At 42.3% G+C, this 144,179-nt stretch overlaps 1 long non-coding RNA gene across 3 annotated transcripts; it reads left to right on the top strand.

Annotated features, from left to right (window-relative positions):
• Positions 1-37,643: 37,643 nt before the first annotated feature.
• LOC146405370 (uncharacterized) lies at positions 37,644-142,669 on the top strand. 3 transcript variants are annotated; one of them, XR_014837273.1, is made up of 4 exons: positions 37,644-37,809; positions 42,750-42,842; positions 56,183-56,240; positions 107,449-107,847. It is a non-coding gene; the product is annotated as an uncharacterized LOC146405370 (long non-coding RNA). The 3 variants fall into 3 exon arrangements; XR_014837272.1 differs by having other exon boundaries at positions 107,446-107,847; XR_014837274.1 differs by lacking the exons at positions 37,644-37,809; positions 107,449-107,847 and adding an exon at positions 140,847-142,669.
• Positions 142,670-144,179: the final 1,510 nt, after the last annotated feature.

Here is a 144,179-nt window from a genome sequence, read left to right as displayed (position 1 = left end):
AAGTCAAACTATTTTGAAGTAAAAAATATAAGGCACTGAGTAGAAACTAGTTTTAGAGCCTCCAACATTAGAATAAAGGCAGCATTGGTAGTCTGGCGTGTGGTAGACCTGGATTTAAAACTTGTGCACAAATGATGCATACAATGGCTTAACACTTTCTAGGCATGACTTTGCATGTTATCAGAGGCCTTCAAAGCCATTATGCCCAGGGCTGAGTATACCCAAAGGTTTTGAAGCTAAAGAATTTATATATCTTCAAATACTGCTTTTTTAGGCCACTTCCACCAATATTCAAAGAGCTAGTTCTAGAACATGGCAGCTTGAGGTCTGGATCTTATATTGAGATGTGGGTCCAAGAGAGTGATAGCCTGAAATAGAATGATAACACTTTTTTTAAAGGATTTTTCTTTTTTCATTAGAGTTGGTTTACAGTAACACTACTTGGTGGCTGCTGTGTGCGAGGTGTCCTGCATGAGGTGCTCTGAAGGTGGTTTTTCTCTCAGTTCTTTTACCACAACATCTAGAAGTGGTTACTCTTATTATCCTCGTTTCACAGATGAGGAAACAGAGGCTTAAAGAGGCTAAATAACCTGCTTAAGGTTAAACATGTAGCAAATATTACAGCTAGTAAATGATTCAGTTGGTTTCAAAATCCATGCTAATTATTATACCATTAACCTACCCTTAGAATTGCTACTATTTCCCATTTAAAACCTTCTGAGTGTTTCACAACCTGCAGGATAGAAACCAGATACCTTAGCCTGACACCCAAGGTCTTTTATGATTTATGGATCAGAGAAATGGCAGTGATATTCTTGAAGGCCATGTCTAAAGCAGTGACCATCAACTCCTATCACTGCAGTTATTTTGAAGCACACACTCACCCATAATACATGCATATTTATTCACAACTTATTTACAGGTTTTCTTATCAATAAATGTATTAAATAGCATTAAACTTACTTGCTTGCTTGCTTTTCAGGGCTGCACCCTTGGCATATGGAAGCTCCCAGGCTAGGGGTCGAATTGGAGCTACACCTGCCGGCCTACAACCACAGCTCACAGTAATGCTGGATCCCACTGAGAGGCCACAGATCAAACCTGCATTCTCATGGATATTAGTTGGGTTCATTTCCACTGTGCCACAATGGGAACTCCAACTTTATTTCTAATTTAAAAGAACTTCTTCCTTTTTTTTTTTTTTTTTTTGTCTTTTTAGGGCCGCACCCGCAGCATATGTAGGTGCCCAGGCTAGGGATTGAATTGGAGCTGTTCAATGCCAGATCCTAGCTGTGTCTGCGACCTACACCATATCTCACAGCAACGCCGGATCCTTAACCCACTGAGCTTGAGAGGCCAGGGATTGATCCTGCGTCCTCATGGATACTAATCAGATTCGTTTCTGCTGAGCCACGAATGGAACTCCTAAAAGAACTTGTAAATAATGCCTAACATTGGCATCCTTTACCCTACCAGAAGTTCTTGTTTTTCCAGGCTTTGCACATTCTGTGAACATTTTGGAAACCATTAGCCTAAGGTGAGGCCAGCTGGGTGTGGCTCTCTGCCCTGAGACAGAGATTCTCCCTCGTCAGTGTTAGAAGAGCTCAGGCCCTGAGAGGCGATGAGGCTGGCACATTTGTGCTGAACCATCCTTCCCTGGGATGGGGAGGGGGTGAGTAACATAATGATCTACCACTTGGTAAGCCTGGAAACAAAACTAAGGGACATATAGGGACTGAATAATGCTTGTGCCCAATGGACCAGGGTGTGGAAAATCCATTGGCCATGGACCATTGACTGTGCTTGGATGGCAAACACTAGGGCTGCCATAACAAAGTACCACACACACTGGGTGGCTTGGATAACAGAAATGTATTCTCTCAAAGTTCTAGAGGCTAGACTTGATTGGTAGAGTTGGTTCCTTCTGAGGGTGTGAGAAAGAATTCTGTTCCATGCGTCTTTGATGTTCCTTGACTTGTAGATGCATCACCTTCATCTTCATGTGCTTGCCTTCATCTTCACATAGGGTCCTTTTGATGAGGATGCCAGTCATGTAGGTTTTTTTTTTTTTTTTTTTTTTTTTTTTTTGCTTTTTAGGGATGCACCACGGCGTATGGAGGTTCCCAGGGTAGGTGTTGATTCGGAGCAGCAGCTGCTGGCCTACACCACAGCCACAGCAACACCAGATCCTTAACGCACTGAACAAGGATCAAACCTTCGTCCTCATGGATGTAGTCAGATCTGTTAACCACTGAGCTACAACAGGAATTCTGCCAGTCATGTTGGACTAGGGGGGTCCACTCTACTCCAGCCTAACCTCATCTTAACTAATTACATCTGCAATGACCCTATTTCCAAATAAAGCTGTGTTCTGCGGTCTTGAGGGTTAGGATTTCAACATATCTTTTTGTCGATCAGGGGACACAGTTCACCCTCTGGTTTCTGCTAAAGTTGGCTTTGGTGAGTCTCCCTTTTCTGAGCTCATCTGTGGCTGAGCATTCCCCAGCTGAGCAATGATTACTTGCTTTAAATCAGGATTTTTGAAGCTTTGGTGCTATTGACATCTTGGACCAGATAATTCTTTGTTGTTGGGTTGCTGTCCTGAGCCTTGTGCTACATGCTATTAGCACTCTATCCACTTGAGCTGTGACAGTGAAAATGTCTTCTGGGATTGCCAGATGTCTGGGGGACAAATTAATTTTCTTAGAGCACCATTGCTATAGGGAGGGAGATACACTGAAACGAGCTCCAGTGAGCCTTGGGGTCAGGGAATCATTCTGCCCCTGGAGACTCTGCATCTCTCTACTCTCTTGCACCGTATGTCTATTTCAGTTTCACTACCTGAAGGTGACCTCACATCCCTGGCTCCGTATTCTCAGGGCAAGGTATGGCCCTCCCAGGAGGTCCTCGGCCTCAGGCACCCCGTGGCCCATAAATGCCTAACTTCTCACAGTGGTCTGATCTCCCCTTACATCTGGACAGACTGTGACCAACCTGAGGGCAGAAGTGGCACCCAATGTACTACTCTGTCACCGCTCACCCAGCATGGCACCTGGCGCCACAGTACTTTTCACCAAATTCAGGCCTTCCCAGCAACATTGATCTCCTGATTGCTTCCTTCTGTTTTTTACCAGTGTATCTTTAAAAAAAAAAAAAAAAAAAAAAAGCTTGATTGAGATATAATTCACACACTGCAACTCACCCATTTCATGTATGTAATTCAGTGGGTTTTAGTATATTCCCAGAGCTGCGCAATCATTGCTACAATTAATTTTCAAACATTTTTTATCATCCCACAAAGGAAACTCCTTACTGATTCTCACTCTCCATTTCATCCAACAATCTCTAACTTTAGCAATCACTCTTCTACCTTCTGTCTTTATGGATTTGCCTCTTCTGTTCATTTAATATAAATGGGGTAATACAATATGTGTGATCAAATTCCATCCATGTTGTGGCATATATCAGCACTTCATTTCTTTCCTTTTTTTTGTTTGGCTGCACCCACAGCATGCGGAAGTTTGTGGGCCAGGGAGTGAACCTCCACCACAACAGCGACCTGAGGCGCCACAGTGACAATGCCGGATCTTTAACTGGTTGCACCGAAAGAAAACTCCTTCACTTTCTTGATGGTGTCCTTTGAAGCACAAAAGTTGTTGTTGTTGTTTTTCAGGGCCACACCTGTGGCATACGGAAATTCCTAGGCTAAGAGTCAAATCAGAGCTACCACTGCTGGCCATAGACACAGCAACACAAGATCCAAGCCACATCTGCGACCTACACCACAGCTCACAACAACGCCAGATCCTTAACCCACTGAGTGATGGAATGGATTGAACCCACAACCTCATGGATCCTAGTTGGGTTTGTTACTGTTGAGCCACAATGGGAACTCCCACAAAAGTTTTAATTTTTATTTATTTATTTATTTATTTTTTGTCTTTTGTCTTTTGTTGTTGTTGTTGTTGTTGCTATTTCTTGGGCCGCCCCTGCGGCATATGGAGGTTCCCAGGCTAGGGGTCAAATCAGAGCTGTAGCCACTGGCCTACGCCAGAGCCACAGCAACGCCAGATCCGAGCCGCGTCTGCAACCTACACCACAGCTCACGGCAACGCCGGACCGTTAACCCACTGAGCAAGGGCAGGGACCGAACCCGCAACCTCATGGTTCCTAGTCGGATTCGTTAACCACTGCGCCACGACGGGAACTCCAAAAGTTTTATTTTTGATGAAATCCAGTTGATTGCTTTTTTTCTTTTGTATCTGGTGTGACCTGTGTATCTTGAACATACTACAGTAGCTGTTACCAGACAGTATTTGAAATCTTATTGCCTTGACTCTGCCCTGGTCTCTGAGCTCCCTGGCAAGGGGCAGGGGGAATGGGGAACAATCATGCTTTAGTAAATGTGTATCCTTAATAGTTCCAAGGGGTTGTTCTCATTTCAGCAAAGTGGTTAAGGACATGGGCTGTCCAATCAGGTGCCTGGGTTAGAATCCTTGCTCTGCCACTATCTCTGTAACATTGAGCAAATTACAGAGACTCACCAGGCTTCAGGGATTTCAACCATAAAGTGGGGAAAATAATAACCAATCAGCATTATCCTCAGGATTAACTGGGTAATGTGTGTAAAGTGGTTGGTGCAAGGCCTTGAACTTAATAAACATGTTAGCTGGGCCATTATTGTCAGTATCTGGTGGAGAGTAGACATCTATTAAATGCTTGCTGAATCAATGGCTGAGTCATTTAGGGGAGCAGCTTAGTCTCTGTGTAGAGTCACAAACCTGCTGTCCAGAGGGCAAACGGAAACTTCTACTCCCTTGCAGAGGGTTGTCCAAATCGGTCTGTACCTATCAGGGTGGGGTCCCATTTGGCACAAACTCCATATAAGTCTTTCCTTGACCTGGGCATTTCTCCCACCTTGAAATGTCTGTTTACATAGCTCACCCTTTGAGCATCCTGGGGCAGTCTTCTTCTTCTGCCCTTGTTTCACTGTCCCCTAAAAAATACAAATAAAGTAGGAGTTCTTATCATGGCTCAGCGGTTAACAAACCAATTAGTATCCATGAGGATGTGGGTTCAATCCCTGGCCTTGCTCAGTGGGTTAAGGATCCGGCGTTGCTGTGAGCTGTGGTGTAGGTTGCAGACACAGCTCAGATGTGGCACTGCTGTGGCTGTGGTGTAGGCCAGCACCTGTAGATCGGAATCAGCACCTAGCCTGGGAACCTCTATATGCCGCGGGTGTGGCCTTGAAAAGACAAAAGTGAAAAGCAAACAAACAAAGGAGATAATTGTTCCTGGAGGAAATACTGCTGGGCTTTGATTCCTAAGCTGGCATTACAGAGATGTCAGCATTTCTTACAAAGTCTCCAACCACGCACTTTGCACTAGTTCTCTATCCCCTGGGTCATTATTTTGTGACAATTGTTAAGAAATATTCTTTCTTTTTTACGGTCAGAAACTTCTTATCCCAAGTGTGTTTCTCTCCTTGGTTTTGGTGGGATTGAGGCTGAGGTCACTGCACACTGGGCTTAAGTCAGTTTTTAATTAATTGCTGCTACTGAGTGGAGGCAGATTCCAATTTGTGGGGATGCTACCCATGGGAAAGGGCAAAGCATTTGAAATCCAATATGAGTTAAAGGATCATCACAACAAAGAGTACATACAGATAATCTCAATTGTTTTATCAGAAAGTGTAGATTGAGATTACTTTACATTTAGTTCTTATTCTTTAGGAAATTGAAAAGTTATTATGCATTGCTCCCAAAATGAGAAAAATAGGATGGCTGCTTTTTTTTTTTTTTTTGGAGATGTGCTTATTGGGTTCATCACAAGCCTGATATTTTCATTGAAGCAGGTCCCTTAAGACTTGTACTGGGAAATGGGTTCAGCTTTACTCTAATTCATGGCTGATATGTGCTAAATTAAGGTATATTCTTAGGTTGGTCTTACCTGAATTGTGTGTGTGCTTTATGTAAAGTACAGACATATATGAACAGTATATAAATATACAGTATATGAGTAGTATTTAAGCTTCATTGGGGATATTAGAGAAAAAATGTCCAAAAGGCTACTTAGGGTCAGTAATGAAAAAGGTTGAGAAACACTCTGAAGACTCTAAGATAAAGGGAATTTTTAATAAATTACAAATATACTTTCTATGTAATAATCTTTCTGTCCATGCTTATTAATAGATGGTTTCCATGTAACAGAAATATTAGTAAAACAAAATGAATGTTGAAGACTCCTTTGCCTACAGATGTTAAACATTTCAAGAAGTCTCATACAGGCTGTATTTGGAGTACTTTATTTATTTGGAATTCTGTGAGGTTTTTTTGTTGTTAATTTTTTTTATAATGATTTTTAGAAATCTGTGTTTTTTAAATTAAAACAGAAATTCCCCAAATGGTTTTATTGGCATTGGTTACCATCCTTGAACCTGAAGGGACAGCCTTTACACATCTGTGATCAATTAGCTTTTGATTATTGGCTAATTATATGCATTTAAAATATATCCAGAGACAGCTATTATGGTCAAATGCAATCATTAAATTAATGCTATAAAGAACCAAAAAAATTAAGGCTATAGATGGAATACTTTTTAATCTTTTATCAGTCCTGGGCCAGGAATATTTAGTGTTCTATTTTAATGCACAGTTTACAAAGAGCTTTCAAATAAACTCCATTTGCTAATTGTATGGCTCAGTTGACCCTCATGAGTCCTGTAAAGTAACGATGATTATTATTTTACCATTTTCATTTTAGAGATAAGGAAGCTGAGGCTCAGTAAGCTTAAATGATTTGTTCTAGAGACTTAGCTGCAAAGAGTGTGTTATTAGTCAGCTCAGATTGTGATAACAACATATCAGAGACCAGGTGGTAAAGGGGAGGAAAAATTCTCTATCCTACAGCCCTCTTAGTTTCTATGCCTGGGGACTGCTTGAATTGGGCTAACAAAAGACAAATTAACAAGAGAAAAGCAGACGTTTATTAGCACGGGTGTCTCACATTTACATATGGGAGTGCTCAGAGATCCAAAGGGTTGGTGGGAATTTAGGCTTATCCATAAAAAAGAATGAAATAATGCCATTTGCAGCTATATGGGTGGACTTAGAGATTGTCATACTAAGGGAAGTAAGTCAGAAAGAAAGAGACAAATACCATATAATATCACTTCTATGTGGAATCTAAAACATGACACAAATGAACTTATCTTTGAAGCAGAAACACACAGAAATAGAGAACAGATTTGTGGTTGCCAAGGGACAGAGGGTGGGGGAGGGATGGACTGGGAGTTTGGGATTAGCAGATGCAAACTTATTATATATAGAATGGGTAAACAACAAGGTCCTACTGTATAGCACAGGGAACTATATTTGATACTGTATTATAAACTATAGTGGAAAAGAATATGAAAAATTCTACGTAAATGTATATAAAACTGAGTCACTGCTGTACAGCAGAAAGTAACAACATTGTAAATCCACTGTATTTCAATTTAAAAACTCTAAAAAAGAACCTAGGCTTATATACTATTTTGGCAAAGGTAAAATACATTTTTAGAGAGATGACAAGACAAAGGAGAAGAATCTTGAGTCTCTAGGAGCAACAAATTGTAGGAAGGCAGAGGTATGGGAAGCTAATGGTAGATAAAGGCTAGTTAGTGAAGTTTGCTGTAGAGATGCCCCGGGTGCCATCTCCAGGCAGATAAGGGCTTCGAGTTATCCTCAGTGATTAACTTTTGTCCTTCCTGATAGAATAGGGAGGAAATTTATGTTTTATTTTTAGGTAAATAGGGGAAGCACAGAGATGTTTTTTTGGTATCTGCTTATCTCAATGGCCTTCAATTCAAGATAGTCCTTATGCCAAAGTAGTATATGATGGGGCGGCATAGTCTACCCCTCTATCCTGGCTTAAACCACAGAATTTATTTTCTCACGGTTCCGGAGGCTAGAAGTCCAAGAGCAAGGTGCCTTCAGGGTTGACGTCTCACGAGACCTCTCTTCCTGGCTTGCAGACAGCCACCTTTTGGAGCCCTCACATGGCCTTTAGGCACCCACGAAGGAGAGGTTTTTTCCTCTTCTTATAAAGTCATCAGTCTTATCAGATTAGGGCCCCAAGGTTGTGACTTCATTTAACCTTAGTTACCCCCCACGGGTCCTATCTCCAATTAGAGTCACGCTGGGGATTGGGGCTTTAACATAAGAATTTTGAGGGGAGGGAGAAACACAGTTCAGTCCATAGCAGAGTGGCAATGGCATTTGAATTCCTCGCCTGACTCCCATGGCTGTTCTTTGTCCCATCACATGACCTCTCCGTGTGCTGGCATCCATCCTCTGAGCCAGGTTGGGACCTCTTGGCAACAAGCCTACAGCAGGGAGGCAGCTGTCTGCTTCTGCAGCGGCTGCTAGAGTTGGGAGGAAGGTACACATCATCTGTATCTAAGAGAAAGGATGGGGGGAAAGGCAAGGTTTCCTTTGCCATCACCACTGCCTTAATTCAGGTGCTTATTATCTTTTGCCTGGACTATTAGAAGACTCCCCTCCTACTTTCTCTGCCTCTAGACTTGTCTCACTCTGTTCCATTCCCCAGAGAACAGAGTTCTTTTTCTAAAATGTGAGTCTAATCACCTCTTTGCTGTGTTTAAAATTACTCACTGTTTCCTAACACCTAGGTAAAGTCTAATTCCTTAGTTTTGCATTTAAGAACCATCGTAACCTTGGCCAGGACCTCATCTCTGACATTAGGTTTCCTGTCTTTCTTTGTACTAAACACTCCAGGTACACAAAACTCTTTTTTCTCTCCAATACACTGTTGGAGAAAATATTTAGTCTTTTTTTTTTTTTTTTTTTTTTAGACTTTTTAGGGTCGCACCCATGACATATGGAGGTTCCCAGCCTAGGGGGTGGAATCAGAGCTGTAGCCGCTGGTCTAGGTCACAGCCGCATCTGGGACCTTCGCCACAGCTCATGGCAATGCTGGATTCTCAACCCACTGAGTGAGGCCAGGAATCAAACCCAAGTCCTCTTGGGTACTAGTCGGGTTCATTAACCACTGAGCCACGACGGGAACTTCCCCTCTTCTATTCGGAATAATGACTCCTGTGCCTTATATGGCAGCCCAACTCCATTTAGCTTTTAGAACTCAGGGAGGTCTCTAAGGCTCATAGCAAGTCAGTCCTCCAAGCTTTCCTATAGCAAGCAAAGGACCCTGAAAGGTCCAGGTTTGACTTGAAGGTCAGACACTAAATCTTGGGAACATCCCTTTGGTCAGAGGCTAGACTTGGCTCTTAACTTACCACTTGTAGCCACTTGTCTCTTGAACTAACTGGTTGGTCAATTGTTACAGATTTTCCCCACTGACCAACTGTTTAACTCAGTGGTCGCTTGCTCCCTTCCCAACATGAGATACATTCAACCTTCCACAGATGCCTTTTCTGTCTGGCCCAAATTCCATTTTTCATTCTTTCTCCTTCCTTCTTCTCCTGGAGCCAAACCACCTTCAGTGATGACCCATAGAGACAGAAAACTCGGTGTGACATTACAATTCTGCTGTCTTATGATAGAAGGGAGGGATTGCAGTCTGTAACAGAGTTGTCTTTAGTCAAACACACAGACCATTCCTAAAGATTATTAAGATGGTTCTTTATTTTAGGATCAAGAGATCCATGTCAGCCTGTACAAAATCCACAGTGTGGATTCAAAGGTTCATATATGGCTTTTCCATCCTGTCTAACTTGCCCCAACCAGCTTTTGTTGGCATTATGCCTGAGTACAAGACTCCCAGAGTGTTCCATATGCTCATCCCCGTGGTAACTGAGTAATGCTACTGAATTATCTTTTTTGAACTCTTTTCTATAATCTCCTCTACATTTTATATCCTGATTTTATTCCAATTACTATCACAGCACAAGTCTTTCATGTTTTTTTTACATGATCTTCACAACTGTTATAACTTAATACTTCCTCAAGTGAATATAAATACTTTTCAAATTATTCTCCTTTTACTTACCGATTATATGATGTTATTTCTCATTCATGTATAACACGTCAATGAATATCTTCACAAAAATAGATTTAAAAAAAATTCTTTGGACTTAATTCCTGATGGTTCATTTTTAGTGATGGAATGACTGGGTCACAGGAAATGAATATCACTATGATTCCCTCTAGCTCTTGTTACTTTGCTTCCTATACACAGCACCAACTGTGTGCAGGTGCCAGTTTGAGAACAAGATCATCCACATTGAGGGTTGTGGCTTTCCTTTTGTTTTTATTAATTAAATAAATATAAAATTCTGTTTTCACTTCCATTCCAATATCTATATATGTCATGGCCAAAGCACAACTTCTTATTATGGAATGGTCAACACAGATTTTTAAGCACCACTGATTGAACTCAGACTTTTTTCAAGCATCACAACTTAAACTGCCATTTCCAATTTTTTTAAATTTTAATTTAAAATTTATTTTCAGAGCCTCACTTGCAGCATATGGAAGTTCCCAGGCTAGGGATCAGATCAGAGCTATAGCCGCCAGCCTATACCATAGCCACAACGCTGCCAGATCCGAGCTGCGTCTGTGACCTATGCCACAGCTCATGGCAATGCAGGATCCTTAACCCACTGAGGGAGGCTAGGGATCGAATCCACATCTTCATGGATACTAGTTAGGCTCGTTTCCGCTGAGCTACAATGGGAACTCCCTCCAATTTCTTTTAAATCCTGTTCCTCTCAGTGTTGGTTCAAGACCTCTTTCACTGCTGGAAGTGTGACATCCTGCATCTGGTCCATGGGCTCTTCCCAGTCTCCTCTTCCTCCTGTCCCTGTCTACACTGGTGTCTACGCAGGTGGCATCTCTTTAGGTTGTGAATCAGCTCTGCCTTGGGAATCATGTCTCACTGAATTTCTTTCCCTAGAAACATGTTTTGACTCTTTATTCCAAATGCTCAGGATTACGGTTCTATTCCAACAATGCTGTCAGAGCTCAAAATAGCTTGGAAAATTTTCTTTGGAAATTGTTTTCAAAAGCTATAGTCATGTCCGTTTGAATCTCCTTAGTGGTGGCAAAACTCAGTTTTAGAAGATAGATTTTTTTTTTTTTTTTGGAAGGAAAACTAGCATCTTTTACATACTTTTCCTATCAGACAGGATCCTGCCAGAAGGCAGAAACCATGCCATTATTTCAGTGGAGGGAATTTAATATAAAGAGAACTGCTTCCCAGAAGAGAACGAAAGAGGCGAAAAGGGAAAACTGAGGGTATCATGAAGGTAGTAGCTGCAGGAGGCAGCTGCTTCCCCTAAGGATGAGGAAACAAAGGGGAGATGCTGGGATTATTAAATCTTAGCATTTTGCAGAAGGACCCTGTTGAGCTGGGACTCAGCTCTCTAGAGAGAGTGTCCTCCAATCAAACTGGTGCTCTGAGCTTGGAGCCCTAAGAAGAGGCTCCTTGGAGTTGGGATTCTGACTCCCGAGGAGGAGGTGCTGGTGGCTGGTGCCATCCTTCTGAGTAGGCACAATGAAGTTGGTTGTCAGAGTGTGGAAGGGCAGCAAACTGGAACAAGCTGCGCTGCTGCACCCAGCAGCTACTGCAGGTGAAGAGTATTGCTGGGGCAACACTGATAGCAATGGGAAGTAAACAAAGGGGAAAGTCTCCGTTCCCTCCTCCAACCCTCAAGCTCCCTATGGCATCCCTGGTAGACAGAGCCTAACGAGGAGCCAGCTGGCAAAGGAAAAATGTCACTTGCAGAGACTCAGCCCCAGTATCAGAAAGCAGAGTGAGGAAGAGGGGAAAGCTGGAACCGAGGAACAATGGCTTAATAACCAGCAACCCCACCATGTACCAGACTCTTGGTAAGTGTTTTCAAATATGAACTCTTCATTTCTCATGCCACCCCTGTGACTGAGGAATTCTTGCCCTGTTTCATGAATGAGAAAATGAAGGCCCAGGGAGAACACATGACATTTGTAGCCCTGGAATCAGAACCCACATCTCCTCACTTCGTCTTCACTGCTTCTTCCATTACCTCTGCCGAAGTGAGGCTTCCTTCCAGATGATGAAGGGAAAGAGTTTTCTTATTTCTGAGGGGGACTGTCACGAGGGGAGGTAAGAAAGAAGAAAGAAAAGAGCCAGAGAGTTGGCATGAGGCTCTGCCATATATAGTATGACTCTTGCCTGTAACCTGCTGTCCAAACCTTTAGAAAATTCTACCCAACTCATGAAACATCTGGAGTAAGTGGATTTCTTGTGGAAATTGTTAAAAGGTCTGAACTTTGCAGCGGGAGAGACTTGGAGAGGAATGAGAGCATCTGTGGACGCAGCACAGGAGTCAGAGAGGGTTAAACTCTTTGACGGCAGAAATCTTGGGAAGTTTTATGACTGGTCTAGGCTGTGTAATTGATCTATATCGTAAGACTTGGGAGATTCTGACTTTTAAATTATACCCATTTTACAGGCGAGAATTTGAGGTTGAGAAAGAGGTTAGGTAACGTGACCAAGATCACATGGCTGTTAAGTTGTAAAACTTGGATTTGAACTCAGGCACATATACATCATTTCCAAAATGAAATGCGCTGAAGCCACAGTAGTACCATTGCCTATCATTTATTCAGCATTGATTGCATACCTGGAAATATGCTAACTGCCTACTTTGTCTAATCCTCACAATTTCATGAGGTAGGTACTGGTATTCCTATTTTACAGATGAAAAACTGAGACTGATACAAGATAAAAAATATGCCATATTCACAGCCAGCAGGTAAATAGAGCTGGAATTCCCACCTAAGTCCATTGGACTCCCAAATATTGTGCTTCCACCCCATGCTCCTTAAACTCCAATGTGCTTGAGAATCACCCGGGGATCCTGTTAAGAGCAAGTTCCTATTCAGTAGACCTGGGATGAGGCCTGAGATGCTGCCTTTCCAGTACACTCCCCAATGATGCTGATGCTATTGGTCCATGAACCTCACTTTGAGCAGCAAGGCTCCTATGATGACATTATACTTCTTTCCTAACCCTGCCAAGCCCACCTCATCCTCATCATCTCCAAGCTGGCTTACCACTGAGACCCCAAGAGGGCTCTTTGTCAAACTCTGCTGTGATTCAACACTTGGAGCTCGTCCTTTTTTCTCTTTCCTTCCTCTGAAAATATTAAGTAACCAAACAAATCCATCACCTGGCAGGTCATTAAGGAAAACACGATTTTGCCCCCATGTGACTCCGTTCAATTAATGAAGCTGTCATTAAAGCCCATGATGTCAAGAAAATTAGTTTCAGGTGTTGGATTGTTTTGGTTCTAGACTCATTCCTATATTTTTAATGAGGAATATTTGAAAGATCACCACTCACATTCTGCATCAGGGGCTTGTAGTTCAGGATGCCTAAGTAGTCTGACAGATTGAGGGTCAGCGGGATGTTTACAGGAAACAATTAATAGCAGCCATCGTTGTCCCTTTCTATTACCACGAGGCTGCCCATTGAGCATGCTTCCAGAGCCATAGCATTTCTCGGGAGAAAGAGAAGCAAATGTAGCTTATGAAAAGCAGTGACAATTTCATAAAGGGACCCAAAATGTGCTAACTAGGGATCTTGCACTGGTATTGTCTGCCCAGACAAAGGAAAGCTTAAGGAAGATTAATTTTTCCCTCTCTAACATAGAACATTTACTTTGTAAACTCTGGTTAAAAGAAACATTTTGGAGTTCCCATCATGGCTCAGTGGTTAACGAATCCAACTAGGAACCATGAGGTTGGCCTTGCTCAGTGGGTTAATGATCTGGCGTTGCCGTGAGCTGTGGAGCAGGTTGCAGACGCGGCTCAGATCCCAAGTTGCTGTGGCTGTGGTGTAGGCTGGCGGCTACAGCTCCAATTAGACCCCTAGCCTGGGAACCTCCATATGCGGCGGGAGCGGCCCAAGAAATGACACACACACACACACACAAAAAGAAGCAGAAAAAATTTAAAAAAAAAAAGAAACATTTTATTCCAAGTGCATCAGTATTTTCAAATAATAGCTGACATGTTTTTCCCCTGCCGTCCCACCCCCTTTTATTTCCAAACTTATCTCAAACTAAACCACAGCATTCCAACTTTCAGCTGTGAGTTGTTGCAGCAGAAAAGCAGAGAGGATCAAAAGTCTTTTTTTTTTGTTTTTTTGTTTTTTTTTTTTTGACTCAGGAGCCTTAGAGCTGTGGTGTTGGGACATCAGCAATAAGTTTGGGAAAATACAGAGTAAGCTTGCTTTCCCTTCACGTAGGGGAGCTAGAAGTGTTAGGGGTCGGAGCACTGAGGAAGCAATTCAGAAAGGAGACAAAGTTCATTGCAGGCAAGGGCGTCTGAGAGGGGCCTCTTTTTGCATCCTGATCCAGGGGTTTGACACCTAGGACAGGAGAGGTAGAAGCAGAGATAATGGTCCTGCTTGGCTTCAGTGTGTTTCCTCCTATAAGAAATTCTGGGAAATTCTTATATGTTTTTTCACTGATCACTCTATTCACCACATTTTGTGTGTCAGTAGTTCGGTCTTTTTTTTTTTTTTTTTTTTTTTTGTATTTTTAAATTAAAGTACAGTTGATTTACAATGCTTTGCAAATTCCTGCTGTACAGCAAAGTGACTCAGTCATTCATATATACGCATTCCTTTTCTTATATTATCTTCCATCATGGTCCATCCCAAGAGACTGGATATAGTTCCCTGTTGGTCATTTTTATTTTTGGACAACATGCTATCATATGAATATGCTGTAATTTGTTTATTCATGCACTTGTTGATGGACATTTGGGCTGTTTCCAGGTCCTGCTATTATGAATATAAAGCTCATATAAATATTCATGTACAACTCTTTTTTAAATAAACTTTTAAATTTTAGAATAGTTTAAGATGTATAGAAAAACCATGCAGGTCATACAAAGAGTTTCTATATATTATGCAACCAGTTTCTCTTATTATTAACATCTTGTAATAATATCCTGCATTTGTCACAATTAATGAGCCAATATCGACACATTATTGTCAACTAAAGCCCAGCCTATATTCGGACTTCCTTCATTTTGGCCTAGTGTCCTTTTACTGTTTTTTTTTTTTTTTATAACTTTGGCAGATTTAAGGAGTGCTAGTGAGATGTTTTTTGGAATGTACCTCAGTTGGGATGTGTCTGATGTTTTTCTTATGATTAATTACACTAGGGTTATGGGTTTTGGAGAAGAATATCACAGAGGTAAAGTGCAATTTTCATCATCTCATATCAAATGTACATACTACCAACCTGTAGCTTTTGAACTTACAATAATTTCTTCCATATATTTTATTAATACTATAGAATATTTTACTATTTTATTAATATTTCTATAATATTTTATTAATAAGATTACAATTTTATTAATATTGATTCATTTCCAAATGTTGACTCAACTTTGAATTCCTAGGGTAAACTTCGCTTAGTCATACTGTATTATCCTTTTAATGTATTCCTTGGCATAATTTGCTAACATTTAGTTGAGGATTTTGTGTCTATGAGCTATATTGTCATTTTATTTTCTTGCAGTATCTTTGTTGGTTTTGTTATCAGAGCAATACTGTTCTCTCAGGTTGAGAAGTGTTATATTTTCTGGAAGAATTTGTGTAAGATTTGCTATCATATCTTCCTTATTTGATAGGATTCACCAGTGAAGCCTCTGGACTTGGAATTTTTTTTGTTAGAAGGTTTTTAATTATAAATTCTCTTTCCTTAACAGATATATAGCTATTAAGATTTTTGGAGTTCAGTGGTTAATGAATCCAACTAGGAACCAGGAGGTTGGGGGTTCGATCCCTGGCCTTGCTCAGTGGGTTACAGATCCAGTGTTGCTGTGATCTGTGGTGTAGGCCACAAACGTGGCTTAGATCCTGGGTTGTTATGGAATAGGCTGGCAGCTACAGCTCCAATTAGACCCCTAGCCTGGGAACCTCCATATGCCACGGGATCAGCCCTAGAAAAGGCAAAAAGACAAAAAAGAAAGAAAAAAAAAAGATTTTTTTTTCTTTAAATTATAATTGATTTACAATGGCTATTCAGATTTTTAATTTCTTCTTGAGTCAGTTTTAGTATGTGGCGTTTGCAAGGAATTTGTCCATTTTATCTAAGTTCTCACATTTTGTTTTTGTCTTTTTTGTAGGGCTGCACTCATGGCATATGGAAGTTCCCAGGCTAGAGGTTGAATTGGAGCTGTAGCTGCTGGCCAACACCACAGCCACAGCAATGTGGTATCCGAGCCACATCTGTGACCTACACCACAGCTCATAACAACTCCAGATCCCTAACCCACTGAAGGAGGCCAGGGATCAAACCTGCATCCTCATGGATACTAGTTGGGTTCTTAACCCGCTGAGCCATAAGCGGAACTCCTAAGATCTCAAATTTATTGGCATAAATGTGTTCATAATATTTCCTTATTATATTCTGAATGTCTCTAGGGTATCTCCTGATATCCTTAACTTCCATTTTTTATATTGGCAACTTGAATTTTCTTTCTCTTTCCTTTCTTTCTTACCAGAGATTTATCAATTTTAATAATATTTCAAAGAATCAACTTTTGGCTTTTTAATTTCTCCTAATGTTTGTCTGTTTTCTATTTCATCGATTTCTACTTTCATCTTTATTATTTCCTTTTTCTTCCTTTGGTTTTACTTGGTTTTTTTTTTTCCTCTAGGTTCTTAGGTGAAAATTCTAATTATTGATTTAAGCCTCTTTTTCTTTTATACTTTGGTTTTTAAATCTATAAAATTTTACTCTAGACACTGTTTTTGCTGCATCTCACACATTTTAATATGTTGTGTTTTAATTATCATTCATTGGAAACACCTCTCAATTTTTTTAGTGGTTTCATCTGTGACCCATGGATTATTTAGAAGTGTGCTATTTAATTTCCAAATATTTGGGGGGATTTCCTAGATATTTTAGTGTTATTGATTTCCATTCAGTTTTATTTTCTGTTGTGGTTGGAAATCATACTCTATAAAATTCTAATCTTTTGAAATTTTTGCAACTTATTTTTTGGTCTTGCCATGGGCTTCACCATTTCTTTTGCAAAAGAGATAGAATATATATTCCCACCTTAGAATTTCAATTTGATGATGTGACATGCTCTAGCCAATAGATTAAGGTGGAAGCAGCGGCATGCTCGCTTCAAACCTAGGCACAAGAACCCTTGCATGTTTCCAGTTGTTTTCTGGAGGTTTTGTCATCTCTGTGAAAAGGACATGCCAGGGCTTCCGTGCTGGCTCAGGAGGAGGGTGTGAAACATAAGGAGCAGAGCTTATCCTTAACCAGCCGATGTCTAGCCAATCTCCAAATCTATAATTGAAAATAAATAATTGTTGGTTTAAGCCACTGAGGGTTTCGAATGATTTGTTATACAAGAGCTAACTGATAAAGCCACTCTCCATAACAGGTGATTAAATGGATGCTTAAGGCCTAGCCAGGGTCTGTACCCACTCCAGCAGGCTCTCCTGCTCTTCTGGGCTAAAGTACTACCTGGCCTATGTCCTCATCCTCCTGTTACTTTTCTTCCCTTAGAACAGTGACACTGGACATCAATTAGGTTGTCTGCCTGATGAGTATACTCATGGGGTTGTCCTGACTCAATCCCTATGCAAAAAGCTCAGGCTTCCTGGCTGCCACATCTGGCCAGAAAGCGCACATGTGTTGGAGAAGGGGCATAACTGGGGCAGTGGGGCAGAACCTGATGGGTTTTAGTTTTTTTCAAGGATTACCCAGGGCAGTGTTTAGTAGAGTGTGCAGTTAAAAGTCTCTGCTAGTGTGTAGCACCTCTGTATTGGCTCCTATCATTCACCCATGAATTTGGAATCCAATAACTCCAGGATGTCATTCCCTTTCTGTGTTAAAACTTCGTTACCTCCAGTCTGCCCAGGATGAGACTTCTGAGCCTGGATCTGCTTTCCTTTATTCTTCCTATATCTTTCTTGGCATTTCCAGGAAAAAGGGAGGAAGGGGGACAGCAGCACTTTTTAGTTTTATACCTAGTCTGGACCTGAAACTTCCAACTTTTCCCATGTTTATTTTGATGTGTGTGTGTGCGAGTGCAATGTGTAAATGTTTGTGCATCTATGTACACACAAGTGTATGTACACATTATTTCTCTGTCTCTTGGTAGAGATAGTTGTCTACATGCATACACATATATATATGTACATGCATGTATATAAGCACATATATGGCAGATCTATGTATCCACTTATATTTATTCATGTTATATTTATTAGTCTACTAATGTTTTGCTCCTGTGTCAAATCTAGAAGTGGTGGACTGGTTCACTCTTAACTTTGTGGGGTTTGAGAAAAGGAAAAATAAAAGCTTACTTATCATATGACCTGGCATTTAAAAGCTACAGATCAAGCTAATAAATGGATAAACAAAATATGTCCTATCCTCCCACCTTGACAATTATGTTTTCATAATAACCTGAAAGGCCAGGTTTAAATTTAGAACTCTTGTAGCCATCTGATTTCTTCCTGCAAAGAGCCATCCTTGGCTATACTTTGGCCTAGGCATGGACTTTTTTTTTTTTGTCTTTTTAGGGCTGCACCCATGGTATATGGAGATTCCCAGGCTAGGGGTCAAATCGGAGCTACAGCTGCCAGCCTATACCACAGCCACAGCAACATGAGATCCAAGCCGTGCTGTGCCTACACCATAGCTCCTGGCAATGCTGAGTCCTTAACCCATAGAGCGAGGACAGGGGTTGACCTGCATCCTCATGGATGCTAGTCAGATTTGTTTCCGCTGAGCCACGGTGGGAAATCTGGCATGGACATTCTACCTCTAGAGTTTACCCTGGGGAGAATGTTTGGGGGAGGGGCCTGTGCAGACCAGGTAGGCAGTTTCAGGGACATTTGGGCAGGTGCTGGTCCTAGATACCCAGTTTGTGGTCTAGAAGGGGTAGGGACAAGAAGGAAGAGCATAGCCAGCAGAGGAATATGTATTGCTAACAATACACATAATGCTAACAGTGCTTCATTGAACTATAAATCTTCCTTGATCAGGTGCATTATTCTTTCAACATGATAGCTGCAAATATTTTCTTTAGATTTTTTTTAATTTATTTATTTTTTTATTTCTAGGGCTGTACCCACAGCATGTGGGAGGTCCCAGGCTAAGGATGGAATCAGAGCTTTAGCCGCTGACCTATGCCACAGCCACAGCAACGCCAGATCTGAGCCATATCTGTGACCTATACCACATCTCACAGTGACGCCAGAGCCTTTACCTACTGAGCAAGGCCAGGGATTGAACCCGCATCCTCATGGATACTAGTTGGGTTCGTCACCACTGAGCCATAATGGGAACTCCGTATTTAGAATTTTTGTATAGATATTCATAAGCAAGACTGGCTTATTTTCTTTTGGGTGGTATTTAATTTGGTTTTAATATTAAGCTTATGCTAGATTTATGAAATGATTTGGGAAACTTTCCACTAATATATTATGGAACAATTTGAATAATTTATGTGGCCTTATATGTTCCTTGATGGCTAGGATAGTTAGATCTTGGCTGTAAAATAACCAGGGTCTAAATGTTCTTTTTTTTTTTATTTTTAAAGTGGTAGATCTGTGAAAAAATGTTTTATTTTTAAAGTGGTAGATCTGTGAAAAAATGTTGCTTGTGTGTTGTGTGGTTGTTAATGTGTTCAGATAGTCTATTTCTCTTGAATTAATTTTGGTCATTTATACTGTGCTGGAAAATCATCCATTTCATCTAGATTTGAAAATATATTGGCTACATTACATTTTACATGATACATTATAATTATTTTTACTATTTTTCACAACTATGGTTTTATCTTCTTTCTCATTCCTGATATGAGTATTCGCCCTGTATTTCTTTTCTTGGTCAAACTTGATGGGGTTTTGGGTTTATCTACCTTTTTTGGCTGGCAGGTTGGTTGTGATTCACTATTTTTAGCATTTTATCTTTATTAATTCTGTCATATTTCTTTTGTTTTGTCCTAATCTTTTAATTTGAATACTTATCTCATTTACATTCAGATTTTCAAATGCAATACCAAGGAAAGAGCAGGTGCAGGACTGTAAATAGGAAATGAAGCCAAGGGTCAGAAGAAGGACGGGACGTGAGGTGGGGAACAGAGATTGGGAGGCACAGGAAGAGGGACTTGTCGTGTTAGAACAAGTAGTATAGAACGTGTGAGGCTTGGTTGTCAGGGTGACATGTTATAAAACATTGCCATCAGGACACCCTGCCTCCGCAGGATTTGTGATCCAACTCCTGTCTCCAGTTTGGCCATGAGCACATCACGAAGAGCTTGCCAAATACCCAATAGTCATCTAGACCCACACAATGTCTACTACATTTTTGATCCAAGACTTTTAGTTTCATAGCCCAATAAAATAAAAAAAAACAACAGGCACAAACATAGGGCTGCCAATTTTTATTTTGTCAAGTACAGATTTTATTAGTACAGCAATTATACCAGATTTTAACAGACAAAAATAATAAGGTCACACATCACAGATGACCATTTATAAGTGGTACTAAAGTCACCAATCCCAGATGACCATTGATTATCAGCATCCAGACTGAAATGGAGAGGCAGAAGGAGTAAAGACAGAGTAGAAGAAAAAAAAAAAAAAAAAGGAGTTCCTGTCTTGGTGCAGTTGAAACGAATCCAACTAGGAACCATGAGGTTGCAAGTTTGATCCATGGCCTCGCTCAGTGGGTTAAGGGTCTGGCATTGCCATGAGCTGTGGTGTAGGTCGCAGATGCAGCTCGGATCTGGTGTTGCCGTGGCTCTGGCGTAGGCTGGCAGCTATAGCTTTCATTAAACCCTTAGCCTGGGAACCTCCATATGCTGCAGGTACAGACCTGCAAAACAAAACAAAACAAAACAAAACAAAACAAAACAAAAGATGAAACAAAAGTAATAGTTCTAATATTTTGTATTATTGACATGACAGGAGGCAGAGGAGGAAGGAAGGAGAGAGGAAGAGAGAGAGGAGAGAAGGAATGAGAAAGGAGCACTATTTGAAGAGATCGTGGCTGAGAACTTTCAAAACTGAGAGATATAAATCCAGTGTTTTAAGACTGCGTACAAATATTGCACAGGATCAATAAAAAAATTCCAAGAATACTAAGCACATCATAGTAAAGATGCTGGAAATGAAGGGCAAGGAAATAATCTCAAAATCAGTAGTAGAACAAAAATATATTACCTTCAAAGGCACAGCAATTAGACAATGGACTAAGAGCTAATAGATAAGAAAAACCGAACAATTAAAATTTCAAAAGACAAATCAAGAATATGTTTGACAAAGAAAAAAATGATAAAGTGGTAAACTGAACCACTCAATAAGGATAATTATAATAAAAATAAGTGGACTAAACACTCTAAAACATCCCAGATTATTAGATGATTAAAAACAGTCTATGTTTTAGATAAGTTGTACATAAAGCATAAGGATACAGAAAAAAAGGAAGGGATGAAGAAAGTTACATCATACAAATACTTACCAAAAGAAAGTTGATTTGTATTCTGAATATAAGCCCTTTATTCATTACCTGTGTTTTATATAATAGATGTAGATATATCATAACATGGATTATATACACACACACATATATAATCAATAAGAAAAAGACAATCCAATAGAAAAATAAGCAAGAAAGTCAAACAGGCACTTCCAAGAGCATATCCCAAGTGACGAAAAAATACATGAAAAGGTGCACAATCTCTGTAACAATCAAGAAACTGAAAAATGGAGCCACAGCCAGATGCCACTATCACACAATGGCTCAAACGAAAAAGATGGGTAATGTCAAGTTTTACCAAAGATGTGGAACAATGAAATTTTTATACACTCTGTGTGTAAGTTTATAAATTGATATAACCATTTTGGAAAACTGTTTAACATTATCTTTTAAATCCAAAGATATGCATACCTTATGAGCCAGCAATTTCACTCCTAGGAATATCCCTGCATTTGATTCTTAGGGCTGACGCAACAGAGTTCCACATAGGAGGTGACCTAGAACAACAGAAATTTATTCTTTGTTTTTTTTGTTTTTTGTTTTTTTTGGTTTTTGTCTTTTTAGGGCTGTACCCAAGGATTATGGAAGTTCCCAGGCTGAATCAGCACTGCAACTGCTGGCCTACACCACATTTTTTTAGTAATTAAATTTTTTTATTTTGCAAGGAACTCCTATACAAAATTAATTCTTTCACAGTTCTGGAGGCTAGACAGTCTGAAATCAAGATATTAGCAGGGTCATGCTCCCTCTGGAACCTCTAGAATCATTCTTTGCTTTGTCCAGGGTCTGGTGGCCCCAGGCAGTAACTGGCTTATGGTAGCAGGAGTCCAATTTCTGCCTCCACATTCATGTGGCCATCTTCCCTGTGTGTGTGTGTCTATCTGTGTCCAAATTTCCCTTTTCTTAAAATAACACCTATTGTACTGGATCTAGGGCCCAACCTAATCCATTAAGACCTCATTTTAGCTAACTATATCTGCAAAGAACTTATATCCAAATAAGGTCACTTTCACAAGTACCAGGGGTTCATCTTTCAACATACTGAGGGACAAATTCAACCCACAGCAATACAATACCCAATAGAAATACATGTTCATGTGTACCTTGAGACATGTGTAAGAATATGCCTAACAGCATTATTTGTCAGAATCCCAAACTGGAAACATCTCTTAGATTAACCACAAATTATGGGAGTTCTTATCTTGGCTCAGCGGTTAACGAATGAAGAAAAAAAAAAAAAAAAGACAACACCCTGCCAATAAATTATGGCCCTATATCATACAATAAAATACATACTATACAATAATTAAAGTGAATAAACTATATACAATGTGTATCTTAATATTAAATTAAAGAAGTTAGACACAGAGAATGGACACTGTATAAATCCATTCACCAAAAGTTAAAAAAAGATAGGCATAACTACACTTAACCATATGGGGATATATGCATAGAGGGTTAAACTAAAAAGAAATTCAAGAAGGTGATTACCACAAATGTCAGGAATAGTGGTGACCTTTGTTTTTTGTCTTTTTACGGCTGCCCCCATGGCATATGGATGTTCCCAGGCTAGTGGTCAAATTGGAGCTACAGCTGCTGTCCTACCCCACAGCCACAATAACCTGAGATCCAAGCAGTGTCTTCAACCTACACCACAGCTCATGGCAATGCCAGAGGCATAATCCACTGACTGAGGCCAGGAATCCAACCTGTGCCCTCATGGATACTAGTCAGGTTCGTTAACCACTGAGCCACGATGGGAACTCCAGGATAGTGATTACCTTTGGAAGAAGGGAAGGGATTGCAGTTGGGAAGGGGCATGAGGGGGGCTTCTGGGTTTTGGTAGTGTTCTACTCTTTGACCTGAATGCTGGTTACAGAGTGTTGGCTTTGTGATAGATCATTTGCTCATACAGTGGTCCCCCCTCTTGTCTGTGGGGGACATGACTTCACCACGGTTGTCTATCAGTGTGTCCTTTGTCCATTTTCCTCAGTCATTGCATTCTCAGTGGATGCCTAAAAACTGTGGCTAGTACAAAATCTCATATACACTCTTTTTTCTGTAATTATATACTTATAATAAAGTTTAGTTTATCAGTTAGGTACAGTAAGAGTTTGACAGCAATAAGAATAAAATGAAATTATAAGAATGTACTGTAATAAAAGTTATTTGAATGCAGCCTCTCTCCCTCTTTCTCAAAACATCTTATTGTACTGTACCCACCAGTAGTGAGTGATGATGTAAGCTGATAGATGTCTACATGATGAGACAAAGTGAAGGGAATGATGATGGTGATGTAGTGTTAGGTTGCCATTGGCTTTCTGATAATACATTGGAAGGAGGATCAGGGAGTTCCCGTGGTGGGCCAATGGTAATGAACCTGACTAGTATCCATGAGGACTCAGGTTTGATCCCTGGCTTCACTCAGGGGGTTAGGGATCCGGTGTTGCTGCGAGCTGTGGTGTAGGTCCCAGATGTGGCTTGGATCCTGTGTTGCTGGGGCTGTGGCTGTGGCATAGGCCAGTGGCTACAGCTTCGATTCAACCACTAGCCTGGGAGTCTCCATATGCGGCGGGTATGGCCCTTAAAAAAAAACAAACGAGGATCATCATCTGCTTTGGTGATCCTGGAGCCATGGTGATGTCAAAGTCCATCACTGGATGCCAGGAGTCGATAATGTTGATGGTTGGAGATCCCAGGCAGGAAGGAGCAGGACAGCAAGAGATGTCATCATGCAATTTAAAACTTAACAATTGTTTATTTCTGGAATTTTCCATCCAATATTTTCAGACAATTGTTGACTGTGGTTAATTGAAACCATGGAAAGCAAAACTGCAGATAGGGAGAACTACTGTATATTTTTGTTTACATTTCTGTAGGTGTATTTTATTTCTCACGCCTGCATGCACACATATTTAAGAAAAGGGGGGGGTGGAATTACCATTGTGGTACAGCAGAAACAAATTCAACTAGTATCCATGAGGATGTGGGTTCCATCTCTGGCCTTGCTCAGTGGGTCGGGGATCTGGTGTTGCCATGAGCTGTGGTATATGTCGCAGACACAGCTCAGATCCCGTGTTGCCCTGGCTGTGGTGTAGGCCGGCAGCTGAAGCTCTGATTAGACCCCTAGCCTGGGAACCTCCATACGCTGCAGGTGCAGCCCTAAAAAAAAAAAAGGCAAAATAAATAAATAAATAAACAAAAAATAAAAACAGAAAGAAAAGAGTGACTCCGGAAGGTTAGTAGCTTTGAGGCCATCCGGGTTACATTTACAATCAAATGAGCCAGACCAAAGCAAGTTTGTCATCCAATTTCAATAATGTCATTAAGTTTAGTCGAAACAACATGTGGTTCTCAATTCTATTTACCAACCTGGCTGGGTGGGGCCCTGCCTGCAGTGTCTCCTGAATACAGTTTTGAAAATGTTAATTTATTCAGTAATATGTTTTTGCAAACCCACAATGTGCTGGACACGGTGATGTGCCTTTCCTCTGAGTTGTGTTTTTATGGCGTTCAGAGGAAATACAGACAATTTTGGTTTGAATAGCTACTAATCTCAAATTTCTGCACAGGGAGGATCTTTTCCCTCACATCAGTCCCACCTTTGCCCACATTCTAGTTGGAAACATGAAAACTTGCAAAATACATATTAAAAGATGCACACATTCAAAAAACATCGAGGTCCTCTGAGGTCAGGATGAGAAAGGCTGTTGAAAATTTGTGGCTGCCTGAGTTGGATAGTTGATGTGCGTGTTCTCTGGATATTTAAGTTTAGATAAAGATTCTAAATCATATTGCTTGAAAGCTATCCAAAAACCCAAAGCACCAGCCCCGCTGGTCTCTCCTATCCTTATAAATATAGATGTCATCAAATTCCAATAATGAAAGCTATTAACACAGCAAGGAGATGAAAAAGAAACTTCAGACATTTATTGTTTCTTAAACTTTTCTTGTATTATCTTCTGTGCCTGACTTGGCACTCACTGCATATGATGTTGCCATCTTATTTAATTGTATGTTTGGGACTAATGCAACTGCAGCATATGCCAAAAGTAAATTTCCAGGAGTCTGGCTTGCTCCATTTTAAGTAAATCCACATTCAGGTAGTGATGTGCCAAGATGCCTGCCTACTTGTTTTCATAGCCTTTCTCTTATTTGAGAAGCCATGAACTTCAGGAGGCTGGAGACCATGCTTCCTGCCCCTACCTAAGTTTACTCAGTACCTACATGGTGTTAGGTGTGGAGTAAACAGTAGATACTTGTGGATCTGCTGATTGAGAAAAGGAATGAGCACATTCTTGACCAAACACGTTTCCCTAGAATGAGCAATGGTATTCCAAAGCAGTTCCATTTAATTGTATTTAACTGCCCCCACCTCCCCAAAGGCCCAGACTTTTGAGTTTTCTTTCATTCCATCAACTAATTGTCACCCAACACCTATGCAGACCTTAGGGATATATAGCACTTTTGATGATAAAAGCTAGGAAAAAATAAAGTGGTAGGAAGTCTTAAAGGACAGTTTAAAATTGATCAAGGAAGGTCTCATTCGGGTGATGTCAGACTAAAGATCTGAAGGAAGTGAGAGAGTGAGAGGTGAAGTGAGAGGAGGGTAGGTGGTGAGGGCATGTACTGTGGGTCCATCTGACAGGAGAGTCTTTCAGGCAAAGAGCATAAGATATGCAGTAGCCCTGAGGCAGAGACTCCTGGGAGAATTCAAGGAAAAGCAAGGAGCCCAAGGTGGCCAGAGCAAAGAAAAAAGTGAGGTCAGAGAGTAACTGTTTCAGATTGTGTAGGATCTTATAAGCCATGGTTTTCCACTGACAGTGAGATAAGAATCCCTTGCATGATTTTGAGCAAAGGATTGACATGATCTGACTTATTTTTTAACAGGATCACTTTGAAGGCGTTATTGGAAATAGACATAAGGATCAAAAGCAGAAGCAGATGGAACCAGAACTAGCCTATGGGAAATCCTAGTCATCAGACATATTCAATCATAAGCAGGGGGTTCAGTTTTCATAGAGGCCAAGTTGAAACAGTAGTTCTCTCCTTTCGGGAACATATTTGATGGTAAAGGAGGGAAGGTTTTGTGTTTTTTTGGCCACCGCATGGCATATGGAGTTCCTGGGCCAGGACAGGGATCAGATCTGAGCCACAGTTGTGATCTGTGCTGCAGCTGCAGCAATGCTGGATTCTTAACCCACAGGGGTTGAACCTGCATCCCAGAGACACAGATCCTGTTGTGCCACAATGGGAACTCCTGATGATAGAGTAGATGTAACTATAATTACACAATAGATATTTTCTTCTTTTTTGGTGAAAATATGTATTTGGTTAGTGCATGAGTATGCTACTGTAACTGCAGTTTGGAAGGATGTTTTGGAATGTTTAAAGAAAATGAGTGAGAAATTGTAGACTGATGTTTTGAATGACTTTGAAGGCTATTATTTTTCATCTTTAAATGTATTTTTTAGAGATCTGTGAGATTTAAATAAAAATCAATGGAATATGAAGCAAAAACCACAAAGATGAAAAATGAAATCAATAGAAATTATTTTAATACTGAGAAATGAATTGTGACAAATTTTTCAGATTATACTTAAGGCGGTAATTCATTAAGACAAAGAGACAAATTTAGCCCAGTAAATTTGATAAGACAATGAAGAGAAAGTGATGAACTACATCCACTGCTTATTTGGCAAAAATCATTGATGTAAAACTCAAAATATGCCAACACACTAAGATATCAACAAAAACTAGCTTAAGAGTGCTATCAGTTCATAAATATTTATGTTCAATCATGGAACAGAAAAGTTCAAAAGAAACTTGGTAGAAGTTTTCCCAAATTTGAAAACAAATCTAAAAACTTACATGACATTACCATTAAGTTGTGAAATAAAAAAAAATTCTCAAAAATATCAATATTAAAATGCTGTTTTTCACTAACCATGAGGGAGGGATCAAATTGTCTTTCTTATTTTTTGTATAGAAAGTGAAGTGATGATCAAAGAATAGCTACCCCCAAATGGTAGAATAAGGTATTATAAATGTATGTCAGGCAGTTAATTCATCAAAATATTATATTATATTCTGGATATTCTTATGTTGATGTGTCTTGTTTCTTAATATTTGAACCTAGTTGTGATTTTTTTTTTCATTCTTGTTAAACTAATTAAACAAGGGAGGTCATTTGCCTGAGGTGTCTCTAATGAGGTGGTGGCCTCTGTCTCAAATTCAAATCTAAACATTAAATGCCTCAAGTTTACAAAATTGAAATCTAAGAACAACCAATCACAAATAGCCAATGAGGCTTTAAGCTACAGCCAATCAAATAATTTTCCTTTTTTGCCTCAGGGCCCCAAATCTGGATTCACTCTGATCAGCAGGTCCATTTGTGCATGTTATAAGATAGAGAAAAAAATTGAGTGTCCATAAAGATATGGACAGATATTTGAATTTGAAGGTCAGGGTAAGGGTTCAAGTTGGAGAGATAAATCAGTGAGTTGTGGTATATTGTCCATATTTCATTTTTTTCCCATATACCGCCAAGCAATTAACTCAATTCTCCATCGACACTGACCAGATATCCCACAAACTTATCTCTGACAGTCTCTACCTGGAAAGTGTCAGATTCCATAGCTAAAGTCTCAGTCCCAAAAGACTGTGTATTCATATTTCAGTTAGAGGCAGAAGGTGAAGGTAGCCTATTAGAGAAGCCTTGAAGGTTTAGGGGACATTGCTTGTTATGACCATCTTTTCCAGATAGTTGATTGTTTTAGAAGTTGGAGAGTGTTATGAGATAGGGCCAGAACATATAGAACATTTTGAGGATTAGATCTTGGGGATGAGGGGTGAACTAGGCTACCCAGGCTTCTTGCAATGACTGATGAAAATGGAGACAAAGAACATACAAATACATGGTTGGGCTGAAGTTGTGGGGAGAGAAGAGTGGGGATTTTGTCAAGGAAAATTCTGAGTTCTGATGCTTCTCCCAGACTCCTGGAGGTATAGAAGGCCACACTTAAACAGGAGGGAAGGGGGCAGGACACAACCCTTAAAGAACAACGTGGCAGTGTGGATACAACAGAAACTGGTTAGAACCAACTAGGTCCAAGATGGTGGATGATTCAACTTCCAGTGGAACCTTTGCCTTATTATATGCTCATTGTAACACATTAGTTAAATGACACACCCACAGGTGCCATGATAGTTCTGAGGCCAACCCTAAAAGGCCAAAATTTGGCAGTGGCTCAAATCCTGGAAACCCTTCTCCAAAATAGTTGGAATAATCCTCCCACTTGTTAGCCTATGAAATTAACCAGGCCATAAAAACTAACTACTTCATATTTCTGAGCCATTCTCAAACTGGACCATCCACTGTCTATGGAGAGTGTATCTCCCTAAATAAATCTACTTTCCCACTTAGTTCTTGTGGCAGAGCCCCCATGCTTGCCTGCTTACATTCCTCACAAGCCTCCTGTGTTAGTAAATCTACTCGTTGCCTATCGCTTTGCCTCTTGCTGAATCCCTTCTATGCTGAGACATAAAGAATCCGAGCTTCAGTAAATCCTGACACCAGGTGCACGATTTTAATTAAAATACAGTGAGTTCAAGTCCCACTTTGAGTTTTGACTGTGTTTGAGTCCCATCAGGGTTGTTCAGTTTCAGCACACATAAAGTGACAAATTAAAGGATCACTTGTCCTTTGAGCACATGGGGCTCTGTTTTGACCCCAAAGATGGAGGTGTGAAGAATGCAAAAGTGTAGTCTTACAAATGTGAAGGTTTCCAATGTCAGCATAAAGACAAACTGAGCTGCCTCAAAAGTCCTACCAAGGCTTTAAGTCCTACCAAGCCTGGTAGACAGACATTTAAATATTCATTGATTGAATGAGTAACATCCACATTAGAATGACTTCTTGGGGTAATCCCTGCCAGTCTTCTACACAATTAAAGGAATAACTCAGAGTTCCCGTCGTGGCTCAGTCGTTAACAAATCCGACTAGATCCATGAGGGGTTTGATCCCTGGCCTCACTCAATGTGTTAAGGATCTGACATTGCTGTGAGCTGTGGTGTAGGTCGCAGATGTGGCTCGGATCTGGCATTGCTACGGCTCTGGCGTAGGCCGGCGGCTACAGCCCTGATTGGACCCCTGGCCTGGGAACCTCCATATGCTGCAGATGTGACCCTAAAAAGACAAAAAAAAAAAAAAAGAATAACACAAGTCAGAGAAAGACGAACATCATATGAGGTCACTAATATGTGGAATATAATAAAAAACGATGCAAAAGAACGTATGAAATAGGAACAGACTCTAAGATTTCAAAACCAAACTTAATGGTAACCAAAGGGGAAATGTGGGGCCAGGGGGACGGATAAATTAGGAGGTTAGGATTAATATATACACACTTCTACATATAAAATGGGTAGCCAGGACCTATTGTATAGCACAGGGAAATCTATTCCATACTGTATAATAACTGACATGAGAAAAGAATCTGAAAGGGAGTGGATATATGTATATGTAAAACTGATTTACTTCACCATACACCTGAAACTAACACAATTTTGTAAGTCAACTATACTTCAATAAAATTTTTACTAAAAGAATAACAAAACAAAAAGCAGAGTCTGCCCTAAGAGGAAATTCCAGACACAAGTGTAGAAAATTCTTATAAATCCTAAAATTGCAGTTTGCTGAGTTTAATAATTTAAAAATCCAGACTGTGTAGGACATAGGACAAATGATTATAGAAAAGGAAGGAAAGAAGGAAATACAGAGGTATTTTTGATGGTGGTGGGAGATCGTAAAGAAAGGGCATAAGGCATTTTCAACATCAATTTGATGTAGGAGCCAACACCAGGGAAGGGTGTCAAGAATAACATGTATTTCCTTTAAGTCATACCAACCCCAGGGCAAAGGTGGGGTGTAGGCACCTAAGTGCTAAAAATGACAGAAAATCAATTATTTTGCTTTTCTTCATTAGCCACCCTATGGGGTTACCCAGCATGGCCTAGGTCTCTCCTTGTGGTGGCAGCAGGAGCAAGTCCATGAGACGTGGCTGACTGCCCTGGGAGAGCCACTGAGTGTCTCTGGTTTCTGGTTCTAGGCTTGTTCCAGGACATAGGCCTGCATCAACTTCTGGAAGAACTCATAGTCTCTTTCCCAGTTAAAGTATAGACCCCTCCAGGCCACACTCTCAAGGTAACAGATTAAAGGGACATTAAAGCATTTTTAGTCTATTTCTTTCTCTGATGCAGGGGCACTTGAGAAAATGGCATTCTACCTCAAAGTGACATAACATTTACCACCCCAGAGGCAGCCCATTCCATTCTGGTCCTTTTCAATGAGTAGAATGTTCAGGCTCATTGAACTGAAATCCCCATAGCTTTTTAAGCAACATTGCTGCCAAGATTTTATAATTGGTTTAATAAGATCAGTGGCTGCCAGTTACATGGCATAGGATGTTTCTCTGGTAACCAGAATTCAAAGTCTCTCTTATGGAAACAGCTGATTCAACCCTGGTGCATTCTTATTGATGAATTTCCTTTTCTATATGCATTATGTATAAATGTTCTTCATTACATTAATCATTCATTCATTCTTTCTTTCTTACATCCAATCCAACAAGCCTTACATAAATTACAGAATGCTTGCTATGTGTGGGGTACAGGAGTTTTAGTAACACTGTTAAATGAATCAGATAAGGTCCCCCACTCCAGGACTTTATTGGCTAGAGGGAAGTAGAGCCGGGAAAACAGCCTTTAATTCCAAAGCAAGTCATGTGCTGTATTGTGGGAGTTATTAGAGGTCGTTAGAGTTTATAGATGGGCCACATAATCTCATTTGAATTATAATACCAGAAATCAAATCACTGTGTTTTGTTAGGTACCTGCTAGACTTGAATGTAAATTCCACTCATCTTGGATAAATTTAGGTAGATTCCATTTTTTTTTTTAAATCAGTCATTCATTTATAGACCACCCCCAGTGGTGGAGCAAACGGGTAGGGCAAACTCAGGGTTGGGCAGTCATGGAGAGGATCAGTGGCTGGCGGGGTTGGAGGAGTAGGAAGATGGGCCTTGGCCTTGAGTGCATTTTACAGCTATCAAATTCCAGATTCACTGATTTTTTCCTAGTGGACATGGTTAAGCGCCTGGGCTTCTGTTGATAAAATAAACACTACCTATTGTCCATTGGTTATTCAACGAAGGAGCAAAATCAGAAACATTAAGCACACACAAGTATTTTAAAAAATATATTCAAGGATTCATCAATTTCCTTTTTTTTTTTTTTTTTTTTTTTGTGCACAGATCCAATAAGCCTAGGTGAAAATGACAGGAATCAGGGAGAAGACATATTCTTAAGACACTGCGAACATATTTCAAGACAAAAGTGATTACTAAATATATTTCCCAGATGTCAACTCACATAAGTTAAGAGCCTCATTTCACTGATCGCATTCTAAGCCTCAGGTCCTTTTTATAATTTTTATATTTTCTTTAACTTAATGAAATCTGCCCTGATTAAACAAAATCTCTGTAACTATTCTCCAAGTTATGGTTGAGGGAAGAGGAGGGGTCTAATTATAGACATTTTCCATGAAGAATGTGGACTAGGCTTTCATGCCAGCTTCTCAACCCTCTTGGCTGTGATCTCTATCGAGTTCCTGCTCTGCCCCATGGATAGGGGCCAAAAGAGCCCCTGCATCACGGGGTGAGTGTGAGCCAAGCATTCATTCACTCAGCATGTATTGACTGAGCACATAATCTGAGGTTCCCGATCCTCAGGACTGTTCTAGGGGCTTGGGATACATCAATGAAGAAGACATAGAAAGATTCCTGCTTCAGTGGGATGTATATGGCACAGGGGATGATGGTAGACAATAAGCTTAAGTAATAAGTAAATTATTTAGAAGATGATAAGTGCTAGAAAAAAATGAAAATATGACAGGGCAAAAGGAACTTGGGAGGGTAGCATGGGGCCAGGCAGATCCCAATGTTAAATAGGGTGATACAGGTAGACCTTGTTGAGAAGGTGAGATTTAAAATTTTTTTTTTCATTTTTTTCAGTTAAAGTATATATAGTTGATTTACAATGTTGTTCCAATTTCTGCTGTATGGTAAAGTGGCCCAGTCATATGGGCCACACACACATTCCCTTTCTTATATTATCCTCCATCATGGTCTATCCCAAGAGATTGGAAATAGTTCCCTAGCCTATACAGTAGGACCTCATTGCTTATCTATTCTAAATGTAATAGTTTGCATCTAACAACCCCAAATGCCTAGTCCACCCTCCTCCCTCTTGGCAACCACCAGTGTGTTCTCCATGTCTGTGAGTCTGTTTTCTGTTTTGTAGCTAGGTTCATTTGTGCCATATTTTAGATTCTACATATAAGTGATATCCTATGGTATCTGTCTATCTCTTTCTGACTTATTTCACTTAGTATGAGGATCTCTAGTTGTATCTGTGTTGCTGCAAATGACATTATCTCATTCCTTTTTTATGGCTGAGTAGTATTCCATTGTAGACATGTGCCACATGAGAAGGTGAGATTTAAGTCAAGTCTTGAAGAAGGTAAAGGAATTACCTGAAGGGATGACTTGGAGAAGACCCTTACAGGCATAAGGAATAGCCAGTGCATATTTGAGGGTAAATGAGGCCAATGTATCTAGAACAGAGTGAAAAGAAAAAGAAAAAAAAAGGAGTTGGGAGCAGTGGGGGTCTGAGGATTGTGTTAAGACCTTGAAGGATGATGTAAGGACTTGCCCATTTTCTCTGAGCGAAGTAGGGAACCACTGCAGGATTTGGAACATGAGTTTTGAGCATAGAGGATTTCCTATTGAAGAAGTAGATGTGTAGGAAGCAGGGGAAACTGGATTGGCAGTAAAAGGAGTGAGAGATGATGCTGACCCAGGAATAATGGAAGTGGTGAGAGTTCTAGATGAATTCTGGAGGCAGGGTGAGAGTGATTTCCCAATGGATAAGCACGTTTGTGGAGGAGAATCAGGATCTCAGTTTGAATATGTTTAATCAGAAATGTCTATGAGACACCGCAGTAGAGACGTCAAGAGGCAGTTGAGTATGACTCTGGAGTTTGAGAAGAGAGTCTGGAATAGAGATATAAATTTGAGGGTCACCAGAAACCACTAAAATATGTAGCAAGTTAATTATGGATAATAATTTTTGTTATTATATTTTTCCCTTTGCATCCTCACTCCCATGACAAAACAAACAAACAAAAGTGTCAGGCTTTTGTTTCCTTTTTTTTTTTAATTGTCTTTTTTTAGGGCCACATTTATGGCATATGGAGGTTCCCAGGCTAGGGGTTGAATTGGAGCTGTAGCTGCTGGCCTTCACCACAGCCACAGCCACACCACATCTGGGACCTACACCACAGCTCATGGCAACACCAGATCCTTATCTGACTGAGTGAGGCCAGGGATCGAACCTGCATCCTCATGGATGCTAGTCAAATTCATTTCCACTGAGCCACGATAGGTGCCTCCTTTTGTTTCAAGGAGAGTTTCTTAGGCAATGGGCAGCATCCATTGCATGAAGGAAAGCTCCTTTGTTTGCATTTGTCTACAAAAGCTTAGAGTTTCCTGAAAAGGGCATCCCAGGGAGGTACATGTAGCAGGTAGGTGGTTTGAGTAAAGTTCAATTTGTAGACATATTTTAAAACCACTTCACATGGTGCGAGAGCTCTTCTCTAACCACACCTGAAGCCTTTACTGTCAGCCAGTAAACCAATAACTTTCCTTCAATTTTAAAGCCAATTTGAGTTGAGTTTCTTTTTGACACACACACACACACATTTGCAGCTGAAATCATTCTAATTGGTGCAGAAGGGTATAAGTTGAAGTAGTTGATCCAGGAGAGAATGTGAGTTTTGAAAACTGGAAAGAGACTTATTTCTTGGGAGGTGACAGTTTCTCAAAGACAAAAGGAGGCATGGCAGCTCCTAGGGAGACTGGGTCTTCTACACCGAGGCTCTCGTCCCCATGAAGATTCATGGGCTCAACCCTGGCACTGCACTAACCATGTCTTTTATTTTCTATATTCTGATGCTTTGACATCTGGGGCCCTGACTCACTCTGCAGGGACTGCCCCTCCCATGGTGCCAGTTCCTAGAGATGGCGAACAGCTCACTCATGAACGCGCTTTTCAGATCAATCGAGAGCCCACACACCAATCATCTTCTTGATGGGGCTGTCACACTCTGGGTCACTCTGCACCTGTGCTAATCACTCTAGGGCCAGGCCCCAGACAACAAGGGGCAGCCTCTGTGCTACAGACCCTGCTGAAATTATTCAGACCAGCCGATCCTAAACCTGCCTCCCATGCCTCACCTGTTTCTTTCGGAAGAAACCATAACAAAGGCTCTTGGACACTGTTCCCCTGTTCCCTCTGCTCCTGATCAAGCTTGGTGTTTCCCTGTTTGGCATGGCATGGCATGCTCCATTCTCCTAGGAACTGAGTGACAAACTGTCTTTTCAATGGCAATTGTCTCCTGACCTTTTGACCTTACTATACTTCAAATTTTCCATTAATACTCTCTCTCTCTCTCTACACACACACACACACACGCATACACACACACACACGCACGCACGCACGCACACACACACACACACACACACACACACATATTTTCTTTTTTTTAGGGCCATACCCACGACGTATGGAAGTTCCTAGGCTAGGGGTCTAGTCAGAGCTACAGCTGCCAGCCTATGCCCACAGCCACAGCAGCATCAGATCCAAGCTCTGCCTGCGACCTACACCACAGCCCCCAGCAGTGCTGGATCCTCAACCCACTGAGTGAAGCCAGGGATCAAACCTGCCTCCTCATGGATGCTAGTAGGGTTCGTTTCCACTATTCCACAATAGGAACTCCAATACATTATATTTTAAGTCAGGGACACAATCCATGGAAATTCCCACCTTCAAGGGACCATGTGGATGCAAACAAAGGGTATATCAGCTGTGACCAGTATTGTCCCTTCCTCAGTGTTCTGAAGAAAGCAGGGGGTGGGGCTGGCTAATAGAGGTAGAGAGAGATTTAATATAATTTTAAGAACAGTTAAGAAAATAGATAACATGATCTTTCTTTACCTGAGTGTGTTGATTGCAAATTAATAATGCTACTTACTAATTTTATTTTTGAAGAATCTGTGATAATCCTGATAAGAAGCTATTACTATTCATTTGTTGGTTTTAATTTTCAAAGTCATTTGCAAAGATTTATTTTTAAAAGTCTCCAGCCCTTACCATCTCCCCCCATTTGACCTCGTGACATGTTTAAACACTGGATGTGTGAAAGCATTTGGTGACAATTTTTGTTACACAGATGGTGCATGCCTCACCTCATCTACAAAATTTGCCAAGTACTTTAAGCCTTATTATTTCAAAAATATTGTGCAATTATTTCTGTAAATTTACTTATGAGTTCACTTTATTGGGCATTTCAATTTGACTTTTCTGCCAACCCACTGATTTTTCTCAAATCTGTATCTCAACCGTCTCTATCTGGAAGGTGAAAGGTTTTCATTTATTTATTTGTATCCATTTATTTCTTCCTAGATAGGAAGATCATTCCCCTTTTTAGAAGCTTCTTTCAACAACCTTTGACTAAGACTAATATTCTCACAAACACATTCTCCTTTGTAGTCATTCTTTTTTTTTTTTTTTTTTTTTTTTTTTTTAAGGGCTGCACTTGCGGCATATGGAAGTTCCCAGACTAGGAGTTGAATTGGAGCTACAGCTGCCGGCCTACGCCACAGCCGCAGCAATGTGGGATCCGAGCTGCATCTGCGGCTTACACTGCAGCTCACAGCAATGCCAGAACCTTAACCTCACTGAATGAGGCCAGGGATTGAAACTGTATCCTCAGGGATCGAACCTGCATCCTCACAGATACTAGTCAGATTGTTTCCTCTGAACTCCTCCCTGTGTAGTCATTCTAACACCTTCCTCATAGTGTCTGCGCAGGCTCTTTCTCTTTCTGAGTGCTTGTCATCAAGCTGTCCCATCACTGTCCTAAATAAATATCTATACATTCTTCATCACTGATGAGATGGAAGCTGACTGATAGAAGGAAATTTCCTCATTCACCCTCAGGTTCCAAATTCTCTGTATCTGTGTTAAATTCTTTCATCTTCCTACAAATATCCAATAAAGGGTTTGTGGGAAGGTACTATTAAGCTCAACTATTCCTTTTGGCTCCTTTAGGAAAAAGGGCTCCTATATTCGTCACCTCTCATGCATGCATCCATCTAGCCAGTCTAATGGCTAAAACTAATTACTGAGCACCTGCTAATTTGGAGAGTCAGAGATGTTTAAGACACTGACCTTATCATTAAGATCTTGAAGACTAACCAGTTAACAAACCAACAATTACAAAAGTGTATACAAAAATACCTAGATAAGGGAGTTCTCTTTGTGGCTCAGTGGTAATGAACCCAACTAGGATCCATGAGGATGTGGGTTCTATCTGTGGCCTGTCAGTGGGTTGAGGATCTGGCGTTGCCGTGAGCAGTGGTGTAGGTTGCAGATGCAGCTCAGATCTGGTGTTACTGTGGCTGTGGTATAGGCCGGCAGCTGCCACTCCAGTTCGACCCCTAGCCTGGGAACTTCCATATGGGGTGGGTGTGGCCCTATAAAGCAAAACAAAACAAAACAAAACAAAAAAACCCTAGATAGTATGAAGGTGATAATGACTCACTATAACATAGGGTAATGTTTCAGTTTTCTGTTGCTGCAAGCCACCCCAAAATTAATGGTTTAAAACAATAATTTATGATCTCTCATGATTCTATAAACCTGGCTTAGCTGGGAAACTGTTTTATGTGTTGTCTGCTGGGACAGGTCCATCGTGGCTTCTTCACAGCATGTCTGTTTATTCATCCGAGACTACTGGGTGCTGGCTGGGCATCTGTCACCCTCCATGTGGCATCTCTGTCTGGCTTGCTTGGACTTCCTCGGAGCATGGCTGTCTCAGGGTGGTAAGCCTTCTTTTAGCAGATAGCTGCTAAGAGGAGGACATGCAAAATGCTAGTTCTCTTAAGACCTGGGTTTGAAAGTCCTAGAATGTCAATTTCACTACATTCTATTGTTAAAACAGGTCACAAGTCCAGGCCAAATTCCAAGGGAGGAGACAAAACTTCATTTCTTAATGAGTGAAGAGCCATGCATGCACAGGGAGGGAAGGCTTTTGCAGCAGCCATCTTTGGAAATTGCCAAGGAGGAAATGTCAGGAAGAGCATTGCAAAGAAGTGAGTGAACTGGCCAAGGAAAAACTGTTCAAGCATAAACTCATTTATTCTTCTGTCCCTATGAATAAAGACTTCCTGGAGAACAGCTATTTGAAATATAATAAAGAGTCTATTGTCTGTCCTAGGCCTTTCTTTCGATTAGTTTGACCCATGATTTTCCTCTCTGTGTTCCTGGCATTCCTTTTTTGCTCCTGTGACATACCCTAGTCAATACCACACTTGTCCCTTATCTGGAGAGCCCCTTTCCTTTGACAGGAAAGACAGAAGTCTCCTGTGGCCTCAAGGAGAGTGATGAACACTTTGGCCTCTTTTGATCCCACCTGGAAAGGAAACTGGAGAGAATACGGTATATACTAGGAACCCAATCTATACGAGGGACAACAAAATGGTGCTTGTTGAAGGAGCCAGGCTGGGACTTGGGCAGGAGGTGATGTGGCCATGCTGGTGAGGTGTGCCAGCTCTCTGAGGCCAGGAATTTCCTGCCACCTTTATGGAAATGTGGACTCTGGAAACCTGGCTATGTCTGTTCCTATGGGACTGGCAGCATTTCTGTAGCCTCAAAAACTCTGGAAATCATGTTATTTCTATGCAATTTGCATTTGGGGGACTACTTCTTTACTGTTCTCTCTCTGGATTTAGTAAAGTTTCCTTGGAATTTCCATCTTGCTCAGCTGTGCTAATGAAGTTATGAGTAGAGATTTAAGACCGTACTTGGGCCAGAATCATAAAGCTCTACTTCCCCTCTACCCAGCTTTCAGGGTCTGTACGGTATCAGTGGCAAGACAAGCAGGGAACATAATTTCAAGGGGAAGACAAGAGACTTGGGTGGGAGCCCTTTGGCCAGCCACCTTTACTTGTCAGAGCCTCCTCCTCCTCTTCTCAAAATGGGAAGTTCTGTATTTTACTTTTATTTTCATTTCTTTTTTTCTTTTTTAAGGGCCCCACCCATGGCATATGGAAGTTTCCAGGCTGGGGTCGAATCGCAGCTGCAGCTGCCAGCCTACACCACAGCCACAGAAAAGTGGTATCCAAGCCGCATCTGTGACCTACACCACAGCTCATGGCAACATTAGATCCTTAACCCATGGAACGAGACCAGGGATCAAATCCACATCCTCATGGATATTAGTTGGGTTCATAACCCGCTGTGCCACAACGGAACTCCTTCCTTTCATTTCTTACAGGAGATTCTTATTTAAGTCCAGATAGAGATGGAGGGTCTGAACTAGGCTTGTGTGTTGGAGAGAAGTGGCCAGGTATCTCTCCCCATGCCTACCCTCCACTACAACACACACACACACACACACACACCTGCCTGACCAGTGCAGCTCAGTTTTTGCTTTGGGTGCCAGCAGGTTGTTTTCCCATCCTGTCCAATCTGTATGTTTTTGGGGCACAGGCAGCTCTGCCTTGGAGTATCTGTCTTCCCTGGGGAGCTGCCTTCTTTTATTATCACTGTCTGCGACAGCCTCTCAAGTCAGATGGGGGCGTGCCTGGGAACACATTGCAACCTCAGAATCCAGATGCTACCATATCCAGTCTAAAGACAAATGGTATGACACAGCCTGCTGCCCTTAATGAAAGGGAGGTTAACTGGAAATTAACAGCATGGACTGTGAGCCCCACAGGACCCCTTCCTGTCAGGGGTCCAAGCTGGACAGGACATCCCTGTTGCCCTTGGAAAAGGTTGTTCAGAGAGGAGACAGGACCCAGTTGACTGTCCATATTTAGGGGGTCCAACTATTTTTTATTTTTGTTTTTTCCCAGATGTGTTTTGAGAACTAAATATTTCTGAAAAAAAAAATGTATGTCAAGCCCAGAGGGAAAAAAAGTCATCATAAATTTAACGAGGTTGAAATGATTATCACACCCATTTTACAAAGGGGCAAGGAAGATACTGGTCCACGCTGACACAGCCAACAGTGACAGAGATTTGAACCTGCGGCTCTTTGGCCCTCGATGGTCTCCTCCCTCTCCCTGATTAGGAAGGGTGAGCCACCAGGAGATCTAGGCTGAGCCTGTCTGACACTCTGCCCCAGGGTGCCTTCTCAGGCCAGGCCAGCTCCCCCATCTCTCCTTTTTCTTCCCTTGACAGCAAACCCCAGTGACTTAGCTGCTCTTTTCCCCTCTGGCGCCTCCATCACAGCCTCCCCTGGTCTCTCCCCAGGCTCATATGTATGTTGGGCTGTGGTTATCCAACTTTATGCTTCTTCCCTGCTCTCAGACAGGCACCTAGACATTTTGTGTTTCAAGGATTTCACTGCAGGTCTCAACAGTGATGCAGAGTGGCAGGGACAGAAATAAGAGCTCTGCAGTGTCTTTGCAGTCCTGCCCTTGGATCCAAAGTCCTGACTTCTTTGTGAGATGGGTAAGGAAAGACTCAGTGATTTTTTTTTTTTTTTGCTTTTTTTTTTTTTTTTTTGCTTTTTATGGCCACAACAATGGCATATGGAAGTTCCTGGCTAGGGGTTGAATTGGAGCTACAACTGCCTGCCTACACCACAACCACCCTACACCACAGCTCACGGCAATGCTGGATCCTTAAGCCACTGAGAGAGGCCAGGGATCAAAACTGCATCCTCATGGATGTTAGATTTGTTTCTGCTGAGCCATGATGGGAACTCCAAGACTCAGTGATGTTTAAATATCCATTTTTATTTCAGAAGGGGGCGCTCACTAACTCCCCTCTCTTCCCACTGTCTGCCTAGCTTAAGGATGAACAGGGGGATGCTTCTTTCCCTTAGGAAACATCTCCCCAGTCAAAAGACTCCAGCCAGGCTGGGCATTGGAGATTTCTTGCCTCACCTGTGCAGTTTGCCTTTCGGGAGCCTTCCAGACTGGCAATCACTCAGTTTCCTGGCTTCTGCCATTTCCAACTTGTCCTCCAGGGGAACACTGTCTCATTATGTCTTGGCCTCAATCTTTTGAGTCCAGGAGGACCCTGGCTAAGTGATGGGGAGCTGCCCCTGATTATTAGGATGCTGTTCTCAGAAGGCATCACAGGACACTGAAGCCTGAAGAAGCAGGTGCCGCCAGCTTGGTCACTCACCAAGAGACCACACATTTTCTCCAAATTTAAAGTATTCAATTTCTTATCACCAAGAAAACTCTCATTAGGGACTCTAAGTCATGAACAAAGAGGGGGATGGCTGTAAATTTATTTTCCTTTTTCTTTTTGTTTCTTTTTCAGTGGAGAGACAATACAATTAGATTGGAATAGAATAGGTGATTGTCTCACCAGGTGATTCTTAGGGGAAAGCAGAGATGGTGCAGCTTGAAAATAGTCTAGTATCAGCCACAGCTGTGGATGGGAGGGAATGTCAGCATTCTCAGCGGGCAATGAAAGTCGGTTATTCATTACCACCAAGACTTGACAGTACACTGAACACGCGACATTATATTTATGCTACATAAAATAATGTGATACAATTTTTATGACCCAATTTAATCCAATAGAGGGTATCAGTTTAATAAAGACAAGGACACTAGAATTAAAATCATCTATAGATCTACATAACCAAAAGGCTAGTAAAAAGGGGAAGTGTGCTAATTTGACAGGAAATAGATAGCATTGTCATAAAACTTGTAAAATGGAGAGAAAGTGCCTCGCTCTGAATTTGTGTGAGTTAAGTTGACAGGTGCTGAGATCTGTAAGGAAATAAGCAAAGCCACACGGCCATCTTTTTTTCTGAATCCCCAGGCCAAGCACACGTTCTGTTCGTTTATTCATTCCTCTGACAGCAAAACAGAGTATCTGCTGTGAAAAACTTTTATGTTTTAACAACTATCCAACAAATAAGCAAACTTTTCTACAATTGTGTAAGATTTTTCAAAGTTGGATTTCACTCTGTGTCGATACCTTTCTTACCTTCTGGATATCCATGGCAACTGGCTGGAAAAGGCTAAATATATATATACATATATGTATCTCTACCCTAGCTGCTCTTTGGACCCATGAAAAGCTGTGGGCTCAGAGCTCAGTGTGATTTCACCGAAGAAGAAAAATGCGTGCAACATGTGGGTGGATTTCAATTGTATGACCACCCATCAAGGGTTTATGGAACTTCCCCTGAGAATCCTGGTCCCTACCCTCGAAGAGCTCACAGCCCATAGGGGATTCAAGTCACTCTGATGTGTGGGCTTTCTTTTAAGAGTTTGAATTTGAAGGTAAATCCTCAAGGGTCCGAGTTTGCGGTGGTGTCAGTCTCTTGTCTCTTTTTCCTCTATCCATCTATCAGTTCCCTTGAACTGACCCACCTTGTCTTCCAGCCAGAGCCCCACTCTGTATTAATCCAACCATTGGTTTCCATTGGTTACACAGGTGGCTTTGAGGGTGTCAAGCATCTAACCCCTCTCAGCCTATTGTCAAGTCCTAAGTTCTTTTCTCTCTACAGTGGCATTCAATCTCTGCCTCTCAGAACTCAGGCTCCCCTGAGGCACTTCAGGGAGTATTGCAGGGAGAGGGTAGAGACAAGGGAGGCTGGGTCAGGGCCCCTCCCCTGCTGCAGTAAGAGTAGATCCCCTTGCATCTATTCTATGTATAAAACACATGAACACTATCAAATTCGTATAAGCCTCAGCAAGGATGGAGGCTGAGAAACAACCATTGGATTTGACCATTAGGGAGTCTTTAGTGGTCTGCGTGGTTAATTTTATGGGTCAACTTGATAGGGCCACAGGGTGCCTGGATATTCAGTTAAACGTTATTCTGAATGTATCTGTGATGTTTCTAGATGAAATTAGCATTTGAATCAGTAGACCTAATAAAGCTAATTGCCCTCTGCAATGTGGGTGGGCGTCACCCAGCTCAGGGAGAACCTGAATGGAACAAAAAGGGGAGGAAGGAAGCGCTCAGTCTCTGCCTGTGTGCTGAGCTGGGCCCAGTCCTCTTCTCCTGCCCTGGGACTGGGATTTTCACCATTGGCTCCCTTGGTTCTCAGGCCTTCAGATTCAGACTGGAGCTGCACCCACGGCTTTCTTGGGTCTCCAACTTGCAGATGGCAGATCATGGGACCTCCCACTTCTGTAATCACGTGAGATAATTCCTTACAACAAATTTATTTTTCTTTATAGTCTATTGATTTGTTGTTGCAAATTGCATTATTTCATTCCTTTTTATGGCTGGGTAATATTCCATTGTATATATATATGTGTGTGTGTGTGTGTATATATTCCATTGTATATATTCCACATCTTCATCCATTCACCTGTTGATGGACATTTAGGATGCTTCCATGTCTTGGCTGTTGCAAATAGTGCTGCAGTGAACATCGGGGTGCATATATCTTTTCAAATTAGAGTTTTCTCTGGGTATGTGCCCAGGAATGGGATGACTGGATCATATGGCAACTCTATTTTTAGTTTTCTATTTATACTGTTTTCCATAATGGCTGCACCAATTTACATTCCCACCAACAGTGTAGGAGGGTTCCCTTTAGAGAAAGTATATATAAAGCACCTAATGAAGTGCCTAACTTACATAAGAAATGGTCAAGGAAAAAAGTAGTTTGTGACTCCGTAGAGACTAAAGGCTTTACTCAGCTGAGGTGCATCAGAGAGCTCCTGAGACCAGGTGACTCTGAATCAAAGTAGGATTGTAGTTTTACCGGGCGGAGAGAAGAGATGGGTATGTGTCCTTGTGGTTTGGCTCAGGTAGTCATTTTCATCACTAACTGCCATGAAACTTGTGCTTGGAACTGTGCCTCCTGTTCAGGATCATTGGTGCAACCCTAGAACTGTTCTTTCAAGAGCTTTTTTTTTTTTAAACAAACAAACAAACAAACAAACAAACAAACAACACTGCAGCCTTGGAGTTCCCATTGTGGCTCAGTAGTTAACAAATCTGACTAGGAACCATGAGGTTTTCGGATTCCGTGTTGCAGTGGCTATGGCTCCGATTGGACCCCTAGCCTGGGAACCTCCACGTGCCGTGAGAGTGGCCGAAGAAATGGCAAAAAGACACAAAACAACAACAACAACAAAAAACATTGCAGCCTCTCTGCTAGTGGATTGGGGAGGAGGAGGTAGCAGGGAAAAAAAAGAGGAAAGGGGACAAGGGTTGAGGCAAGGAGAACTGGGGAGCTTCTATTGCATCTGTTTTCATTCTCTAATAATAATTAAGTGTGCTAAATAAATGCATATCTGGCTTAGGAGCTGAGTGCATTCAACTGAGATACAGAGTTAACCAAATAAAAATTGAATGAAAAATAAGTCTTTAAATATATGTATATATATTTTTATATTTCCCCAAACTCTCTACCCTACAGAGTTATTCTTTCTTTAAATATTAAACCAAAATGATTCAAGATTCCCTTCTTGGTGATTTTGGGATTTCTGGCATTTCATGAGGTTTTTCTCAAGAAGTATTTTTGAAGTATCTCCAAGAATGTTCATGTGAGCCAGAAACAGTCGCCTCTGACATCAGAGTCACCCTTTGCCTTGGTACTAGAAATGGTCCCTTGGGTCATTGACACCTGTAAGAACAAGACAGGTCTCTAAGCTTGCAGATAAGCATCAAGTGGTTTCAACTATGGAATAAGTGTGTGTGATGTGAAGGAGGAAGCCAGGCAGATTCACCCTACCCATGAGTTCAATATCCACTCTAGACTACGAAAACAAACTTTACTTTCTTCCCACTCTCGCCTCACCTGAGCAATTTATCTTGGTCCTTTGGTTAAGCATTATTCCAACCATGTCATTTTGGCTAAACTTTCTGTGGTTCCTGTTGCCAGCAAAAGTAGAAACTTCTTATCTTGCATCCAAAGCCTAAACTCCAGTCTTCTTGCAAGTTTAATTGGATCAACAGATTTAACTAGAGAACAAGCTTCACATGTTTTCATAATACATTTTGTCCTTTGCTATCTTCATGCCTTTGATTTGGCTGTTGCCTTACATTTGAAGGCCTTTCCCAGTTTTACTCCTGGAGAAGTCAGCTTGGTGCTGTAGGGAAAAACATATCTTGGCTTCAACTTTGCTTGTATTCTCTAATAGCTGTGGTTTGAAGTATTCTGTTGAACCTCCTAGAACCTCATTTCTCTTGTTAGTTACATGGGGATGGAAACCTGTTTGGGAGATAAACCACAAAGTTGCATGCTAGTGTCTCTCACATAACTGGTGCTCAAAATTGTTGCTGTCCCATTCTTCAAATACATCTCAGTTGGCATTTCTTTTAGGCGTCCCTCATCCATGCATGATCCTATTTCCTGTCAACCTCCATGGATCCTTGGAGGCACCTCTCCATGTCATTTGCATTTTCTGCCTTATTTTTCCTTCGTTCCTTCCTTCCTTCCTTCCTTCCTTCCTTCCTTCCTTCCTTCATTGTCTTTTTAGGGCTGCACCCACGGAATACAGAGGTTCCCAGGCTAGGGGTCAAATTGGAGCTGTAGCCCCTGGCCTACGCCATAGCCACAGCAACTTGGGATCCGAGCTGCATCTGCAACCTATAGCACAGCTCATGACAACGCCAGATCTTTAACCTATGGAGCAAGGCCAGGGATCAAACCTGCATCCTCATGGATACTAGTCAGATTGGTTTCTGCTCAGCCACAACAGGAGCGCCATCTGCCTTTTCTTGAGTTCTGTTTTCTTTCTCCATCTCCCTCTTTGGGTTTTAAGCTCTTGAGGACAAACCTGGAATTTTCTTTATGTTAGCCTCTGCAGAAGGTGCTGCAGAACTGGAGCAGTGACTTGCAGCCATGCTCAAAGTATTTAATATATATTTGTCGAGTTTAATTGAAGTGTCTGAAATAACCTGACCCCACTGTCATTCTGAGAAATGTCAGTGTTAAGATAACCACAACCAAAACAGGCCATTATGCATTATTCATACAAAATTCACCCCAATGCCCTGGTTTCTTGGTCCACTACCAGAGGAGGAGATAGGACAGTGGTGTGGGCTGGGTGAATTTGTATTTCAGGAAGTCTTTTCTCTCTCCCCATCAGCACATCTGGGCCCAGTGAGGTTAGCTCAGCACTGCCAATCACCAAACCAAAGTTCTCATAGTTCTCTTGCATAGAAGCTGTGGCAGGAATACTGGCCTTTCAGTGCAAGTCCAGCTCAAGTTTATTATTTTGTCTTTTCACATTTTTAGTATTTCAAAAAAATCAAAACTTGAGTATTAAGTGCATCCCAGAGAAGAGAAATTGTTTAGTGAAAGAAGATGTGCATTTGGCATTAGAAGAAAATGGTGAAAGGAGGCATAGAAAATCTGGATGTGGAAGTGGCTAGACCCTCCACGAGAAGAAGATACATGCAGAGTCATCCTTTATTTTTATTTCCTAATGTGCTGAAAAGTTTGAGATTTTATGCTGTCCCAGCGTGGGTAAGCCTGTGATATTTATGCGACCGATTTCATGTACTTTGACCATCACATCACAATTCTGACAGTTGAAAATCCATCTCCTGCCTCTTATCACACTGGGATGTGGGTATTAGGTTGGTGTGTTCTCAGCGCATCCTAAAGCTATGCCTAGAGAACTTGGGATTTGCAGAGTCTTTCTAGAATTTAAAGCATACTTATTTTGAATCGATTTACTTAGAAAGTGACATCTTTCTGGAAGGAATGAACAATCAACTAGAGATCACTTCTAGCTGAATTGCACAAAAACCCAATCTCTTTCCTCACACACATTATTCTTACCAAATTCCTAGCAGGCCCTCCTGAGTCAAGCCACCATATCTTTGCAGATGCTGGTCCCTCTGCTTAGAATTCTCCCCAGCCTTGTCCTTATGGGGGATGAGGTCACCCTCAGCTAGGATTAGATGTCGTCTTTCTCAACTCCAAACACAGTGAATGCTCCCTCTTTTTTGTTCCCACAGACCTCTCTCCAGTGCTGTTTTTATACTGCGGCCAGTTTTGGTATGCTTCTTTTTTTAGATTGTGAAACCTTTAGTGACAGATAATTTTCTTTTTTTTCCTTTTTTTTTTGTCTTTTTGCAATTTCTTTAGCCGTTCCCACGGCATATGGAGGTTCCCAGGCTAGGGGTCAAATCGGAGCTGTAGCTGCCAGCCGACGCCAGAGCCACAGCAACGCAGGATCCGAGCTGCGTCTGCAACCTACACCATAGCTCATGGCAACGCTGGATCCTTAACCCACTGAGTGAGGCCAGGGATCAAACCTACAACCTCATGGTTCCTAGTCAGATTTGTTTCTGCTGTGCCACGATGGGAATTCCTGAAGTCACTCCTTTATTATTTACTCATGGCTCTCTTAGAAACCATTTTTCCCCCTTAGGTTATTTTTATTTTCCAAGCAGGTGGTTGAAGTAATACTTATACTTTATAGGGGGTAATTAGGTTCCTTATTCATTATTTATGCATTTTTGGTAGCCAAATTTTGTCCATTTAATACTCATTATTCTAGATAAGGCCTTCCGAGGATTTTAAAAGAATAACAATTTCAGTTGTTTAGTTCCTAAAAATCTTCAGGTCTTAGAATGCCTTTTATGAAATAGCCAAAAAGACATAGCCATCTTATACCAATCTCTTTTTCTTTAAAAATTCTGAAAATAGGGAGTTCCTGTTGTGGCTCAGTGGTAATGAACCCAGCTAGTATCCATGAGGATGAAGGTTCAATCCCTGGCTCTGTTCAGTGGGTTAAGGATCCAGAGTTGCCATGGGCTGTGGTATAGATATGGCTTAGATCCTGAGTTTCTGTGGCTGTGACATAGGCTGGCAGCTACAGCTCCAATTCAACCCCCAGCCTGGGAACTTCCATATGCTATACCTGTGGCCCTAAAAAGAAAAAAAAATCTGAAAATAGAGTTTACTCTTTTCAGACACTATGAATTATGGTAGAGGAATGTGAAACTATCTTAATTTGGGCACACTGGATTTTTTTTTTATAGGTAGCACATCTTGAAGAGATAAGTGCATAGCTGAGAAATGATAGTAGATACTGTGAAATACCTATGCCCCCTTCCCATTCTATTCCCCACCCACCTGGCTCCCACCCCTATCTTACTACAGGTGAGACTATTTCTATATCTAACCAATAGATATAACCGCTGAAAGAAGTTTTTTATCCATCAACAAATAAATGTAAATATATATTCTTATTTACCCCTTTTATAAAACAAATAGGGGAAGTAATTATTTTAATTTGGTTAGAATGAAAACAGGATATAGAAGACACAAAAAGAGATGTATTAGCTCTCAGATTAAGCTAATGATGAATGAGAAAGCATGAGGGAAGTAAGAAAATCCCCAAATGACCTAACTCTATCTGCTATAAAAGACAGTCTAAAGTTATGCTGGAATAGATAGATATAAATTGTTGGTTATGGTGCCTGGGATATTTATGGAAGGCCTGAAGTTAATGATGAGTAATGTTGAAACAGAGTATTTACCTTCTAAATCATAGTAGAATAAAAAAAGAAACCAATATTGCCCGTACATCAAAAATTCATAATAGAAAAGAGCCCTCAAGGAAAAATAATGTTTAAAAGCATAAACTAGGGTGACAGACCTAGTATTGCAATGATCATCATGCTATCCACTTTGAAATAGTGTTTTGATAAATTATAGTTTATTGGCCCTTTGCAAGGTAGTGAAGATAAAGGAAATAATCTTTGCAAGGACTTAGAGGTGATGAGGAAAACATTTAAGATGTGTAGTTAAGAGAAAACTGGTATGAGCATTGGGATTACAGCTGTAAAATAAATCTGAACAGGTGTAGGGCCACGTGACAAGGTGGAGGTGTTGAAATCACAGTTTAGTTTGTGTTGTTTTTCTTGCCACACTGGTGGCATGTTGAAGTTTCTGGGCCAGAGATTGAACCTGTGCCACAGCAGAGACCCTAACCATAGCACAGTGACAATGCTGGAGCTTTAACCTGCTGAGCCACTTGGAATTTCTGTTACTGTTTTCCTTAACTAAAATTTCCTTTAATTTTGTTTTTGTATTACCTTTTCCTTGAATAAATTATGCATTACAGTATCAATGATTAGAAACCTGGAAACCATCCTAGGCTATATTTTCAGAAGGTTAAAAATCTCTTCCTTCTGCCCTCCACTCTAATCCTTCTGAGATTATCAGTATTAACAACCTTTTGAATATCTTTCTACACTTCCTTTGCTCAAAGAAGCACAAACACATATAGTTAGGACTTTTTGGTTGGTGTTTGTGTTTGTTGGCATTTTGGAATCACAATATAAATGTAGATTTCCTTTCTCATTTAACAATTTACTGTGGACAACGAGGATCTATTTCAATCTTTTGTTTTAATTGAAGTATAGTTGATCTACAATGTTTTAGGTATATAGTAAATTGATTCAATTATACACACACACACACACACACACACACACACACACACACACATATTCTTCTCCATTATAGGTTATAATAGTAGATCCTTGTTGTTTACCTATTTTATATACAGTAGTGTTATCTTATCATCTCAAATGATTGATTTATCCCTCCCCCTCTTTTCCTCTTTGATAACCATCAGTTTGTTTTCTATGTCTGTGAGTTTATTTCTGTTCTATAATTAAGTTCATTTGTATCATTTTTCTAGATCCACAAATAAGTGATATTGTTTCACAGTCTGATTTACTTCATTTAGTGTGATAGTCTTTAGGTCCATCTATGTTGTTGCAAATGGCATTATTTCATTCCTTTTTATGGCTGAATAATACTCTATTGAATATATATATTTATACTCATAGTAAATATGTTTTATTGTGTATATATGCATGTGTATATTTACATATCTTCCACTTTCTCCATACTCTCTCCAATATTTATTATTTGTAGAGTTTGTTTTGTTTTTGTCTTTTTATCTTTTCTAGGGCCGTACCCGCAGCATATGGAGGTTCCCAGGCTAGGGGTCCAATTGGAGGTATAGCCACTGGTCTACACCACAGCCACAGCAACACAAGATCCAAGCTGTGTCTGCGACCTACACCACAGCTCACAGCAACATGAGATCCTTAACCCACTGAGAAAAGCCAGGGATCTAACCCACAACCTCATGGTTCTTAGTTGGATCCATTACCCACTGAGCCACGATGGGAACTCCTATTTGTAGACTTTTTAATGATTGCTATATTGGTGTGAGGTGATACATCATTGTAGTTTTGATTTGCATTTCTCTAATAATTAGTGATACTGAGCATTTTTTCACATGACAGTTGGCCATCTGTATGGCTTCTTTGAAGAGATATCTATTTATTTCTTCTGAAGCAAACCCATTTTTTGATTGTGTTGTTTGTTTGTTTTGATATTTAGCCACATGAGCTCTTTCTATATTTTGGAAATTAATCATTTGGTATCATCATTTGCAAGTATTTTCTCCCAGTCCATAGGATGTCTTTTTATTTATGCTTTCCTTTGCTGTGCAGAAGCTTTTAAGTTTATGCAAGTCCTGTTTATTTTTGCTGTTATCTCCATTACTCTTAGAGATGGATCCAAAAATATATTGATGCAATTTATGTCAAAGAGTGCTTTGCTTATGTTTTACTCTAGGAGTTTTATAGTATCTGGTATTACATTTAGGTCTTTAATCCATTTTGAGTTTATTTTTGTGTATCGTACTAGAGAGTGTTTTAATTTCATGCTCTTAAATATCCCCAGTTTTCCCAGTACCACTTGTTGAAGAGACAGTATTTTCTTTATTGTATTCTTGCCTTCTTTGTTGTAGATTAATTAACCATAAGTGCATGGGTTTGTTTCTGGCTTTCCATTCTGTTCCATTGATCTATGTATCTTTTTTGGTACTGACACCATGCTGTTTTGATGACTGTAGCTTTGTACAGTAGTCTGAAGCCAAGAAGCCTGATTCTTCCAGGTCTGTTTTTCTTTCTCAGGATTGCTTTGGCTATTTAAGGTCTTTTGTGTTTCCATACAAATTAAAATTTTTTGTTCTTTCTTGTTCTGTGAAAAATGCCACTGGTATTTCTCAGGGATTGCATTGAATCTGTAGATTGCCTTGGGTAGTATGGTCATTTTAATGATGTTGATTCTTCCAATCCAAGAACATGGAATGTCTTTTCGATTGTTTGTGTTATCTTCAATTTCATTCTTTCCCTCTCTTCCTTTGTTTATTTTTCTTTTTAGGGCCACACTTGCAGCATACAGAAGTTCCTAGGCTATGGATTGAATCAGAGCTGTAGTTCCTGGCCTATGCCACAGCCACAGCAATGCCAGATCCAAGCCATGTCTGTGAACTACACAAACAGCTCATGGCAATGCCAGATCCTTAACTCACTGAGTGAGGCCAGGGATTGAACCAGCATTCTCATGGATATTAGTTGGGTTTGTTACCACTGAGTCACAGTGGGAACTCATCTCCAATTTCTTTCATTAGCATCTTATAGTTTTCAGAGTACAGGTCTTTTGTCTCTTTAGGCAGGTTTATTTCTAGGTATTTTATTATTTTTGATGGGAAGGTAAATGAGATTGTTTCCTTAATTTTTTTTTTTTTTGTCTTTTTGCTATTTCTTGGGCCGTTCCCGCGGCATATGGAGGTTCCCAGGCTAGGGGTCGAATCAGAGCTGCAGCCACCGGCCGACGCCAGAGCCACAGCAACGCTGGATCCGAGCCGCGTCTGCAACCTACACCACAGTTTACGGCAACGCTGGATTGTTAATCCACTGAGCAAGGGCAGGGACTGAACCCGCAACCTCATGGTTCCTAGTCGGATTCGTTAACCACTGCACCACGATGGGAAGTCCCTGTTTCCTTAATTTCTTTCTGATCCTTTGTTAGTGTTTAAAATGTAGGCTTTCTGCATATTAATTTTGTATCCTACAACTTTACCAGATTCATTAATTAGCTCTAGGAGTTTTCTTGTGGTATCTGTAGGATTTTCTGTGTATAATATCGTGTCACCTGCAGAAGTTTTAGTTCTGTCTTTCCAATTTGGAGTCCTTCTTTTTGTTTTACTTCTTGGCTTGCTGTGACTAGCCCTTCCAAAACTATGTTGAATAAAAGTGAGAGTGGGCATCCTTGTCTTCTTTCTTTCTTTTTATTTCCCCAATACATTTTTTTTTCTACTGTACAGCATGGTGACCTAGTTACATATATGTATACATTATTTTTTCTCATATTATCATGCTCCATCATAAGTGACTAGACATAGTTCCCAGTGCTACACAGCAGGATCTCATCACTAATTCATTCTGAAGGCAATAGTTTGCATCTGTTAACCCTAAGCTCCCAATCCATCCCACTCCCTCCCCTTCCCTCTTGGCAACCACAAGTCTGTTCTCCAAGTCCATGATTTTCTTTTCTGTGGAAAGTTTCATTTGTGCCATGTGTTAGACTCCAGATTTAAGTGATATCATATGGTATTTGTCTTTCTCTTTCTGACTTACTTCACTCAGTATGAGAGTCTCTAGTTTCATCCATGTTGCTGCAAATGGCATTATTTTGTTCCTTTTTATGGCTGAGTAGTATTCCATTGTGTATGTATATGACATCTTCCCAATGCAATCATCTGTCAGTGGACATTTTGGTTGATTCCATGTCTTGGCTATTGTGACTAGTGCTGTAATGAACATGCGGGTGCATGTGTCTTTTTCAAGGAAAGTGTTGTCTGGATATATGCCCAAGAGTGGGATTGCTGGGTCATATGGTAGTTCTATGTATAGATTTCTAAGGTACCTCTGTACTGTTCTCCATAGTGGTTGTATCAGCTTACATTCCCACCAACAGTGCAGGAGGGTTCCCTTTTCTCCACACCCCCTCCAGCATTTGTTATTTGTGGAGTTGTTAATGATGGCCATTCTGACTGGTGTGAGGTGGTATCTCATGGTAGTTTTGATTTGCATGTCTCTAATAATCAGTGATGTTGAGCATTTTTTCTTTTTTTCTTCTTCTTTTTTTGTCTTTTTGTCTTTTCTAGGGCTGCACCTGTGACATATGGAGGTTCCCAGACTAGGGGTCTAATTGGAGCTGTAGCCACTGGCCTATGCCAGAGCCACAACAATGCAGGAGCTGTAGCCACTGGCCTATGCCAGAGCCACAACAATGCAGGATCTGAGCCTACAGCTCATGGCAACACTGGATCCTTAACCCACTGTGCGAGGGCAGGGATTGAACCCACAACCTCATGGTTCCTAGTCAGATTCATTAACCACTGAGCCACGATGGGAACTCCCTGTTGAACATTTTTTCATGTGCTTTTTGGCCATCTGTGTGTCTTCCTTGAAGAAATGTCTATTCAGGTCTTTTGCCCATTTTGCCATTGGGTTGTCGGCTTTTTTGCTGTTGAGTTGTACAAGTTGTTTGTATATTTTAGAGATGAAGCCCTTATCAGTTGCGTCCTTTGAAACTATTTTCTCCCATTCTGTAAGTTGTCTTTTTGTTTTCTTTTTGGTTTCCTTTGCTGTGCAAAAGCTTGTCAGTTTGATAAGGTCCCATTGGTTTATTTTTTACTGTAAAAATGCTTTTATTTCTGTTGCTTTGGGAGACTGGCTTGAGAAAACATTTGTGAGGTTGATGTCCTTGTCTTATTTCTGATCTTGTAGGGAATGCTTTCAACTTTTCACTGTTGAGTATGATGTTAGTTAGAGATTTGTCATATATGGTCTTTATTATGTTATGGCCTTTATTATGTTGAGGCCTTTATTATCATAAATGCATATTGAATTTTATCAAAAACTTTTTATGTATCTATTGAGATGATCATATGGTTTTTATATTTCAATTTGTTAATGTGCTGTTATCACATTGATTTGTGGATGTTGAATCCTTGGCATTGCTAGGATAAATCCCACTTGATCATGGTGTATGATCCTTTTATTGTATTGTTGGATTCCATTTGGTAATGTTTTCTGAGGATTTTTGCATCTATGTTCATTGTGATATTGGCCTGTAATTTTCTTTTTGTGGTAAAATTGTCTGGTTTTGGTATCAGAGTGATGGTGGACTCATAGAATGCGTTTGGGAGGTTGTTTCCTCTGAATTTTTTTGGCATAGTTTGAGAAGGATTGGAATTAATTCTTCTCTAAATGTTTGATGGAATTCATCTGTGAAGCCATCTGGTCCTTGACTTTTTGTTTGTTTGTTGGGACTTTTTAAATTACTAATTCAATTTCAGTACTGGTAATTAGTCTTTCAGTCTTGAACGAGTGTACTTTTCTAAGAATTTGTTTATCTCTTCCAGGTTGTTCATTATGTTGGTGTATAGTTGCTCATAGTCATCCCTTATGATCCTTGGATTTCTGTGTTGTTGGTTGTAATTTCGCCTTTTTCATTTCTGATTTTATTGATTTGGTCCTTCTCTCTTTTTTTCTTGAGCAGTCTGGCTAATAGTTTATTGTTAATTTCTTTATTTCAAAGAGCCAGCTTTTAGTTTCACTGATCTTTTGTTTTGTCTCTATTTCATTTATTTCTGCTCTGATCTTTGTGATCCTTCTACTAACTTTGGGTTTTATTTGTTTTCCTAGGTGCTTTAGGTTTAAGGTTAGGCTGTTTGTGGGAGTTCCTATCATGGTGCAGTGGAAATGAATCCAACTTGGAGCCATGAGGTTGTGGGTTCTATCCCTGCCCTCGCTCAGTGGGTTAAGGATCCAGCGTTGCCGTAAGCTGTGGTGTAGTTCACAGATGCAGCTGTAGGTTTTTTCCTTTCATCACTTTACACATATACTGTCGCTCCCTTCTGGCCTGCAGAATTTCTGCTGAAAAATCAGCTCATAGCCTTATGAGAATTCCCTTGAATGGCATTTGACATTTTTAATGTTCTCCCTTTATCTTTCATTTTTGTCATTTTGATTATACTATGTCTTGGCATGCTCCTCATTGTGTTTATCCTGTACAGAACTCTGTACTTCCTGGACCTTATCGACTGTTCCCTTTTCCAGGTTAGGGAATTTTCAGCTATTATCTCTTCAAAGTTTTTCTTGGGCCCTTTCTCTCTCTCTCTTGTCCTTCTGGAATCCTTATAATGCAAATATTTTTGTGCTTGATGTTGTCTAAGAGGTTTCTTAAACTGTCCTCTTTTCTTTTCACTCTTTTTTTCTTTTTCTGTTCTGTGGCAGTAATTTCCATTATTGTCTTTGAGCTCACTGATACATTTTTCTGTATCATTTAGCCTACTATTCATTCCTTCTAAGTGTATTTTCATTTCTGTTTTGTATTCTTCTTTTCTTTTTGGTTGTTCTTTATATTTTCTAACTTTTTGTTAAAAACTTCTAACTTTTTGCTCTGTTCATCCATTCCCCTTCAGAGTTCTTTGATCATCTTTATGATCATTTTTCTGAATTCTTTCTTTGGTAGATTGCCTATCTTTACTTCATTTTGTTCTTCTTCTGGAGTTTTATCCTGTTCCTTCATCTGGAACTTATCCCTCTGCTGCCTCATTTCGTCTAAGTTGCTACTTGTATTTTTATGTCTATGGCAAGTTAGTTACATTTCTTGATCTTGGAGAAGTGACCGTCTATAGGAGGCATCCTATGCATTCCAGCAGTGCACTCCCCTCTCATCACCCAAGCTGTATGCATTTGGGGTTCCCCCTTAGAGGACTACATGAGTCCTGTTTTGGTGGGCTATGTGGGTGGTCTGGTAGGCTTGGTTGGCTCTTATTCTGGGTGGTTGTCAGGTTCTGCCTTTTGCTGATGCTGCTGGCTGCTGTTTAGTGGGGCCTGGTCACAAGGTGGCTGGTCACAGGATCCTATGTAGCCCTAGGGCTAGTGTTGGCTCACTGTTGGGCAGAGTCAGGGTCCCAAAGACTCTGGGTCTGTTGCTTACTCACTGGCAGGTGAAGCCAGATCTTGGGTTTAGTGCCAGACTACTGGTAGGAAGAGATGGTTCTTGGCATCTGGCTACAGGGCCCAGGTAGTCAGAGCTCATTCCAGTTCTTTGGTGGTGGTGGGGGGTGGGAGCCAGTTCCTGACACAATTGGTTATGGGGTCTGGGGTGTCCCAAAGATTGTGTTGGCCTGTTAGTGGGCAGGGCCAGGACCCAGCTGGTCCCAGGGTAGGTTCTGGCTTGAGCTGTGGAATTGTAGTTTTCTTGCTTCCATTGTCTGTTCTTTGGCAGGTGAAACTGGTCTAGAGGCTTGTGCAGGCTTCTTGGAAGGAGGCACTACTGCCTGCCTATTGATGGGTGGGCCTCTGGTAGACCAGGCATGTCTAGAAATAAGATTAGAGCTGTCTGCCGGCTCAGGAAGTCTTTAGAGAGCCTGTCTGTTGATGGATGGGGCTGTGTCCTCTGCTCAGTTGTTTGGCCCGAGGCTTCCTAGCACTGGTGCCTATAGGCTGTTGGTGAGGGTCAGGTCTTGGTGCTAATGAGCCAATATGGCAGCGAGCATGAATGTTCAGGAAGTTGAATGTTCTCCAATATTCAATAAAACAATGAATTATAAGACTAGTTTTAATAATATTTATAAGACATACTAATATGTCTGACACCACTGCTTATATCCTCAGGATGAGCTGCAGCTGCCCACTTGGCCCACCTCTCCAGGAGACTCTCCAAGACCATCAGGTAGGTCTGACCCTAGTGCCTATCAAATCATTGCTTTTGTCCTGAGTCTTTGCACATGTAGGATTTTGCATGCACCCTTTAAGCAAGGAGTCTCAATTTCCCTCAGTCCTCTGGGGCTCCTTAAATTAAGCCCTATTGACATTCAAAGCCAAATACTCTGAGGGCTCATTTTCCTGGTGTTGGATCCTCAAGCTGGAGAACCTGACATGGGGCACAGAACTCTTAACTCCTGTGGGAGAACCTCTGAAATATAGTTTGTAGGCCCCCCAGCTGGGGATGTGGGGTTTGATTATATTGTGAGTCTGTCCCTCCTACCCATCTTGTTGTGGTTCCTTCTTTGTCTTTAGTTGTAGATTTTTTCTGGTAGGTTTCATTTTTTTGCTTTTGTTTTTTCATTGATGGTTATTCTGCAGATAGTTGTGATTTTGGTGTGCTCATAAGAGGCGATGAGCTCAGGGTCTTTCTACTCTGCCATCTTGGCTGATCTCTCATATTTCAATCTTTTAAACTGTTGCATAATAGTTCATGGTGTAGACATATCACAATTGAGTAAGGAACATCCTTAATTCTTCATTGAGTGTCTTCCCAACTTTTTGCTTCTATAAGCCATGATAACATAAATATCCTGATATGTAGTCCTTATGTATTGGAGCTTTTATTTCTATTAGAGAAATTTTTTCCCAATGGGATTTTATTTTTGGTTGTATTGCCTATTAGCAAGAAAGAACCGGATGGAAAAAGTGAGCTTTTTGTAAATTTATGCATATTTACTTTGGCCATAGTTCTCTGAGATGATCATTCTTGTAGGGCCAAAGATAAAAGCTTGAAGCCTTCTGGGTTCCTTTTTGGTCTATTCTGGATAAAATTTTAGGTCAGAAGATGGACATATATATTTTGAAGGTGAAAAGAAGGGTAATAGGAGTCAGAGAAGAGGTGCTCAGGGCCAAAGGAAAAGAGAATTTAAAGAAAGAGAAGTGCCTGACAGGGTTAGACACTGCAGAGAGGCAGAGGAGAGGTATTTGTTCTATTGATGGGGAGTAGGGCTATGCATGAAATGTATTATGTATCTGTCCTGGGCACAAGGTAAGATGGTACATCTTCCATTCTGTTGGTGTTAGGAATGGCCATGACAATGTGACGTGTCCTAGTGAGTGAAATGAATGCATAAGTGACGTGTGTTACCGAGAGATAGAAGGTTTTAAGAGCTGGTACTCAATTTTCCACGTCTCTTTCTTCCTATCAGAGTGACTGGTGACATTCCAGATATGGAGACTCTATAAACTAGAGTCCCTGAGTGAGGATGACATAGGGCAGAACCCCTACCTCCCAATTGATATGGAATGGACACATATAACATGAGCGAGATATAAACCTCATTGTTTTCAGTCACTAAGTCTTTTTTGGATTGTTTATTTCTCTAGCGTAACTTAGCCCATCCTGATATAATACAATTGCCTAGGAAAGAGATTCAGTTGAGAAATCTTGAAGTTTTATCTCAAGGGTATAAAAAGTAATTTGATTGTAGCTCAGTGGGTTAAAGAGTGGGGTGTGGGGTGAGGAAGTTTAAGTAGAAGTGTTGAATTTCTTTCAAGGTTGCTTAGGGGCTCTCAGAACCCAGTTCTGCCAATTAGTTAAATCTAGGAATAATTCTAGATTACTTTAAAAATAAGCCTAGAAAGAGTAACTGCATAAATAATGACAAAATCAAGATGTACACTGTAGATTCTTTATATATAGAATAAGATTCCAGCAGCTTTTATGCATCTCAATGTGTATGGAGGCTATCATGTGATAAATTACTCTGCATTTAGTTCTAGGAGCATTTTTGTTTGTCCAGATGAAATGCATTTGCATTTACTGGTTAATGAGAATGATATCAGCATCCCCACAAAACCCCTGTGCGCTGCTCCTTGCTTGTCGTCACTGCCAGGGAGTTAAAAGATTATCCTTTATCTGCATGGTTTGGTACAACTCACTTCCCTTAGGGTCTAGGTTGTGGAGCAGAGCACAAGGCATGGGGTTGTGTTGGAAGATCCTGGAGGATTTAGACAACCCAGAGTGGCTGAAGGCAGCAAAGACTCTGTTACTGATTGTGACCAAGACAACTTGGGATATTCTATAACTGTAAAAGAGATGTTAAGGGAGCAGCAGAATTGAGGAAGGGTGCCTGCATGTGTATTTTACCGAGGTTGTCCCTTAAACCAGTACGGTAGTCATGTAACTGGTAAAATCTAGCACCATCTTGAGACTCACTCAGCTATAGTTGGACAATCCGAAGGTAGAAAACAATGCTGATAAGGGCCTGGTTTCCCAGCAGATAAGAAAGACTAGGACTGTCTATTTCTCAAGGTCAGAAATTTTGAACTGCAAGTAAAATGCTTTTTGAGGATTGTGAAATCGGTTTAGAGAATTTTTTTTCTTTTTTTCTTTGTTCTTATTTTTGTCTATTTAGGACCGCACCCACGGCATATGGAGGTTCCCAGGCTAGGGGCCTGATCAGAGCAGTAGCTGCCAGCCTACGCCACAGCCACAGCAATTCAGGATCCGAGCTGCATCTGTGACCTACACTCCAGCTCATGGCAACACTGGATCCTTAACCCACTGAGCAAGGCCAGGGATCGAACCCAAGTCCTCATGGATGCTAGTCAGATTCCTTTCCACTGAGCCACAACTGGAACTCCCAGTTTAGAGCATCCTGACTCAAGTTTTTAAAAATAAAATAAAATGGAAGAGAAAACATCAGCATGTACCTCAGGCAGTAAAATTATGGGTGTTTTTTTTTCTTTCTTTTTTTCTTGTCTTTTTGTCTTTTCTAGGGCCACACCCTAGGCATATGGAGGTACCCAGGCTAGGGGTCTAATCAGAGATACAGCTGCTGGCCTACGCCACAGCCGTAACAATGCCAGATCCGAGCCATGTCTGCAACCTACTCCACAGCTCATGGCAATGCCAGATCCTTAACCCACTGAGTGAGGCCAGGGATTGAACCCGCAACCTCATGTTCCTAGTTGGATTCCTTAACCACTGCGCCACGATAGGAACTCCCTTTTGTTTTCTTTCTAAATGAAATTTCTGTGTGTGTCCTGGGTTGTGATCAAGAATGTATTTCTTGGAGTTCCTGTTGTGGCTCAGCGGGTAAAGAACCCGACTAGTATCCATGAGGATGCAGGTTTGATCCCTGGCCTCCCTCAATGGGTTTGCAGATCCAGCATTGCCATGGCTGTGGCGTAGGCTGAAAGCTGCAGCTCTGATTCAACCCTTAGTCTGGGAACCTCCATATGCTGCAGGTATGGTCCTAAAAAGGCAAACAGAAAACAAAACAAAACAAAGAATGTATTTCTTACCATGGGTTTGAGGTCAAATGATTTGAAAGCCACTGCTCTAGAGATATACAGAACCCAAATCTAATCTCTGAGGACAAGGGCAGACCAACATGGAGAGACTAATAAAACTTGGTGATACTGAATGATGGACAAAAACTGAGTACCACTGACTCTGAGTGGTCTGGGCCATGTGGACAAGAGGGGGTGGTTTAAATGAACCTGCAGCTTTGGCCTGGCTGAGCATAGTTGGTTAGAGTCACTGAATGTTCAATTGGTATACCGTGTGAGTTGCAATTTGTATTAAATCTCTCTCCTTGATCTTAGATCAATTTCCTCCTGCATAATAAGCCAGAGGGGTAACCTGAGAGAGCGACTGAAGGTCAGAGGAAAGGAGAGGAGGAGTTTGTGTGGCACAGAGGGCCTGAGGTGAGGCCACTGCGGTGTGAACACGGCTGTAGGGTGAAAAGAGCTGAGAAGCCTGACACAAGGGAGCAGGTCCGGCTTGGGGCTTCAGGACAGAAACCTTGGAGGTGCCGAGGACCCAGTTGTAGGTGGTTCTGTTGCTCAGTGTGAGGGCGTGCCTGAGAGGTTTGAGTTCCCATGAAGGACCAGATGTCCTTTCTTGTGGGTTTTTTTCTTTTTTTTTCCCTCTTTTTAGGGCCACACCCTTGGTACATGGAAGTTCTCAGGTTCGGGGTCAAATCGGAACTGCAGCTGCCAGCCTATACCACAGCCACAGCAATGTGGGATCTGAGCCTCATCATCGACCTACACCACAGCTCACGGCAATGCCAGATCCTTAACCCACTGAGCAAGGCCAGGGATCAAACTTGTGTCCTCATGGATCCTAGTCGTGTTCGTTTCCACTGGGCCACAACTGGAACTCCCCAAATATCCTTTCTTTTGCTGTTGTTATTTTAGTTGAGGATAATGCCTTTGAATTTTTCCTTAAAAACCACTTCACTGGGATCCTGCATTGCTGTGTCTGTGGCGTAGGCCAGCGGCTACAGCTCTGGATGGACCCCTGGCCTGGGAATCTCCATGTGCTGTGGGTGTGGCCCTGAAAAGACAAAAAAACAAAACAAACAAAAAACCCACTTCAGATTCTTTTGCTAAAATTCATGCTAAAATTCTATCACTTGCTAAATTTCTTATGCAAGTGATAAATAAATGGAGATCTGTAAGACTGTAGCTCATTTTATGTTTTAGTCTCTTGTTTATACTACCCTTTGGAGAGTTTATAGGCTGTAGCTCTTTTCCTATGAATGAAGGTTTTAGAGAGCAGCCAACATACCTAAAGTGATGCCTATGCTTGTGATCCATAGACACTTTAAACTGTCACCAGGGTTTTCCCTTAAATCGCTACCTTCTATTTTTTTAATTTTACTTGCAGGCATAATTTTCCAACCACGGAAAGAGCATTATCACTATTTTGAGATTTTTTTTCACCCTTTAATTTTTTTTTTAAGTTTTTAAAATTTTTTTTAGGGCCGCACCTGTGGCATATGGAAGTTCCCAGGCTAGGGGTTGAATTGGAGCTGCAGCTGCCAGCCTACATCACAGCCACAGCAACACCAGATCCGAGCCATGTCTGAGACTTAGACCACAGCTCACAGCAATGCTGGATCTTTAATGCACTGAACAAGGCCAGGGATCAAACCTGAATCCTCATGGATCCTAGTGAGATTTGTTTCCACTGCACCACAACGGGAACTCCCAACCCTTTATTTTTAATACTCTGGCTTCACCTGGCACACTGCAAAGATCAGAGTAAAAATGTGATTCTGGGTGTGTACAGTGTCATCATGGTGAAATTGGTGATATTGAAGAATTCTATTTAGGTTCTTATCTGTGACAGAAGATAAAACATGTGCTTGTCTGAACATTTATCTTTTTTTGTTTCCAGGAAGATTATAAGAATGAAAAGATTTTCATTAGGATAGTAGTGTATTTTATTTAACCAGTGGATTTTTTTTTCCTGTTTTTTTTTTTTTTTTTTTTTTTTTTTTGGCCCTTTTAGGGCTGCACCTATGGCATATGGAGGTTTCCAGGTTAGGGGTCCAATTGGAGCTACAACTGCCAGCCTACACCACAGTCACAACAATGCATGATCTGAGCCATGTCTGCGATCTACACCACAGCTCATGGCAATGTCGGGTCCTTAACCCATTGAGTGAGGCCAGGGATCGAACCTGCAACCTCATGGTTCCTAGTCGGATTTGTTTCTGCTGTGCCACGACGGGAACTCCCCAAACAGTGTTGAGTGTTTGAATAAATAGGAATACATTTAAGGCAAGGTGAAACCTAGAATGTGATTTGTTTTTAAAAAAACACAAACATAAATCTTTACTAAAAAATTAAGCTTTGTCACAGTGTTAATTGCCTTTGGTCAGTACCTCACTCTCTTGCTTTTATTTCAGTCTTTATTTATTTAGTACTTGCAAAGAACACTGGTGTATAAAGGTTTACCCTTTGGGCCCATTATTGCCTCTAACAGTCACTTGAGGAGCCGCTTTTCATCATGATCAGTTGACGTTGTGTGTTCTTATCTCTGGTTAATTCTGAGATCAAGATTTTTCTCACTATACCACATTGCTAATTTCTTAAAGGACTCAGGCTTTCAGTTGTCTGATGAATATTAAAAACCTATAGGAGAAATCAAAACAAAATAAATTTGAAAACTCAGATGTTTCCATAACCTTCAGAACCGCTTTCTCATTTTTATAAACATTCAGATATAGATTTTAACAAAAAGATACAAAATATCTAAGGAAAAATGATCCAAAACCTCTAAGGAAAAAACTGATAACGCTCCTCTTATCTACCCATGTCCCTACCGCCTCCCAACAAAGAGCCAGCAAAAATTTTCTTAAAGGAAGTTTGGTTTGCATTTGGAGACAGCAGAAGTGAACTTGAATGATAACATGGTTTAGGTATGTGCTGGGATTTCTAATCACCCCTTCACTGGCCGGGTTGAAAAATTAAGCGTGCTGTGTCCTGTGTATAACCAGATGTGCATGGCTCCTCGTTGCTTTGAATAGTTCCAGATCCTTAGTAATTTGAGTTTATCTCAAAAATTACTGAACTGCACGGCGAGAAATTAAACCAAAAATTACATTCATCCATCACCTTTTATGAGCCATGAAAAACTACATGGGGAATAAATCTTTGCAAGCAAGACAGTTTCTGTTCTAAGTGGTTCTTCTCACTTTGAATGCATTAATATTCAAAACCATAACCTGCCACGTGCTCATCTTTGTGTGAGAAGGGGAATGAATCAATCCCCTCCTTCTGTTTACTATGTTGATGAAGACAGTTCTTGTCTGTGCCTGGGGTGTGGGAGGAACTGCTGCTTCTCTCTTAAAGGGGTAGTGCTCAGGAACCCCCCCCCCCCCCCGCCAAAGAGGAAATGGTTCAGTACTTCTGAGCCTGCTATGGCCAGGCTCAACCCTCTCAACAATTCCAAGAGGATTTTGTTATCCCCACTTTCTGGTGGAGGAAAATAAAGCTCAGAGAGGCTGGGAAAGTCAGGCAAGCTGACTCAGCTGTTAAGTGAGCCAGGTCTGAATCCAGCTCAGTGGAATGCCAGGCGCTTCTTGAATTCCTCTACGATGCTGCTCAAAAAAAATCCATCAAGGGAAGCCAAAAAATGATGCCTCAAGCAACTAGAGATCTTCGAGTGCCTACTGAATGGAGGATGGAGGATTCTGCCTCCTCTCACCAGTTTAATGACAGCTCCTTCACTCTGCCTGGAAGTCACAGCAGGCTGTTCACTCTCTGTGTGATCGTCTGAGTTCTGCGTTTCAGTATGAGTGACCCATGCCCTGTGCCCACACACAGCCCCACAGAGTGTAGGGGAAGCACTTCAATCCTGCCTGGATGGCATCATTGATCCCCAGGTGACTGGCTGGTCCTCCCCCGCCCCCATCTCCAAAGAACTATCAAAGTCTGAATGACTATCTTTCAAGCAGAAACCCACTCTCTCTACTCTTTGTAGAAAGTCAAGTTGGAGACTCCTTTGTTGGTGACCCATCACAAGACGCGGTCTTGCAGCTCTTTCTGACTCTCTGCTTAAGCCCTGGGCATGGGTTGGTGCTTTTGGGAAGAAACCAGGGAGACATTCTTCCAAGCTGTCCCAAGTTCAATGCTGTTTAAACAGCTGCCTCAGTTAGTATCTGTATTTTCAGTGGAGAAAAATCTCAACACTTCCTCACAATGAAGCCCACTTTTTAAATCATCAAAACCATAACTGTTTTTCTGGCCCGTTTCAGAGAGGTTAGGATGCCTGATCACCCACTGCCCCTCATAATCTGGCAGGTCCCTGCTATGCGATGCCCCATGACTACTTGTGGAGAAAGTATAACACTGTGAATGCTTTCCACAGCCCAGCATCTCCGGTTGTCCACACTATGGCCTCCCTAACACGCCCCTTGTGTGTCCATTGCACCCACTGTGCCAATCAGCTATCCTGTCTACCCATCAGCAGCTAAGCCTTGCTGGAGAAAAGTCACACAACCAGGCCAAACAGTGCTACATTTCAAATAGTCACATTTCATGCTTTAGGAAGAGCTTTTAACACGGCTTAGCAACAGTCATCCTGGGTGATCCCCCCACTGCATTCACACCCTCAGAGACTGACCTGAAATTCTTCCACCATCCCTGGGCTCAGCCATCACTCCTGCTCCCTCCCCTTAACTCCAGTTCCTGCAACGGACTTCTAAGTTAATGATTCTGAGTTCCTCTAAGACAGGAATCATGCTTTGTTTGCATCTGTGGCAGTAATGTGTTGAAAAAAATGATCAAAGTGAGCAAACAGACTAAAACCGTTTAACATGTGTCGCCAGAAATTCAGTCATCGGTCCTATGAATCCTAATCAAGAAGGGTCAGGTGGAGACTAATTTAAACTGAGCATTAGACCTTTTTCTAAGCACTATGATCAGCACTTTCATATATGTTATCTCATGTAATCCTCACCCAAGTCTGTGAGGTAGATACTATTATTTCCATTTTGCATGTACAGAAAAGCGAGTAAGTGGGCCAGGTTCATCTAATTGTGTAGCTCCTGTATTTTCCGTGCTTTTGCTCTTTAACTTCCTGCCTTCCCTTCCATCTTTATCTCTTTGCATTTTCTAATAACCCAGGGAGTTTATGCACAGTTGGTGATGATGGACGTGCCTTAGGGAGAGGCAGCATTTGAGTTAGATTCTGTAGATAGCAAGGGGAGAAGTCCCCCAAACTTTAAAACTCTCTGGTGATACTTGGCAAAGGAGACAGGAAGAGACTGGGACTGTGTACTAGGTTGAATATATTTGATTTTGATTGCAAGTGACAGACACCCAACTTAAAGGAAAAAAATAAAAAGGACATTGTTGTATCAAGTACCTAGGAAATCTGAGGCATATTTATGGAATGTTTGAATACTGAGCTTTTTTTTTTTTAATTTCCCCAATGCATTATTTTTTTCCTACCGTACATTGTGGTGACCCAGTTACACATACAGGTATACATTCTTTTTTCTCAGATTGTCATGTTCCATCATAAATGACTAGACATAGTTCTCAGTGTTACACAGCGGGATCTCTTTGCTAATCCTGCACCAATCAGCTATCCTGCCTCTACCCATCAGCAGCTAAGCCTTGCTGGAGAAAATTCACACAACCAGGCCAAACAGTGCTACGTTCCAATGGTCAGCATCTATTAACCCCAAGCTCCCAATCCATCCCTTCCCCTCCCCCTACCTCTTGGCAACCACAAGTCTATTCTCCAAGTCCATGATTTTTTTTTCTGTGGAAAGGTTCATTTGTGACATATATTAGATTCCAGATATAAGTGATATCATATGGTATTTGTCTTTCTCTCTCTGACTTACTTCACTGAGTATGAGAGTCTCTAGTTCCATCCATGTTCCTGCAAATGGCATTATTTTGTTCCTTTTAATGGCTGAGTAGTATTCCATTGTGTATATATACCACCTCTTCCTAATCCAATCATCTGTTGACAGAAATTTGGGTTGTTTCCATGTCTTGGCTGTTGTGAATAGTGCTGTAATGAACATGTGGGTGCATGTGTCTTTTTCAAGGAAAGTGTTGTCTGGATATATGCCCAAGAGTGGGATTGCTGGGTCATATGGTAGTTCTATGCATATATTTCTAAGGTACCTCTGTACTGTTCTCCATAGTGGTTGTACCAGCTTACATTCCCACCAACAGTGCAGGAGGGTTCCCTTTTCTCCACACCCGCTCCAGCATTTGTTATTTGTGGACTTGTTAATGATGGCCATTCTGACTGGTGTGAGGTGGTATCTAATGGTAGTTTTGATTTGTATGTCTCTAATAATCAGTGATGTTGAGCATTTTTTTGTGTGCTTGTTGGACATCTGTGTATATTCTTTGGAGAAATGTCTATTCAAGTCTTTTGCCCATTTTTCCATTGGGTTGTTGGCTTTTTTGCTGTTGAGTTGTACAAGTTGTTTGTATATTTTAGAGATTAAGCCCTTGTCGGTTGTATCATATGAAACTATTTTCTCCCATTCTGTAGGTTGTCTTTTTGGTTTCTTTTGCTGTGCAAAAGCTTATCAGTTTGATTAGGTCCCATTGGTTTATTTTTGGTCTTATTTCTATTGCTTTGTGAGACTGACCTGAGAAAATATTCATAAGGTTGATGTCAGAGAATGTTTTGCTTATGTTCCCTTCCAGGAGTTTGATGGTGTCTTGTCTTATATTTAAGCCTTTAAGCCATTTTGAGTTTATTTTTGTGCATGGTGTGAGGGTGTGTTCTAGTTTCATTGCTTTGCATGCATCTGTCCAGGTTTCCCAGCAATACTTGCTGAAAAGACTGTGTTTTTCCCATTTTCTGTTCTTGCCTCCTTTGTCACAGATTAATTGACCATAGGTGTCAGGGTTTATTTTTGGGTTCTCTATTCTGTTCTATTGGTCTGTCTGTCTGTCTGTTTTGGTACCAGTACCACACTGTCTTGATGACTGTGGCTTTGTAATGTTGCCTGAAGACTGGGAGAGTTATACCTCCTGCTTTGTTTTTGTTCCTTGGAATTGCTTTGGCAATTCTGGATCTTCTGTGTTTGTTTGTTTTTCATTTGTCTTTTTTTAAGGCTGTACCCATGGCATATTGAATTTCCCAGACTAGGGATCGAATTGGAGCTGCAACTGTTGGCCTATGCCACAGCCACAGCAATGCAGGATCCAAGTTGCATCTGTAACTTACACCACAACTCATGTAAATGGCTGATCCTTACCCGACTGAGCAGGGCCAGGGATCGAACCTGTGTCCTCATGGATACTAGTTGGGTTTGTTAACCACTGAGCCGTGATGGGAACTCTTGAATCCAGAGATTTAACACTATCATCAGATGTAGTCTTGATCCTCTTTCTTTCCTGGTGTTGCTCCCCTGGGTGTTGGCTTATTACAAGGTGGGGTCTCCCTGCATGGTGACCACCTCTACATCTTTAGGCTACACTGTCCTGATACTGACCACCTTGCACCCCATCCTCCCAACTCCAATCTCCTGTCTCTGTCTGAGCTCCTTCATAGCAATTTCTACACTTTCGGCTACATTCCCATGGCTTGGCTCAATAATTGCTCACTGCATTGATGAATGAATACAACCTGCTGTTCCTCTTCAAGCCTAGACCAACCAAGTTCACAGCTGCAAGGGAACGGAGACAGTCAGAACACCTCTGGGATGAAGTTTCTTGTGTCTTTCCACTTTGTTTTTAATTCTAGTGCTCTTTGCCTTTATTCTCCAGTAATTTTTGACAGACTTTTTCCTTACTTAACCACCAATTAAGAGTTGGGCGAAGGAGGGGAAATGGGTGGGGACTGCCAATGGGTGCAGGGCTTCTTTTGGAGGAGAAGAAAATACTCTAAAATTAGATTGTGGTGATGACTGCACAACTCTGTGGATGTACTAAAAAGCAGTGAATTGGATACTTTAAATGGATGAATTGTATGGTATGTGAATTATGTCTCAAAGTGGTTTGAAATAAGATCTGGAGGGGAAAAAAATCCAGAAAGGGGTAATATTACAACATAGAATAAACAGAAAGCCCACTGTATATGGCCTCTCCCTATATTTACCCTAGCTACAGTCACTATGTTATTAATGATGGAATATCTAAATTGTTACCATGATATTACAGAGAGACCCCCACCACCCAGGGTGCTCTGAACTGGTGCAAACCAAGGGGCTCTATGACAGCTTTCTCTAGTCCATCAGAAAGATGAGAAGGACGCTGTTTTCCATATGCTCCCAGGCAACATGAATTAAGCTGCCACTCCTGCCACTGCTTTTCCCAAGAGATTCAGAGAGGTGAAATTAAGTGGTGGAACTGGGGATGGCACCAGAATGCCGGGAACGCAATGTACCACAGGCATTTCTGGAGAAGCCTCAGGACCACGCCCTAAGAGAAGAGGCCAGCAGCACTGAGATGTCCATCTGGGACATGGCCCCTTAAATGGGACTGATAGAACTGATGTTCCATGTATCACACATCCAGTGAGCTGGCAGGTCAAGTTCACTTGTTCTAAGTAAATGTCCCAGACTATAGCCAAATACACAAACCTGGAATTCTCACATTCATTCTCCAGACTTTTGTGCCACAACTTTCAGCTGCTTCTCATCTCTTTGGTTTAGACCTACAGTTTGGACCTCCATTTGGTTCATCAGGACTCAGCTTTCTACCCAGAATTTGGACCCATTCTTTCTTTGGCTTTTGATGTCCTCCTAAACTTCATCTAGTTTGCCCAGTTTTAAAATAGAAAGCATTGGAGTTCCCATCATGGCTCATCAGTAATGAACTTGACTAGTATCCATGAGGATGTGCGTTCAATCCCTGGCTTTGCTCAGTGGGTTAAGGATCCAGTGTTGCTGTGAGCTGTGGTGTAGGTCACAGACATGGCTTGGATCTGGTGTGGCTTGGCTGTGGCATAGGCTGGCAGCTATAACTCTGATTTGACCCCTAGCATGGGAACTTCCATATGCCATGGGTGCAGCCCTAAAAAGACAAAATAAATGAATAAATAAATAAAATGCAAAGCGCTAGTCCCAGAAAACCCTTCAGTCTTAGACAAACCAGGGTTGTTGGTCACTAGTCAGGAGATCCTCAGAGAACCCAGATGGCCAGTCTAATGCTCCCACCCCCACATGCAGATGAGGAAACCCACATAATCCACTGGTGCCTCATCTCACCTAGAAGATGAGAGACAGAAATAGCTTATGTCACATAGGGCGGTTTTGAGAATTCAGTGAGACAGAACATGCCAAGTGCTTGCTGCAGTAAAGTAAGCCATCAGTAAATATTTATTATTGGTGCTGTGGTTATTGTTAATATTATATTATGATATAGACACATGTCCTAGAAGAGGTAAATTAGTATAGTCCTATAGGAGAGTTTAAGAAATGGTGCTGAAGAATCAATGAAAACCAGTGTTACACTAGATAAAATAAATAAGATCAGAACTTGGGAGCCATGGAGATGCCTACTTTCTATAGCAATAACCAAACTAAGCTAGATGATTTTATGTGAAGTAAACATTTTTTAAAAAGGTTTTTATTTTTCTATAGTTGATTTACAATATCCTGTCAATTTCTGCTGTCCAGAAAAGTGACCCAGTCATACATACATATACATATATATATGCATATACATTCTTTTTCTCACATTATCCTCCATCATGTTCCTTCATAAGTGATTAGATATAGTTCCCTGTGCTATTCAGCAGGATCTCATTGCATACCTGTTCCAAATGTAATAGTTTGCATCTATTAACCCTCAACTCCCAGTCCGTCCTACTCCCTCCCCCCTCCCCTTGGCAACCACAAGTCTATTCTCCAAGTCCATGAGTTTGTTTTCTTTCTGTAGATAGGTTCATTTGTGCCATATATTAGATTCCGGATATAAGTGATATCAAATGGTGTTTGTCTTTTTCTGACTTACTTCACTTAGTATGAGAGTCTCTAGTTCCATCCATGTTGCTGCCAGTGGCATTATTTTGTACTTTTTTATGGCTGAGTAGTATTCCACTGTGTATATATACCACATTTTCTTAATTCATTCATTTGCTGATGGACGTTTAGGTTGTTTCTATGTCTTGGCTTGTGAATAGTACTGCTATGAACATAGGGGTGCATGTTATCTTTTTCAATGAAAGTTTTGTCCGGATATATGCCCAGGAGTGGGATTGCTGGGTTGTATGGTGGGTCTATATTTAAACACTGTTTCGTACCTTTTGGAAAGAGTGCCCTGTACCATGTTTAAGATCTTCCCAGGAGTGCTCTAGAAAGGGGAGCTGAAGTCAGACTGCCAGTATTACATGAAGTAGACTACCTGAAGAGGTGAGAATGCATTACTTACATTTTGCCTTTGGCAACTAGTATCTCTTGAATGCTAACTGATTCAGAATCTCTGAGAGTGAATCCCAGAAACCCACACCATCAATACATTCCTTGACTGATTCTTACACACACTGAAGTTTGAGAAGACCACCTAAGACCATGGCTCCTGGGGGATGGGAATTGTACCTTGTTTCCTACTAGGCTCCCACCCCACCCAGAACAGGACCCATGTCTAATAAATTCTCCTCAAATGTGTGTGTCAATCCATGCTTCTGTTTCTGGCACTTAGGATTTGGTTTGTCCACAAAGTATTTCTCGGGGGTGAGACACCAACATGTGTTCCAGTCACTGAGGCGTTTACTTAAACTAGTTTTTTACCTCTAGGGCTGAGAACACTTTGAAAATTAACAAATTTCATGAGGAAAGGAACAAATTAAGTTTGTGCAGGCAAGAAGCTTTGATTAGATGGAAATAGTGCTTTAAAAACAATTGCCCACCCTGCTAAGGAAGGTAGACTTGTTCTTCTCAAACTGATGCCATCTGGTTATCCACTGTGAGAAAAATGCCCCTCCCAAGGAACGCCAGGCACCGGGATGAGGACACTTCCATCTAATTTTAGTAATCTAATTCTCCACGACACTTCCATCTCCATTTTAATATGGAAAATCTTGATGAAATGGATCCTGCAAGAACAGGTTTTCATTATTGAAAAGCCATGTCAGAATAAATTAGCATGAAGAAGAGGGAGGAAAACACTAGATTGGATTATTCACAACAATTTGATTATCTACCTATTGGTAAAGTTGTTTCATATGCCTTTAGAAGGCATTAGAGACACTAAGTAGTATTCTTTCTGCCAGCAAAAAAAAGTTGAATTCTCAATCCTGTTTGGGTAGTTCATTTGAATGCTTGGCTTGCTATTTCCATGTCATTTGGTTCTTTTACATTTGGGGTCAATAGTGACCATAGCAGAGCAGTGGTGGGAAAAGGGATCTAATATTTGGAGGCTCAGCTCAGCCTCAGAGCCATGACACCCAAGCTTACACCAAGGCAGCATCTACTGTCAAAGGAGAGAGAAGAGGAGTTCCTTGCGTGGCACAGAGGAAACGACTCTGACTAGGAACCATGAGGATGCGGGTGTGATCCCTGGCCTCACTCAGTGGGTTAGGGATCTGGCATTGCTGCGAGCTGTGGTGTAGGTTACAGATGTGGCTCCGATCTGGCGTTGCTATGGCTGTGGCGTAGGCCGGTGGCTACAGCTCCAATTAGACCCCTAGCCTGGGAACCTACATATATGGCAGGTGAGGCCCTAAAAAGACAAAAAAAGAGAGAAAAGAGCAAAATGGATACAGATGGGCCTTTGTGGGGGATGTGGGCAAGACCTGTTCCTTTTGTTGGTGAGCCAGGAGAATGGCCCCAGAGACCAGAACTGCTGGGGTCTCAGGGAGAGTGAACTGTGATGGAGATTGCTCACAAGGTAATGTCAGGGTGGCAGTGGCCTCAAAGTCTTGCCCTCAAGGCAGCGTGGGCAATTCTCCCTGCCTCTCTTCACCTCCCCGCTGACTTCCACAGCACACTCAGGCTGCCCTTGTCAGATTCAGATTCATCCGCTCTTTCTTGGGTGCTTACTATATTCCAAGCTCAGCATTAGTCTCCTTGACCATCATTGATAATCATGTGGAATCAGATCAGGTGTTAGAAAACATACATATAAAATGGGAAAAGCAGCTAAGCATCTGCTTTATGACTTTCCATCTTTGTGCCTGAATTCCTGGCTATAAGTGGGGACTATGGCTAACTCATCCAGCCAGTCTTTGAGTGCTTGGCACTTGACAGGCATATAATACATGTGCAAGGAGGGGACAAAGTAATGGGCAGTAACCCTATGGCATTGGTCTTGTTCCCATGTTGTAGATGAGGAAACTGAAACTCATAGCTTAAATGATGTGCCTGTGGATCTCACAGCTATGTGTGGACTGCAGAGCTTCGCCCAGCATCATCATTTGGCTGAGTACTATGATGGGTGGGTGGTGGCCCAAGCCTTCATGCCCTCTTCTGTACTACACATTTGTGGATCCTCTTCTTCTCTACTAGGGGCACTGCTCAGAGAGATACTTGCTTCACCCAAGAAACTCAATTTAGCCTCATCCCTTCCTAACTGGTAGCTTTTGTAAATCACATTTAAAGCTGGGTCTCCTTGATACCCAGTAACCCTTCTCTCCTATGTTATTTGTAGTCCGAAGGCTTGGCTGGACCCTGCTTGAACATGGCTCCCCGTGTATTACTGCCATGGCATGGGCATGCCTGGGCACTCTCCCTTGCAGCTGCTCCTCCAGAATCTGCAGTGTACCATGGGGGCCTCTGTCCTGGCCTCTGAAGGAGCAGAGCTCAAAACCTCTGCCATGGATTGCCTGTTTGCCCAAGACTGTGTTCAGAGAACCAGGATAGGTTCCTCAGGTGAGAGGTGGGAGTAGGGTGCAACAGAATGCTGGAGAAGCTAGGAGTTCCATATTGGGAAGAATTTTATGTACGATTTACGTAATTCTACTGTCTTTGGAGGCAATTAATCCACTAGCTATCACTCCCATCTATGGGATGGAGTTAAATATCTTTTCCAACCTGAGTCACTGTCTATGACAACTAATCAATCACAGGAACTTCTCCCCAGAGCCTAGACAGAGGACTGAAATTCTTCTCTATAGAGTCTTTCAGGTGGTGACCACCAAGGCACAGGCATGGCATGTAAGATCTATTTGGCATCCTAATTCTAGGCTTGTCACCATTTCCATAAATGGAGAGAGAAAGATCCTGTCACCCAGGCAACCCCAATTCATCCTGTCCTTTCCTCCTCCCTTGCTTTGGGGATCGATAAACAACCCTCCCAGGTTAGTCAGGTGCTCTCCCTCTCCCATTTCCCAATCTTTTCCCAGAGGGCAAACCCCCTGCTGCTCTAAGAACAATAGCCTTGGTGGTTTTCTCAGGGGTCCTGTGCATGGAAATCCTCTGGGTTTACCCAGAGTGGGTCAGGCTTCCCCACGAGCCTCTCCCAGACCTTCACTAACTAGAGTTCTAATTTTGTCCTGCATCAATATCAAATGGTAGAGCCCCATTTTCCAAAGTTGGATAAAGGCAGCATGAAGTCAGGGGGCATGACGTAGCCATCAACCAGCACAGCTTTTTATTAAATAAGAACTCACAATACTGCCCCCAAATTCCCTCAGGGCTCCCTGGTAGTTCCCATTTCCTTTGTGAGGGCTCATGGCTTGGGGCTTCTCCCCTCCCTGGGTGGCTTGGCGACTAGCAGCTGGTTAACTGACAGCTCGAAAGGAGACACAGGGACCGTGGTTGCCTCTTTCTGGGGCCCGGACTTCAGGACTAGGGTCCTGTTATAAATCAGAGCAAATGAAGATGGTTATCACCTAGGAACAGAGGGCCGATGTGTGAGGAATTGTAATGGGGAGTTTCTTCAGCCCCCATTAAATCCCATTTTACACATTCCATCTGATTCCTCCACAGGAGGAAGCTCATTAAATTTTTTCACACCAAGCTGGCCTAGGTGGCAGTGCTGGGCTGTGCTGGTGGGGCTCCAGCTCTCGAGGAAGGCGGTCAAGCAGACTTCTGTGCTTTCTTAGAAATGGCCAAAGGATTTATGTGGGATAACTAAGTCCCAGGAAGACAAGGTTATTTCTAAGCAGGTATCAGAAAATAAAATGATGGGCATGAAATGGGAAAAATAAGCTTTGAAGAGAAGCATTCACGCCACCCAGGGGCTTGCAAATCAAGATAAAAGAGTTTTTTTCATTGTCTTGGCTTCTTTAAAGAAGGCCAGTTCTCTCCAGTCAGGGATGCCCAGTGAGCATTATGGGCTGTATAATGGCTCGAGATCAAAGCAATTTTTAAAAAAGCAACACAGATAAAGGCTCCTGGATCACCTATGGGCTACTGAATGGGTCACCCAAGGATTAATATGTGATTCACTCAACACCTGGCCAGGAACTGGGACTCATTCAAATATCCTAATGTTAGGATGTCCTCTCCTCCAGTCACCCCTTTCCCTCCTAGATCCCCGGGAGGTCCGATGTGGGCGGGGGTGGGGGCACAGACCCAAATGCTCACTCTTTACTCCTGGTTGGAGTCAGCCTCAGATGCACCCTGCTGCCATCCTGTTTTCTCACTCTTGTAAGCAGGGCTGTTCTGTGAGGCCCCTTCACAGCCCCACGGAGGCCTAGGGCAGCTTTAGATCCAGGCAGCCAGCCCCAGCCCCTCTTTGTGGGACCTCCATCAACTCTCTAGGGCCAAGGGACCGTCCATGCACAAGGCCTCCCCAGCCGCAAGTCTGGCCACTGGCAGGTGCTGTGGGGGGAGGGTGGGAATTCCATTGCCACGTCCTCACCCTGCATCTGAGCTTCTGGGATGGACCTCCGGGGGTCAGAGAAGAAGAGTACAGCACAGGGGGCTGGGGAGGGGTGGAGGGTGGAAGAGGCTTGGCCACCTGTCCTGCTCTTGCTTCCTTTTTCCTTGCCCTTCTTCTGCTTACTTTTAAAAGTCGAATTAGGTGAGTGCAAAATAAATCAAAGAGCCAAGACCTCCGCCCCCCTTTAGAAACCAGCCTTGCTTTGATTAGTCATTCAGTTCCTGTAGATTCACTGTTGCCAAAAGGACACGTTAATTATGAAGAAAAGAAGGAGGAAAACTGTCTTTTCTGCAACATTTCCTTTTGGAACCAATGAGGCCCCGTGTAGAATTCTGGGAGAGTTAAGGGAGAACAAGAGTGTAGCCGCCTTTTATCCTTATGCAGATTTAAAGAACAAGGGAGTGAAGGGCGCATCTATTAGAAAAAAGCTGAACATCTGTGTTCTCTACGTTTGTTTTTGTGCTCAAACAGGAGGATCGGGGTTCTCTCAGCTTCCAACCCAGATACTTGAATACAGAGTGTCTCAATGGACTGAGCCAGCAAGACTGAGTCTGAGGGCAAAGCCTCAGATGGTGGAAAGGCAAGAGCTGGCCCAGTTGAGAAAGGCAGGGTCGAGGCTTGCCAGGCCAATGTCAGAAACAAACTGTCCCAGTAAAGAATGACAGTCAGGGAGCTGAGGAAAGGGGTGGATGGTGTCGGGCATTGGTAGGCCTGTAGGGAAATGTCATACAATTAAATGCCTTTGAAGCTGCTAAGTGAAATGAGGGCAGAGGGAAGAGTGTAAGACAATAGGGAGTGGTGAGGACTGTGTCAAACTGGGAGTTAAGTGCCTCTGCCTGCAGGATGCCAATTCTCCTCAGATCCAGTGGGCTGTGATCCTGAGGGAATGCTGTTCTAATATCACCAGATCTTCCCATTTTTCAATTTTGAATTTATAATGATTTTTTATTTTTTCCACTATAACTGGTTTATAGTGTTCTGTCAATTTTCTACTGTACAGCAAAGTGACCCAGTCACACACACACACATACACACACACACACACACACACACATATACACATATTCTTTTTCTCACATTATCATGCTCCATCATGTAACTAGGCACAGTTCCCAGGGCTATACAGCAGGATCCCATTGCTTATTCATCCCAAAGGCATTAGTTTGCATCTATGAGCCCCAGATTCCCAGTCCATCCCATTCCCTCCCCCTCCTCCCTGGCAACCACAAGCCTGTTTTCCAAGTCCCTGAGTTTCTTTTCTGTGGAAGGGTTCATTTGTGCTATCTATTAGATTTCAGATATGGATCTTCCCATTTTTAAAGAAAAGCATGGCATCTTGATTTTTATTTGAAAATTCCCAGCGTTAAAATACTGGGCAAGTCAACAAACACCACATGGGTAACAGGACACAAGTCTGTGACCTGTATAAAATGCAAATATCAAGGCAAGATGAGAGAAGCAGGCACAAAGCTGAAGGCGACCCACAGGGGAGTAGCTAGGGCTCCAAGAAGAGGTGAGGCTGGAGAGGGAGGGGGCCAGTTTTAGGGGGCAGACAGAGCATGGACACCAAGTGTTTCGACACAACCTCCTGTACTGCTTTGGGGGCTTCATCCTGCCAGTCCCCTCTCTGCTTTGAAAGGACAAAGGAGCAGCCTGGTATCAGAGTGAAGGCAATAGCCTAAAAACCCCTATGGGACTGGGACCCTCAGTCTCTCATACCAACTCTTCACACTCTTCCTCCTTTCCCCTGCAGCCACATGGCCTCGTTGTGGTTCCTTGAACATACCAGGTATAGTCCTCCTGTAAGGCCTCTGCACTGGCTGTTCCTTGTGCTTAGAACACTTCCCCATGGGTATCCGCATGGCTGATCCCCTGCCTCCTTCAGTTCTCTCTGCTTGATGTCATCTTTTGACCTCTCTATTTAAAATTTCAACCTGCAGCTGCACCTGCTTGGCTTGCCCAGCCCCTATTTTCTTTTTCCAAATCACATACCACCTTCAAAATCCTGTGCAATTTAGTTATTGTTTATTGTCCATCTCATGTAACTAGAAAGGAAAATCTCCTCCAAGGAGAAGGTTTTTTTTCTTTTTGTTTTTTAGGACCACACCTGCGGCATATGGAGGTTCCCAGGCTAGGGGTCCAATCAGAGCCACAGCTGCCGGCCTATACCACAGCCGCAGTAACATCAGATCCAAGCCGCGTCTGCAACCCACACCACAGCTCATGGCAACACAAGATCCTTAACCCACTGAGCAAGGCCAGGGATCAAATCTGTGTCCTCATGGGTGCTAGTCAGATTGGTTTCTGTTGTGCCACAATGGGAACTCCCAAAGAGAAGATTTTTGTTTTGTTCATTGATATATTACTGAAATAATGTTTTTCACATAGTGGGTGCTCAAAAAAAAAAAAAAACCCTAAAAAAAACTTCCTGAAAGAAAGCTTGAATTCCTATTTCTTCCTTCTGTCATTGGCTCTAGAGCTGTGATTTTGATGAGCTTCTATTTCCCTGCTATATTTCATTCCTCCTCTGTCTTTCCCCAAATGTCTAAGTTAGCAAGTGTTAGTGGAGGCACCATGCTGTGTGCCAACCTCAGACTGAGATGTGAGGGCATAGGGACCAAGGGGAAACCATCTCTACCCATGGAAGTTCCCGTGTAGCACAGCAGATTAAGGATCCTGCATGGTCGCAGCTATGGCGGGGGTGTGATCCTTGGTTGGAAAACTTCCACATGCTGCAGGTGCAGCCAAACAAACAAACAAAAAAAACCCCAGTCTCTACTGCTGAGGAGCTTATCATCTAAGAGGAGATGAAGACATCAACTCATAACCATAATGCACATGGTAAGTAGGACAGGGGTGTGTATAAATGCTATGGGGAAAACAGAGGAGGGCCTTGAGAGTTGTGCAGTTTGCCCAAAGGAAAAGATGCCATGGGCATCTAGGGATTAGGGGTGGGGAAGGGGTAGAGGTAAATCAACAGGGGTAATGCTGTGAATTTTTGTGGGGGGGTTATAATTACTTACGGGACATTGGTTTATGTCCATTGATATTTGGATGCTATCTATGACTTTGTAATCAAAGCTTGCAAATTACATATTTCAAGGATGGTTCTTTGTTCTTTCTCCTCTTCCTCTGGCTTGAGAACTTTTCCTGCAGTGTCGTCCTCTGACCCCAGGCTGGTAATAGGTTTCTTGGACTTGAACTGTAGGACAGGTCCTTTATCTCATATTCGGTTTGCCAACATAATTTTCCACTTAGAAGTTTTAGGGAAACAAGGGATGTGAACAAAGCATTATTTCTATGTGTAAGTTGTATGGTGTCAGCTTTTCTTTCCTTTTTATTTTATTTTTTTATTTTTTTTATTTTTTTGTCTTTTTGCCCGCGGCATATGTAGATTCCCAGCCTAGGGGTCAAATCACAGCTATAGCTGCCGGCCTATGACACAGCCACAGCCACAGCAACGCGGGATACGAGCCGCATCTGCGACCTACTCCACAGCTCATGGCAACGCCGGATCCCTAACCCACTGAATGAGGCCAGGGATGGAACCCACAACCTCATGGTTCCTAGTCGCATTCGTTAACCACTGCGCCACAACAGCAACTCCCAAGCTTTTCTAAAGCAAAATAAACTCTCAGATACATGACTCTCAGCACCTCCTCCTCTTGCCACAGTTATCCGGCCTTCTGACTTCTGCATCAAAACCCTGAAGGTCTTTTTTTTTTTCTCCCTTCTGAAATTGACTTAATTATTTAGCAGGTTCTTTCAGACGTACTCAGTGGAATGTGTGAGTTTGGAGTTTGCCTTGCTACAGTTTCCTGGGTTGTTTTTCCTACATGGCAAGAAGGAAAAATTAAACTATCATGTTGAGCCGGGATGCTTCTGGAAGTAGGAGGAACCCTCTGACTTCAGTCTCTCTGACTCCCTGTATAAGAGAAAGTGATTATCTCCTTGACTCCCGAATCAGAGCAAAGCAAATATAAGAGGTATTTCAAATGTTCTAAATGTGACTTGAACCAATATAAGAATAGTTCTTCTCAGGAACAACTTGAGCTTGTAAATTGGCACCTTTAAAAAAGCTTCTCATTACAATTTCAGACTTACGCGGAGTATAGCCTTTTAACCAAAAAAGCTTAAATACAGATTTGGAAATAAATTAGTTTTTGTCAGCCATAATATGCCAATATTTGCTGAGTGTCTCATGATGTAAACATTCTACCAGGTACTGGAGATACAGAATAAAAAAGATATAGTCCCTTTAAAAAAAAGGCGTTCTGGAGTTCCCGTCGTGGCACAGCAGAAACAAATCTGACTAGGAACCATGAGGTTGTGGGTTCGATCCCTGGCCTCGCTCAGTGGGTTAAGGATATGAGATGTGGTGTAGGTCACAGATGTGGATCGGATCCTGCATTGCTGTGGCTGTGATGTAGGCCGGCAGCTACAGCTCTGATTTGACCCCTAGCCTGGGAATCTCCATATGCCGTGGGTGCGGCCCTAAAAAGACAAAAAAAAAAAAAAAAAAAAAAAAAAATTAAAAAAAATGTTCAGTTCATAAGTCAGGTAACTACAGTTCGCCATCAACGCGTGTTTCTATGTACATTATACATATGTATGTATATGTATATAAACAGTTGCTTTATAAATACAAAGAAAATCATGTATAAATTTTCAGGAACAACTTTTTCAGATACAAGATTTCAAAAGTCTAAAAAATTAAAACAGCAAACTCATATATACAGAGAACTTCTGAGAAAAACATCCAAAGCAAATCATACTTTTGTTTCTTTGTGGGTAAATATGAAGAATTTTTAACCCTAGATTCTACAGAGACACATTTGAAAGCAGGACGTAAAAAGTAAATATAAACAAAAATGGGGCTTCTAAGCAACGGGAAGAAGCTCAGTCTAGTTCAGATTAACACAGAAATTACAGAAATTATTATTTTCCCTCTTCAATCCAATACTGAAGCCAATAGCTACAGCACTACAAGAGGAAAAGACATCTATTGTAGGGGGGTTTTGTTTCATTTTGTTTTGTCTTTTTGTCTTTTCAGAGCTGCACCCAAGGCATATGGAGGTTCCCAGGATAGGGGTCGAATCGGAGCTCAGCAATGCCAAATCTGAGCCGCGTCTGTGACCTACACCACAGCTCACAGCAATGTTGGATCCTTCACCCACTGAGCGAGGCTAGGGATGGAACCTGCATCCTCATGGTTGCTAGACATGTTCGTTTCCACTGAGCCGTGATGGGAACCTCCTATGATAGGAGTTTTTATGCAAGCTATTCATATGGTAAACATAGATGAGTGAAATAGCCAAGAGATACCTCAAAAGCTAGAATTAAACTGTAGTCGGTGGCAACTTTTTGCTTTTAAGACTGAGATTCGTTCAATTACAGAGAGAGAGAGAGAGAAGTAGATTGATTTTGGTAGAAAGTGGTGGCTATGGTCATGGGAATGGGTATAGATCAGCATGGGGACACTGACTATGACAGAAGGTGGGGATGACAAAGGGGATTTAAATCAGATCATATGAGATTTCCTAGATTTTATGACATCTTCAATTAGCTTCAATAGCATACCATTAATTTAGAAAGAGCCCAGGAAACACTGACACGACTTTAAAGAATCCAATTTAAAAAATTTCTACTCATCTTTTTAAAAATTGAAGTACAGTTGATTTACAATTTCTGCTGCACAGCAAAGTGATTCAGTTATATATACATAGATATATATATACACACACACATACTCATACATATATGTATATACATTCTTTTAAAAAATGATTCTTTTCCATTGCCATTTACCACAGGATATTGAATATAGTTCCCTGTACTATATATACACTAAGACCTTGTTTATCCATTCTATATATAATGGCTTGCATCTGCCAACCCCAAACTTCCAGTCCATTTCTCCTCCCCTCCCCCTCCCCCTTGGCAACCAGAAATCTGTTCTCTATGTCTGGGAGTCTGTTTCTGTTTTGTAGATAGGTTCATTTGAGTCATTATTTAGATACCACATAAAAGTGATATTAGGATTTCCTATTGGGGTTCAGCAATAACAATCCTGACTAGTATCTATTAGGTGGTGGGTTCAATCCCTGGCCTCGCTCAGTGGATTCAGTGTGGCCATGAACTGTGGTATATGTCGAAGACGCGGCTTGGATCCCACATGGCTGGGGCTGTAGGCTGGCAGCTGCAGCTCCAACTGGACCCCTAGCCTGGGAATTTCCATATGCTAACAGATGGGGCCCTAAAAAGAAAATTAATTATTTAAATAAAAGTGATATATGTTTGTCTTTCTCCTTCTGACTGACTTAGTATGATAATCTCTAAGTTCATCTCTATTGTTGCAAATGACATCATTTCATTCTTTTTATGCCTGAGTGGTATTCCACTGTATATATGTACCACATCTTCTTTATCCATTCATCTGTCCATGGACATTCAGGTTGTTTCCATGTCTTGGCTATTGTAAATAGTTCTGTTATGAACATGTATCTTTTTGAATTGTTTATATATGTGTGTGTGTGTAAATATAAATATACACACATACCCAGGAGTGGGATTGTTGGATCATATGGCAATTCTATTTTTAGTTTTTTGAGGAACCACCATACTGTTTTCCATAGTGGTTATACCAATTTGCATTCCCACCAACAGTGTAGGAGGGTTCCCTTTAATCCACATCCTCTCCACCATTCATTATTTGTAGACTTTTTATTGATGGCCATTTTGACACACATGAGGTGGTACCTCATTGCAGTTTTGATTTGCATTTCTTTCACAAATAGCAATATTGAGTGTATTTTCATGTGTCTATGGGCCATTTGCATGTCTTCTTTGGAGAAATGTCTGTTTAGGTCTTCTGCCCATTTTTGATTAGGTTTTTTTTTTTTTTTGGTTGAGTTGTATGTACTGTTTGTATATTTTGGAAATTAAGCCTTTGTTGGTCACATTATTTGCAAATACTTTCTCCTAGTCTGTAGATTGTCTTTTCATTTTGTTTATGGTTTCTTTTGCTAAACATAAGCTTGTAAGTTTGATTAGGTTTCATTTCTGTTTTTGGTTTTATTTGTATTGCCTTTAGAGACTAACTTCAGAAAACTTTGGTATGATTTATATCAGAAAATGTTTTACCTGTGTTCTCTTCTAGGAATTTACTCATACTTATCTGTATAATTATACAGTACTTTTTTTTTTTAAAGAAATACAGTCAAATATGGAGTCTAAGATTTTCCCAAACAATGACTTCAAATTTTTTTCTGAATTAATTTTGGCCAGTTGCAGCTATCCTTACCATTACATGATATGTTGATTTTTCACAAATAATGTTTTGACTTCTTTGGCATCTTTATTACCTTTAGAGTTGGCAATATAATTTTCAGTCATATAAAAGAAAATTCTGTATGAGTGTCCCATCTGGCTGCCGTAGTCTGCCCCCAATCCCTCAACTGAATTATTAGAAATTAAACTGATATCGTTAAATAGAGACTTAAAGCAGGGGCACCAAAGGGCTTTTTGCTGGTACCCAAGATGTGCAACTTAAATAACTGCCTTCATGTCTGGGCAGTAACTGGAAAACCCTTTTCTGGGTGTATATGTAGTATGCCACCAAGAGGTGTTTAATATATGCATTTCTCTTTATCCAAGGCAAAGTAAGATCTCAAAACCTAACTTCTACAAGCCACACTAGTGCGCTCTTTCTTCTGGAGTGGAAGGAAACTATTGTGTAGCTACTGTGTGCCAGGCATTGGGCTGGCACCTTATTGCCACCAATTTCATCTATTTTTCACAATGAGTCTGAAAGTTAGTGTTATATTATTTCTATAGTTGGAAAAATAGAGAGTCAAGAAATTAAATGATTTGTGTGACTTTACATAAACAGTAAGAGTTCAAACATGGATTTGACTGATTTTGAAGTCCCTGAAATCAAACGAGTCTTCAGTTGTGGTCATCTACCTCTGTAATCAAATGATAAATTGGTCCTGGAACCCACATTGGAACCACACCATTGACAACTGTTCTGTACTCGACTGCCCAATTTACCCGCATCTGTCTTGATCAGTTCACTCTGCCTGGTGTCCTGATACAGGAACCATGTGACCAGTGCCTCTTCCCTATACCTTTCTTTGACCCCAGGTGTGGATTTCCAACTGTTCAGGCCCTTGAGATCCTAACTGAATGCACCCTTCCCCCAGTTGCTTACTACTTTTTCCTTTGTAACTACCTACATTTTTTTTTTTTTGAGTTTTTATCTTATTTTTTTTCTATTGTATAGCATGGTGACCCAGTTACACATGCATGTATACATTCTTTTTTCTCACATTGTCATGCTCCATCATAAGTGACTAGACATAGTTCCCAGTGTTACACAGCAGGATCTCATTGCTAATCCATTCCAAAGGCAATACTCTGCATCTATTAACCCCATGCTCCCAATCCATCCCTTCCCCTCCCCCTACCTCTTGGCAACCACAAGTCTATTCTCTAAGTCCACAATTTTCGTTTCTGTGGAAAGGTTCATTTGTGACATATATCAGATTCCAGATATAAGTGATATCCTATGGTATTTGTCTTTCTCTTTCTGACTTACTTCACTGAGTATGAGAGTCTCTAGTTCCATCCATGTTCCTGCAAATAGCATTATTTTGTTCCTTTTAATGGCTGAGTAGTATTCCATTGTGTGTATATACCACATCTTATTACTCCAGTCATCTCTTGGTGGACATTTGGGTTGATTCCATGTCTTGGCTATTGTGAATAGTGCTGCAATGAACATGTGGGTGCATGTGTCTTTTTCAAGGAGTTTTGTCCAGATATATGCCCAGGAGTGGGATTTCTGGGTCATATGGTAGTTCTATGCATATATTTCTAAGGTACCTCTGTACTGTTCTCCATAGTGGTTGTACCAGCTTACATTCCCACCAACAGTGCAGGAGGGTTCCCTTTTCTCCACACCCCCTCCAGCATTTGTTATTTGTGGACTTATTAATGATGGCCATTCTGACTGGTGTGAGGTGGTATCTAATGGTAGTTTTGATTTGTATGTCTCTAATAATCAGTGATGTTGAGCATTTTTTTGTGTGCTTGTTGGACATCTGTGTATATTCTTTGGAGAAATGTCTATTCAGATCTTTTGCCCATTTTTCCATTGGGTTGTTGGCTTTTTTTGCTGTTGAGTTTTCTAAGTTGCTTATATATTCTAGAGATTATTCCAATCTAGAGATTGTCGGTTGCATCATTTGAAGCTATTTTCTCCCATTCTGTAGGTTGTCTTTTTGGTTTCTTTTTGGTTTCCTTTGCTCTGCAAAAGCTTGTCAGTTTGATTAGGTCCCATTGGTTTATTTTTGCTTTTATTTCTGTTGCTTTGGGAGACTGACCTGAGAAAATATTCATAAGGTTGATGTCATAGAATGTTTTGCTTATGTTCCCTTCCAGGAGTTTGATGGTGTCTTGTCTTATATTTAAGCTTTTAAGCCATTTTGAGTTTATTTTTGTGCATGGTGTGAGGGTGTGTTCTAGTTTCATTGCTTTGCATGCATCTGTCCAGGTTTCCCAGCAATACTTGCTGAAAAGACTGTGTTTTTCCCATTTTCTGTTCTTGCCTCCTTTGTCACAGATTAATTGACCATAGGTGTCAGGGTTTATTTTTGGGTTCTCTATTCTGTTCTATTGGTCTGTCTGTCTGTCTGTTTTGGTACCAGTACCACACTGTCTTGATGACTGTGACTTTGTAATGTTGCCTGAAGACTGGGAGAGTTATGGCTCCTGCTTGGTTTTTTTTTTTCCCTCAGAATTGCTTTGGTAATTCTGAGTCTTTTGTGGTTCCATATAAATTTTTGGATTTTTTGTTCTAGTTCTGTGAAAAATGTCATGGGTAATTTGATAGGGATTGCATTGAATCTATAGATTGCTTTGGGTAGTATGGCCATTTTTACATTATTTTTTCCAACCTAGGAGCATGGAATATCTTTCCATTTCTTTACATCTGCTTAAATTTCCTTGATTAATGTTTTATAGTTCTCAGCAGATAAGTCTTTCATCTCCTTGGTCAGATTTATTCCCAGGTATTTGATTTTTCTGGGTGCAATTTTAAAAGGTATTGTATTTTTGTATTCCTTTTCTAATATTTCATTGTTAGTATACAAAAATGCGACTCATTTCTGAATGTTAATCTTATATCCTGCTACCTTACTGAATTTGTTGATCAATTCAAGTAGTTTTTGGGTTGAGCCCTTAGGGTTTTATATATATAGTATCATGTCATCTGCATACAGTGACAGTTTTATTTCTTCTCTTCCTATTTGGATGCCTTTTATTTCTTTTGTTCTTCTGATTGCTGTGGTTAGGACTTCCAGTACTATGTTGAATAACAGTGGTGAGAGTGGGCATCCTTGTCTTGTTCCAGATTTTAGTGGGAAGGCTTTCAGCTTTTCTCCATTGAGTATTATATTTCCTGTGGGTTTATCATAAATGGCTTTGATTATGTTAAGGGATGTTCCCTCTATACCCACTTTGGTAAGTTTTGATCATGAATGGATGTTAGACATCGTCATATGCCTTTTCTGCACCTATTGAGATGATCATGTAGTTTTTGACTTTTCTTTTGTTAATGTGGTGTATGACGTTGATTGATTTGCATATGTTGAACCATCCTTGTGAACCTGGGATGAATCCCACCTGGTCGTGGTGTATGTATGACCTTTTTTATATTTTGTTGGATTTGGTTGGCTAAAATTTTGTTGAGAATTTTTTGCGTCTATACTCATCAAGGATATTGGCCTGTAGTTTTCTTTTTTGGTGGTATCTTTGTCTGGTTTTGGAATGAGGGTGATGCTGGCATCACAGAATGTTTGGGAGTGTTCCTTCTTTTTCAAGCTTTTGGAAAAGTTTAAGGAGGATAGATATAAGTTCTTCTTTGTAGGTTTGGTAGAATTCACCTATGAAGCCATCTGGTCTTGGACTTCTATGTGTAGGGAGTGTTTTTATGACATATTCAATTTCATTTCTAGTGATTGGTCTGTTCAATTGATCTATTTCTTCTTGATTCAGTTTTGGCAGGCTGTAGGTCTCTAGAAAGTTGTCCATTTCTTCTAGGTTGTCAAATTTGTTGGCATACAATTGTTGATAGTATTCTCTCATGGGTTTTTGTATTTCTGCTGTATCTGTTGTGACTTCTCCTTTTTCATGTATTATTTTTTATTTGAGTTTTTTTGTCTTCTCTTCTTAGTGATTCTGGGCAGAGGTTTGTCAATTTTGTTTACCTTTTCAAAGAACCATCTCTTGGTTGTATTGATTTTTTTTCTATTGTTTTTTGAATCTCTATTTTATTGATTTCCTCTCTGATCTTTATGATTTCCTTCCTTCTGCTGACTTTAGGTTTTGTTTTTCCTTCTTTATCTAATTCATTTAGGTGGTGGGTTAAGTTGTCAATTTGAGATTTTTCCTCTTTTTTGATGAAAGCTTGTATTGTTATGAATTGCCCTCTGAGCACTGCTTTTGCAGTATCCTATAGATTTTGAGTGGTTGTGTCTTCATTATCATTTTTCTCAAGGTTTTTTTGTTTTTGTTTTTTGGGGGGGTGTTTGGTCTTTTTCCATGGCATATGGTGCTTCCCAGGCTAGAGGTCCAATTGGAGCTGTAGCCACTGGCCTATGTCAGAGCCATAGCAATGTGGGATCTGAGCCATGCCTGCAACCTATACCACAGCTCAGGGCAATGCCAGATCCTTTACCCACTGAGCAAGGCCAGGGATCGAATCTGCAACCTCATGGTTTCTAGTTGGATTCATTAATCACTGAGGCACGACAGGAACTCACTCAAGGTATTTTTTAATTTCCTTCTTGATTTCCTCATTGACCCGTTGGTTTTTTAGTAGCATGTTGTTTAGTCTCCATGTAGAAAGTTTTTTCTCATTTCTTTTCCTGTGGTTGATTTCTAGTTTTATACCATTGTGGTCTTAGAAGATACTTGAAATAATTTCTATATTCTTAAATTTGTTGAGGTTAGCTTTGAGCCCCAGTGTGTGATCAATCCTTGAGAATGTTCCATGTGCCCTTGAGAAAAATGTGTATTCTGATTTTTTTGGATGTAATGTCCTACAGATGTCAATTACATCTAACTTTTCTATTGCACCATATAGGATCTCTGTTGTTTTACCATTTAGGATTTCTGTTTAGAGGATCTGTCCATTAATGTGAGTGGGGTGTTAAATTCTCCTACTCTTGTTGTGGTCCCATCAATTTCTCCATTTATGTCTGTTAGGATTTGTTGTAGGTATCTGGGTGCTTCTATATTGGGGGCATATATATATATATATATATATATATATATATATACACACACATATATATATACATATTTTTTTTTTGGTCTTTTTGCTATTTCTTTGGGCTGCTCCCGCGGCATATGGAGGTTCCCAGGCTAGGGGCTGAATCAGAGCTGTAGCCATTGGCCTACGCCAGAGCCACAGCAACACGGGATCTGAGCTGCGTCTGCAACCTACACCACAGCTCACGGCAACGCCGGATCGTTAACCCACTGAGCAAGGGCAGGGACTGAACCCGCAACCTCATGGTTCCTAGTCGGATTCGTTAAGCACTGTGCCACGACGGGAACTCCAGGGCATATATATTGACAATTGTAATATCCTCTTCTTGAATGGATCCTTTAACCATTAAATAGTGTCCTTCTTTGTCTTTCTTTATGGCTTTCATTTTAAAATCTATTTTGTCTGATATGAGTATTGCAACTCCTGCTTTCCTGTCTTGTCCATTGGCATGAAATATCTTTTCCTATCCCCTCACTTTTAAAATATCTATGTCCTTTGCCTTAAGGTGAGTCTCTTGTAGACAGCACATTGAAGGTTTTGCTTTTTTAATCCAATCTGCCACTCTGTATCTTTTGATTGAAGCATCAAATTCATTGACATTTAAGGTGATTATTGATAGATATGTATTTATTGCCATTTTAAACCTTGTTTTCCAGTTGAGCCTATATTTCTCTTTTCTTTCTTTTTTTTTTGGTTGAATGGTTTCCATTTATTTTATGCTTGAGTACTTTTCTTTTCAGTTTTTGTGAATGTAATGTTTGGTTTTGATTTGTGGTTGTCCTATTCTTTAAGTATGTTAACCCCTCCTTATATCTGCTTGCTTTAGCCTTATAGTCATACAGGCTCAAAGGCATCATTAAAATAAAAAAAAAGAACCTATATTTCCTTACTTTCCCTCCCACATTGTATGATTTCGATGTATTTATTCATTTACTTTTAAACATCTTCATGTTTAGATCTGTCTGCTGGCTTATTTAAGTGATTGTTTTCCAATTGTGTTTTCCTCCATTCTATTTTCTTCTTACTTCTTTTTTTTTTTTAATTTAGAGAAGCCCTTTCAGTATTTCTTTTAGAATGGGTTTAGTATTGCTATACTCTTTTAGCTTTTGTTTGTTGGAGAAAATCATTATTTCTCCTTCTATTCTAAATGATATTCTTGCTGGATAGAGTATTCTAGGTTGCAAATATCTTCCTTTCAGCACTTTAGATATATCTTGCCACTCTGTTCTGGCCTGTAGTGTTTCTGTAGAGAAATCTGCTGATAGCCTTATGGGGTTCCCTTGTAATGAACGCTTTGCTTTTCTCTTGCTGCCTTTAGGATCCTCTCTTTATCTTTAACTCTTGCCATTTTTATTATAATATGTCTTGGTGTGGGTCAGCTTGGGTTCAACTTGTTTGGGGCCCCCTGTGCTTCCTGTATCTTGATATCAGTTTCCTTTAGATTTGCAAAGTTTTCAGACATAATTTCTTCAAACATATTTTCAATCTGCTTTTCTTTTTCTTCTCCTTTTGGAATTCCTATTGTGTGTAATTTGGCCTGCTTTATATTATCTCATACATCTCATATTGTTTTCATGTTTTTTCATTTGACTTTCTGTCTGCTGTCCTGATTGGGTGATTTCCATTATTCTGTCTTCCACATCACTAATTTGTTCCTCTGCATTATTCATTCAGCTCTCTATTGCCTTTAGCTCAGTTTGCATCTCTGCAAATGAATTTTCTAGTTTTTCTTGTCTCCTCCTTATATTTTATAATTCCTTTCTGAGAGGATCTGTATTACTGTTCATATCTTCTCTTAATTCCTTGATATTCAGGCTTAATTCCTTCAGTATTTTCACTATCTCCCTTTGAACTCACTGTCTGTCAGACTGCTGAGGTCTGTTTCATTGTTGACTGCTTTAGGTGAATACTCCTGTTCCTTTAACTGGGAATGGTTTCTGAGCTTCTTCAACTTGCATATGTTTTTCTTTTTCTGTGAGTTTGGGGAAGCCGTATTGTATTCTTGTATGGCTACCTCTATGCCAGATCTCCCCCCTTTTTATTTTTTGTGGCGTATTGCTATTTACTTTTGGTGTGGAAGTCTGAATATTTGCTGTCTCTTTCTTTGGTGTGAGTAGGTTGTTATCCCCAGGATGCTCTGTGTGTTTTCAGTGAGAAGGAGGGAATGGGTAGGGCCAGTAAACAGTGCCTGGTTGTGGGCCTCTCAACACCAGTGAGGACCTGCAGGAAGGTGGTACAGGCTACTCCTAGTTGCAGGGTCCTGGGAAATGGTAATGAGCTCTATGCTGATCTATAAGGCAATCGGGGCATATGGCAGTAGCAGCAGCAGAGTGTGTGAGATCCTGGGGGGAATGAGAGAAACAACAGCTAGTGTTCGATTGCAATGCCCTCCTCTGAGGTGTTTGGAACCACAGGTGGTGCCTATTCAGGGACCCCTAGTGGTAGCAGGCCATGCCTGTCTCTGGAGTCAGTGATAAATGTGGTAGTTTGCCCCCACCACCTGCAGTCCATGCATGAAGCAACCTGTCTCACTTAGTCCACATAGGAGGTGCTACACAGGCTGCTTCTAGTTGCAGGATCCTGGGAAGTGACAGAGATCAGGCATGTGGGTATAGCCCAGAGCATTCAGCCATGGCAGCAGCATGGCCAGTGTGTTCCCAGGGGTGCAAAAGTACCAACAGGTGGTGTTTGGTCACAATGCCTTTCTCTGGGGTGCTCTTGAGGTGATTGGGGCTGCCTGTTCACAGACCCCTAGTGGTGGTGGTCCACTCCCACTTCTGGAGCGAGAGATAACTGTGGTGGTTTGCCCCCATCTCCTGTAGACTATTCAAGAAGCACCTTGTCCTGCTTAGCCCCCATAGGAGGTGCTGAACAAGCTGCTCCTAGTTGCAGGTTCCTGGGAAGGGACAGTGATCAATTGTCTGGGTACTGCACAGAGCATTTGGCAATGGCAGCCCCAGGGCATGTGTGCTCCCAGGAGAGTGAGAGCAACAACAGGTAGTGTTCCGTCACAATGTCCTTCTCTGTGGTGCCCTCTGAGGTGGTTGGGGCTGCAAGTGATTTTTGTTCAGTTATCCCCAGTGGTGGTGGGCCATGCCCACACAGGGATAACTGCGGTGGTTTGCCCTTGCCACCTGCAGACCACACAGGAAGCACCCTGTCCCACTTAGTCTATGCAGGAGGTGCTGCACCAGCTGCCCCTAGTTGTAGGGTCTTGGGAAGAGACAGTGACCAAGTGTCTGGGCACCTCCCAGAGCAATTGGCAGTGGCAACTGCTGGGCAGGTGTGTTCTCAGGGGAGTGAGAACAACAGCATATGGTGCTTGGTAGGCACTGCTTTGCCTTTAGCCCCCTGATGCCTTTAGCCCATACAAGAGGTACCTGGCCACCGTAGCCTGCACAAGGAGTGCCCAGTCTCCCCTAAATGAGCAAGAGGTGTCTCACCATGCACAGCCTGTGCCAGAGCCCCAGGTCCCCAAGAGTAGCAAGTGGCTTCTTGGCCCCTAGAGGCCTACACCAGAGCCACCCTGTCCTGGGCACACGTGCAAGCTTGCTCATAGGGAGTTTCCTATGGCGGTCCACCCCTCCTCCTCTTGCCCTCCCCAACAATGGCACCTTGCATCTCCTGTGGGTCTAAACCTTCTCCCGGGTTCCCTCTGCCATGGTGTTCCCCTCCCCCACCCATGGTGCACTGCACCTTAGCCCCCTAGGCTGTCTCCACATCACCAACCCCAGTCCTCTCTTGGGGACTGACCTCCGGAGCCTAAGTCTCAGCACCCAGGCCCCATTGGAGTATCTCAGGCTGTGGTGTCCAGCTGGTGGTTCAGATGATCTGTGTGGTTCTCACTCTGCTTTGCCGTTCTCAGTTCAGCTGCTATGGTTTTCTCAGCAACTTTGAGGTCCTTCTGACTCGGCTGATCTTTCTGTCAGTTAGGTGACTTCCCAGGAGGTGGGTTCCTTTTCTCCTTAACAGCTCCCTCTCAGGAATGCTAGTCCCATCCTGATTCCTTTTCTCTCTCTCTCTTTATTTCTTTTGTTCTACCCAGTTATGTCAAGAGTTTCTTGCCCTTTTTGGAGGTTTAAGTTCTTCTGCCCACATTCAGTTGATGTTCTGTGTGGGTCATTTTATATGTAGCTGTGTTTTTGAGGTATTTGTGGGAGAAGGCGAGTGCAACCTTTTATTCCTCTGCCATTTTTCTCTGCCTTCTATGTACATTTTTTGATCTTTTCTTATGACACTTAAATTCCATCTTGCATTGTACAATTGTCCTATTTTTTTCTCCATAGTTTATTGGTAGGCCATGAGACCAGCATTCCATGAAACCAGTGCCCATGGTTTTGTAGACCCTTCAAAGAGGGCCTGTCAGAAACACCAGCAGGACGACTAATCTTTCTTCCCAGTAACAGTCAAGTCATAGGAATAACTGACTAGCTTCCTGGTCCACCTATGCCTTCTTCCATAGCTGTGATGACTTGTTAATTAAAGTACATCCAGCTACCACTGCCCCAGTCAATATTCAGAGGAACTTTGGACCACTCAAAAGAATTTATTTTATTATTTTATTTTATTTTATTTTATTTATTTTAGGGTTGCGCCTGTGGCATATTGAAGTTTTCAGATGAGGGTTAGAATCAGAGCTGCACTTGCTGGCCTACACCACAGCCACAGCAATGCCATATCTGAGCCTCATCTGTGACCTTCACCACAGCTCAGGGCAACACCAGATCTTTTTACCCTAGAGGCCAGGGATGGAACCTGTGTCCTCATGGATACTAGCCAGGTTCGTTACCACTAAGCCACAACTCCTCAAAAGAATTTTTAGGGAATCCTCCAGTGTAACAACAACCACCAAAAAAATCCCACAAGATATATTCTATATACACCTTGTATTTATACATGTAGTTTATAGTTGTAACTGTATTTTGTAACACTATCCTGGTGCTTAACCCTGCCTCTCTGAACATCTTGGTTCTAAAATTACATGACAAGAAACAGAAACTATCTTTTCTACCTAAATTTATGCTAATCAAAAGAGAAGCAGTAATACTCCTCAAACCAAAATAGAATGCAAAAAATTGACTCCAGACCTTAGATAAGGAAATGCTTTTGTCAGAAGTGGCTTCTAGCCAAACAAATTATAGGGAGCAGAGGAAGACTTAAAAGCCTCTGTCAGGTAGGTTGGCTTAGCTAGCATGAAATCTGCTTAAAATCCCCACACACTTCCCACCTCAAGTGTTGCAGCCTGAACCCTTCAAGGCAACAGATCATCAAAGCTATGTCTTTGCCATTCACCTTCCCTTTTCAGTGTATATTGACCCATCTCTTATCATTTCCACAGCCCGCTACTCAGTCCAATATGTCAAAGCTAAGTTTATTACCAAAGAATCATATAACAACCATTGGTACCATGACCCACATTAGTAGCTGTTTCCTGGGAATGTTGAGGCCAACAGAATGAATATAATATGTTACCTCAAAGCTTAGGAACATCTCCAAAGGCATGGAAGTTCTGCAGTAAAGAAACCTGTTATTTCAGTCTTAATACCTACAAGACCAGATTTATTTGACAGAATCCCACTCTTTCCCACAGCCATCCAAGCCTTCATTGCTCTTGCTCTGGCGGAGGGAATAAGCCTTCTTTGGAGCACAATTTGGAAACATTAATGTCCCCTTCTGGTTCGTGGCTCTTGCCCTTCTCACATTCTTTTCTTCTTCTTCTTTTTGTCTTTTTGCCTTTTCTAGGGCTGCTCCTGCAGCATATGGAGGTTCCCAGGCTAGGGGTCTAATCAGAGCTACAGCTGCTGGCCTACGCCAGAGCCGCAACAATGCCAGATCTGAGCCACGTCTGCAACCTAATCCACAGCTCATGGCAACATCAGATCCTTAACCCACTGAGCAAGGCCAGGGATGGAACCCGCAACCTCATGGTTCCTGGTCGGATTCATTAACCACTGAGCCATGATAGGAACTCCTCCCTTCTCACCTTCTTAATTTTCTGGCAAGACTTAACTAAGGAGATCTCACCCCAATCTCCTCCCCTAAAGAAGTTCTATTTTAGGAAACACAGTGTGACAATAAAAATATAGTCAAGATATGGACTCTGACAGTCTCTGCCAAGTGCAGTTGTCTCATTAAGCCTCAATAGTGCCTGAGAATGTGGCACTCTAAAATTTTCATTGAAATTGAAACTCCAAAAGTATTTTAGGTAAGAGTAGGTGGCTTTTTGTTTTGTGTGATATTTCCTTATGGAACTATTTGAATAGAGTTTTTGTTTGGGAAGCTACCTCTTAATATATTTTCTTTCATCAGCAAACTTTGGTCTTTTTGGACATGCTATGTGATATTCAGAATAATTCACATCAGAGAAAAATGTCTTATTTGAAGAACCTTCAGTGACTTCTCACTTCAAAATATGTCAGTTTGTTTATTCCTAAAAGCTCAAAGGAATCTGACCACAGCTCCATCCAGAGCCTACAGCGGAGGTTGAAATTTTAAATATTCATTATTCAGTCATTAGTTAGTCGGTAAACATTAATGAAGCACCTACTTTGTACCAGATTCTGTTCCTAGTGCTGGAGATAACGAGTGAACAAAGACAGAGAAGATCCACAAGCTCTTGGATCTTATGCTCTGGTAGAAAGGAATAGGAAATAAACCCTCTGGAGGAAATAAAGCATGGTGAAGGGAAAGCAGGTGGCTTGTGGATGCAGGAGAAGAGAGGTGTCTCTGAGGAGGTGGTGCTTTAAGGGAAACCTGAAGGAACCAAAGGAGCCAGGCTTGAGTAAGGGGAGAAGACTGTATACAGAAGGGGCAGCATGTGCAAAAGCCCTGAGGTGGGAGCAGGCTTGGGATTTTCCAGGTGCAGAAGGAATAGTTCTGTGCTTGTATGTGTGAACAAGAGAGGAAGTGCCTGGGTATGAAGTTAGACAGGTGGTCAGGGACCAGACCAGGTAGGGTCTTGAAGGCTGGGGCAAGACACGGTATTTTATTCCAGGACAAGGGGAAGCCATCAAGGGTTGCATCAGGGGAATGGTATAATCTGATTTATATATCACTGGTCTGTACCAGGGCTGAAATAACCCTTGACAGCAGTTTATTTTGAAATTTGAGATCTCCTATCCCCACCACACCTAATTCCCTATCAGCTTTGTTTGAGTCCTCAAATTCAAGCCCCTGCAGTCACCAATTCTCTTTTGTGGCTTCATCTCTCCATATGCCACTCTTTTCCCTCAAAACAATTCTGCTCTGTCTTTTAGATTCCCCCAACTCCAGAATGAACAAATTCTTCTTTCCCCTCAACATCCTCACTGTGTACTCCACCATCTTCTTGTCCTAACCGAAAGACAAGCCTGTCCTTACAGGTGCTGCTTTGCTGCATTCCTTCTAAGCATCACCAGCTTGTTCTCCTACAGGCATGGGGTGAAAAGTGGGCACCCTCTAGCCTCTTAGCATCCACATGGCTGCTTCCATGCCCTGCTGTTTCCACACCCTGCTGCCTCACTTTTGCCATCCTTGATGATGCTCTGTTCTGATTTATAACATATCTGTCTGTTTGTTTCTTTCAAGTCATCTTTGTTAGTTCATTTCCCCCAACCCCTTAAGTGTTTGGGTGCTTGGGACTTTTCTGCACTCCCTTTCCTTCTTACCTTATAAACTTTTCCTGGGTTAATCCAGTTTTCCCCCACCCCATGGATTTAATCTTTATCTATAACCTGAAGGCTCTGAATCATAGGTTTCTGGTTCAGATTTCTTTCTCAAGTCCCAAATTCTTAAACTGCCTCTTGGAAACCTCTTGAGTGTGTCATAGACACTTGAAATTTAAGATGTCAAGACTAAACTTATTAGTCTCAACCACCACCCAAACTGCTCCTCTTCCAGTAGTTTCTACCTTTGTTGAATAGCATTATCCAATTGTCCAAGCTAGAAACCTGGGATGCCTCACTTCCTCTTGATTCCCAGCCATCCTCAAAACTCTATTGCCTTGACCTAAAATTTTCTCATATTTCCATTGCCTTAGTTCAGGTTCTCATCACTCCTTAGACTAGTACTTACTGATTAACAAGAATCCTGGGAGTTCCCTGTGTGGCTCAGCAGATTACGAACCTCATACATCCATGAGGATGTGGGTTCAACACCTGGCCTCGCTCAGTGGGTTAAGGATCTGGCATTGCCATGAGCTGTGGTATAGGTCACAGACACAGCTCAGATCCTGTGTTGCTGTGGCTGTGGTATAGCCTAGCAGCTGCAGCTCCTATTTGACTCCTAGCCTGGGAACTTCCATATTCTGCAGGTACAGCCCTAAAAAGCAAAAACAAAACAAAAAACCACAAAAAGAAGTTGCTTGCTTCCAGTCTTCCCTGTCAAATCCATTTTGACACAATTACCAAGAATGATCTTTCTTAGAACTAAAGCACACCTTTGTTGTTCTTACCTGCCCACTATCCATTCACCATTATCCTGGTGACAGTACCCTGAGGTGGGGGAACCACCTTCCCCCTTCACCTTCCAGGGAGTTTGAATGGGCACTGATCCTCGTTCAAAGGGTGGAGCATGAGACCAGCCTGGCCAATTAGCATTTTGAGTCTTTGGCACAGTGATTGGTTCAGAGAGAGCTTGTGACCAAGTTGGCCCAATCTGAAGGAGTTCTGGGATTTGAGGGAGAACTCCCAGGAAGAAAAGCTCTCTTGCTATTGGATTTAGCCACAGAACTGCCACCCCAAAGAGCTAGAGAATGAAACCAACATTTAAGAGAGCAGAACCAAAAGATGGAGAAGCATACACAACATAACAATTTAAACCCTATATCAAAATTTGATAGAAGCCACATTTACCCTTTCCCATTATAGTTGTGTGACTAATAAATTCATGTTTTTACTTACATGCTTTTGAGTTTAGTTTTTTGTTTGTTTGTTTGATCACTTACTACTAATAATCCAGGCTCACATCATTCCTCTACTTCATGGTGTCCTGGTATTCTTGGGCATTAAGATCTAAGTCCTTAGATTGTCATCAAAATCTTTATGATTTAGTATCTGCTTACCTTTTCAGCTTCATCTTCTGCCACTCCCCACGTCTCTGTTTAAGTCTCATCAGGCAGAGCTTCCTATAGCTCTCAGAATTTGTTATCCTTCCATTCACCATCATACTTTGCACTCACAATTTCCTCTCTCTAGAAGAATCTCTAGGCTGTCTTACACTACTTTCACTTTCACATGGAAGTTCCCAGGCCAAGGATTGAATCTGAGCTGGAGCCGCAATCTACACCACACCTGCAGCAATGCTAGATCCTTTAACCCATGGCCCCAGGTGGTGGATAGAACCAGTGCCCCCATAGAGACAACACCAGGTCTTAACCCACGTGCACTTTCTTTTACTCTTTCTTCAAAATTGAAATCAGCCATTGAATCAGCTGATTCAATTTTCTCTTCCAGGAAATTTTCTGATTCCCTTTCCACAGTCTTGATTAGGAAACCTCCTCAATACCACTTTATGTCATGTACAAATTTTAATATTAGCATTTATCCTATTGGGTTATAATTTTCTATGTTACTGTTTGTCTCTCCCCCACACACTAAACACCTTGATGGCAAGATCCATGAGTATTTTTAATCCTTAAAGGCTTTATTATACTTGTCATCATCATTGCTGTTATGCTTGCCATAGACTAAGATCATCAACAATGCTTGAGTCAATAAATGCCTTTCAATGTTATTGACATTTATAGGCAGTAAATTATAAGCTTCTTGAAGGAACGACAATATTTTCCTCTTATGTATATCACTCTTAGCATGCGCTGGACTTCATATAATATGCACTTAGTAAATATTTGTCTAAAAAATGGATGGAGGAAACATATGCCATCAAATTGTGCCTCCTTCTAGCTCTCCTCCTTACTGTCTTTCCCTGATCCCCTGGTCCCATCATTCACTGTAAAGTCTCCAGCTCTTTATACCATTAACAATCATTTTGTTACTGTTAGCATCTGTGGAGAAGACACAGCCAAGAGCTGGGCCCCAGACATTCAGTTCCTCACCTCTTGTGTTGACTCCTTTACTCCACTTCAGCTCCCAACTCCTAGGCAATATCCCAGTCTAGATCTTGTCATCACCAGTAGCTACACTTCCTCTTAAAATTTCAGTTTCATGTCTCCCATAACCTTCTGCCAACCTTCTAAAACCACACTGTAATAACTCTTCATCTTCATGTGGCCCTTTGATCTACAGACTCTACTGTTTTGTCCTCTTTAGTCCATGACCATGTCTTTATCTTCCCACCACCCACCTTAGAGTCCATCATTATCATCAGTCTCTTTGGGTTTAGATTATGTTTCAGGCAAGTGCTAGATACTGGCATAAAGCAGGGAAGAACAGACAGACTGGTTCTGTACTCCCAGAATTTAAAGTCTGGCAGGGAAACAGATATTAGATACATGAAGAAACATACAGATGTATGATCAAACATTTTGAGAAGTGCTTGGAAAGGAAAGTATAGGAGGCAACAAATTTGCATAACAGGGTCATCTATTCCAATCTCGGGACAGAGAGGTCCTTCCTGAAGAAAGAGAAGAAAGAGAAGAAAAAGAACACCTTTGCTTAAAATGGGGGGGGGGGGGGAGTATTTTTTCAGTTTAAATATTAATTTCCAATTATCTCAAAAATCCACTCAACTTTCATCTAGGAAAAGCACTTATGATTGCCTTCTAATGGATCTCAATACTTCCAATCTTTTCTCCCCCACCCTCCTGGGTATATCACCCTGCCTAGGCATCTCCTGGTATCCACATTTTCCATCTCTCCTCCTGCTTTAGGATGCTTCTGGTGATACCAGCAAAAACGATCAAAACAGATCATAAGTCCTTTGGAAACCCTGGAAATAATTGCTACCTTTTCTCTTAGGCATAAAGCTCAGGTACAATGTCCCGTGTTTACTAATTAAAATAAAAATTGATACCTGGGATTTTGCAGTTAAAAGTAGTGCATTGTCCAGCAACAGATCCAGGGAATCAGAGGGTAGTAAATACCCAGAGTAAAGGACAAGGAAAGAAGGATCTGTGTTTAGTTTTGATCCACATTTTTTTTTTTAAGTTGGCAATGACCAGATATATCTCTGGTTATGAAAACACATTTATTAGTGAAATTACTGTGGGGGAAAAACCCTGTTCTACTTGAGTCTAAAACTTCTCTGTTCCTATTTAAAAAAAAAAATTTTTTTTTTTCCTTTTTCGGGCTGCACCTGTGGCATATGGAGGTTCCCAGGCTAGGGGTCAAATCAGAGCTTCAGCTGCCAGTCTACACCACAGCCACAACAACACCAGATCCATGCTGCGTGCGACCTACACCATAGCTCATGGCAACGCCGGATCCTTAACCCACTGAGGGAGGTCAGGAATTGAACCCACATCCTCATGGATATTAGTCTGGTTTGTTAACTGCTGAGCCACGACGGGAACTCCTAAAATATTTTTTATTTTTTAATTAATTAATTAATTAATTTAGTTCTTTGTCTGTTCATCTTTCTAGGGCTGCACCAGCAGTACATGGAGGTTCCCAGGCTAGGGGTCTAATCGGAGTTGTAGTTGCCCACCTACACCACAGCCACAGCAATGTGGGATCAGAGCTACTTCTGCGACCTATACCAGAGCTCATGGCAATGCCAGATCTTTAACCCATTGAGCTAGGTCAGGGATCGAACCCGAGTTCTCATAGATACTAGTCGGGTTCGTTAACCACATAACCACAACAGGAGCTCCTCAAATATTTTTTAAATCTTAAAAAAAGAAAAAAAAAAAAGTGGTGCCTTGGCTCTTTGGCTCCTCCCACAAGACCCTCTGGAAGCTGTCTTATTTATCCTTCACCAGTAGGTGGCTCAAGTCTCCCCCCCAATGTGGGAATCTGGCCCTCCTTAAGGGTTGTCTTCATTTGACCTGTCCAGCCATGCTCTGACAGCTCAATGTCCGAGTCACTGAGGTATCTTTCCTACTGGGCAGGAGCACCTGCTGGGTTTATTACGAAATGCTGTGTTCCTTTTCCACACCTATAAAGCCCATAGTACTGGTCCAGGGAAGCTGGTTGAAATAACCTACAGCAGCTTTCTACTACCAAGGGCAGATGCTCTGCTGAAGGCTGGCTCTCCAAGGAGAGAATCTCCTGAGTCCTACAGCTTCCCACTCATTGGCCAGTGGTCACCCATATTTTGCCTCAAGCTTCCTCTGGGCACCTGACTCCCCTATAGACAGGAGCCAAATGACCAGAAGGGATAATGAGGCTACTGGAAGATCAAGAGAAAATGATCAGTTTTCCTAGATGTTGGAGCTTGAAGAATAATGATCTTTGAACTGGTTACTACACGTCCTTGAATAAGGATGCTTTGGAAGGCCTTTAGGGAATCTGTTAACAAGGCAAATGGAGGAAGAAGGGAGGAAGGGTGGGAAGGAAAGAGAAAGAGGAAGAGAGAAGGAGAGCTAGAGAGAGAGAATAGTGAACAGTGCAGGGAGCAAGGAAACTAGAGAATTATCTTGAATTTTAGCCTCTGGGAGTTCAAGGAGTTGTGATTTGTTTGTCTGGAGCTGTCTCAGATACTTCTTTCACCATTTGAAGAGGTCTTCCTCTCTGTGTTGAAGTCTTGTAGCCTCTAATTTCTTTTTTTCTTTTTTGGCTGCTCCCACAGCATATGGAAGATCCAGGGCCAGGAACAGAATCCGAGTCTGAGCTGTGGCCTCTGCCACAGCTGCAGCAATGCCAGATCCTTAACCCATTGCACCAGGCCAGGGATTGAACTGCTGCCTCCACAGAGACAAGCTGGATCATTAACCCACTGCGCCACAGCAGGGACTCCCAAAACTCTAATTTTTAAAATTGAAGTATAGGCGATTTACAAAGTTATGTTATTTTTTGCTGCACAGCAGAGTTCCCATCGTGGCTCAGTGGAAATGAATCTAAGATCCATGAGGATGTAGGAGTCTGGCCTTGCTCAATGGGTTAAGGATCCAGCATTGCCATGAGCTGTGGTGTAGGTCATAGACGCGGCTTGGATTTGATGTTGCTGTGGCTATGGTATAGGCCAGCGGCTACAGCTCCAATTCTACCCCTAGCCTGGGAACCTCCATATGCCACAGGTGAGGCCCTAAAAAGAAAAATTAAATTTTTGCTGCATAGCAAAATGATTCAGTTATACATATACTTATAGGTGTCGGCAGCCAGGATCTAAAGGTGAGCATTGCATCGCCCTGACCCGGGTCTTCTCTCTGTCTATAGTCTTTTTTAAAAAATTGAAATATAGTTGATTTACAATGGTTCAGGTGCTCAGCAAAGTGACTCAGTATATACACATATGTACTGTACAGTATATATATATATTTATATGTATAGTATATACACATATACACACATATATACACACTGTACAGTATATATATATATATACATTTATAGGTATAGTATATATACATATATACACATGCATATATGTACATATTCTTTTCAGATTCTTCTCCACTATAAGTTATTACAAGATCTTGAATATAGCTCTCTGTGCTATATAGCACGTCCTGTGGTTCATCTATTTTATGTATAATAGTGTGTATCTGTTAATCCCAAATTCCTAATTTATCCCCCCACTTTTTCCTTTTTCTAAGTTTGCTTTCTATGTCTGTGAGTTTAGTTCTCATAGTTTTGTAAAAAGTCCCTTTGCATCTTTTTTTTTTAGATTCCACATATAAGTGATATCATATGATATTTGTCTTTCTCCCCTGTTTGTAGTCTTCGTACAAGCCAAGCAGCTTCTCCTAACCCAAGTGAAGTGTGGCCCTTTGCCCCCCAACCCCCACCTTCCAAAACTGTTATGGGCAGCAACCCTGACTCATCGGGAAGCCTAGAGCCTGAAACGTGGGAGGCTGAGTGACGAGCATGCCTGTCAGGGAGACAAGAGCCATCCTGCCCAGAGGCAGCCCGTCCGCAGGCTCTGAGGACAGCTTTCAGACAGGCTTTTCCTCTTGCACAATTGCTGGATATTTCCCATGTTCCACGAGAGAAGGGGTGTGCATTCCAGACAAAGGCACTATTTATTTTCCCACCAAAGGTGACACGTGGCATCCAGAGGTCAAGCCCAGGCCGAGGCCATGTTTGCGGGGCTAAGCTTTGCCTTTTCCCAGAGGCCTGTATTGTTCTGACAGCCGCCCCAGCTGTGTGCTCTGGGCTGGGAATGTTTCCTCAACTGCTCTATACAAACACCCATACTGGCTACTCAGCCCCCTGGGTTTGTTTATTGACCAAAGTCAAGGAATGAGTACCCAGTCCAGAGGGTGGGCTCCAGACGACTCTGCCACAAACAGGTGGCGGGGGGCAGAGGTGGGACCCCCAGGCTGCTCTTTCTCCACACAGTCATAGCCAGAAAAGCAGAACTGAGACTAGAAAGAGGTCTTCAAACCACAATTTGACCCCTCCAAACCAAACTCTGAGTGGCTATGCCTCCTTATCTGTGCCAGTGACGTGAAACTTTTTCAGTAGCCTTTCAAAAAGTTAGAATTTTTTGGAGACAGCAATAATAGTAACGTGATAAGTTTTATTTGAGAAGCACTTAACATTTTATGAGCCACTTTTCCAAATACTATTTCTCAGTACAACCTGGAGAGATCGGGCTGAAAAACACCATGCAGGCAAGGCATGTATTGGGTTGGGCATGGTGCTGGGTAAGAGCGTAAGGTGCAGAAAAGGATCAGAGCCCTGGCCTGCGGGAACCCACTGTCATGAGTGAGAATCAGGATGGGGAAGACAGATGGGTCTTTTGAGTCTCTCCTTGCCCAGGTTTTGGCTGCCTTTGGGGGAAATTTTGTCTAAGGGAGTATGGGACACCCTCACACAAATATTGCTCCTATCCCAAATCCACCAGACCCAGGCAGTAGGCAAATCTGAATAGGCTGCCTCAAAAGCTGCCTACACCTTGATGTGCTTATAGTCTCATGCAAAGACAGCAATGAGGAAATTATCAGGCTAAGTGAAGTCAGTCAGACAATGAGACACCAACATCAAATGCTCTCACTTACATGTGGAATCTAAAAAAAGGACACAATGAACTTCTTTGCAGAACAGATATTGACTCACAGACTTTGAAAAACTTATGGTTTCCAAAGGAGACAGGTTGGGGAGGGGGCGATGGACTGAGGGTTTGGGATGGACATGCTGTAAAATTTGCTTGTGCCGATTTCTATACACCTATAAATGTAATAAAATTCATTGAGTAATTAAAAAAACAAAGATAGCAACTAGGTTCAACTTGAGTGACTATTCTGCGGGGAATTTCAGCTCTGCTACTTTACAGGCTATGCATCCTTGGGCAAGGTGCTCAAGCAGTTGGGCAAGCAGGTATAAGCTTCTCCATCTTTAGAAGGAAGTTACAATCCCTGTTTACTTTGCATGTTGGTAGTGAGTGTTAAATGAATTAATGTACGTGAAGTGCTTTTTTGTTTGTTTGTTTGTTTTTTGGTCTTTTTGCCTTTTCTTGATCCACTCCAGCGGCATATGGAGGTTCCCAGGCCAGGGGTCTAATTGGAGCTGTAGCCACTGGCCTATGCCAGAGCCACAGCAATGCCAGATCCAAGCCGCATCTGTGACCTACACCACAGCTCACAGCAATGCCGGATCCTTAACCCACTGAACAAGGCCAGGGATCGAACCCACAACCTCATGGTTCTTAGTCGGATTCGTTAACCACTGCACCACGACGGGAACTCCAACATGAAGTGCTTTGAATTTCCCTTGACATTACATAATACAGGATCAACACCTGCTAGCTGCTGCTGCTGCTGTTGTGACTATGTGGTAGGTGAACTGGATGAAAATAAGGTTAAAATCAGCAGTACCAGTTCAGACATTAGTGCAAAAACTCCAGAGAAGAGTTAGGAGAACCAGGAGTTCCTGTCGTGGTACAGGGGAAACGAATCCGACAGGAACCATGAGGTTGTGGGTTCAATCCCTGGCCTCGCTCAGTGGGTTAAGGATCTGGTGTTGCCATGAGCTGTGGTGTAGGTCGCAGACGCAGCTCGGATCTAGCATTGCTGTGGCTGTGGCATAGGCCGGCAGCTGTAGCTCTGATTGGACCCCCAGCCTGGGAACCTCCATATGCCGCACATGCAGCCCTAAAAAGACAAAAAGACCAAAAAAAAAAAAAAAAAAAAAAGACACACACAAAAAAAGTTAGAAGAACTGAACTGAAGCCTTTCTTCTTCCTGTTTTTCACCCTTCTTCCTTCCTCACTCCTGCCCTTCTTCCTTCCTTCTTTCTCTTTTTTGGTAACAGGCGTGTGACTAGGAAATGGGAAGAGTTAAGGAACACTGGGTGGCCTTGAGTTAGGAATAGGGTCTGACTCTGGGCATTGGGAAGAACCAAAGGCCCCATCCAAGCCCAAGACCACGAGGGAGCACCCACAAGTCAAGCACTGGAAACCAAACATAAAATCCAAGTGCCAAGGACAAGGCAAGATTGGAGTCAGGAGACTGAATACAGAGACCAAGAGTATACAGGTGGGGAATGGGAACAGGGAGACCGCGGGGTGGGAACGATCAGAAAGGTCAAAAGGAATTGCTGCTAACAGACCAGGGAGGTTTGGGCAGCTAGATTGGATGATGGTAAAAGGTCAGAGACAGTCAGAGACTTGTATTGATCACTCACCCCCACCTCCACCTCCCCACCACCGATGGCCACCATCTATTTAGCACTTACAGTGATGGCAGTATGCTAACTGCTAACCCCTTCATGTGTATTTCTTTCTTTTTCATCTCTCTCTCTCTCTCTCTTTTTTTTTCCTTTTTAGGGCCACACCCATGGCATATGGGAGTTCCCAGGCTAGGGGTTGAATCTGAGCTGCTCTGCTGGCCTACGCCACAGCCACAGCAATGCAGGATCCAAGCTGCATCTGGGACCTGCACCACAGCTCACGGCAATGCAGGATCCTTAACCCACTGAGCGAGGCCAGAGATCGAACCCACATCCTCATGGATACTAGTCAGGTTCATTATGACTGAGCCACAAGGGGAACTCCGTGTATTTCTTATATGCTATTGAGTGATTACTTTCATTCTCTGCATTTTGAAAGACAAGCTTCAGGAAGGTGAGCTTTTTGCCCAAGGTCACGGAGCTGCATGTGACAGAATAGAATCAGACCTCAGACTATTCGTCTGTGGAGCTCATGCTCTATCCCCTGCTGTTGCTCTTTACTCAGAAACACTGCCCAAATGTTCCTGGTGCCCAATCTCTGCAACATTTTGAAGGTCACATACATGAATTGGACTCAGTCCTTGTTTTCCCAGCTTAGAGGGCAGCCATGGAGGCAGATAGAGAATCAAAATGTGATTTGTCAAGGACCAGAATCCATTTCAGTTATTTTAAATTTAAACAATAAATGTGTTAATGGAGTTCCCTTCATGGCTCAGTGGTTAATGAACCCAACTAGGATCCATGAGGATGTGGGTTCAATCCCTGGCCTTGCTCAGTGGGTTAAGGATCCGGCATTGACATGAGCTGTGGTGTAGATCGCAGATGTGGCTTGGATCTGGTGTGGCTGTGACATAGGCCAGGAGCTATAGCTCTGATTCAACCCCTAGCCTGGGAACTTCCATATGCCCTGGGGGAGCCCCTAAAAAGACTCTGTGTGTGTGTGTGTGTGTGTGTGTGTGTGTAGTGGAGCATGGAGTACAAGAGTGTGGCTCCTGACTTAATAGTATTTATGGCACACCTGCTGGCATGTGCCCAGCCCTTGAAGGGAAGTGTGATGCCTGATCAGAGGAAAGGACAGCCTATCAGGCCTTGTGAAAACAGACCTACAAGGAGTAGGCAAAGAAAGGAGCATTTCAGAGGAGAATGAGCTATCTGGGAAGCAGAATTTGCAGAAGGCAGTGACTTACTGGGGGTAGGGAGCAAGGGGTATGGTTAGTTCCCTGGGCTTCCACCAGGAGCCCTTCTGCCAGGAGCTGGGGTCTGCCGATGGGCCTGGTGGTTCCAGGGATACAGAACACAGCCAGGCAGAGTTCCCTGGGTGTTTGTCCCATCAGCTGGATGGAAGCAAAGTGGAATCCAAGCTGGGTCAGTCCCAAGAATGGATGCTGAGGGGCTGGTTGAATATTCCCACCACGTCCCCCTCTGCCCCTCCCTCTTTCTGCACCTCTGGCACATTCATCCTAGGACTTTTTTTGGGGGGGGGGTCTTTTTAGGGTTGTACCTGAGGCATATGGAGGTTCCCAGGCTAGAGGTCGAATCAGAGCTACAGCTGCTAGCCTTGAGAACCTTCTTCTCCCCTCCCATGCTCTCAGGTCCCTACCCAAACCACCAAATTCCTATTAATTTCATGCTGAGAACACTCTGGCTATCCATCCCCTACCCACAAAGTTTAGATTCCTTTTGTCCATCCCTTTGCATGCCCCAAATGCATTAAGGGGCTCTGCTGAACTTTATCATCTTTTTATGAAATTCATCCAAAGGCACCCAAAGAGAAAGTCAAGTATACTCCAATAAAAGATTGTTTTAAAAGAGACCCATGAGTTCCCATGTGGCTCAGCGGAAACAAATCTGACTGGCATCCATGAGGGTGCAGGTTTGATCCTTGGCCTCGCTCGGTGGGTTAAGGATCCGGCATTGCTGTGAGCTGTGGTGTAGGTCGCAGATGTGGCTCAAATCCTGTGTGGCTGTGGCTGTGGTGTAGGCTGGCGGCTGTGGCTCTGATTGGACCCCTAGCCTGGGAAACTCCATATGCCACAGGTGCAGCCATAAAAGGCAAAAAAAAAAAAAAAAAAAAAGAAAGAAAAAAAGAAAAAAAAAAAGACCCTAAGAGGCTCTGAAATAAGTTTTCCTTTCAACTTGCTGGATTCATTAGAAAGAGCTTCTCCTTTGTCAGAGGAACCTCCACCCCCCCCCAACTTATACCCCCACCCCAGGGGTGTTGGACTTCTGTTTGTTTTTCCTCCTCCATCTGTTTTCCCACTTCCCTCTCACTGCCTTAGCTGGATTCCTCGACTCCGTTTAACCCTAGTTGACCATTAGGCTGCTTGGACTGGATGTCACTTTCTTGCCTCACAGTCCTTGACCACACACACTGTAGCCCAGGCCAGGCACACTGCAGCTGGGCCCTGTGTTCCATGCTTGGCTCTGGAGGGGGCCAGTGACACTTCTTTGGAAGGTTCCAGGCAGCAAGGCCATTCGTTCAGTGAGGAGTCTCGTGTCATCCTGTTCATGGGGGCTGGAGGCAGGGAACCTGGGGCCACCATCTAAAGTTAGAACCTGTCCTCCACAAGGGGGTGGGGGGCGGGGAGAGGAGACCAGGAAATCCATAAAAGAGAGGATGGAATCTAGGCAGCTCCTGGCTTAGGAGTTGGCTGCCTGAAGGTGACATTAATGGGAACACGAGCAAAGCAGATTTGGGAAGGAACGTTCCCTTTCAGGCCTATTAAGGCTGACGGGCCTGTGAACAACTGAGGGCGAAAGGCCATAAAGCAAGCAGCTGGGAAAACAGGTCTGCAGCCCCTGGAGAAAAACGGGGCGGGGGGGAGGCAGGGGGAATTGAGGGCAAGAAAGTAGTGTTATCGCCAGAAAGACTGCCTGCCGATGGTTCTGCTCTTCCTGAGTTCCTGCGGGAGCAGCGAGGCCTCGAGATCCAAGATCCCCCCCTACGAAGGGGGCCCACCGTGCCTCCCGAGCTGCAGTCATGCAGCCCTTGCCCTCAGCCGACGCAGGCAGGCAGATAATGCGCTCATGTTCAAGGACAATCAGACTCAGTAAAGCGTGAAATCAGTTTTTTCCAACTAACTCACTCAGGGCTAGAGGAACAGTTTCTATCTTGAGAGTGAGGAGTAACCTGTCAGTCCCTGAAGCAATTTACCTGTTTCAGTGGAAGCGGGTGTTCTTTTAAAGATGGCGGGGGGGGGGGGCAATCTGTACAAACCAGGAACTGCGCATGCACCAGGAAAGGTGCCTTCCGCAGATCAGAGCGTGGAAGTCACCGACTCTCTGCACTGCCTCGAGTCGGAGCACTTGAGGTGGTGGTGGCCGCATCAGGAAAGCCAATGTTACGCATCAGCAGCTGAGGACCGCTGGGAACTGAGAAATAGGTTTCACTCATTTGTGGATTCATTTTGCCTTTATCAAGCCCTTTCTAGGCAACTGGCCCGGGATCTGATTGTTTTATAAAAGAGACAGAAAAATAGAGGACAGTTTTGGGTATGTAGACCCTGGCGTCAGTCCTCTCAGGTTTAAGTCTGGCTCCATTATTTACAAGTTGTTGACCTTGAAAAACTTGTTTCCCTTCCTTGTGCCTCGATCTCCTTATTTATAACATGGGAATATAAGAATTGTACCTACTTCATGAGATCATTATTGCCAAGACTACCTGTTCTGATATATGTAAAACCTCTTAGAACCATGCTGGTACCCTGTAAATGCTCCCTAGGGGTGAGTATATGCTATTATCTGAGTGTGTGTAGCCCCTCCAAGTTCCTATGTTGAAAACATGATGCTCAGGGAGACGGTATTAGGAGATGGGGCCTTGGGAGGTGACTAGGTCGTAAGGGCAGAATTTCAATAACGGGATTAGCGTCCTTGTGAAAGAGCCCCCAGGAAGATCTCTTCCTCCTTCTGCCACGGAAGTCACAGTAAAAACACAGCCATCCAAGAGAAAGCCGGTTCTCACCAGGCACAGATCTGTCAGCATCTTGATCCTAAGCCTCCCAGCCTCCAGAACTTTGAGAAATAAATGTTTGTGGTTATAAACCACCCCATTAATGGTATTTTGGTTATAGCAGCCGGAACAGACTAAGACAGCATAGAGAAGCCAACTATTCAAGTCACGTGGTACACGCAGTATTGATGAAAAGATGTACCAGATTCCGGAAGAGCACCAAAGGCTTGTCTGGAAGAGTTCGTGGAGATGGTGGTGGCTGTACCGAGTCTTGAAGAATGATCAGGAAAGTGGACCCTGGAAAATGGCTCATCACTGCTGGAGCTAAGGTTCCTGCAGGGAAGGGGGAGGTAGAAAGGGTGGGAATGTTGGCAGAGGCAGATTGCAGGGGCCCTTGATTGTCACGCCAAGACCTCTGATATTAGGTAATGCATGGTGAAGATGATTCTAGAATCATTTCTGAGGACAAAAATACCATGCCATTATTCATTTGCCTTGGAAATAAATGTTCTCTCATCAGAAAGGTAGAATTATAGTTTGTTTATTTTTAACAAAATTGATTTTTTTTCAAACCTCCCATCTCTTTGCCAATAAACTATTGTGCCACTGATGCTGCTTCATAAGCCAGTGCCTGTGCTAGCTGGAGTGTAATAATTGTTTTTCCTCTTGGACTGACTGAAGCATTGGTCTGTGAGGCAGAAGTTCAGGTTCAAATTAAATGGCATTTGTTCTTATTTAGGCCCACCTGTTCTGAATATTTACAAAGCTGGGGGAAAACGTGAACCAGGACAGTCTGTGATGGTGTTAGGTTGGGGGACAGATCCCCCTGGTAGAGAAAGTGTATGTCTGCATACGCACCCCTCCCAGGAGTCTTTCCAGACCTAGACCTAGGGAGCATTTCTTTCTTTGTTTTTTTTTTTTGTTTTGTTTTTTTTGTCTTTTGTCTTTTGTCCTTTTAGTTCTGCACCCAAGGTATATGGAGGTTCCCAGGTTAGGGGTCGATTTGGAGCTATAGTGCTAGCCTACACCACAGCCACAGCAACGCAGGATCCAAGCTGCGTCTGCCACCTACACCTCAGCTCATGGCTATGCTGGATCCTTGACCCACTGAATGAGGCCAGGGATCAAACCCGCATCCTCATGGATGCTAGTCGGGTTGTTAACCACTGAGCCATGACAGGAACTCCTTAAGAGAGCATTTCCCGGAGTTCCCGTCATGGCGCAGTGGTTAACGAATCCAACTAGGAACCATGAGGTTGTGGGTTCGATCCCTGGCCTCGCTCAGTGGGTCAAGGAACTGGCATTGCCATGAGCTGTGGTGTAGGTTGCAGACTCGGCTTGGATCTGGCGTTGCTGTGGCTCTGGCATAGGCCGGTGGCTACAGCTCTGATTAGACCCCTAGGCTGGGAACCTCCATATGCTGTGGGAGCGGCGCTAGAAAAGCCAAAAAAAAAAAAACAATTTTCTCAGTGTTCTTTTCAGGATCCTTCCCATCTTCACCTGGTATGATCCTTTCTCCTTGCCTAGGGGGCTGTTCCAAAAGCAACATCATTTGGTGCATCCCATTCAGGGCCTTAGGAAGTTCCTAGGCCTCGGGGACCAAGGACCTGGGCCCCATCCCAACTCTGAGCCCTTGTGTCCTCCTTCCTAAAATGAGTAGCATCTTGTGAGGTGGCAGAGAGAATTAAGTGAGGTCCCGTGTAAAGGCTCTAAGAACTTGTCACAGCACAGTGTGGACAGTTATTCATTCTCAGGGAGTTCCTGTTGTGGCTCAGCAGTAATAAACCCGACTAGCATCCAGGAGGATGCGGGTTCAATCCATGGCCTCACTTAATGTTGCCATGAGCTGTGGTGTAGGTTGCACATGAACCTGGGATCTGGCATTGCTGCGGCCGTGGCCTACGCCGGCAGCTATAGCTCTGATTTGACCCCTAGCCTGGGACCTTCCATATGCCATGGCTGTGGCCCTAAAAAACGAATAAATTAGATAAAAAGCATCTGACCTGCCTCCGTCATCTGCCATACCCTCCAAGTGCACCCACAGGGTGGTACTGACAGAATTCATATTTGCTCAAAACAGTATCACAGCCAGGAACACAGGCCATGCTAGGAACATGGGGCCGAAGAGCTCAGATTAAGAGCTGATCCTGACCTTGGGTGACAGGGAGAGGGCTGGTGCCTCCTGCAGGTTCCTGTGAAGATGAAACAAGCAATGCCTAGAAAGTGGTTTTCTTGGATATCCACGAATAAATGGCTGGTCCTGCCTCAGTGTGACAGGTGTTTGAGTCCAGCAGTGTTGAGAGCTCATACAGGCATGGGAGGGTTGGGCTTAAGGGAAGGCTAATAACACAAGAACAGGGAGAGAAAAAGAGGGACTCATAGCATAGAAATGCAGAGAAATTGGAGGACAAGGAGAGAGTAAAGGAAGGAGGTTAACAGGCTCTAAAGGGAGGGTGGCCGGCAGCCCTGTAACACAGGGACAGTGACACTGGAAAAATGGATGGGGCGGTCATTGCCAGCAGGGGGTGTCATCTCCAGAGCCTCAGTCTCCTTTTGGGTGAAATGATGGGGAAGTGGGGTGGGGAGGGACCTGGGTGCAATGCCTTCTGGAGGAGCAGCATCCACCTCCTGCTTTCAGAAAACATGGGCTGATATCCAGGTGCCGTGCCTGGCACACCGGAGGCCATATAGTTCATCATCTATATGGAGTCACCCATGAGAGTAAAAGAGGGAGCTATGGCCCATTATATATGTACCACAGGGGAGCAGGGTAAGTGGGGACTCTCCAGGGCAGGCTGCTTTTTGTGACTCCTGCATATAGTTATTTCCCAAGTAAACAGCTCCTGCCCCTAGGATTCATTAATGGGAACCACACAGTTCAAGGCACTCATCCAATTCTTTTTTTTTCTTCTGAAAAAAGTCCAGTTTGGAGAAAGAAAAGCCTGATACCTAAAAACAGAATGTGTCCACTGATGAGAAGGTTAGAGTCAGGATGTGGGGTTGCCAGAGCAATACAGGGAATTCCATTAAATTTGAACTTCAGATAAGCAATAAATCATTTTTTAGTGCAAGTGTGCATTGGATATACTTACTTGTAAAAATCACATATTGTTTGTTGAAATTCAAACTTAGCTGGGCATCTTGGTTTTGTTTTGTTTTTGTTTTTGACAAATATGGCAGTCCTACCAAGACAGAATACATGTTTCTATGGATTTAACTATTCAATTAAATAAAGGGCTATTTGCTGACAATTTTCTCTCTGCCAGGATATGTGCTGGATGCCGGGGTGGCAAGGGAACAAGACACAGTTCCTGCCACCATCTCAAAGGCCAGTGAGGGAGGAAGTAGAGAGGAACTAAGCAGGCATTTATTGAGCACCTAGTAAGATCTGGTTGCCATTGACAAAGTGTCCTGTGTTATCTTAGTAATCTTTACAATCAGTGTTTTTCCAGTTTCACCATTGAGAGGATTAAGGCCCAAAGAAGTCATATGCCCAAGCTTTCAGAGTTGGTAAGTGATGAGTCAAGGTTAAAACCCAGGTCTGCTCTTTCCAACGAAAATATACTTTATAAACACATACAAAAAGTGCAACATCGAAAGACTGTGACAGGAGTTCCCATTGTAGCTCAGTGGTAATGAACCTGCCTAGTATCCATGAGGATGTGAGTTCGATCCCTGGCCTTGCTCAGTGGGTTTAGGATCCAGTGTTGCATGAACTGTGATGTAAAGTTGCAGACTCGTCTCAGATCTCATGTTGCTGTGGCTGTGGCGTAGGACGGCAGATGCGGCTCAGATTCAACCGCTAGCCTGGGAACTTTTATATGTCGCAGGTGTGTCCCTAAAAAGCAAAAGAGAACAAAACAAAAACAAGCAAAAACTGTGAGACCACATAGGAGAGAAAGAGAGAAAGAGTGAGAGAGATGAACTTTATGTAACCTGGGAGTTGTTCTCACCAACTTCTTTTAGTTTCAGGTCAAATGACTTCATCATAAAAGGAGAGAAGTTACTATGAGGAAACCCAGGAACTGGGGTCGTGGTTGGAAAACCGTGGGGAGCTGAGGCTCCTCTACGCTGCTCTCTCCGTGTCTCCCTGAGCCTCACCGTCTCTCTCTGGGCATCTCCCCTTCTCACTCCTGGCTGCCTTCTCTGCTAGTCAGAGGCTCTGCTTCATCAGAACTCTGGCCTGTGCACCGTCAGGATGGTACCTTAGGGCCCAAATCTATTTCCAGGCTTTTAGTCTCAGTTCTCACTAGCAGACGTTTCAGTATTTCAAAGTTTCTAGTTAATTTTTTAAAAACAGTTGTACATACCATAAGAGTCACTTATTTCCTAATTTAACTTTGCAACAGATTGTAAGTAGTTTATGAATGAGTTGCCCTTGGTCAAGAGCTCATCCCTAGGCCATGGACCCACCTCTGGCCCAATAGCTCATGTGACTGTCCTCTGAGTGGGTGCTGAAGGTTGAACAGTTTCAATTAGGACTGTGGACCTTGGAGTTCCTGTCGTGGTTCAGTGGTTAACGAACCTAATATCCATGTGGACGAGGGTTCAATCCCTGGCCTCACTCAGTGGGTTAAGGATCCGGTGCTGCCTTGAGTTGTGGTGTAGGTTGCAGATGCAGCTCTGATTTGACTCCTAGCCTGGGAACCTCCATATGCTACAGGTGCAGCCCAAAAAAGATAAAAGACAAAAAAAGGGGGGGGATTGTGGACCTTTATTATATATTCCTATGTGCGATATAGATGGGTTTTAAGAGGAGAGGACACTGGATATGGGCCTGGAAGGACAGGTTAGAAGCAAAAAAAGAAAGCAAGAACATTCTAGCCAAGGGATGTGTGCAAATGCAGAGGTGCCCAAAACAGGAATGAACAAGGACAGTGAGGGGTTTGGAGAGCCTGGAGCGCAGGGTCCTGGATGAGAAGGCAGGTGGTGTAAGCTGAATGTCAGCCTCTGGGTTTATAGTGTGGCTGTTTGGGTGGATACACATTGGCAGTTCAATGAGATTGTACTTCTGGGTGTGAAAGATGGATGGGACTGGTTTGGGCATCCTGAGTTTGAGGGGCCTATAGAGCATCTGTATTGGGAGGGTTCAGAAGATGTTTGGATACAGAGTTAGGAACTTATGGTCATCTTCACCCCAAACTTGCTATGAAGTTCCCCCCAAATCTGGGCTTTTAGAAGACCTTGATGCTGAGCTGAAGCCTGTGCAGCCGGAAAATAGAGCCATTCCTCCAAAGATACCTGCTCAAACCATCTGGAGGGTGGACACACCCACTTCTGCATTGTTGATTCTGTCCAAAAGCAACCATCTGTGTACCTTATGAGGAAGTGGGGAGCAGCAGAAATCTGACATGCTTTATGTGAAATCGCTGCTTAGCCAGCATGTTTAGATATTAAACATTGAAAAGAAAAAATATGACCTGCCATAAATTCTCATTACACACATTATTGCCTTAATAGTATGAGCACAGATAGGCCCCTATGGAATTTTCTGATTTGTCGTCAGTATTTAGTTTTAGATTTTGATTTGTTAATTTATTTATTGTTCTTCTTTCCATGTGTGCTTATGGTAAGCATTTTAGAAAATGGATACGTTTTCTGAAAGGTAGAAAAGAAAAATTGCCATGAATACCACTACTCAAATAGAAACCACTTTTAGCAGTTTGGAGTATGTACTTCAACTTTCTTTCCTTTTTATAATTAAATCTTAATTTCTCAGTAATGCACACAGTTACACATCCAATGTACAGAAAAGTTTATCATAAGCAACTTGGCTCCATCTCAAACTCCTCACACTATCCCACTTCCCAGAAGGAACCTATTTTAGTGGATTCTGCCTCCCGTGGTGCTTGCCTCCATGGCTCATGATCTGTCCAATATGCTGACCACTAGCCATAAAACTAATTAAAAGTACACAAAAATAAAAATTCAGCTTCTCAGTCTCACTAGCTACGTTCAATACTCAATAGCCAGGTGAAGCCAGAAGTTACCATATTGGGCAGAGCAGACACAGGACGTTTCCTTTATCAAAGAAACTTTTTTGGGCAGTGCTACTCAAGATAAAAATATCCTTTAACGAAAGAGACAGCAGGAGTTCCCGTCATGGTGCAGTGGTTAATGAATCCGACTAGGAACCATGAGGTTGCGGGTTAGATCCCTGGCCTTGCTTGGTGGGTTAAGGATCCGGTGTTGCTGTGAGCTGTGGTGTAGGTTGCACACTCGGCTCGGATCCCGAGTTGTGTGGCTGTGTCTGTGGCATAGGCCAGTGGCTACAGCTCCGATTCGACCCCTAGCCTAGGAACCTCCATATGCTGTGGGAGCGGCTCTAGAAAAGGCAAAAAAAAAAAAAAAAAAAAAAGGAAAGAGACAGCAGTTTATTAGTCTCATATACTTATAGCCTGAAGGAGGAGGACACTGCATGTCACACAGAGCAACAAGAGGCTTGTGCTTGGGAACAGAGTGAACACCAGGAGATAAGCTTTGTTGTATGAAGAGGATAGAATAATCTAGCCCTGTGGGAGGATGTGATTGGCTTTGTTTATTTGTTTTCTTCCGATTCTCTCTCTCTCTTTTTAAAAATTTTTAAGTTTTTATTAAAAAATTTTTTTAGTGTTATTTCCCCAATACAATTTTTTTTCTACTGTACAGCAAGGTGACCCAGTTACACCTACATGTATACATTCTTTTTTCTCCCATTATCATGCTCCATCATAAGTGATTAGACATAGTTCTCAGTGCTACACAGCAGGATCTCATTGCTAATCCATTCCCAAAACAATAGTTTGATCTATTAACCCCAAGCTCCCGATCCCTCCCTCCCTCCCCCTCCCCCTTGGCAATGACAAGTCTAATTGAAATGAATTCGTCAGCGAGAGGACCTTGATCCCAGTCTTTCTTGGAGAAGAAATTAGGAGACCAAGATTATGAAGCAAGTGTGAGTTTATGAAGAGCACAGCACATATGAAGAAGCACACACGGGTGAGCTTGCCAAATGAGCTGCACACAGTAGTGGCGGTTTAGACTGCTTTTATGCCGTCCTCCGGGTTGTCAGGGGTAGGGTGATGCTTCTAGCCAACTATCCTGTTTGTGCCCATATTTGGTCTGACTTAGGGTCCTTCCTGGTGGGCATGAGCATCTTTTATCAAGATGGATTTCAGGAGTCCCCACAGTGGCTCAGCAGTTAACGACCCGACTAGTATCCATGGGGCACAGGTTCGATCTCTGGCCTCGTTCAGTGGGTTAAGGATCCGGTGTTGCTGTGAGCTGTGGTGTAGGCTGCAGATATGGCTTGGATCTCAAGTGGCTGTGACTCTGGCCAGAGGCTACAGCTCCTATTGGAACCCTAGCCTGGGAACTTTCATATGCTGCTGGTGCGGCCATAAAACAAAAACAACAACAAAAGCCAAAAAAAAAAAAAAAAAAAAAGATGGATTTCAGGATGAACATTTCTAGGAGGTTGGCAGAATATATCACAGGCTGAAGACCCTTCTCTCCTTTGGCTCCCTCCCTAGATTGAGGACCTTTTCTGTGCATGGAAGTCCCTCTCATCCGAAGGAGAGTGAGAGGAAATTGTGGTCTTTCACCTGCCAGGGTCTAATGCTCCTGCAGGTGTCTTAATCTTAAAATGTCATCAGGAGACTGACCTCAAGCCACTCAACCTGGGACCCAGCTATCTCCTAGCTCAGAAATATAGTTAATTTACAATGTTGTGTTAGTTTCAATGCTGTGTTTAGCACAGTGATTCAGTGATTCAGTTACACCCACACACACACGCGTTTTTTTCAGGTTCTTTTCCCTTATAGATCATTTTATTACAAAATATTGAATATAGTTCCCTGTGCTATACAGTGGGTCCTTATTGGTTATCTATATTCACATACATTTTTAACAAACTTTTTAGAAAAATTAAAGATACAGAAAAGCATATCTTCATAAATATAAATCTTTTTTTTTTTTTTGTCTTTTTGTCTTTTTAGGACCACACCTGTGGCATATGGAGGTTCCCAGGCTAGGGGTCTAATCGGACTGTGGCCACCGGCCCATGCCAGAGCCACAGCAACGTCAGATCCAGGCCTCATCTGCGATCCACACCACAGCTCACGGCAATGCCAGATCCTCAACCCACTGAGCGAGGCCAGGGATCAATCCTGCCACCTCATGGTTCCCAGTCGGATTTGTTTCCACTGTCCCACGACAGGAACTCCCATAAATATAAATCTTAAGACTTATCGCAAAGTGACTAATCTAGGTAAATACCTCCACAGACCAATACATAGAATATTATGGGGAACCCAAATGCCCTCTCATGCTTGCCTTCAATTACTAAGTACTCTCTCAGTATCGCAACATCTATGGGCATGGTTTTCGCCTGGCAGTTTTTAGTATCTGGGCTTCTTTTAGTGTAAATTATGAACGTGGGAAACATCTGTATTTTGTGAAGGAGAGTTCATTCATTGGAATAGTATTGTTGTGGAGTTTGCTCTGTATGAATACAGTAAAGTTTCTTTATTCTGCTATTTTAGAGACATTTGAGTTGTTTGCAGTTTGAGGCTATTATGAATAATGTAGCTGTGAACATTCTTGTGCATATCTTTTGAAATGCATGCATACAGATTTCTGTTAGGTGCAAACGTAGGAGCAGAGTTTCTGGGTCACAGGTATGCATGTGCTCATCTTTATTAGATCTTCCCAAGGAGCTTGTACTTGTTCATACCTAGCAGTATTTGAAAGTATCAGCAATTATTCCATATCCCCAGTTATGGATGAAGAACTTTTGACATTCTAACAATTACATCATTATCTTTAAATTTGCATTTCCCTGATAACTTTTGAAGTTTAACATCTTTTTAGATATCGATTGACCATTTGGATATTTTCTTTTTATCATGTGTCTGAGTCTCTTGCCTATTTTACTACTGGACTGATTTTTCTGTCTCTTTTTAAAAAATTGATTTGTAGTTATTTTTAATATTTTATGGATATAAGCCCCCTTTCACTTACAAGAATTCTCAGACATTAGTTTTCCAATATCTTTTGATGAAGAAATAGCTCATGATTTGGGGATAGCCGAATATACTAGTCTTTATGGTTAATGCTTTTTGTGTCTTAGCTAAGAAATCTTTCTCCACCATAAGGTCATGAATATATTCTGGAAGCTTTATCATTTGATTTTCCACATTTACGTCCATAACTGAGATGGAATTTATTTTTATGTGTGCTATGAGGTAGGAATCAAATTTCATTTTTTTCAACATGGAAGCCAATTGGATCCATATAATTTAGTTTAAAAAAACTATCCTTTCTCTTTGCTTCTCAGTGTCACCTTTGTCACAAATCTCACACACACACACACACACACACACACACACACACACACACACACACACACACAGCTAAGTTTCTGAGTTCTCTGACAAGAGGTGATAAACTAAGGCCAGCTGACTGTTTTTGTAAATGAGGTTATTTTGTAACACAGCCATGCCACCTGTATTGTCTTGGCTGCTTTCAGGCTACAGCAATATGTTGGGGTCGTTGTGACAGATCATGTGACTTGCAAAGCCTAAATAGTTTTTACTATCTGGACCTTTTCAGAAAAAGTATATGACCTCTGCTTTCTGTTCCTTTTTTTTAAAAAAGAAATTATTCTTTCACTAATGCTACGCTGTAGCTTTACCATCAATCTTGATTTTTGATGGCATAAGCCTTCCAATTTTGTTTTTCTTCAAGATTTTCTTGACTGTTCTTGAGCCTTTGTATTCCCCTTCAGACATGTCTTGACTATAAAAATGTTCTTATACAAACTACATAGAAAGTTTTGTAATTTGTTTTATAAATTACTTAATATATAGTGGAAATCTTGCCGTGATAATGGAGGTTCTTCTGCAAAATTATTTTTAATGACTTTGTAATGTTCAGTTATTTAGATAAATTATCATTTACTTAAACAAACACATTGCTTGGATATATGTCTTTATTATTTTTCTATCATTAAATTGTAAATTGCTTCTTTAACTTTTTCATACTCTTTTACCAAGTAATTCCATTTATAGAAATTGAACCAAAGTAAATTATATTAAATGAAAAAAATGCATGAAGATGTTTATCACAGCATTATTTATAATGATGAAAAATTAGAAATGATCAATTCAGTGACACTTGGTAAATGGCTAATTATGGTAAATCCACTTGTTAGAATATTGTGCAATTGTTTAAAATAATGCTCAAGGAGACTGGAAAATTATTATAGAATATTTTATTCCATAAATGATGTATATTCTTTAATTAGAAATATGAAACTCTAGCCCTTAGGAAAACGTCTAGAAGGATATACATCAAATCAAAGTTAGTTAATACCAGGGAGTAGCATTTGCTAGGGGAGGGGAGGGCTAAGTACTATATTCATTTTTGTCTTGCTTGAATATTTTATAGAACTTATGGAAAAAACTTTTGAAAATCTTTTTTAAAAATAGATTGCATGATGCATGAAATGATAAAATGGCAATGCCCTAAGGAAAAGATAAGCCTTCTGTAAAAAGCAATGCTAAAGACTTGCTTAGTTTTAAGCAAGTGCATGAACAGAGTCTAAGATTTAAAAGGAGATGGAAACATCCCAGCTTGGCAAAAGAATAAAGCACAGGAGCACGGAACTCCCAGTTAGACCAGAATTACTCCCTAAGTCACACTGGATACCCTAATTACCAGCTCCTAGTGAACACAGACTGGAGACTGTGGGTCCTTGGAGACCGGAGGATACACTCAGAGTAAAGTGCATGTGGTTCTCATTTCCAATCATGGGCTCAAGGCAATCTTAGAAGAGACTGGATGTGACAATGGAAAATACATTCCCTGGGGCTCACCTGTGAGCATCTTATGGGACCATCAAAATAGTCCAGCATCTAGCGGATGGGGTGGGAATTTTCTCTGAAGAGATAAATATCCCAGTAGCCAGTCATCTCGGGAAATGTTCATGAGGTGGGTCTTTGGACTAGTAGAGAAAGAAACCTCTCCCTTCCCTCCCACAATTGTAGCCAGGTATCTCCAAGCCTAGACACTGAGGGAAGCCTGGGGAAATTCTAGGAGTGGATGTAACCCATCTCTGGCCGAAAAGAGGCAGATGGGATGGAGCAGCAACGTGGTGTAGTTAGTGGTGACAGCAGCAGCAATAGAACAGAAGGGTGGCACCTACAGTAGCCAACATCCACATCTGGAGGCAGTGTTTGCAAGACCAGACCTCTGACCTCAGAGGGCTCCCGTCTAGGATCAATACTTCTCCACACCCTTAGATGTTGGACTCTCCTCATTGCACCCAATTTGGGTTGTGCTGCCCTGCATAATAATGATGGGTAAGAGTTTCATTCATCAGCAACAAGCCAGAGAGTCCTACAAAATGACTCCATTAGCCCTGACAAGCTGCCAGCCCTTCTCTTCCCTCTTCGCCAGGAAATTAATGAGACCATTTATTGGAAGGTAGAATACCAACCCCTGTGTTTTGAAGTGTCGTGGGTCAAACTGTACACACTTTCCTACACTTATGCTTCCATCAGGAAGGAGGAGAGGAGAAAGACCCTGGTTATGTGCCATGTATTCTTTCCATATGTTATTTCTCTTTTCACAAAACATCTTGGAAAGCAGGTAGTATTATTAACTCCTTTTCACAGAGACGGAAAATGAGATAGAAAATGGTTAAGACAAAAATGACACCCATGGTATAGAGTGGCAGAGTGAGAATTTGAGCAAATTTGTCAAGCCCCAAAGTTTATCTTGTATCTTTTTATTATAGCATCCACCTTTCTTGTTTATTGTTGCACTTGTTGTTTTAAGTGCACATAAAGCACCTAAAAGAATACCTGGCAAATAGCAAGCGTTCTATAAATATTTGTGACTCCTCCTGGGATTTTACTGTGAGGTCAGGGTTGGGCACTAATTTCTAAGCCTGAATTGCAGCAATTCACCTTTGCTGGAAAAAAATATAGAAGCCCAGAAGTTGTGACTGAGTGAAGGAAGTTTCCATGCCTGTGGCTGAAGTCCTGAATCTAAGGGTGTAGCGTCCTGTCAGATCTATTTATACAAAATAGAAGATGAAGATCCAACTTTGCTAAAACAGGATGCATGCAGTGGATTAAGCGCTTTAAACATGCAAAGCAGGTTTTAGAACTTATTGAACTCTTTTCTTAATTAAGCAAATCTTTTATCCAACCAAGGACAGGAAGGTTCATGAGTTTCTGGTGATCTCTGTGATTTCCACTATTGGTGGCTCAGCAAGCAAAAAGGACTCCTTCTTGGCAGGCAGTTGGGTTCTTCTGAGGTTCTGGAAAGGGCAGAAACAGCAGAAGGGAGCAAGTCTGAAACTAGGCAGTGAATGACTGGTCGACACAAGAACCATCTCCAAACAGGCTCCTTTTCGAAGCGAAGCATGAGATACGGCAGCGAGGGTCTCTGCTGAGTGAGGGCCCCTCCCATGGATCTTAGCTTCTCTTTCCTTTAGAGGGGCTCCCACTTAGCTCCACATGCCATCACTCTCTAATCCCCTGGGGGTGTCACCACCATCTTTGAAGGCTGGCCTTGACGAAATGGAAATATCTTTTAAGGCAGTCAGACTTCCCAAAGAGACTTTACTAAATAGTAAGAACAAAAAGGGGAAAATTAGAAAGTGCCAGCAGCATCAAAAATAGACTTTGAAAATGATGTTTTACACTTGCTCCTTTTATTCTATTCTATGTGGCCTCTCATGTTTTACGCTTGCTCCTTTTATTCTATTCTATGTGGCTTCTGGCTCCAAAGGTTTGCTTCATTTCACATGCCCTGCGTGTCTTCCCTCCTGCGCATGTGCCGGGCTGCCTCCACCACCCACAAACCTGCTTCTCAGACATCCTTGAGCTGCCAGGGAAAATGCCCCACTTCCCTGCCAGCGCTCCCTTTAGTCTAGTCTCTGGTATGAGGGCACGGCCTTGCCCCCTCCCCAGCTGGCCAGTTTGATAACACACTCACAAAAGAAACTTACTCTTCAGATGAGAACCCTGTTTCCTACTCACAGAAGTAGGCTTTGTCCACTTAGATTCCAATGGCATAATATCTCAAACACCAAACAATGCCCTCTTTATCAGACACAGAGTAAGAGAAATATAACTTTTTACACAGAGGCATCATGATTTTAGCAAAGACTTTTTTTCCCGATTCAGTTCCTGGTGATGCCAAATCACACTCTCAGGTCCTATAAACCACTTTCTAAGTGTTGATGAGCTTTTCTTCAATGTTAGGGAGTGTCCGCCTTTAGCTAGGCAGTGAAGAGTCTTTTATTTGTGGTTTTTACATTACTCAGGAGACACAAGTTTCCTGGGATTTTGATTAAGAATTCCAAACTGTCAGTAATGGAATTTTCATTAGCAAATATCACAGGCAGCTCCAGACACAGCATGAGTTCTGTGTGTGTTCATACTGTGAGTGTGGGGGTGTTTTGTTTTGTTTTGTTTTTGGCTATGCCCGCCACATGCAGACGTTCCTGGGCCAGGGATTGAACCCGTGCCACAGCAGCAACCCAAGCCACTGCAGAGACAACCCTGGATCTTTAACCCAGTGTGCCACCAGGGAACTCTCCTGAGTGTTTATGTGCTCTATAAGCAGACAGCAAAGACCAGTCGTTAAGGGTAATGAGAGACAGCTCCCCCTTCTGTCTGCAAAGTCACTCTCGATGGATATCTGTTCAAATGGAAATCGCCATGGCTCTTGTGAAACAACAGCATACAGTGACCAGTGACCGTAGAAGATATCCCATGATTAAAATATAGCTGGAGCAGGTGTAAACAAAGATGACTGAGATAAGAATGAATTACAAAGAAATTAAAAATGCAAGAGTAGAGGACTGACAAGCAGACGCAGCATTGCAGAAAATCAGATCGGTGATGCAGAGAACAAATTGCAGAAGGTCTCCCAAGAGGCAGAGAAAAAAAGAACAAAGAGGAAAACAGAAGAAATGATATGATTGCTATGAAAAGTAGAAAAAAAAAAAAAGAACTTATCTAAGAATGATGGATGTCCTTGATTAAAAAACTGGAACAGAAACACTAATCAAAGACACTTTGAAGAAAACTTGCCAAAGCTAAAAACCAAACAGGTCTTTATATTTTGAAGAAACACTTTATTTTTATTTATTTATTTATTTATTTATGCCTTTTCTGGGGCTGCTCCCGTGGCTTATGGAGGTTCCCAGGCTAGGGGTCGAATTGGAGCCACAGCCACCAGCCTACGCCAGAGTCACAGCAATGCCAGATCTGAGCCGCGTCTGCGACCCACACCACAGCTCATGACCATGCCCGATCCTCAACCCCTTGAGCAAGGCCACGGATCAAACCTACAACCTTATGGTTCCTAGTCGGACTCGTTAACCACTGCGCTACGACGGGAACTCCAAGAAACCCTTTATTTTGAATAATTCTAGATTTATAGGAAAGTTGTAAACACAGAGTTCCTGTATACCCTTTCCCCCCTAAAGTTGACACCTTCCATAATCATGGTACATTTGCCAAAACGAAGAAATTGGCATCGGCACAGGACAGTTAACTACAGACTATGAACATTTTTACCAAGTTTTTCACTCGTATTCTTTTACTGTTCCAGGATCCAATCCAGGACACCACACTGCATTTAACCTTTATATTTTTATAAAAATTGAATTGCAGTAGGAGACCATAGCATGGAGCTATCTATTTGAGCTTTTCAAAAGAGGTCACTCCTCAGGCCTCAGCCTGTCTCATTCCCAACTTCCCCCACCTCCAATTTTTCAATACCTCCTGCGTTTTCTCCTTGCCCTTCAGACCTGACATGCACAATGACCTCTGAACTCCTATTAATGATGACTTTATTCTCCATGCGCACTCAGTGGCCTCAGGTAGTGTCCCTCTCTGTCCCCTGTTCTATTCCTAGCACCCTCTCACCCTGTCTCCCTCCTCAAGGGCACCCCACCGCCCCCCAGCCTCCCCAGAATTTCTCTGCTACTATGTATTCAAGCTGAAAAGACAATTTAGGTCTGGAGAAGGCAAAGGAAAAATGAAAAATCAAAACCACTTCTCTCTGCATGCAACTCAATCTGCCTCCCTCTTCCCCTTGATAAATGTTAGGCCCTTTGAAAATGCCATTTTTTCTGTTTCGTGAGAGAAAATTCTCCACGGCTGGGTGTGTGGGGGTGGTTCTGTGCTGGGTACAGGCCTCTACGTTCACTGCAGCCTGGGCTCAACCTACACTCATCAGCTTTCCAGAGGCGATCACACTTGGGAATGCCCACCCATGCTAACAGGCTCTCCAGGTGGAAATAAAATCAGAACAGCGATTCACTAATCTATAAGGAGCAATACTCCCGGTGGGCAAAGCTGTCCTTGTGTAGACCTGACCAGCCAGCTCCATAGGAGCCAAATTATTGGATGGCTGCTTGTGGGTGTGGGAGCAGAACAAGGGAGTTATGGAATCTGAAATTTTAGTGGCATCAGGCCCTGAAAAACCAATGCTCCCATTTCCCTAAGGAGGACAGGCTTGTCTGGTGGTTTAGGCACTTACCCCGCCTGGCTGGGCACTCTCTCCTCTGGGCACTGTTTGGACAGCTCTGTGCTTCCATAGCTGCCCAGTTGTTTGGTTCTTGCAAATGTCCTCTAGATGTGACCATACTTTCCCTCCATTCTTGACTGGGTCTGGGAGTCATGCAGGCTCATTAAGCTACTCACGATTCTGGAGTTCCTGTCGTGGTTCAGAGGAAAACAATCTGACTAGAATCTGTGAGGACACAGGTTTGACCCCTGGCCTCGCTCAGTGGGTTAAGGATCTGGCCTTGACATGAGCTGTGGTGTAGGTTGCAGATGCAGCTGGGATCCCACATTGCTGTAGCTGTGGTGTAGACCGGCGGTTACAGCCCTGATCAGACCCCCAGCCTGGGAACCTCTGTCTGCGGCACATGCAGCCCTAAAAAGACAAAAAATAAAAATAAAAATAAAAAGCTACTCATGGTTCTGATCAATTGTATGGGAACCTGAATTTTAACCCTCAAAGACTCACTTACTTCCAAGTCCCTGTGTGTATGTCTGTATGTGTATCTGTGTATGTATTATATGTGTGTGTGTGTGTGTGAGTACGTGTACATGTGATTGTGTCGCTTAGTGTCATGTATGCTGTCTCCGTTTCCTTGAATGTAGCTCTCCCCGACCCCAGCGGAGCGGGCAAGACCACAGGCAGAACAATAGAAACCCCCTACCCTGACGTGCCAGGCCCGGGCCAGGCAATAGATACAGCAACCACCTAAATAGGTCCTGGTCCCTGCCCTCCTGGAGCTTGTGGTCTAGTAGGGATTCTGCCGTTAATAAAATAACCACCCAGGAGTTCCCATTGTGGCACAGTGGAAATGAATCTGACTAGTATTCATGAGGATATGGGTTTGATCCCTGACCTCGTTCTGTGGGTTAAGGATCTGGCATTGTTGTGAGCTGGGGTGTAGGTCACAGATTGGGCTCGGATCCCACGTTGCTATGACTGGGGTGTAGGCTGGCAGCTGTAGCTCTGAGTCGACCACTAGCCTAGGAACATCCATATGCTGTGGGTGCAGCCCTAAAAAACAAAACAAAATAAAATAAAATAAAATAAAATAAAATAAAATAAAAAGTAACCACCCAGATCACAGTTAGAACCTTTAGCGAATGCTCTGAAGGACAAGGGCAGAGATGCATGGACACCTAAGAAAAACTTGCTCTAGCTCTGGAGGGCAGGTAGGATTTTCTTATGAGGTTTACACTGCTGTTTAAAGCTTGAGTAGAAGTTAACTAGAGGAAACAAGGAGGAGAGAGCGCTGGGCATCTTCCAGACCCACTCTCCTCCCTTCTTGGTCCTGCTCTGTGACCCTCTAGGCTGACTGCCCGGGAGAGCGCCACAGACCTGCCTGTCCCCTTGGACTGTCCGCTGGGCAGCCCTAGAAGGGAGGAGCATGAGGTCAGGACTGGGGCTCCTATACCCTGACTCCTTCCCTGTGGAATTGCCTCGGGAGGAAACAGGGGCTGGGTCCTATAAGCAAAAGTTATTCTTCCTGAGCTTTCTCTATCCAGCTGTGCTGCCCTTGAACCCAGGAGAGAGGCCCCCTGCCATGGAGCTTTAATGCTCAGGTCAGCCCCTGGAGCTGCATCACTGCCCATGGTGCTAAGAGGCCCTGCCCCTCCATGCTGCGTGTCCACATCCATCTCTCTTCCTCAGTGTGGGCAGCACCCACGGTGCTCTGAGCCCCAGGCCTCAGGGCTTGGTCAGAGGATGTGGGGTGCATGTGTGGTCACATGTGGTTATAGGCAGAGGTAGGGGTGGGCTGTGAGCCAGGGGCTCGGGCCCAGATGTTTCCCTTCTGCCATGTCATCTGAACACAGAAGGCTGAGCAGTGGGAGATGTCTAAATTCAAACCTGGTCTTCCAGGTTGTTCAAAAGGTTTCTTTGCCAAGGTCAACAGATAGAATATATTTTGTTTAGCAGTTTGTTAGTTTGAGTTATGACTTTTGAATATTTAGACATGCGGTTTGGGAGGTCTCCAAGTGTTCTTATCCTGCACCCACAAGTGTGTGGGAAGAGCTGCATCCAGAAACCACTCTATCCCTCCAGCTTGTCTCCTTGGGTTTCAGGGTAGGATGCCGCAGGCACAAATTCCCTGTGCGTCCCCTGCACCTGCACCTCTGTAAAGGGCTCCTTGCAAATAGACCCTTTTTTGTGTTATGTGATTTTGAGTAGGCCATCGTCTCCTGTTGAGATCCTGATTGGTTCAGCAGGTGTTAACAGGCAGAGGGAATAGCACGTGAAAGACACACACACACACACACACACACACACACAAAACACCCACAGTTTTCTGCTTATAGCATTCACTTCTCCTGTAATCCATTAGTTGTAGGAAGCAAGGTGGAGAGAGATGCTGAATGAAGCAGGAGGGCTAAGGGTTACTATGGCTGTTAAGCTAAAGTGTGTGTGTGCGTGTGTATATATGGGGAGAGGGATTCTGTACCTCAGCTCACACACTACTCCCCCCCAGCATTACAAAAAGCGAGTGCACACCAAGCCAGGCAGATGATGGCTGGCATGAGCTACCCCCTGGTGTCTTCAGATGCTCCCAGGATCCAGGCCATAGCCCATTGCTGGAACGAGGTGAAGGCAGTGCCAGCCTTCAATCTCTGAAGCCCCTCCCTGCAAGACAACTGGATTCCTATCCCCTCTTGACCCTGCCCTCAGGGACACCACTGCCCCAGTTTTGCTCACTTGGCCCCCCTCACTTCCCAAGTTTCCTGGGAAATAGGCAAATGCCCCCCCTCCTGAGCAAGTACCTGAAGCCAGCTCAGATGAGGTCACGTGCGCAAATGTTAACTGGGATACTGGACAAGCACCACTGGTGGTATAATCAAAACAGTTTTATCTCTGTCTCTCACAACCCTTTTGCAATTTATTCACCAGGGGCAAATCTCCCTGTGCCCAAGATGAAATCTCTGGCAGGCACACAATTATTCTGATCACTCTCAGGTAATAGATATCCCTAGGTCAATTTACATGGCAAACACAGTTTAATTTAGTAATTAGAATGCTCAGTCCTGGAGTTCCCATCATGGCGCAGCAGAAACGAATCCGACTAGGAAACATGAAGTTGCAGGTTCGATCCCTGGCCTCATTCAGTGGGTTAAGGATATGGCGTTGCCGTGAGCTGTGGTGTAGGTTGCAGATGTGGCTCAGATCTGGCATTGCTGTGGCTGTAGACTTCTAGCCTGGGAACCATCATATGCTGTGGGTACATCCCTGAAAAGACAAAACACACACACACACACACACACACACACACACACACACACACACACACACACACACAAGAATGCTCAGTCCCAAACTCTAATCCTGATTTAACTCAGTGTCTTCTCCTTCCCTTCTCCCAATTGGTGCCGACTTTAGAATGGGAGACTGCAACGGGAAACATGGTGGTGATGTGGCTGGGTCCCCATCCCCATTCTCACTAGTCAATCTCCCCAGTCAGGGGAGGATGGAGTTGGCGGGGTAGGAAAGGTCTTGCTTGAAATGTGTACTCTTACCTGTGGGACTTCAGGGCTTCTCCAAGGAGATAAAACTCAAAAAGCATCTGGCCAAGATAAGAATTGCCGGACCCTTATCAGCCTACCTGTCTCACTAAAATTGTTAGAATGTTCCTATGGACCTCCCCATGCCAGCAACATGGCCTATTCCTTCCTGCACCCTACTGGGAAAGGTATTTGTCCCACTCCTCACTTCCTCCCCTTGATCGACATGGCCTACTCCTTCCTGTCCCCCACTAGAAAAGGTATGTAGCCCACTCCTTACCCTGCCCCTATAGGGGCAACATATGCCTGCAACCAACCGGCAAGTGTATCAGGAGACCCCATTCTTCCCCAACCAATCAAAAATTGTATCAGAAGACTCCATTCTGCCCAACCAATCAGCAGGTCAACAAGTGTATGGCAGGACCACTCCTCATACTTCTTTGTCTTTGGGCTATAAAAACAGACATGACCATGCTCCCAGAGTTGGCTCTCCCTGATGATCCAGAAATTGGCCCACTGTGTTATCAGTGTCTCTTGTAACAAACTTGTCTTTTCTACACCTTGGTTTAAATCCAGAAAATTCTTTTTCCACCCGCGTGTAGAGAACTGGCCTGCGTGTTGGTCTAGTGGATGTCTGAGCTGAACTTTTCCCTTCTGGGGTGTACTCTCAGACTCTGTTGAGTTTGCTACTGCATCCCTCTTGCATGGATTTCTCTTCACTCAGGGACACACATCAGTTTTTATGAATGATAAACTCCTTGCCCTCCAGTCAAATGTTAGGACCTAAGTCTGCCCTTCTTGAGTGTAGCCCATGTGTGTTCCATGGGAAAATATTGTACTTGCCCAGACAGTATCTAGAAGAAGATTTGAAGGCCAGAGATTTGAAGGCAGCAAGCTCTCCTGGGTCCACCAGAAAAGGAGGTGGTCAGCTTCTTAATCCTCCCATCCAGGGCATATGAGGCATTTGAGGTTGTCCCTGGATTCTTGGCTCAATTCCCCTCCTATGTCCATCTCCCCTTTGGCTGTCAGAAAGCTCAGACATAAATGGCAGCTTCCCTTTATAATCATGCAGCAGTCCTGCAGCCCGTACACCTGTGTTTTAATTTTTCTGCTGAATCCTGTTTAGGAGAGTGTTGCCAACCAGGTTTCTTGAGGAAGCAGACTCTGAGATGGAGATGTGTATGCAGGTGATGGATAGGGCTGTTCTTTTGTTAGTAAGACCTGCGGAGCAGGGAAAGAAGCAGGACTGACAGATTGGAAAGGGAATTGCAATGCAACCACATAAAAATCTCAGCCAATTTCTCGGAGAGCCCTGCATCTTAGATGACAATTCAGCGTTGTATTGAATGGGGGCAATGGGCTGGGCCTTTATGCTCCTCCTGTACTGGTCATTGGATGGGTGGTATAAGTGCTGTGAGGCATGTGAGGGATCTGCACAGCACACTACAGCATCCACATGGAGAAACACACCTCCTGGTAAAGTACGCATACTCTGGACTCACACTGAGTTTGAATTCTAGCTGAATGACTTTTTTGGCTAGGTCTCTCATTTCCTCATCTACAAAATAGATAATTATATTATCTACTTCATAAGTTTTTGGCAAGGATTCATTGAGTAAATCTGTATAAAGGGTTTAGATCCATAGCAGGCTCATAGTCGGCACTCATTAAATGTTAGCTATTAATATTAGGCTAGTTCCTATATTTTATGGCCTAAGCTTTAAATGCATTTTTATATGGCTTTATTGTATATAATGTTATCAGTGTTTTCAAAACCTCTGTGCATTAGGGCGGGGGAGAGGGGGCATGTTGATACTGGATCCTGGATCTGATGTGCAATGAACACAGCATGGGGTACTCAATAGTTGCAACCCTACTAACTACTCCCTCTGAGGCCCATCAGGTAAGGGCCTGTGCTGGGATCTGGGGTGGGGCAGAGTCTGAAGGTGGAGCAGAAACAAGACAAAGCTGACAGATACTCTTTGACAAATGATATTAAGATACTTACAAATCCTGCCTCCAAAATACAGCTTCTGAGCAAAGCCACGCATGTTATATTATCTATCACAAGGAAATTTTCCATTTCCTGTGTCTAACCCTGCCAGGCAGTTAAATGACATAGAAAATATGGTGACAGCTTGCTGTGTTCCTGACCCCATTATGGAGCCAGTGCATGAAATATGCCTCCTTTGAAAATAAACAGTTATTCATCAAGTTGTCTCTCGCTAGCATGGTGTAATTATCTTCCCAAAGTTATGAATGAAATGATAGGTTCCCAACAGAAAGAGCATGATGTAAAGATGGGTTTCAGCAGCATCAGTTTTATTTATCTAAGAAAGGTTGGGCCTGCCTCTTCTTGGGCTGCTCTTGCTGCTGAATGATTTCATGATGTGCATGCGATGGGGAGGGGCCCCTCGGAGAGAACCAGAGCTCTCAGGTACCTAACGGATTTGTGATCACATTTTTACCTTGGTCTGTTCCAAGGGTGAGAGAGTCCAACCTTAAGTCCCCAACTTTCAGGAGTCTAGATTGGGTCAAAGGGATATGAGGCCCGAGGGGAGGCCAGAACTGACCTGAGGTTGCAGGCAACATCCACAGAGTTAACTGGATACATCTACAAGGGACTGGGTGCTAAACGAGGGCTGGCTGCCTGGCCTTGTAATGTGTTACCCCAAACCAGAGCTTCTTCCTCTGGTCTGTGATTACTCCTTGTTCATGGCTAAAGTTCATGGGAGCAAAACATATCAGCTATATTCAGCAATTTCTGCCTCAGAATATATTTGTGTCCCAGAGTTTAGTCTAACAGGGAAGTCCTCCTCACTCAACAGCCAGTGAGAAAGCCTCTTTATTCTCTGAGACGTGAAGCTGCAAGAAGCTTGATACCCTGTCCCCCCTCTGTCACCTGCCATGTTGTGTCCGTGCCCATTTTTCTCACTCTCCTGTCACAGAGGAACCCCGTCCCTACTCTGGCCCAGAGTGAATGAGCTTCATCTGGTTCTTTTCTTCTGACCTGTGTTTTTAATCCCCTCCTCTCTCCATAGCACTCTTGCTACATCAAGTATTCCATCCTCATACAAGTAAAATGCTTTCCATAGTGCCTGACACATAAGAATTCAACTCATGTTGGCTATTGCTACTGTTATGTTTATCACCAAGAAAACACCAGTAAACTTTTCACGTGTGGGTCAGCCCATTCCTTCCATTCAGAAATGTGACCACCCAGAAATGTGACTACCTAAATGTTTGCTATCAGGAGCCCTGTTGTGGCTCAGTGGTTGACAAACCCAACTAGGAGCCATGAGGATGTGGGTTTGATCCCTGGCCTTGCTCAGTGGGTTAAGGATCTAGCATTGCCGTGAGCTGTAGTGTAGGTCGCAGATGTGGCTCAGATCTGTGTTGCTGTGGCTGTGGTGTAGGCCAGCCACTATAACTCCAATTCGACCCCTGGCCTGGGAACTTCCATGTGCCTTGGGTGTGGCCCTAAAAAGACAAAATAACTAACTAACTAACTAACTAAATAAATAAATAAAATGTTTGCTATGATTAACCCCCCCATCACCCTCATCATTCTTATTATCACTATTATTATCCACCTGGGTAAAATTTCTACGAAGACTTCCTTAAGATGAGTGCTAGAGCGACATAGGCCCGATAAACCAGTTACGTCTAATTGTGAGAAATTAAAACACAAAAGCAAAATCATTTCATAAGACAGGAGCTCTGATGATAGTTGCTAAGACATACAGCTTCAGAGGTTTATTTGTTTATTTATTTTTCAAACTCTTTTCAATGCATAAACACATATATACATGTGTATGTATTTTCCCAGAACTGGACCATATATCCAAAGTTTTCCCATAACTGGAGATACATATGCTCAGATATATCCTAAGGCATTTGAAATATATTACTAAATAACTCTATTATCAATATATCAATATGCTTATTCCTCTATCCAGGGTTTCTTAACTTTGGATGAACAATAGAATCGTCTGAGAAGATTTCAGAAATCCAGTCTGTCAGGTACTTTAGGCCAAGGTCTGCCAAACACCAGTGTTTTTGTAAAGCACCCCAGGTGATCTCAATGTGTAGCCATGGTTGAAAACCATTGGCCCCATCCTTTGCATTTTGCTGATTATTTTAATTGATTGAGTTACAGAATCTACTTGGAACTGACTGCTCATCAACCAATCATTGCCCTGTGAATTCTTGAACTCATTCATTTCTCACTGCTGATGTCTGAGTGACCAAGTGTCCTGGCTTCCAGGGTACCATGGAATTATTACTGTCATTCCTCCCCGAAGGCTGTGCTGGGAACTCTCTCTGGAGATAAAGTCTGGGGTGATGGGGACTGGTTATGCCATGCTTCTGGGTTTTACTTTTGACGGTGATGTAACTACGTTGTCCTCTCTGGTAGTGAGTTTGGTAGGGGTCATGCTGGTGGTGAGGAGAACTCACTTGTGTGAGTAGTAACCCGGACGAACGTGGAACACCTTCCCCAAAAGACAGGATCACGTGGCCCCTGTTACCCCAAATCAGCCGTTGCCCCAACCTCCCCTCAACCTGCCCTACTATGGTCTTTGCAGCACATGTAAATTTCCAGAAAGGAGAATCTATATTCATAGTTTCTCTACTTTTTCAATCTACTGGCTCCTGCTGCCATGATTCCAATCAAACTTCCAGGATCACAAATGGCTTCGGAGCTGTTAGGATTCTTCTCCTATTCCTCTGACTCTCCTTTTTCTGTTTCCTTTCTTGGCCCTTCCTGTTCTATTCAAACTTCAAATTTCAAAGCTCTGTCCCCAACAGAGTTGCCAGATTTAGCAAGTAAATAACTGTTTTACCTGGCAACCCTGACCTGCTGTCTACTTGCCCATCTATGTTCTCCCTGGGAAGGTTTATCCAAGGCTTTGCTATTCCCTCTGTAAACATGCCTCAAAGTCCACGTTTCCAACTCTGCTTCCTGAGACTCAAGCTGAGAAGTTCAGTCCCCTCCTGGATGTTCTCCAAACACCTCAAGCTAAATATGAAGGCTGCCTCCTCCAAACATGCTCCTCCTACTGTGTTTCAAAAATGGGACATAGTTTCCTTTAAAGGAAGGAGTTCAGAGCTCCTTTGTCCTCTTTCTGAGCTCTTCCTTGCTTTTCCCAGAGAGGAGAAATTGATCTGCATGGGTCAGGTTTTAAAATCTAATCAGGAGTTCCCATTGTGGCTCAGGCGTAATGAACCTGACTGCTATCAATGAGGACGTGAGTTCAATCCCTGACTTTACCCAGTGGGTTAAGGATCCGGCATTGCTGTGGCTGTGGTGTAGGCAGGCACAATTCTTCCCTTAGCCTGGGAACTTCATATGTCGTAGGTGCAGCCCTAAAAAGACCAAAAAAAAAAAAAAAATCGAATAAGATCCTGTTTATTTGGGGGACATCACTATGCTTTATTTATTTATTTGGTCTTTTTAGGGCCACACCTGTGGCATATGGAAGTTCCCAGGCCAGGGATTGAATCAGAGTTGTAGTCGCTGGCCTATGCCACAGCCACAGCAACACAGGATCTGAGCCATGTCTGCAACCTACAGCTCACGGCAACGCCGGATCCTTAACCCACAGAGCAAGGCCAGGAATTGAACCGGCATTCTCATGGATGCTAGGCAGATTTATTTCCGCTGAGCTATGACTGGAACTCCCAATATGCTTCAGAACAGGGTCTGGCAAACTTTTTCTGTAAAGGGCAGAGAGCTTTGTGGGCTATATCTCTCTAAAAGCAGTCACTGACAATAGGTAAATGAATGGGCATGACTGTAAAATTTTATGTATGGACATTAAAATTCTCATTTTATGTAATTTTCACTTGCCATGAAATATCATTCTTGTTTTAATGTTTTCCCAACCATTTGAAAATGTAAAAATCATTTTTAGCTTGTGAGTTATGAAAACCAGCAATGGGCCACTCTTAGCCCATGCTCCATAGTTTGCCAACCTCCACTTTGAAAGGTAATGGTGGGACTTGACTGTTTTTCTTTCTCCGTGGAGCAAAACTTGACTGTTTTTCTTTCTCCATGGAGCAAATGCTCCGTGGAGCATTCTCCAGGGCTTTCTCCAACTAAGCCCATCTGATCACCTATCTCATCTCTCTCTTCCTTCCACGTGTTTAAAATGATAAGGGTCAGCCACCAGCCTGGCTGTCTTATACCCTCTCAGTCATTTTTGGCTTCTTCCATCCATGTGACCAGTGTGGCAAGAGTTGAAACTTGAGTGGGGGCTTTGAGGGAGGAAGGAGGGGAAATTGGCCATAATTCTTTATCTGTTTTAGCCTCTTATTTGTCGTGTGTGTGTGTGTGTGTGTGTGTGTGTGTGTGCTCTCTGGATAACTTCACAGTAAGTGGCTATGGTTTGGGAAGGGAGTGTGGTAGACCATGGTTTTCTGGCTAAATATGAAGTCTTAGCACCTAAAATACAAATACTGTTTCTAACAAATAACGGCACCATCCTTCTAGCACCCCAGCTAAAAAATGTATGTTATCTTTGACTGTTTCCTGATCTGTTATCTCCATACCCAACCAGTCTCAAATTGCCACAGTCACCATTGTTATTTTGAGTATTAATGTTAATCCCCTTCTATAGTCCATTATTTTTTAAAGATTTTATGGCCATACCCACAGCATATGGAAGTTCTCAGGCCAGGAAGTGAATCCAAGCCACAGCTGAGATCTTTACTGAAGCTGTGGAAATGCTGGATCCTTTAACCCATTGTGCCAGGCTGGGGATCAAACCTGTACCCTCATGGTGACCCAAACCACTCCAGTCAGATTCTTCTTTTTTTTTTTTTTTTTTTTTTTAGGGCTGCACACACAGCATATAGAGGTTCCCAGCCTATGGGTTGAATCAGAGCTGTAGCCGCTGGCCTACACCTCAGCCACAGAAATGCCAGATCTGAGCCTCTTCTGTGACCTACACCGCAGATCATGGCAATGCCGGATCCTTAACCCACTGAGAGAGGCCAGGGATTGAACCTATATCCTCATGGATACTAGTCAGATTCATTTCCACTGAGCCACCATGGGAACTCCTGCAGTCAGATTCTTAACCCACTGTGCCGCAGTGAGAACTCCTACTCCACTCTTGATGCCTTTGTAACATGCATTCAAATGGACATGAGATAATTTTTTGAATTGAAGCGGGAGTAGGGGACATTTTTATGATGATATTATATCAGAATTAATCAAAGATTTAAATTTGTGTAGAGCGATGGTAAATGAAAAGTGATTATGGAGGAAAGCAAGATGGCGGCTATGAGTAGACACATGGTGGTAATTATGGCTTCAGAGGAGAGCCTGGCCCCATGAAGTTGCTTTATTGTCTGGAATTCCACATATTCTAGGAATATTTTAGAGACTGTCAAAGAATTAATAACATAAGCACCTGCTGGGAACAGGTGGACACTCTGAAAGAGCAATGAAGAGGCTCCCAGGATCTGAAAAGGGCATTTCTCTTCCCTTTTCTTTTCTCAGGCTTTGGATTTATGAATATGCTCACCCCACCCCAGCCTAATTAATGCAGATTTGTTTGCCTTGATTAGAAGATTTACTGTCTGTGGTATGTTTTCTATGTTAATTAACTTCCTCTCTATGACCTTGGGTTTAAAAATACCTGTGAAGAACATGGAGGACACAACCCTATTTCTTTCATATGACAAATATATTCTCAGATCTGCTGGAGGCAAAAGCACCAGCCATGCCAGACAAATTTTCCTTGAGGACGTGGCCTCCCAGAGTTGTGGAGGGACGTGTTCCCCTGTGTGCTCAGCCATCCTATCTCCTTAATCCCTCTTCAGCAGTCATTTTTTTTAAAAGACACATCTGAGCAAGCAAGTATCCTTAGACACTCTCAGTGGTAGAGTTCCCCTGCTGCCTACAAATAAAGCAAACTCCTGAGCTAAGGTGTTCAAGTCTCTTCCTTTGAGCTGCTTCCCGTAAGCTTCCCGTCGCCACCTCTGACTATGCCCTGCTCTGGCCACCCTGAAGGTTCAGGCACCTCTGGGCTTCAGGCACTAAACCTCCATGATGCCGAGTGTTCATGTGACTTCTCTACACTGAGTAAGTCACTGACCCTTTTGTATCTACTGCCCAGTTCCCTTTATTCAAATTGTTCTTTTTCCTAGTTGCTATGTTTTAAAAATCCTACTCAGCTTTCCAGGTCAAATCCTGTCTTCATGAAAATTTCCCAGTGTCTCTCAGTCTATTCCCTACCACGCATTGCCACTCTTTCGTTAAACACCTGTTCATTCTAGCCTCTGGTATGTTAATTTGATCATACCATTGTTCTTCCATAAATATTTACAATTCGCCCCCTATGTATCAGGCACCGCATCAGACACGGGAGATGAATGGGGAGCAAGGCTGCGATCTAGACATCCTTTCTGGCCACGTGGGGCATGAGGACCACTGGTCGCAGCCCCCTTATAGCAAGCACTGTGGGCTGAACTGTGATGTTCCCAGGCAGTGTGAATTAAGGAAGAATAGCATCAGTCCAGCTGTCTTACCTTGGTTTTACTGAATGAGGTGTGCAGCTTGATGGGAAAACTGAATTGCTTGGGACAGTGGAGGGAATTTTTAGTGTCTTGACAAAAAGAAGACAGAAGAAAGAGACTCCTCAGAAAGTAGTTCTTTCTCTAAAGCGAAGAGGCTATAGAGAAAAAAATTAAAATATCCAAGAGAAAGTCGGCTTACTCATTGCTGTATTGTATGGAATGAAATGAAATCATGGGAAATATTCAGCACCATGCCTAAAACATACTAAGAATCAATAGAGTTTAGCTGCTGTTGTCATTAATATTTTACCCCTTTCTCTGAATCGCCATGAAATCTTCATTAACATTACTTGTCAATCCTTTGGAGCTGGTCTTTTTTGGAGGGTTGGGGAGGATACTAGGAGTCTGGGGCAAAGTATTGTCTAGCCTTGCGGTGGGCTTAGAAGACAAATCCAAGGCTGCCCAAAGAGAACCAGTCATATCTGAGTATCACATACCATTTATTGACCGCTTACCTTGTGCCAGGAACTGGGCTAAGAGCTCCGTGTACTTTGTCTCCTTTAATCCTCAAAACACCCTATGACATAGATATTATTATCATCCTCAGTTTTATAGATGAGGAAACCGAGGCACCAAGAACATGAATAATTTGCCCAAAATTATACAGTTAACAAGTGGTCGAAGCTCGTATTCAAATCCTAAATTTCCAAAGCTCTTCCAAGTTGCCATTTTCTCTGCTATCCTTTGACTAACCACCAGCTCCATGAGGGTGGGAAAAGGTAGTCTTGAAGGAGAAATGACCTAGGACCCTAACCTCATTTTATAAACGAGAATTGAGACTATGGAAAGGTAAAGGAACGTAGTCAGCACGTTTTGAAATTAGGACGTTAGCCCCTGTCTTCTGACCCCTACTCAAGTGCTCCTTCCATTATAGGAGGTTGACTTTATGGACGAACATAAAATTCCCATGTTATGCATGATTGCTATCTTCACTCCTGGGTTGATAGGATCACCAAGCCCAGGCAGGATTAGTGTCTTCTTCGATTTATGGTCTTATTCTTTCCTGCTCTGGGTTATTCAAAGGTCAGCTGGACTAATGGATGAGGCCTGCTTTGCAGTCTATGTTCAATTTAAAATGCATGATGCCTGTCAGACTTTTATTTTTTTAAAGGGAGCTCTTGTTGAGGCAGGGATGCTATTTTAGAGATGATTCTGTGTTTGGTTTTAGAGAGTATATCAGATACAAATCAGAAGGATAGTGTTGAAATTCATGACATGTGAAGAAAAAGAGATCTACATTCTCAAATGAACTCCTGATAAGAACAAAAAGATTCTGTGAAATATTTCACCAAAGTCTTTTGAAGTCATTAAGAAAGTGCCCAGCCAGGGCTGAAAAGTGCCTTAATGGTTGTATTTTTTTACAGCAATTGAAGTATAGCATCAATCTCCACCTAACTTGAATCACAGTGAAGCAGGTTATTTTAAAAATTAGATACAAGTGTTCTGGTTTATAAGGTGGCTGGCTCATAACCCTTGATACAACCTCTTCCAACCTCCCAATAAAAGTCCATAAAACAGAGAAAATGTCAAAAATGCATTAAAAAAAAAGACACCTATATACTGGGACTGACAAATTGCTGCCAGAATCTGGGACTAATTAACACCAACTTCAATGCCAATGAAATTAGTCTGAGAATGCAGGTCCTCTCCTGTCCTTGCTCTGTTATTAGAAACGGAAGCCTGCTAGACTGAAAACAGTAATGATAATAAGAGTAGTTAACATTGATAAAACATAAAATGAGGCATATTTGAGCAAAAAAAAAATTTATTTGAGCAAAGGTTGATTGGAATTGGGCAGTATTACACCAGAAGTGGTTAGGGATGATCCACTGACAGGAGCTAGGGGCAAGATTTTTATAGAGAAGATGCAAAATAAAACAAGGAAATTGATTGGCTATAGCTTCAGCAGTTGCATTATCTGGTGAAGCTTCTTTGGCTCTTTGGTGATTAATTGTTCTTCTTATCCTTGAGGCATTTACAGGAACTGACAGGTGTAGGTTTGGGTTGTCTTATGTGTTTCTTATGCTATCAAGGTGTTGGAGCCATCTCAGTCTAACGATTTCCTTTTTCGATTAGTTTAATAGCACTTATTGAGCGATGACCATGTGCAAGGCACTACTCTAAGCATTTCACATGAAATTAAATCATTTAACCCTCTCAACAGTTCTGTGAATTAAGAACTACTATTTCTCCCATTTTATAGATGAGGAAGCTGAGGCACAGAAAGGCTATGATTGTAAACATAAGAAGAGGAGTTCCCACTGTGGTGCAGTGTGTTAAGGATACAGTACTGTCTCTGCAGCATCTGGAGTTACCTTGGAGACATGGTTGGAGCCCTGGCCCAAGCCAGTGGGTTAAAGATCTGGTGTTGCTGCAGCTGTGGCAGAAGTTACAGCTGTGTCTCAGATTCAGTCCCTGGCCTGGGAACTTCCATGTACTGTGGGTGCAGCCAAAACAAACAAACAAAGAGGAAACTGATAGTTGTATAATTTGGGGGTGACTTCTGTAGACAAATTAGGACAACCCTGCCCCCCCACAAAATTAGGTTAATAAAGAAGTTATTTACTTATTTATTTATTTATTGTCTTTTGTCTTTTTAGGGCCGCACCCCCAGCACATGGATGTTCCCAGGCTAGGGGTCGAATCAGAACTGTAGCCACCAGCCTACACCACAGCCACAGCAACATGGGATTTGAGCCTCATCTGTCCATCTGCACCACACCTCAGGGCAAGGACAGATCCTTAACCCACTGAGTGAGGCCAGGGATCAAACCTATGTCCTCATGGATACTAGTCAGATTTTTTTCCACTGAGCCACAACAGGAACTCCAGAGAATTTCAACTATATACATATTATATTATGTAATAAAAAACAAAAACATATCTTTAATTAAAATGTTTGAGAAACACAAATACTGATCTTACATTAAATTATAAATTTAAATAAATTGCAAAAAGTAGAAAATGTAATGATTATATTCTCTATCTAAAATTCAGTAAATCTAGAAATCAAAAAAATTTAAGGATAAAGCCCTCAGCCTCATGGAAGTGAAAATTTTTTTAAATATCAGGAGTTCCCATTGTGGCTAAGCAGTAACAAACCTGACTAGTATCCATGAAGATGCAGGTTCAATCAGTGCGTTAAGATGCAGGCCTTGCTTGGTGGGTTAAGGATCCAGCATTGCTGTGAGCTCTGGTGTAAGTTGCAGATGTGGCTCAGATCTGGCATCACTGTGGCTGTGGTGTAGGCCAGCAGCTATAGTTCTGATTCAACCCCTAGCCTGGGAACTCTACTATGCCATGGGGGCAGCCCTAAGAAAAGCAAAAAAGATAAGAAAAGAAAAGAAAAAAGAAAAATCATTAAGAGAGGAAATCAATGGTGCAACTGTAGGTCACTTAGGAAACTGTAGTGAGAATACATTACATCAAAACTCATGAGATGTTGTCAAAACCATCTTCACAGGCAAATTCATAGCATAAAATGATCTCATTGTATAACAGGAACAAAATGAAATTAACTTTCTTCTTTGGCTCAATAACTTAGAAAATAAACAGCTAGATAAGTAAAAAAAAAAAAAAAAAAGAAAAGAAACAAACATCATGAAATTGATATATGTGGTGGAGACTGTAGGATGATTTTCTTAGTGCTTTCAATCCTAACCTTATTTTCTCTTGTCGTCTTCTATAGAAGCTGAGAAGCAAATTAAGTAACTTCTCAGTACTTTTTGAAGGTAGAAGTGGCCAGGTGAAATAAATCTTATCACCAAAATAGCAACATAGGATGAATGAGGGGGCTTCTTGGAGCGCTCTTGCTTTAATGGTAGAAAGTGTTACTACAGAGCTCATTCATTGCTTTCTCTCTCCCCTTTCCCTGGCCATATTTTCTGTCTTGAATGTATCTTTGATATCTGACATAATAACCATCTTGTAACCAGGAAGTCACAAACATAACGAAGGAAACCAATGGCTAGTGAATTGAAAAAACAGAATAAGTCTGGATCCCTGACAGCACTGCCGAGTAGTTGAACAGTGCTAGAAACCATCAACTTCTGAGCTCATTTTCATGTTAGAAAAGTCAGTGCTGATTTGTTGAAGCCATGGTTAGTTGCATTTTCTGATACATGCAGCTAAACATACTACTAATGGTATACAGATCATTCTGAAAATGAAAACAAACTTCTGACAAATCTAATTTTTCAAAAGAATGAAAAAGCAAATAAATAAAAGTAATATTTATTCCAATATATCATAAATACAGAAAGAATTTTAAAATGTTTAAAGAATGTCATGCTAATAAAACTGACAATCTCTTTTTTTTTTTGCTTTTTTGCTTTTTGGGGCCACACCTATGGCATATGGGGGTTCCCAGGTTAGGGGCAGAATTAGAGCTGTAGCCACTGGCCTACACCACAACCACAGCAATGCCATATCTGAGCTGTGTCTGCGACTTACACCACAGCTCATGGCAATGCCAGATCCTTAACCCACTGAAAAAGGCCAAGGATTGAACTTGCATCCTCATGGATCCTAGTTGGATTCGTTTCCACTGCGCCATGACGGAAACTCCAAAACTGACAATCTCAAATGAGTCTTTTGCTCTAGACAAAATAAATGAAAAATAATCATTGTACATTCAGGTTTTTAATTTCCTTCCAATTATTGTATTAGGAATTGGTTGCAAAAATGAAGTACTCTGGGTATTTTAGGTAGGACATGATTTAGGACAGGGAATATATGCTTTAAAAACTATTGGGAAATACATACATACCACCACACTCCCCCCCCCCCCACACACACACACATGCACACAGACAAAACCTTTGGAAGAAACAGAAGCAAGAGCAGGGAACCTGGCTAACAGCACTCAGGTTCTAGTCAGGTTTCAGGAAATCTGGAAGTTGCTACTATCACCCCAGTCTGCAACTGCAAGAAACCAATCCCTGCTGGTGGTCACATGTGCCTGCAGCACCAAGGTAGGTGTCTCTGGGAAGAAAGGCTCTGGGGCCACTGAACTGCTTTCCCTCCTGCCTTTTAAATCTCACGGTGAGTGCCTCTTATGAATATACTATGTATAAGACTACCCTGCTGGCCAAGGATTTGCGAAAATGTAGTTCTCAGATCTCCAGCCCCTGTAATGGAGAGAGAGCCTAGAAGGGGTGGAAGAGGGGAATGGTACCAAGTACCAGCAGCCATCCTGACACATTTATTCATTTTATTATTGGATATTTATTTAGGAAAAAACAAGAAGCCCATATTTCTCTCTCCCTCTCTCTCTTATACGTATATGTTATATATATATAATAGTAATATATCTTATATTACTATATAATTTATATATTTAATAATATAAATTTATATATATAAATTATATGGTGATTATATATCTTGTATAGATATGTCATAATTATAAAATTATATGAATTACATATAATATATAATTACATAAATATATAAGTCCATGAAATTCTCATGCTATAGAACTGTGCACACCTTCTCTCCAAAACATATTGTCTTAAAATCCCAGAAGCAGAATTATGTCCAAATGTGTTTAGCTACAGACATTTTAATGGAACTATTTATAGAAATGTGGGCAAGGGTTTAGAAAGTTCATGTATGTTGAGGTATCCCAACCACACCAGCAATAATGGGAAACCATTACCATCCCAGGCCTGAAAGGGGCAAGGAGAGGATAGAGGTTTTAAAGTGTGGCCACACATTTTTTGCTACTCCTTGAAGAAATAGAGCTGAATTCCCCTCCGCTTGAGTGTGGGCTGGACTTAGTGACTTCCTTCCAATAAATAGAATGTGGCAGAAGTGGGGAGGATATGTGACTTCTGAGACTAAATGGCTTGTGCCTTCTTGTTTTCTCTCTCAGATTGGTTGTTGTCACAGAAGCCAGCAGCCTTCCACAGGACACTCAAGCAACCCTTTGGAGAAGCCCACAGGGGAAGGACCTGGGGTCTCTGCCAACAACCATGAGCTCAGCACCATACCCTCCGGTCCCAGTCAAGCCTTCAGATGATGTCAGCCCAGTTCACATCCTCATGGAAACATCTTGAGAGACCTTGAGCCAGAACTGTGCAGCTATCAGAAACTGTATGAGAGAATAAATGTTGCTGTTAAATTGGGGGGTGAGGCCCAGTCCATAATGATTGGCCTTGGGGCACAGAGCTGGGCTGAGCTGGTCAGAGGACGATTTACAGAGCCAACAAAGAATACTGAGAACAGATTTTGACTGTCTCACCTATGAGCAGTGTTTTGGTCAGGATTGGTCAGAGAGGGAGACCCCCGAGGAGGTATATATATTATACTTATTGGATTTTATGCAATTGTGGAAGCCAGTTAAACAATTTCTATATGGCTATTGCTTCTGCGTCTGGAGCCAGAGCCCAAAGTCAGTGAAGCAGGCAATGAGGAAAGAAGGATGAATATGATGAAGTAAAGTAGCAAGAACTGGGGCCTGGAAATTCAGACCGAAACATACTCTGGCCTTTCACTGCCCTCAAGTCTCCAGTTTTGATGATGGGAGGATCTGCAGGGAAATTGGTACCCTTCTCGTGGAGTAGAAATGAAACTGAAGAGGTTGGCTGCCAGGAACTTGGTGTGCTGTGACCTGGCTGCTGTCCCAACCCCAATCAGGAGAGCCTACAGAGCAGTGACTGTCGACTTAAAGAAATTGCACAACCTGAAAATTGAGAGTTAAGTTTTATTTGGGGTGAAATTAGGCCTTAAGCCTGGAAGGCAGCATCTCAGGTAGCCCTGAGAAACCACTCCAGGCAGTGAGGGAGGAGCTAGGCTATACAGGAGTTTTTGCAACAAAGGGCAGGGAGCAGGAACAAAAGAGACCTGGGCTCACTGAAATCATTCCTTTGCTATGCACCTCCTCTATCAGGGCCAGGATCCCGAGTTTTCACAGCCTGCAGAACTCACCTGCTCTCATCCTTGGAGGTGACTGCATTCACAGATGACCTTATGACATGCTTTGTTTTATCCTTGACTACAGCCAGGGCTGCAATATTTCAGACAGCTCTGAAATACCGCCCAAAGAGGGAAAGGGGGAATATCGAGATATGATAAAGGTGAAGGGCGAGGTGCACGCAGCCAGACACACATTTTACAAAAATCTGTGGCTGATCTCCTTGTTAGAAAGGGCGAGGGAAGAAGTGTTACTACCAGTCACAAGGAGAAGACATCACCATGAAGGATTCTAGTGTTTTTCTAGATATGAGGAGATGCAAAAATGGGGCATATAAAACCTTTTAAAAATATCTGACTTTCTTGGGAGTTCCCATTATGGCACAGTGGGTTAAAAACCCAACTGCAGTGCTAAGGTTGCTGCAGAGGTGAAGGTTCAATCCCTGGCCCAGGAACTTCCAGGGGTGTGGCCTTAAGGAGAAAAAAAAAATCTGTTTAGAGGGTAAATCTCATGTTGTGCTCTTACCACAATAAAATTAAAATTAAAAAAAAAAATCAGGGAGTTCCCGTCATGGTGCAGCAGAAATGGATCTGACTAGGAACCATGAGATTGCGGGTTTGATCCCTGGCCTTGCTCAGTGAGTTAAGGATCTGGCGTTTCTGTGGCTGTGGTATAGGCCAGTGGCTAGAGCTCCGATTAGACCCTGGCCTGGCAACCTCCATATGTCAAGGGTGCGGCCCTAAAAAGACAAAAAGACTAAAAAAAAAAAAAAAAAAAAAAAATCTGACTTTCTGAAGAAGACCTGTTCTTCCAGTTTTCCCAGAGCATAGAGTGCCTCACTCCTGATTTTTCACCTTGTGATCTGTGCAGATAGTGTTGCAGGTCTGCTGCTGCAGTGGCTCAAGATTTAATCCATGTAGAGGCTGATGGTAAGTACCACACTTCAGTTCACAGACAACGTTCTGAGTGGCATCAATGCCACTGACCAGTGATTGTATAAGACTCTGTCCCCCACTTCACCTCCTCTTCCCAACCTCACACAAGTGTCTCACGGCCCAGCTAACCCAGCGCTATGCACAGAGGGGAATTTTGGAAACAGTCCCTGCTTAACTATAAGTTAATACAATACAAATCCTCTGCGGAGTTGCCAAAGGACAAAATATAGTAGCAAAATGATAAAAAACAAAACACACACATAAAAAAAGAAAAAAATATAGTAGCAAAATGAAGTATTAAGGGGATTATTTACCATGGCTATATCAGGTTTACTCGCAGATAGCATGGATAAATTCACGTTGCAAAAATTTATTCACATAATGACATCAGTTCAACCATCTCAATAAGAAAAACTGTATTCATAATCTCTATAAATGACAAAAAGACATTCAGATAAAATTCAACATTCATGCCTGGTTTAAAAAAAATCCTCATAGAAAGCTAAGAATGGGATGATAACTCCCTTTAATCTACAATATCTCATATTGACAGCCTGCATCACCCTTAATGTTGAAACACCAGAAACATTCCCATTAAAACTAGGAAGAGGCAGAAAGGCTCAGTGTCTGTATTATTATGTGGCATTGTTTCAGAAATTTTATCTGATGCAATAAGATATCAGGCTGAAATGAAAGGTAAAATTATTAGAAAGGAAATGTCAAAACTACTGTGATTTGCAAACAATATGATTATATTTCTTTAAGAAACTGCAGGGGAATTAACTGAAATCTCCTCACATTAATTCATAATAAAAGTAAAATTGTGGCATACAAGAAAAATGTGCAAAATCCTGTAGATTTCCTCCATGCCACCCATACCCTTCACATGATATCGTGGGGAGCAGAATTTAATCACAATAGAAACCAGCAAACAGTAAATCCCATGATGTTGGCATTTCTGAAGAATACAGATCATTTGTTTTGTTGAATGTCTCCTAATTTGGGTTTGTCTGATATTTCCCTATGATTAGATTCAGGTTATGCATTTTGGGCAGGAATATCTCAGAAATGATGCTGTATCCTTCTTGCATTCTTTTATGACGAACATAATGACAACTGTCCCATTATTGATGAGCCTAACTTGTATCTCTGTTAATGTGCCGTCTGCAATATTTCTCTTCTGTAAAGATTTTTCCTTTTGTAGTCATTAAGCCCCTTGTAGAAATTTATTTTGAGACCATCCAAATACCCTGTTTCTCATCAAACTTTCACCCATTGTCATTGTCAACTTTTTTTTTTGCTTTTTAGGGCCACACCCATGGCATATGGAAGTTACCAGGCTAGGGGTTGAATCAGA

The sequence above is a fragment of the Sus scrofa genome, chromosome 2, assembly GCF_054392235.1.
Source record: "Sus scrofa isolate SSC_HxYL_T2T_F1_AM1 chromosome 2, Sscrofa_HxYL_maternal_Yorkshire_Landrace_v2.0, whole genome shotgun sequence".
NCBI lineage: Eukaryota > Metazoa > Chordata > Mammalia > Artiodactyla > Suidae > Sus > Sus scrofa.
Note: the sequence above shows the minus strand (reverse complement) of the source record. Positions and strands in the feature narration are given on the sequence as shown.